Source organism: Podarcis vaucheri (assembly GCF_965113315.1).
Source record: "Podarcis vaucheri genome assembly, chromosome: 6".
Taxonomy (NCBI): domain Eukaryota; kingdom Metazoa; phylum Chordata; class Lepidosauria; order Squamata; family Lacertidae; genus Podarcis; species Podarcis vaucheri.
The window spans coordinates 91,740,653-91,864,409 of record NC_138764.1 but is presented as its reverse complement, the minus strand read 5'-3'; the positions used below and the strand labels follow the sequence as shown (position 1 = coordinate 91,864,409).

The 123,757-nt window shown below is 43.7% G+C and overlaps 2 protein-coding genes and 1 long non-coding RNA gene across 6 annotated transcripts; 2 read left to right on the top strand and 1 right to left on the bottom strand.

Annotated features, from left to right (window-relative positions):
- Positions 1 to 58,451: 58,451 nt before the first annotated feature.
- RTF2 (replication termination factor 2) lies at positions 58,452 to 122,694 on the bottom strand. Its single transcript, XM_082226418.1, has 9 exons — positions 122,539 to 122,694; positions 120,818 to 120,912; positions 120,620 to 120,713; positions 119,295 to 119,434; positions 117,985 to 118,063; positions 67,559 to 67,672; positions 65,099 to 65,153; positions 61,844 to 61,936; positions 58,452 to 59,449 (listed from the first exon to the last, which is right to left on the bottom strand). Exons 1-9 carry the CDS (start codon positions 122,605 to 122,607, stop codon positions 59,259 to 59,261), a joined length of 930 nt encoding a protein of 309 aa, XP_082082544.1. The 5' UTR covers positions 122,608 to 122,694; the 3' UTR covers positions 58,452 to 59,258.
- Positions 80,534 to 109,635, top strand: LOC309534181 (beta-1,3-galactosyl-O-glycosyl-glycoprotein beta-1,6-N-acetylglucosaminyltransferase 7-like). Of its 4 annotated transcripts, XM_082226275.1 has the most exons (6): positions 80,534 to 80,915; positions 85,621 to 85,784; positions 86,208 to 86,341; positions 87,539 to 88,577; positions 90,060 to 90,155; positions 91,173 to 91,604. In XM_082226275.1, the coding sequence occupies exons 4-6, from the start codon at positions 87,599 to 87,601 to the stop codon at positions 91,400 to 91,402; spliced, it is 1,305 nt and encodes a 434-aa protein (XP_082082401.1). In that variant the 5' UTR covers positions 80,534 to 80,915; positions 85,621 to 85,784; positions 86,208 to 86,341; positions 87,539 to 87,598; the 3' UTR covers positions 91,403 to 91,604. The 4 variants fall into 4 exon arrangements, with proteins under 4 accessions (XP_082082401.1, XP_082082403.1, XP_082082404.1 ...); XM_082226278.1 differs by lacking the exons at positions 80,534 to 80,915; positions 91,173 to 91,604 and adding an exon at positions 109,124 to 109,635 and having other exon boundaries at positions 84,516 to 85,784; XM_082226277.1 differs by lacking the exons at positions 80,534 to 80,915; positions 90,060 to 90,155; positions 91,173 to 91,604 and adding an exon at positions 89,578 to 90,036 and having other exon boundaries at positions 84,500 to 85,784.
- LOC309534416 lies at positions 90,153 to 90,876 on the top strand. The gene is made up of 2 exons (XR_014220699.1): positions 90,153 to 90,251; positions 90,304 to 90,876. It is a non-coding gene; the product is annotated as an uncharacterized lncRNA (long non-coding RNA).
- Positions 122,695 to 123,757: the final 1,063 nt, after the last annotated feature.

The following is a 123,757-nucleotide window of genomic DNA, read 5'->3' as shown; positions in this document are numbered from 1 at the left end:
TTTAAAAACGCAGGTGGGGGGCAGGAAGAAAATAATAAGGCATCCGCGGAGTTGTCAAGTTTAGCCAGGGGTGCCAACTTGAATAAAACATGGGGGCAGGTAAGCCCCACCCTACATAATTCGGCGGACACACTATTTGAATGGGAATTCGCCTCAACTTGGGGGGGGGGGGCTCAAGTGTTTTATTGGGACCTCGGCCCCTAGGAATTGGCTCCTGTGTAATCCGGGCTGGTGTCTAACAGGCAGAAGTTCTGGAGGTAGGGCTCGGACATGCGGCAAAGTGGTGGGGTACGCCCACCTGCTAAATTTCTGCCTCCCGCTGCGTCTCCAGCCCAGATCAATTTGTGACCTGCGACGTTTTCACCATTTTTGAACAGAATGTTCAGTAAGAAGCGCCTTTCTCCCCTTCTTCTCCTTCACTTTAACCCGCTGGGTGTTGCAGGCAGCAGCATAGCCGACAGAAGTTCGGCAGGTAAAACTTGCCCTAGCCCGGGGCTTCACCTGTTGGATTTCTGCCTGTCGTTGCACTTTTGCTTTAATTGCAAGGACCCCTTGCAATTGTTCCAGTTGTTTGCCGCGTGGCTACTTACTTAGGTAGTCTTGGATGACCTGAAAGAAGGTCCTTTTAAAACAAAGAGCAGCTAAAGGAAGGAGGTGGACATCAATGGAGAAAACGCAGCGCTTCCACATTCTAGCCAGTATTTTTCATTAAAACTCCGTAACGTAGTCTCTTGCCTGTTGATGTTGATTTTAGATCTGGAGGCTGGTCTATCCTTTATAGACTAAGAACCAACCCTAAGCCTCATTGATTAGGTAGTTTATTAAAGCTTAGTGAGAACTTGAAGAGAACCTAAAACATCAGCTAACTTGGGACACGATCCAGCCCAGTGTACGCCCTTTAAAGTTCTCTCCATTGCAGCGGGAGAGAGGTGTACCGGATCCTCTGCATGCTTGCTTCAAGCTTCCCTGAATTATCCAGTATATGTCTACTCTGAAGTAAGCCCCATTCAGTTCAGTGGGACCAGGCACAGTGCAATCATAACCAACTCATGGCCACCCAAAATGAAGTTATTGGATTTAGGGAATAGTGAGAATAGTCTTGCACCTAGGAAAGAATATATATGTTTGCTAACCCCTGATACCAATGGAGCTAAATAGTTTCATACTTCTCCAGGTCAAGCCCAATGCAGTGTCCTCTTATTTCGCCATCTTCACAGATCTTTACAAATGAGTGGGTCTATTCAGGGCTTCCCAAACTTGGGTCTCCAGCAGTTTTTGGACTACAACTCCCATCATCCCTTGCTGACAGGACCAATGGTCATGGGTGATGGGAGTTGTAGTCCAAAAACCGCTGGAGACCCAAGTTTGGGAAACCCTAGGCTATATAAATATAAATAATAATATTAAGAGTTTTCAATTGAATAAATGACCAAGTCCAATAGAGTTCAGTGGGACTCACCTTGATGAAAACCCATTCAGGGCCCCAGCTATTCACTCTGAGCACAGTGGGGCCTACTTCTATAGGATTATTCTTTAAAAAGCCTGAACTGGAATCTAACTTCGGGTGCTAAATTTGGTGTTTACCTCCACATAATCATTCAGGGATGGCTGTGGCTAGAAACAAGCCCAGCCTCCTTGAAATACGATCAGACAGGCATGGTTATATGGACATAACTTGCTTTAGCATAAACCCAGATTCGTCTTCTCATTTACACCCCCCTCCCCAGCAATGATTATACTTATGCTGATATTTAGCACTTAGCATTAATTTTTTGCAGTGTTCTAGCAACACAAGTACGTCATCTCAACTATCCTGAAGACCCTTGACAGTGCAACACTGTAAGGCTGCAGTCCTAAGCCTTACTTGGGAGTAAGCCCCCATTGAGCCCAATAAGGCTTACTTCTGAGCAGCTACAGTTAGGGTTGCACAGTAAGTCAATGCTATTTCTGTGCTCTATGCTAATCTGGCATAAACACCAGAAAATTTGAAAGCCTTTTTATCACTTCATGCGCTTGCTACTGCAGTTGCCTTGCCTACTGCCAACAAGTCCCCTTCCCTGATCCACTGTAAAGAGGCAAGCATTGAGAGGTTGCTTCACCTGCACCTAGGCTGAGCTAGAGCTTAGAAACTAGGAGCCTGTGTCAAAGGTTTCGTGGAAAAGCTGGGTTTTAAGGAAGGAGTTGAAGACAGTAGTTGGGGGGCAAGTGAGGAGGGGCACCTGTGCTTTTAGCAACTGGAGAGGAAAAGGAGTTCAATCTTCTGCAGCCTTCAGTCTGTCTAAAGCCCTCTTTCAATGGGATTGCAAACCAAGTCATGAACTCAAATTCCCCAGGGTGTTTATTATTGTTACCATTATTATTATTATTATTATTATTATTATTATTATTATTATTATTAAATGTGTGCGCCTTTCCTTTAGCTGGGAGGATATATGGCAGGTGCATTGATCCTGCACCCATTTAACCCCCATTGAACACAAGGGGATTTATTTCTGAGTAAATATGCGTAGGACTGGGGTGGGCGAGTCTGAGAGCAGAGCCCTAGGCAGGTCTGTGCAGAAGTAACGCTCATTCATTGAGCTCAGTGGGACTTATTCCCAGATACATGTGCATAGAGGCTAAACTCCGGATTAGCAGTTTCCAGGTTCAGTAGCGCCTTCTGCCATCGGGACGCTCGCTCTCAGCCCCCGCCCCACCTCAACAGCTCGCATGAAAATCGCCTGGTGCAGTCGCAAAGCAAATTTAAACCGTTTGGACTTGTGGGAGTTCTGTGGGTTTAGAAACAGCTTTCTTACAGAAAGAAGGAATGTATTATTTCATTAACAGAGGAGCCAAACTTTTTAGAAGGGGTGTGTGTGAGTGAGTGAGAGAGAGAGAAACTATGAGGCATGATCCAGTCAAAGTTAAGCAACTCCAAGCCCCTTTGAAATGAATGGCACTTGGGAAGAAAGAAAGAAAAAATCTTGCTTTCTCATCTCTGCGATCGGGCAGAGATAACTGAATCTGCAATCTAGTTTGGAGGACGTCAGAGAAGTAGATAACCAGGCAGAAACTAGATACAGAAGCTAGAAACTTGTTTTGTTTAATGGGGTTGATGTTTCCTGCTACTCTCTAGGTTTGCCTTCTCAGAAAACATCCAAAGGAGAACTGGCTCTTCCCTTACCAGTTTGCAGTGTGAGAGGAATAACGCTGACCTGCTTTACCTGGGTGTTGTGAAAAGATAAGAGGCGAAGCACGCGCAGCGTTAGAAAACCTTACATAAACATACGGACTAGCACCTTGAAAACTGTGTCGAGTTTGATTTAAATCTTTCTTGTGCCGGATTTGGATGCTCCCGCCTGTCGATATCGCCTTGCGCCACGTCGTTTACTTATCATCGCCCTCAAAGCAATATAAACCCACGGTTATTAATTATTACTTTGTTTAGATGTTTAATTTTCTGAAACGTGATAGGAAAGAAGTAGGTAATTTCCCTGTCTGAGGGATCAGGGGGGAGGGAATGGATGCTGAAATGTGTTCTTGATTTCTGGAAGGAGGGTGGGCGGAGGGAACCGTCTGCAACGCTGAGCCTAGTAAGCATATTTGAGTTCTTCAAGACGGGCTCCCTCCTATCAATGCCTAGCTAGGATTGTGGCTTTAAAGGCCGATCCTATGCATGCCCTACCCTCCAGCCCGTCTCTCAGCTTGCTCCAGCGAGTAGAGTTTTATCCCAAGGAAAGGAGAATCCGATATGTTATTCCTGTCATTTCCTGATTGCAGAAATTAAAGTGTACGACCCAGGCAAAATATAGGAATTTCCCCCTCTCCAAATGCCATTCATATCCTTGCTTAATCTTGCTTGAATCCGGCTCCGTAGTTTCACATCCCCTCCTCTGAGTTCTAGAAGGTTTATGTCCTTAGCTAATGCAACAGCATTTTCCCTTTTCTAAAAATAAAAGAAGAAAAGGGGAGGGGGGAGAGATATTTTTCTAAATTCAGACACTCCCTGCCTCACAGTCCGAACGTTTTAAATTTGCCATGATGGAACTAAACAATTTCCATCCAAGCTGCAGTTTTGTCATGAGTCTTTTTAAAAAAAGGGGGGGGGAAGAGCTTATGTTCAAATACAATGTAAATACTTCATTTTGTTTACAGTACTTCAGTTTTCATCAGGGTATGTCTCTAGCCAAAAAAGGACGCGGGGGTGGGGGAGGTGAGGAGCCCAATTCAAACCAGATCCCCTCTCTCTGACAATCACCATTCGCATATACACAACACATAATTTCAAGCGGAAAGTTGTTGGTGTTGTTTCCCCCCCTTTTTTCAAATTATATTACACAATGTGTTTTAATTTTCCATTATTGTTAGGCACCTTGGACTACATTACAGGAAAGGCAGGCTTAGAAATACTGTATATTCTCAAATAAATAAGGCTGAAATTCTGTACCTGCTTACCTGGGGGAATGCCCCACTGCAAGTAAATAAAATAAGTGGGGAAATGAGTAGCAGTTTGCAGGACAAACTTACAGAAATTAGTTCAGCTTTCAATTTATTTATTTATTTAAAACAAGGGGAATAATTTGCCAAAAAATGAGCGCTTTTGAAGCCTGGTAATATCCAAGTTTTACTGAGGTGTGGGTTTCAATGCAACTCATGTACAGACTTAGTTCTCACAGTGACATCAGTAGGACTTCGGAGTGCGACACTGTGGTTGAATGGTGCCTTGTTTTATTTAACAAGATTTATACACCACTTAATCAGAGAAACCTCTAAGGCAATTGCAAGAAATAATATAAAATAATCATAAGGAAATATCAATAAAATTAAACGTTAATTCTTAAGAAAATACTGACATATTGACATAACAAAAAATGATCAAGTATAGATAAATCCAAGAGCTTAAAAGGTATTTATTTTACTTTTCCACTTTTAGAAGCACAAATCACTTCAATTAGTTATTTATCCTTTCTACTGCTGAAGTTCAAACCACAATGTCAGTTTCCCTGTTCTTCACATTCTTGCTGCAATGCATTGGCTGCTTCTGCACTCTGATGCAGCTGTACTGCCCAAGTAGATTGGAGGGAAATGGGAAGTGTGGCTATTCCCAGGTGTGCACCTTACCACTGAAATCTTTGTCACCTTTTGTGTTGAGTAGATAAGATCTCACCACTGCAGTCTGGAGCTAATCCCAGCTAATGCACCTGTCCCACAGTTGTGGTCCTACAAAAACATCTGAAAGAACATTGTGGACCACTGGCGATGCACAGATCACAATTTCGGAATTGCTACTTGTGTGTGCTTTACGGAATATACAGGAGTGGACAGATTCCAGGCTGGTGGGATCTACTTTAACTTTCACTAGAATTCAGAGATTTATCCAAAAGATTTATGCAAAAGATGATATGCTCAGAATTGAAGAATTATGTTCTAGGGGTTTTGTTTTGAGTACCTGAATCAGCAGAGCTCAGACTGAGAAAGAACTCTAGTTTAAAGGCTTGTTGGAAAAAAGGTAGTTCAGTGTACAAAGGTTAAATTTATATTCATGTAGGTTCTAAAGACATAGTGGCCCAGTTCCCTAGCCCCCAACCCCAAACCAATTTGCCAACCTCACAATCTGAATAATACCACACAGATGCAGAAATAAACCAAGTCTCTATGGAGACTAAGTCCCACTGCCAAATAAGGATTCTTCTCCACAGGGACCAAAAACAGTGAAGTGATTCTATTTAAAAACCCCACTATCTTTGAACAGATGTGAATTCATCACAAATCTTAGCACAGTTTCACACATTTCTCGGCCCAGTATCACAGCCGAAAAATCAAAGAACTGTCAGACTGTGGAAGAAGTTGTAATGTCTGGGCAAATATCCATTGAGGTGAGGTGGATGGGCCCCAGGGGATGAGACGGGATGAGAGGATCCTCAAAGTTCCTTTTCAGACTGATGATTCTTAAATAAGTACCCCCATAGCTCTGTTACCATTAATTGGTGAATGAGCAGGAATGAAGTCCTGGCCTAGAGAAACTTAGAATACTCAGAAAGGACCCTCCAGGGCAGATTAAGCATATAGATCATAACGCTCAGGCCTATGCAAACAAATCCATTCTCCATTTGTTGAACCAAAATATGTGGATTTCAGCTTGAGTAATCTGTACAATGCTAACCATGTCTACTGCAGAGTGAGCCTTATTTAATTCACTGGAGTTTACTCCCAGACAAGTGGGGTTAGGATTGCAGCATTAGTTCCACTACCTTCGATGGCTCTAAATACCCAAGACTGAAAAGAACATTCTAGGAAACTCAGTATCATGGTTGGAGTGTTTCCCAAACATGGGGATCCAGCTGTTTTTGCACTACAAATCCCATCATCCCCAACCACTACTGGTCCTGTTAGCTAGGGATGATGGGAGCTGTAGTCCAAAAACAGCTGGGCTCAGTTTAGGAAACCCTGATTAAAATCTAGAAGAACAGGGTCCCAATCCCCACTCAGCCTTCACTAGATGACCTTGGGCCAACCTCAGCCTCTCCATTTGGCTTACTTTACAGGGTTGTTGTGAGGATAAAATGACGAGGAGGGAAACCACGTAAGCCACCTTGACCTTGTTGGAAGAATGTTGGAAGATAAAGGAAATAAGCAAATAAGCAAGCAAGCTTTTGGGTGGACTGGGGTTTTTTTTGTCCGCCATGTTGACTTCTAGCTGTGGCTGTCTCACATCAGCATAGGCTGGTCCATTTAGGCAGATGAGGCACTGCCCCATTGACCTCAGCCTGCCCTATCCAGCCTATCCTGCCTGGCTTTTTACTGACAACCAGTCCAGGGGGTGGCACTATCCATCAACTCTCCTCTTTAGATTCAGTGTTGCCCCTCAGCAGAACCCAGCAGGGAGGAGGATGGGGGTTCAACTCGTTGGCTCCGCCTCTCATTGGCTCTGGCGCCACCTACTGGTGAGCTCCCAGACTTCTACCCTACCAGTCCTGGCAGACAGCAGCCACCACCACCGCCCAACGCTGAGCTACAGAGAGACCCCAGCTTGAAGGAAAGGCTGTTGCTCAGAGCTAAAGCGCTGTTCCTGGAGTACTGTTCTCCAGTGGTTTGAACCACTAGAGAAATGTGCTATGTTCTTATGTGGCAGACAAAGAGGAGGAGGGGAGCCTTTTGAAAAGCAGCCACCCTGGACCTCCCACAGAGGCCAACCCTGGGAACTCTCCCCATCTTCCCTGCCATCTCCCAGGCACCAAAGATGATGGCAGGAGGATCAAAAATAGCACGAAGGGGGAGTGGGAGGATGGGATTTTTTGCACTGCTGGCAAAATTTACATCAATCAAAATGGTAGACTTAATTCTCACTGTCATATATAATCACACTAATAAGGTACCAGTGATGTGCTGTCAGCATCATAAAATATCAAGTGCTAGCTATTTAAGAAGAGAGAAAGGGGGGGGGAACCCCTCCAAGCCTGCTTCTCACTACATTTTTCCTGACAGGTGGTAACATAATTGTGTTTGCAAACAAACACATGACTCTATCAATTCTATCAAATCTGTTTCAGGGCTACGTTTTAGGAATACAGGAGGTGAGTCAAGAAACAGGCCCCAGTGGCTCCCATTCCTCTCTCCTCCTCTTGTGGTCTGTAAGTCCTGGGTCTCCCCCCACCCCCATAGACAAGTCAGTCTCCTACTCCTTTGAATCCCTGAGGGGAATTATGAATCCACAAGGCAAGTTTTCTGCCGTTGGATTTTGCTAAACAATTTGCTAAACAATTGTTTTTCAGTCTCATTTATCTGTGAGAGTTCCTGAGGGTTCCTCATAAGGTACCCACATTTTATATTTTTTTTACTCAATTTCGATTCCCATCCCCCTCTGAGGTCTTTTTTAAAAACAACAACAAAAAACTGGAGAATTTTGGAGTGGGTGTTTTTCCCCCTCTCCAGCCAGCCCAGATACCAAAGACAACAAGCTTTATGCATCTTTAAATTCAGCAGGTGTGATTTGCATGACAAGAGACCCTGTCCCATTTTGTAACTGAGCCATCTTAGTTAGTCTATTTACATGTTGGGGGGGGGACTCAAATCAACATGAGCTTACAGCATAAGCTCTCATAAACTAGAGTCAGTGGCAGACAGTGGGATCTCAAATTTCAGAGGTACCCTGTGTGTCACCAAAGTTCAGTGTCCCCACATCTCTCGCCTTACATTCTGCATAATCATTGTGGTGCCCCTGAGGCTCCATGCCCAGTAAAGGTAAAAGCTAAAGGACCCCTGGACGGTTAAGTCCTGTGAAAGGTGACTATGGGGTTGCGATTGTCCACAGACAGCTTTCCGAGTCATGTGGCCAGCATGACCAAACTGCTTCTGGAGCAAAGGACACCATGATGGAAAACAGAGCGCATGGAAACGCCACAGCGGTACCTATTTATCTACTTGCACTGATGTGATTTTGAACTGCTAGGTTGGCAGGAGCTGAGACAGAGGAACGGGAGGTCACACCACTGTCACGGGGAGTCGAACCGCGACCTTCCAATCAGCAAGCCCAAGAAGCTCAGTGGTTTAGATCACAGTGCCACCCGCGTCCCTTTTCCATGCCCAATACAACCAAGGTGGTCCTGCTCCCCTAAACCCACCTCCATCAGAAGATAATAGACCAGGCATCCCCAAACTCGGCCCTCCAGCTGTTTTGGGACTACAAATCCCATCATCCCTGACCACTGGTCCTGTTAGCTAGGGATGATGGGAGTTGTAGTCCCAAAACAGCTGGAGTTTGGGGGTGCCTGCAATAGACACTTCATCAAACTGAGGAACAGGGGGCATACACCTGGCCCTTTAGGCCTGCATACAGAGGCTGCTTTCAGGCAGGTGTTCACAGGTGCAGTTGTATTCTGCCACATGGTCTTTGCACAATGATAGTGCAGTAGTGATGGATTTATTCAACTGTATTTTGATCTGCAATGCTTCGCTTTGCAACCGTGTAATGCTGTCTGGAACAGAAGCAGGTAAAAAATAAATCAGAATGTTTATACCATCAAAATTTACAGGATTTTAGTTGGAAGTTATGGAACATGAGAAAGGAAACGACATGACTTCCCTAAAACCTTTGCAGGGGCAAGTGGTCTTGAAAGCGGCATTGCATGTGACCCCCCCAATAGCATCATGAACAAAAATCATCATGGATCCACAATGAAAAGGATGCCAGTGGACGGAGTCCTAAGTCTGTTGCCCCAATCCTAAGCACATTAGTCATATTTAAAAGTGCATATGCTATATGTCGGATGCGGGTGGCGCTGTGGGTTAAACCACAGAGCCTAGGACTCGCCGATTAGAAGGTCGGCGGTTTGAATCCCTGCGACGGGGTGAGCTCCCGTTGCTTGGTCCCTGCTCCTGCCAACCTAGCAGTTCGAAAGCATGTCAAAGTGCAAGTAGATAAATAGGTACCGCTCCAGCGGGAAGGTAAACGTCGTTTCCGTGCATTGCTCTGGTTCACCAGAAGCCGCTTAGTCATGCTGGCCACATGACCCAGAAGCTGTACACCGGCTCCCTTGGCCAGTAAAGCGAGATGAGCGCTGCAACCCCAGAGTCGGTCACGACTAGACCTAATGGTCAGGGGTCCCTTTACTTTTATGCTATATGTATGTACTTGGAAGTCCCATTGTGTTCAGAGGGGCTTACTCAGAGGTTAAGTGAGTGTAGGGCAATATGGGGCTAAAGTCAACATATCTGACAATCTCTACATTGAGGCCGATGCCGCAACCTCCAGGGTCACTGCAAAATGTTAGAGGTTGTTAGTGCATAGTGTATTCTTCCTACGCTTCCCAAAGGCAAAGAGATAGTCTCTGTTTTGGTGTTTCATGAGGGAGCAGCTCCTCACAGTGGTGTAGCAAAACAAGAAGTTACAATGGGATCTGGTGGCTTAACATCCTTATTCATCACATTGCTTCTAGCTAGCTGCCCAGTGTGGAAAAGGTAGAAATTATTCCCATTTATTTATCCTCAATTTTGTGAGGTGGTCTTTCCAGAGTTGAGTCCAACCTACTAACCTCAGATGTGATGAAGTTAGAGTAAGCTCTTGGTGTTCCATTAAAAGAGTTCTCCACTCTTCTTGTTGAAGTGGGAGCAGGTGCGAAAGAGAACAGAGACCCTGGGCCTTTAATGGATGTGTAGAAGTAGGTATAGCTTATATTTAAAATGTGGGGCTTTCTGTTCCCCAGGCATCAGAGTCTGTAATGCTTCGGAATACCAGTTGCTGGAAACATCAGGAGGGGAGAGAACTTTTGTGCTTGGGTTCCTGTTTGTGGGTTCCCTTCCAGCATTCGGTTGGCCACTGTGAGAACAGGATTCTGGACTAGGTGGGTCACTGGCCTGATCCTGCTTTATGCAAGAAAAAGTAGTTCCTAGTCACAGGGTGAAGGTGGAGAACAGCACAGCATAAATTTAGGAGGAGTCCAACATTGGAGGAAGCGTTGGTTGGAAAGTCGACTGCTATTTAGATAAAGCTATCAAATTTATTGTAAATGTGCAATTCTATATCACGACCATTGAAAAGAGGTGTGTTTCTATTGATGATACATTTTAAAATTTAAATCTTGGCTTTCAAGTGTAAATTTACACATATGCATTTACAATTTGCACAAGAATGTATTCACTCATGATATGTTTTAGCTCTAGAAAACGCACTAGAATTGCACTTATTTGTGCCTGATTGAACAGGAGGACTCCAAATGTTATACAAATGCACTCTGGATCATAGCCAGATGCTGGAGAGACCTGTCAGGAGTAAGCATGGATCAATGGTACCAAATAGTATGGGAAACAGCTTTCCAGTGGTACCTCGGGTTAAGTACTTAATTCGTTCCGGAGGTCTGTTCTTAACCTGAAACTGTTCTTAACCTGAAGCACCACTTTAGCTAATCGGGCCTCCTGCTGCCGCTGTGCTGCCAAAACACGATTTCTGTTCTCATCCTGAAGCAAAGTTATTAACCTGAAGCACTATTTCTGGGTTAGCGGAGTCTGTAACCTGAAGCGTATGTAACCTGAAGCATATGTAACCTGAGGTACCACTGTATTAGAAAAACTAACCAATAAACTGAAACTGACACAGGGCACAGCCCAACAAGACAACGACATGAATCCACCAAGAGCATACAAATCAATATAGCTAACCTGATTCAAAAACACACAGCCACCCCACTCACATATGAAAACAAAGTTCTCAACAGCAGTGGCGTAGCGTGGGTTGTCAGCACGCGGGGCAAGGCAAGTAATTTGCGCCCCCTAACCCATGGATTTGCGCCCCCTAACCCGTGGATTTGCACCCCCTAACCCTAACCCCCAGATGTTGTGCCCGGTGCGGCTGGCCCCCCCGCACCCCCCATGCTACGCCACTGCTCAACAGCCAATCCCAAACAAACAACCACACCCTAGGCCAACCCCAACCTCTCTCACCACCAAAGGAACACAAGTGAATAATAAAGAGAACCACTGATACAAAACCCCACACATACATTAAGAAGAATAGAAGCATTGCCACCCAACCCCAACCCCATTCACCATGCCCCCCCTCCACCTCTTTCCTCCTTTTCTTCCTAATGTAACACTAATGTCTCAACAAATGAAACTGATCTGCCAGTGCAGTAAGGGAAAATGTACAAAACTAGTTCAAACATATGTTGGAAGTGTAAGGAAAAGGAGGGAACATTTTATCATATGTGGTGTAAAGTAATTTAAAAAATTTGGGAAATGATATACAATGAACTGAAGAAAATGTTCCATTTAACATTTGTTAAAAAACCTGAGGCATTTTTGTTGGGGATTGTAGGGAAAGACCTGCCAAAAAAGTTGAAAAACATCATGTATGCAACAACGGCCGCGAGAGTTCTGATAGCACAAGGATGGAAGACTGAAGAAATCCCAACTAAAGAATTATGGCAAGAAAAATTGATGGATTATGCAGAACTGGCAAAATTGACTCATAAGCTATGGGACAAGGATAACTGTGACTTTAAGGATGAATGGGAACCTTTCACAAAGTATTTGAAGACGCAACAAAGCGAACTGGACTCCTTGGCATCTTTTGAATAAACATCCACAATTTTTTTATTTTTTTTTTACTGGTAATAATTAGCTAAACAGTTGGAGGATCCATACAACTCTGTAACATGCAGAAAATAGCATTATTGGAGAAACCAAAGACTGGAACTGAGGGAAGTCGGGGGGTGGGGTGGGGGATGGGTTTTGTGGGGGGAGGGGGGAGGAAAAATGGGGAGGGAATAAGGATATGTTTTTGGAAAATATGTTTTGTTATAACTTTGAATATTTTTTTTAAAAAAACCCAAATGAAACTGATCTGTAGAAAATGTAACTTGAAAAAAGAGACATTGCACATACTTTTGTAAACCAAGAAATATTTAATAAAAAATATGTTAAAAAACAAAGGTCCGTATAGTAAAAGCTACGGTTTTCCCAGTAGTGATGTATGGAAGTGAGAGCTGGACCATAAAGAAGGCTGATCGCCAAAGAATTGATGCTTTTGAATTATGGTGCTGGAGGAGACTCTTGAGAGTCCCATGGACTGCAAGAAGATCAAACCTATCCATTCTGAAGGAAATCAGCTCTGAGTGCTCACTGGAAGGACAGATCCTGAAGCTGAGGCTCCAGTACTGTGGCCACCTCATGAGAAGAGAAGACTCCCTGGAAAAGACCCTGATGTTGGGAAAGATGGAGGGCACAAGGAGAAGGGGACGACAGAGGACGAGATGGTTGGACAGTGTCTTTGAAGCTACCAGCATGAGTTTGACCAAACTGTGGGAGGCAGTGGAAGACAGGCGTGCCTGGCATGCTCTGGTCCATGGGGTCACAAAGAGCCGGACACGACTAAATGACAACAATGTTAAAAAACAAAAAACAAATGCATTCTGGATTTTATTTAAGTCTTTTTGATTTTAGTTGAAATCACATACACTTTGACAAAAAAATTACCAGTCATAAGTACACACATACACCATGTGTTGAAATGGCCCGTTCTTATGTTGCCACCCTTATAGAGGAGGCACAGGAACTGATCTCAGGGTCCAGGTAGGTTTATATGGAGAGAAAGGGTTCTTGAGCTATTCTCATCCTGAAGCATTAAGGCTTTATGTGTCAAAACCAGATGGTATAAAAATACTTAAATATACAAGCATAGTCTTACCAACAGTTCTCAACAGTTTTCAATATATAGATAGATAGATAGATATTTTGGACAAAACTGCAAGTAAAAGGCAAACATTTAAAATTGGAGTGCAGATATTAGCAGGATCTGCCTCTGCAATTCTCAATTTCTTGTGGTTTTTAAAGGGGTTTTCCCCTTGCGTAGACAAAACTATTTGGTTCTGAATGCAGCTCTAGACCCAGAAGTGTGGGCGCAAGGCATCCCCATCTGGAAACGGGGAGGTGGAGCTGGAATTTCGGCTCTCAGAGCAAAGCTCCCTTCCCCTTCTTTTGTTGGAGGCTGGCATCTCTGGGAGTCAATGGACTGTTACCTTGTTAAACCAGTCTTGCAGAAAACTGTCTCCAGTCAAACAATAGTGATCTCAGCAAAAGTGTCAGCTCATCCCCTCCCCTCCATTCACTTCAAAGCCTCCTTGGGGCTTATGTAAATGCAACCATTATTAGACAGGGCAATCTACATTATTAAGCCAAGCAGTCTAAGCACTACTTATCCCTATGTTTTCTTTTTGTTTGTTTTAGGGTTTGAGTTGGTGTGTGTGTGTGTGTGTGTGTGTGTGTGTGTGTGTTACCTGAGTTAATTATAATTTCAGGTCAGTGAATGCAAATTAGTTAACCCACAGGATTTGGTAGGATTTCTCATGGCTCTGAAGTGCTACAGCTTCTTAGAGTAACTTTTGCACATTGTTGTCATATATACTATACACATGGGATCTATGCAGTATTTCTCAGGTTTATCGTGGCAAACCTTGCATTGCCCCGAACTGGTAGGCCAAAATTATTTATTACCATATTGCCCACAGAATGGAAGATAGCAGGATCCTCAAAGACTGTGCTCTATGGGGAGCTGGCTTCTGGCACCAGGCCTATTGACAGACCAACTCTGCATTACAAAGATGTCTGCAAACATGACATGGAGGCTGGCAACATCAGCCCTGCCACCTGGGAATCCCTTGCAGATGACTGCAGTGCCTGGAGACAGGCAGTCAGGTCATGCATCCATAGACCAGAGGAGAAATGCGCGCTGGGAGGAGCGCAGAGAAAAGAAACGCCATGGTGCACCTGCAGCAGGACAACTGGACACCTTCATCTGCCCCAGCTGAAATAAAATCAGTCTCTCCCGCGCTGGTCTCTACAGCCACTGCAACCTCAACCCAAAGGTTCTTCCTTTGGGTTCTTCCGCTCCTTCCTCCTGGGCCGTGTTCAGAAAGTGGTGGTGGGGGATGAGTGTTCAGACCCCTGGGCCCTCACTTGTGGGGTGCCTCAGGGTTCTGTCCTCTCCCCCATGCTTTTCAACATCTACATGAAGCCTCTGGGAGAGATCATCAGGGGATTTGGGCTGGGTGTTCATCAGTATGCGGATGATACCCAGCTCTACCTCTCTTTCAAATCAGAACCAGTGAAGGCAGTGAAGGTCCTGTGTGAGTGCCTGGAGGCGGTTGGAGGTTGGATGGCGGCTAACAGATTGAGGTTGAATCCTGACAAGACAGAAGTACTGTTTTTGGGGGACAGGAGGCGGGCAGGTGTGGAGGATTCCCTGGTCCTGAATGGGGTAACTGTGCCCCTGAAGGACCAGGTGCGCAGCCTGGGAGTCATTTTGGACTCACAGCTGTCCATGGAGGCACAGGTCAAATCTGTATCCAGGGCAGCTGTTTACCAGCTCCATCTGGTACGCAGGCTGAGACCCTATCTGCCTGCGGACTGCCTCGCCAGAGTGGTGCATGCTCTGGTTATCTCCCGCTTGGATTACTGCAATGCGCTCTACGTGGGGCTACCTTTGAAGGTGACTCGGAAACTACAACTAATCCAGAACGTGGCAGCTAGACTGGTGACTGGGGGCGGCCGCAGAGACCACATAACACCGGTCTTGAAAGACCTACATTGGCTCCCAGTATGTTTCCGAGCACAATTCAAAGTGTTGGTGCTGACCTTTAAAGCCCTAAACGGCCTCGGTCCAGTATACCTGAAGGAGCGTCTCCACCTCCATCGTTCTACCCGGACACTGAGGTCCAGCACCAAGGGCCTTCTGGCAGTTCCCTCACTGCGAGAAGCCAAGTTACAGGGAACCAGGCAGAGGGCCTTCTCGGTAGTGGCGCCTTCCCTGTGGAACACCCTCCCACTAGATGTCAAAGAGAACAACAACTACCAGGCTTTTAGAAGACATCTGAAGGCAGCCCTATTTCGGGAAGCTTTTAATGTTTGATGTATTATAGTATTTTAATATTCTTTTGGAAGCCGCCCAGAGTGGCTGGGGAAGCCCAGCCAGATGGGCGGGGTATAAATAAATAAATTATTATTATTATTATTATTATTATTATTATTATTATGGTGCATTCCTCCATTCCTAAGAGAGACAGATGCTAGCCAAACAGCAGCAGGGGTGAGCCGTGGAGATAACAGTAGCTTGTCTACAGGCAGCAAAAAAGAAGCACATTCTGACCTCTGCAAGAGTCTATTGGTTGCCCCTTACCTTCCAGGAAGAACGGGTGTGTATGGGGTATTAGTGGAGGGTAGTACCTCTGGTGGGAGACACGTCATGCTCCTTGTCCACCTTTGTTCCCCACCCTGCACCCAGGTCTCACCTGTGGCTCCTAGAAACTATCATCATGTGACAGCAGCCACACCCCGGGAAATGGTGTTGATTGGCTGACTAAACCAGGTGAGGGTAGCCGATGGGTCTCAGACCCTTGGTGAGTGAGGGACTAGTGCTGTGTGCAAAGAAGAAGAAGAAGAGTAGTTTGGGTTTGATATCCCGCCTTTCACTCCCTTTAAGGAGTCTCAAAGTGGCTAACGTTCTCCTTTCCCTTCCTCCCCCACAACAAACACTCTGTGAGGTGAGTGAAGCTGAGAGACTTCAGAGAAGTGTGACTGGCCCAAGGTCACCCAGCAGCTGCATGTGGAGGAACAGAGATGCAAACCCGGTTCCCCAGATTACGAGTCTACCGCTCTTAACCACTACACACACTGGCTCTCAAGACAGGCTCCAGCAGATCGAGTGAGTGAGACCAATAGTCAAGAAGGCAGTTTCTGCCCATGCTGTAGAGGGAAGTGAGGGGCAGGTGGGGCCTGTCGACCTGGGAAGGTAACCCTAAACATCTGCTGCTTTGTGGGACATCTTCAGGAGAAGAAAAGGCTAAGGAGTAAACCCTACACAAATCCAGAGTGGAGCCCCTAAGACGGTTGGATGGCATCTTGTATTCCTCCTTCCAGCAACTTCTGCAGCCAAGCTGGTGCCAAACATATTACTCTACTTTCCTTTGGGCCACATCAGTGAGACTGAGAAAGGGGGTCTTGTCTTCTGGGCAGCCCAGGAACCACCATACACACTGCCCAGGCTTGCGCTCTGGGGAAGTCCCTTTGGTGCTACTAATGCAGCGGTTTGACTTCACTCCATTGTCTCTCAAGAGACAGACAGATGCAAAAAACAGCAATAGAGGCAAATGTAGAAATAGTTATTATAATTTAAATGGAAATGCATCTCACCATAGCAGAGAAGTCTGTGTCCAAATGAGCTCAGGTGCTAAATGTTGATGGACGATTTCAAGTTCTTACCTGTTCTCCCTTCTTAAGGTAAAAGGTAAAGGGACCCCTGACCATTAGGTCCAGTCGTGGCAGACTCTGGGGTTGTGGTGCTCATCTCACTTTCCTGGCCGAGGGAGCCGGCGTACAGCTTCCGGGTCATGTGGCCAGCATGACGAAGCTGCTTCCAGCGAACCAGAGCAGCGCATGGAAATGCCGTTTTCCTTCCCGCCGGAGCGGTACCTATTTATCTACTTGCACTTTGATGTGCTTTTGAACTGCTAGGTTGGCAGGAGCTGGGACCGAGCAACGGGAGCTCACCCCGTCGCAGGGACTCGAACCACCGACCTTCTGATTGGCAAGTCCTAGGCTCTGTGGTTTAACCCACAGCACCACCCGTGTCCCGTTCTCCCTTCTTAGGGTTCTTTAAACTGGGCTTGGACCAAAGAACTCTTCAGACAGAAGGCACCTTCCATTAAAAGACTATCCTTTAACAGTCATTCTACTCGAGGACTCTAAAGTAGGACCCATATTATTCTGGTATTGTGATCATGTTTGAACTCAAGACATTAAATGGTATTATGGGGATATGAGTGTGCCAGCTTTGCACTCCTCACTATTGTTTCCATCTTTTCCCATGAGCTGGAGTGAAGCTGTGTGAGGTGGAGATTCCCTGCACACTTCAGACTTCATTTTGGACCAGTTGAAGCTTCAAACCATCTTTAAAGGCAGGCCCACGTGGTGTGTGCTAATTTTATTGAGATATTATTTTACCTGCATTTTAAATCTTCAGTTCATATCCCATGTCAAATGTTTTGACTGAAAAGCAAGCTATGTACACTGGCAGGTTTGCACATAATGCTAAGCCATGGCTGAGTAAGCTGTGGTTTATTAAACTACGGTTTATTTGATGGTCCTGACCCAGCTCAGCTGCTTAACCATGGTTTGTTAACTACAAAGAAACTACCCCTTAGAGCCATGCTTTGTTGTTGGTTTAGAAACCTTGCCTTACTTTAACCAGGGTTTAGCATTATGTGTGAACCTGGCACTTAATAAATATATTTGAATTTCCTTGTTCAGAATAAAAATATTTTATTCCAAATAAATAAATAAATCACATACACTACAATGAAAATGAAAACAAAACAGACCAAAGAAAACCTAACTTGTAAAATTAAATATTTAGCTTAAACAGAGAAATACTATATATTTTCTAAAAATCTGCAAACCTGGAGACAAAAGATTTACGTATCTTTGGCATACAATTATCGGCTTTCCCCCCAGTCTTGCTCTGGTGCCTTTCAGAGCATCATGACACACACAATCTTAACAGGTGACATTTTTTTCCTGGCCTGCAGACACAGTGACAATGACAGCGACAAATGTCAAATGTTGTTGTACATCCCACAGTAATACTCTCAGGACCTTATACAGGAGAGAACTGTGATGAGAAATGTCTTTTCTTGAATTCTTGATAACCGTCAGGATAACTTAGCAATGAAGTGAGGTGAAAAGACAGATCAGAATGGATGAGCTGCAAAACACAGATCTGTGTACCCTGACAATATGTATTTGCATTATTTAGGAAATACCGTATTTTTCACTCTATAAGACACACCAGACCACAAGACGCACCTAGTTTTTGGAGGAGGAAAACAAGGGGGGGGGAATATTCTGAATCTCAGAAGCCAGAACAGCAAGAGGGATCGCTATGCAGTGAAAGCAGCGATCCCTCTTGCTGTTCTGGCTTCTGGGATAGCTGCGCAGCCTGCATTCACTCCATAAGACGCACACACATTTTCCCTTACTTTTTAGGAGGGAAAAAGTGAGTCTTATAGAGCAAAAAATACGGTATTTATTTTCCTCTGGCACAAGGGTGAGAGGAAACTTTTTTCAGCCCAGGGCTACATTTTGTCATGGGGGCAACCTTGGGGGTGGGGTCACATGATAGTAGTGGGCAGGGCCAGATAGAAAAGTGGTTGGGACCTCTAACGCTTTCCTTTTAGACATCAGGCTACACAGCCATGCAAAAGTCAGAGCTTTCCACATATTGCATGTCTCTCCAGCCACTCCTCCACCCCCAGTTTTCTTGCGATACACATTAAGCTAAGCAGCCTGAAATTTTGGGGTGTAATTTCTAGGCTCCCTCCCCCTGGATCCCCCACTTTTTAAATGGTGTTACATCAGTTGCTTTCCACTTCTCAGTTGTTGAGACTGATCTGAGGGATAAGTTAGAGAAGATCAGCATTTTCCCATTTCTTTGAGAACTCTTGGGTGGATGCCACCTGGACCAGGCAATTTGTCAGTTTTTAATCTTGTCTGTTTAGGCCTAGAACTTTGTCTCTCATCACTGCTATTTGCTTCAGTTCCTCAGGCTCCTTTCCTGGAAAAGTTAGTTCAGGCACAGGGATCTACCCTTCATCTTCTGCTGCGAAGACACATGGAAAGCATTCATCCAGCTTCTCTGCAGTCTTCTTGTCCTCTTTTGACTTCCTCTCATCCACTTGAAGAGGATACAGAGTTGGTGTGGTGTGTGGCCTAGGGGAAAGAGGTGTGACTTGTGGGAAATGCCAAGGACTGGGGAGAGAGAGAGAGAGAGGGAGGAAGAGAAAGAGAGACCTGAACGGGTTCTGAGCCTGAGGTTCTCCAGAGATACACAAGCATAGGTGTTCTTGGAAAGGCTAACAAATTCAGTTGGTTGAAGTAACCACAACAATAAAGGAGGATGCTTTCAACAAAACATTTGTCTGTGTTTTATTGCTTTTCTGATTCCTAGACAACTTTTCAGTAACTTCTTTCTTCTTCTTTGGCGATCACTTGTAGCTGAGTAAGACTGTCTTCCATGAACACGATTTTAACATGGGTGGTGCTGTGGTCTTAGCCACTGAGCCTAGGGCTTGCTGATTGGAAGGTCAGCAGTTTGAATCCCCATGACAGGGTGAGCTCCCGTTGCTCAGTCCCAGCTCCTGCCAACCTAGCAGTTTGAAAGCATGTCAAAGTAAGGTAGATAAATAGATACCGCTCTGGCAGGAAGGTAAACAGCATTTCCATGTGCAGGAAGGTAAACAGCATTTCCATGTGCTGCTCTGGTTTCGCCAGAACCGACATAGTCATGCTGTCCACATGACCCAGAAAAACTGTCTGTGGACAAACGTTGACTCCCTTGGCCAGTAAAGTGAGCTGCAACCCAAGAGTCTTTGTGACTGGACTTAAGTGTCAGGGGTCCTTTACCTTTGCTTTTTTTTTTTTTAGATAGCCGTGTTGGTCTGACGCAGTATATATATATATATATATATATATATATATATATATATATATAACTGTATATATATATATACAAGAACAAACAGTTGGCCTCTAAGATGCTACTGGAATATATATATATATATATATATATATATATATATATATATATTCCAGTAGCATCTTAGAGGCCAACTGTTTGTTCTTGTTATAAGCTTTCGTGTGCATGCACACTTCAGTGAGTCCATAGGTGACTGTGGAGGCCAATTCTGGATCCACACATCCTTCCACAGTACAGACATAGGTTTCCGGGTGGGAGTTGATCATGGTGAGGGTTTGCCAAGCATGCCTTCCTCTTAGCACGTTTCTCCCTTGCGTCCTGAGTTCAAGCATCTTCAAAGCCCATGACACCTTTGGTAAAGGCTGCTCTCCAATTGGAGCGCTCGCAGGCCAGTGTTTCCCAGTTGTCGGTGTTTATACTACATTTCTTTAGATATGCCTTGAGAGAGTCTTTAGACCCCTTATTGACCACCAGCATTACGGTTTCCATTTTAAAGTTTGGAATAGAGTAGTTGCTTTGGAAGACGATAATCAGGCATCCGTACAACATGACCAGTCCAACGACGTTGATGTTGAAGAATCATTGCTTTGACATTGGTGATTTTTTGCTTCTTCCAGTACACTGGCATTAGTTCACCTGTTTTCCCAAGTGATGTGTAAAAGTTTTCGGAGACACCATCCCCAAAAGCAATTCCCCCCCTACAGGAATACAGATGTGAGAAACCAACATTTGATAAAATGGATGAGTTCCCCCCCTTATTTTGTGTCGGGGGGGTTGTTTAAGAAAGACTGCCTTCTGTAACACCTGACTCATATTGTACAAATGTCTTGTGTGTCCCTCCACCCAATCTAGAGCTGCCACCTTTAAAAACAAACAAACAAACAAACAAACAAACAAACAAAACCAGTTCATTTAGAGACATCCTGATACACTGGATGATAATCAACCAAGGCATACTCAAACATGTATAGCATCTAGATCAAGGGAAGTAATAGTGCCACTGTATTCTGCTCTGGTCAGACCTCACCTGGAGTACTGTGTCCAGTTCTGGGCACCACAGTTCAAGAAGGACACTGACAAACTGGAACGTGTCCAGAGGAGGGCAACCAAAATGGTCAAAGGCCTGGAAACGATGCCTTATGAGGAACGGCTAAGGGAGCTGGGCATGTTTAGCCTGGAGAAGAGGAGGTTAAGGGGTGATATGATAGCCATGTTCAAATATATAAAAGGATGTCACATAGAGGAGGGAGAAGGTTGTTTTCTGCTGCTCCAGAGAAGCGGACACGGAGCAATGGATCCAAACTACAAGAAAGAAGATTCCACCTAAACATTAGGAAGAACTTCCTGACAGTAAGAGCTGTTCGACAGTGGAATTTGCTGCCAAGGAGTGTGGTGGAGTCTTTGGAGGTCTTTAAGCAGAGGCTTGACAACCATATGTCAGGAGTGCTCTGATGGTGTTTCCTGCTTGGCAGGGGGTTGGACTCGATGGCCCTTGTGGTCTCTTCCAACTCTATGATTCTATGATTCTATGCCAAAATTTAGATATTGATTCTGAGTTTACTCTGAATACTGTATATACATTGATATCACCTACAGCAACCTTCATCACCCTCCTGTCCTCCCATTAGCCTTGCCAGCGCTGCTGGTGAGAATTATAGTGCAAAACATCTGAAGGGTGACATGTTGGCCGAGGCTAAGATACAGGTGCCAAGCAGGTAGTGCTACATACCAGGAAAAGTCTTGGCTGCAAAATATCTGTGTGCAAAGAGGTCATTATATGTATGTGTGTGTGTATGTATGTGTGTATATATATATAAAGTGGAAAGTCTGACTCCAGTTTCAGCCTGTCCCTTGGAACAGCTCTTATCACTCCTTAAAGGGATAATAGTCCTCAGGTTCCTTGCTTTTGTAGTCATGCCATAATTAAAGCCAGCAGATTCAAAGGATGGGATGCTACTTAGTCATCATCACAGCAGTTTCTGTATTTCCAGAGAGTACTTAATAATAAACTACAACCCGTAACCCATTCTTTCCAGTGGGACTAAAATCCTAGGCATATCTACTCAGAAATAAGCCTCATTGAGTTCTATGGGACTTATTCCCAGGTGTGTGCTCTGCTTAGGATGTTAGTCCTTTTTTATGCATCCCATGGATTGCAGCCATTCTGAAAGCAGTTTTCATATTAAAGCAATTAAAAGCTGCAGGAACCAACTTTCTTCTTAATGCCCACCACCACTATTCACAAACTGACTTTTTTTAAAAAAGGTATTGCTTAATATGTTGTGTTTGAACTGCTAAAGCATTTTTAAAGCTGTTTTTATCCTCACATCCTGAAAAAACAATTGGGATACAACATCTTAAGAAATGTTTTCAGTAATCAAAGAACATCAGAACCTAACAAAAAAAACCCAATAATTGATTTTTTCCTGAATGTTAAACTACTAGAAAAATCAAATCGTTTTTGATCTGGTAATTAATTGTCAAAACTCCCAATTTTCTTTATATATTTTCTTTTTTTAAAAAAAAGGCACGGAGAATATAAGTTTTAATATATACAACAAAAACTACAACCAACAAATTTTCCCTCCCCTTATACAACTGGTCTCTGGTATTAAGGTGAGAATTTTATTATTCTCTTCCCCCCTCTCTCCCCCCTTACAGTAACTCAGTGTCACATATAAGTAAAAAAAAACCCCTCATTTTAGATGGATTTAGCTGTTAAATATTTCAATTTAACCTATGTTGATAAACATAGGCTTGTAGGCTTAGTAACAGAAAGGCAGAGTCTAAATAATTTAAATAAAATAAACACTACAATTTCCATCCAAGTTTTGTGTATGCATAATGGGAATTTCTTGTATTCATTTTTCTAAAAAGAAGGTCCAAAAGTGTGATCCTAACCATACCTATTAAGAAAGGAGTCATATTGAATTCCATGGGTCTTACTCCTAGGTAAAAGGGATTAGGGTTGCGGTCTCACCTTGACAATTTGCATTCACAAAAAAAGATACATTTCAGCTTTCGCCCACACCCTTTCCCCTCTCAAAGGACTAATTAGCATGCACTGGGAAAGTTTCTCCAGCCCACTATAAAAATCCAGTGATAGAAACTGGTTGCATCCTCCATATCACTCAATTGACTCACCAGAGACATATAGATTAGATTGCCCATCAATGCAGCTGAAGGTGGCTATCACATTCAACACTTCCATCCTTTTGAGATGGATGAAACTGGCAGCATTCCAGCAGGCATGAGAACTAAATGCAATGGTGCTTGATAAATTCACAGATAGCTGCACCTGAAAATTCCCTTCCTGAAAATTCCCTTCCATGGGAATTCTGTAGGAACGATTTTAGGGAGTCAATCCTATATCAGAATTGAATAGGTTTACACAGAAGAAAGAAGAGGAGGGAAAAAAGGATCCTTCCCGGAACAGACTCAAAGGGATGTTTTCACCACCTAAAATGGAGCAGCTTTGGGCAAGATCTTAAGAATGCACAAAAGTCTTTGGGGCAACAATAGGGGAAGTTCTGGAACCCTAAGACGTAGCTGTCAACTTTTCCCTTTTCTTGTGAGGAATCCTATTCAGAATAAGGGAATTTCCCTTAAAAAAAGGAAAACGTTGACAGCTATGCCCTAAGAGCTTCCAGAAGTTACCTTGAATAAATGAGGACTGAGTTTCCTTGAATAAATAAATACAGAGCAAGGAAAAATGCATTCTTGTTATAAAAATTCCTTTCAAGTTGCTCCAAGTGACCTGAAACAGGTAATTTTTTTTAAACCTAGTTTTAGGTCTCCTGTTGCGTTTTAAGCATTATGTCAAGAAAAGGTGCCAACTTTTTTTTTTTTAGTGGTCCTTCTTTGCCTTTAATAGCAGATAAAAATTAACCTGCTGACACTCCCCCCCCCCCTTATCTCAATCCCAGGAAAAACTTCCTGGATGCAATTTCTGCCTGATAGGGCTGCCATTAGTAGCTCAGTAGCAGAGCCAGCAAGTATGCTTCTGGCAGGTGCAACTTTTTCTCTTCAGTGCTGCAGACATGATAAAGACTGGCACCTGCCAAAATTCCCTCTCCTGCTAAACAGCAATTAAAATATAAATCCTGCCCCCCCTCCCCCACTTTGCATCTGGTCATTTGGGTGATAAGATCTCAGGAGTTGTGGAAATTGAAGCACCAGACCTTTCTCACACTCATCCGTGAAGTTCTGCAACATCACCAAGACAATAAAGCAAGAGTCTTATCTGAGCCAGGCCTTTAAGCCTTAGACCTGTCTTGCAGCCAGTGGTGAAACCTGCTGCCAAATTCCTCTGCTGCAGGTTCCATGGACATCTTTCAATCAGACCTCCCTGAGTTATAACCCACCAAACTGAATGCCATCAATTGTAGCCTGCCAGGTACGTGACAACTCACTCCTAGGACCATGTCACAATACCTATTTCACAGAAGAAGAAGAAGAAGAAGAAGAAGAAGAAGAAGAAGAAGAAGAAGAAGAAGAAGAAGAAGAAACTAAAGATGCTCAGATACCTACTGCTGGGGGGGGGGACTCTACAAAAAGAACACCCCTCACATACACCCAGGAAATTTCTTCAAAATGACAACCACCTCCTTGAAAAAGACAGGCAACCCCCCAAGAAAAAGAGGGCAGATAGTACAACCTGTACAACCTGTAAAATATAATGGACTGTGGTGAGATGTATGGATCCTCCAAACCAATACAGTGGTACCTCGGGTTACATACGCTTCAGGTTACAGACTCCGCTAACCCAGAAATAGTACCTCGGGTTAAGAACTTTGCTTCAGGATGAGAACAGAAATTGTGCTCCGGCGGAGCGGCAGCAGCAGGAGGCCCCATTAGCTAAAGTGGTGCTTCAGGTTAAGAACAGTTTCAGGTTAATAACGGACCTCCGGAATGAATTAAGTACTTAACCCGAGGTACCACTGTACAACCTGACCCCTATGCAGATAGAATACTCTGCAATCAAAAAGGGATACAGAACACGCCACCATCCAACCATACAAACAGAAACACACACAAAAATGCAATCAGGAACAAAGATGTGCATCCCTCAATGAACAGGGAAAATACCTTGTGAGAGTCACTCCTCATCCCCTAATATTTATTAGGCTCCAGCAGGATCCCTTTCCTCAAGAGTTTTAGGCAGAGGCTGCCTCGCTGCCCCTGCCACCAGCTGCTACATGTCCTCCTTTTGCATTCCCAGGCTCACATGGGGCCCAGAATCATTCTGAGACGGAAAATGGAAAATGGTAGACAGCTGCCTATAGTGCTCTTCTCAGCCAGCCCAACTACCAACCAAATATTAAAAATCTGGAGGTGCTGGGTCTTAGCAACCACTTTGGGATAAGTCTGAGGTGCCTTGGTCCCATGGGCACTGCACTGAGGACCCAGCAGCAGCAAGACATGGGATTTATTGGGCACCAAGTTTACAAGTGTGTGCGCTAGAATAAAAATGCACCTTGTTCCTGATTTTACTTCTGGAGTGAGGGCAAATCTTTGACCCTCCAGATTTGGTTGGACCCTTCTGTCATTCCTGATCACGCTGGCTAGAACTGATAGGAGTTGTAGTCTAACAATATCTGCAGTGCCACAGTCTCCCCAGCTCCTGAAAAGGTCAAATAGGAACACTATCAACACAGTGTTTTACCAAAGGTACGGTAGGTACCAGAAAATAGGGTCCATCCTTAGCAAATAGGGTCAGCTGGGTCATATGAGTCTATATAATCAAATACAGTATTTGAAGGAAGCATGTGATAAATCAAATCCAAAATAACGCTCCTTTTCATTACTGTACATGAAAATAATTTGGTGATGATAATATGATACAGAAAATCTCCAAATTGCCAAGGGACCTTGCTTATATTTATTTATTTGATTCCATTAACATATCACCATTAAAAAAAATAATAATCTCAAAGTGACAATAAAAGCAATTTCATAGATAAAAACAATGCCTAAAAAGAATTAAAATCCAGAACAGATACAGACTGGGGTAAAGTAATTGCAAGATGTAACACTGTCTATTTTGTTTTCGTAATTTTAAAAAATAATACACACACACAATGAAGCAGTGAGTGTTACAAGGATTACAAACTTAGCTCAAGCTGCAACCAGTATGATTTATTTGTTTTATTTTTGACACAGCTGCTGCAGCATTGCTAAGATAATGGGCCCATTGTGTCACCTAACAGTACTTGCTGAACAATGGAATTCTGTCACATAAAAGATTGGGCGAGGTCTCTGCGAGTAATGAATTTGCATGACCCACTCACAGCCCCACCAACCCATTGATCAATCTCCAACTGTTAAAAGCACTCTGCATTCAATCACCCCATTGAGAAAGTATTTGATGCTTAAGTCTCTGGCTGTTAATAATAAATAAATAAATCCAGCCAGTAGCTTCTAGGCTCCAGAGAAAGTACTGGCAGAACTGTTGAATAAGAGGGTGCAAATAGTTCGATTCCACAAACTGAAACTCACCAACCAAGAGAGGTGAGATCAAAGCAGTGTGAAAATTAGAGATGGGGAAATGTGTGACTATCTGTCAAGATTCTAGGGCTTTATTCATGGAGGGAGGTGTTAACGTGAGCTGAATGGAGAATGTGCATAATTCACCTGGTTATTATGGACATAATTCACCAGACGTTATTGTAGAGAATGCTTATGCAGTTGGAAAGCGAACAGGGAATATGCATGACCTTCCAGTGATCTTCCAATTTTTACACCATTCATTAATGGATGCATTTCACACATTTGACTGGTGAACATGCATTGATGTCCAAGTGAAGAATACGCAATGTTTGCAATGCCCTGTTTAATGCTGTCAAGTTGTACACATTCTTCAATGTCGTTTGGAGACTATGCACAGTAACCGGGCAATCTGCGGTTCATATCTGCACATTCCCCACATGGCTGGTGTCTTTTTACATGTTCTTAATGAGGGGGGCAGATTTCAGGCTTGTCAGATCTAGGTTTTCTTTTGTTTTGTTTACTAGAACCCTCAAATCCCTGAAGCGGAGTGATTCAGCAGAGACAAAAGGAACTGCATAGGTAAACTTAAAAGTATTTGCTACCAAAAGATATAGTGAGAGTGGCCAACTTGGCTTTAAAAGGTGAGTGGCTTTAAAAGGTGGGTTAAGGCTATCAGTACCTACTAGTCAAGCTTGCTATGTGCTGCCTCCAATGTCAGATGCAGTATGCCCTTGAACTCCAGCTGCCAGGCGGCATAAGCGGGAGACAGCTATGGTGCTCATGTCCTCCTTACAGACTTCCCAATGGCGTCTGCTTAGCCGCTGTGAGAATTGAGTAGTGAACTAGGTGGGCTTTCAGTCATAAGAACATAAGAACAGGCCGCTGGATCAGGCCAATGGCCCATTTAGTCCAGCATCCTGTTCTCACAATTGCCAACCAGATACTTGTGGGAAACCTGCAACCAGGATTAATAATAATAATAATAATAATAATAATGCCGCCCATCTGATTGAATTGCACCAGCCCCTCTGGGCGACTTCTGGGAGCCAATGTAGATCTTTTAGGACCAGTGTTACATGGTCCTGGCGGCTACTCCCAGTCACCAGTCCAACAGCCGCGGTTTCCAAGACACCTTCAAAGGTAGCCCCACGTAGAGCACATTGCAGTAGTCCAGGTAGGAGATAACCAGAGCATGTACCACCTTGGTGAGACAATGTGCAGGCAGGTAGGGTCTCAGCTGACATACCAGATGGAGCTGGTAGACAGCTGCCTTGGACACAGAATTGACCTGTGCCTCCATGGACAGCTGTGAGTCCAAAATATCTCCCAGGCTTTGCATCTGGTTTTTTCAGTTACCCCAACCAGACCACGGGATTTAAGCAGCAGAGCCCTCTTCCCTCTTGCAATTTCCAGCAACTGGCATTCAGAAGCATCACTGTCTCTGACTGTGGAGGCAGCATATACCCATCATGCCTGGTAGCCATCCATAGACTTCTCCTTCATTAATTTGTCTAATCCTCCTGCTGAATTTGTCTAAATCCAGCCGGGCTCCTATTAGAATCATAGGAGGGAGGGACCCCAAGGATCATCTGTTCCAACCTATAGTTAGATTTTTTTTAAGGGTGCTTTGTAGAACATTCTGAACCTAGGAATTTGTTTTCAATGCTGGGACTGAACTTATAGTCCTTTCCACATAGAGGTCCTTTCTTCATTTCAGCATTCAGGTGGGGAAAGTTGTTTTGTTGTGGCATTTTTGTTGTTGTTTCATATATGAATTGCTTCCCATGAAAGATCTGAAGCAATTAACAATAAAAACATCACCAGTACAAACATACAAAAATCATTTCAGATCAAGTATCAGTGCAGCCTGTATCCCATCTGCAAAACACCAAGCATCAAGAACTGCCTTAGATGGCCATTGAAACTGTTAGCTCCTTAATGGTCTTGATTCATTCACAAAAATCCATTCATCACTAATCACAACTGCCCTGTGATAAACCAAAAGTTTTAAAAGATTATGGGGCAATTCAGTTGTACCAGGGGTGGGGACTCTCAGGTGTCTCTGGCCCTCAGGATTCTTTGTGCCCTCTTATGAGTCCTTTTATCTGGCTGAAATGTGTCCTTGAACTGTGTTAAGATGGCTCCCCTTTTCAGCAATGGCAGGCGGAGATCTGGGACCTCGCAGTGACCCAGTACTGGGTTGAGGGAGTCATTAGGACTCCCAGTCGTGTCACGCCCCCTGCTGACCAATCGGGTTAGCCAGGGGGCATGGCCACATGTCGTTTAAACTGCAACGCAGCTGGGAGGGGGCAGCCTCCATTCATCTCCTCCATCGGATTTCCCAGCCCATCCACCCTCTTTTCTTGTGTGGTTTGACCATGGCCTTGCTATGACTAATGCTGGTTGCCTGGTTGTTGGGGCTGGGTAGGAATTTTTCCACTTGGCAAACTGGCACCATCCATTTGGTTTTTGCCTACCTAGTAGCAATCATCACAACTTTGTAAGGTTAGGCACTAGGTAAGCCTTGTTATGGAGGGGGAGGTTGTTGCCTCTGCCTGCCCCTCCACTCTAAGAGGGACCCCTTAAAGGGATCCGGGCGTGTGGTTCCTGTCCAAAGCCTGGGCGTTGGCTGGGGCCATGCCATGACCCCTTCCGTGACCCTGGGGGAGCTCTTAATTGATGTATATCATAGGACTCCCCCTATTGGTGGTTGACCCTTTCAAGACTTCCTGTAGATGTGCAGGAGACAGGATATAGTTCTTGCTTCATCCACTTACCTAAGCCAAACCGCTCACACCTGTAACCAATAATGTTGCGGCCTAATTTATTCCATTAACCCAACATATTCGTGTCTGTGTGTTTATTTCTGTGGGAACTGTGGGGCCAGGGGCCTCACCATGCAATGCTTCTTGCTTGCCTGGACAGAGGATATAGAGCTGTGAGGCTACTGATAAAAACCTCTGTCCTTTAAGGTACTTAGGTGAGAATTTGCCTGTTGCTCCACTCACTTCTTTCTCTGCCCACACCCACTGCTGGCAAGTGGCCTCCTGAAGGCTGCCAATGAGGGGAATGTGGCCCTCAGACTGCAAAATGTTCCCCACCCCCTGAGCGATACTTCCTTGTTGAGCAAAGTCCAATGGAGGTGTTCTTCTATCCCTTCAAAGGACTTACGGTCATGACTGATGACACAAAGTGGTCATCACAGCAAGTAGGCCTTTTGGTTTCTGGAGGTGTACTAAACTATTGCGTTTTTAATCAGGTAAATGCACTCCATCAGAGAGGCCTTTGGGATGAAGGAAATTTGTCTGTGTGGTGTTGCTGTTTTAGATATAAACCAGAGAAGATGAAGTTAGATGAGGGTAATAGTAAAACTCCCAAGCAAGAGGAATTTTTTTAACGGTTTCTGAAATATGCTTACATGCAGTCTTTCCACTAGCAGGCCACTGTTTGAAATTGCAGTTTATATTTCAATAAGACACAATGCAAAAGGGAGAATGGTTGGAAATGGAAAAGGGAACTGAGCACATTCAAGTTCTGTGGCCTCTGAAGGAGATAATTCTGAGAGGGGAGGAGCCAAATGCCAGGTAGTCTAAGCCAGACAGATGCTTTAATTTGTTGGAAGCTGCCCAGTCTGGGGCAACCAAGTCAGATGGGCAGCATATAAATTACAAATTGTTGTTCTTGTTCTAGGATGTTGCTGTCTCACCTCTCCTAGCTTGGTGGCGTGGGACCTTAACAGTTCTGGGAGAGGAGGAGCCATGAGTTGGTTAGACCAGGCCAATGGAGGGCCTCATATCATGGGCTTCCAGATATCCCAAAACATATTGAAAACAGGAGGGACACAGGACACACGGACAAGTCTGACTACCTGTTGATGCCCCACCCTGGCCACCTGGTTGGCCAACATGTGAAGGAGCTCCAGACATATCAAGATGTATATATGTCCGTCTTGCAACAGGAGACCATGATCTGACCAGGGAATTCCATAGTTCAACTTTCCTCAGGTTAAATACAGACTAGTTATGGAGGTATCATGACTCAGCTTCCCCATTTGGGGCTGAATTTGCTAGTTAGAGATTCTTGGCATTTACCTAGACAGGGCTCAGGTGGAGCAGGGCAGCACTGAGATGGAGGCTGCAAGGATGCAATGGCAGAAATGGTGGATTGGCTCTGCAGATGCATCCAATCAGGTGCCCTGCCCAAGTGTCATCGAGGTAAGGTGCAGCAACACCAGCTTAGGAAGGCACCTGCGGAAAACAATATTTTCCTATGAACGTCTCAACAATCATTTTCATGGTGAAGATCTCAACTGGCGGCGCCATCAGGTTACATGGCCCAGGCTTGTTCAACCAGCTTGAAGACCCTCATATTAATTCCATGCCCATTCCACGCAAGACAGATGTGCTTGCTTTAATTTTTATTGCAGCAGAACTTAACATTTTGAAAATCCACACCTTGACATCATAGATCAAATATTTAAATATACATACCAGAGATCTTAGTATGCCAGAATGTGTGAGACTGTGCTGTAGATAATAAGTGAAGAGTCTTGCAATTGTGGAAATTTCCTTCCCCTACAAAGGGTGGGTGGGGGGCAATGGTCACCAAATCTTCTTGAGAGCTAGACAGGAGAGATAACTTGCCCCAGCAGAAGCCATCAGGTGGACTCCTCCAGAGCTCCTGGTGGCCCTTTCAAATGCAAATGCGGCTTTTTCTTTGTAAAAAAAAGCAACGCAAACCACCCATTCAGTGTCATTGAAATTTATTGCAAAATATTTTATGCTGTTAATTAGGTACTAATGATGGATGGGGGAAGAACATTTCCTGGCTATTAAGTCAAACCTTCTGACCTTTCAGGTCAGTATCGGTCACTGGGAAATTACTGTTTTTAAAAAAGGGGATGAGTTAAAAGGAAAAGAAAGACATTACCTTTTAAGGTTTTTGAACCTTGCCCATGCTTTTAGTTGCAAAATCAGTCGTCCTTTGCAGAAACTGCAGACCTACTGGCTCACCATAAGAAGCCGCCCAGGTTTTTCTTTTTGCATGCCTACTGTTTAGAAAAGCAAGACACAGTGTTCTGCTATGATGACATATAATCCATCATTGATTTCATGGCAGATTCTGTCTGTGGAATAATCAAACTAAGGAATTTTTGCACTGCAGGAGATTGGACTAGATGACCCCCCACGGTCCCTTCCAGCTCTACAGTTCTGTGAACCATAGAGAACACCTTTGTTACTTTTTTGGTTGGACTTAATAAAGGTATTGCCATACTGTGGATTTTGGGTTTCTATGATGGATCAATAGAGCTACATCTATCGCTGTGTGCAACCTAAAAAAATTCCTTCCAGTAGCACCTTAAAGACCAACTAAGTTAGTTCTTGGTATGAGCTTTTGTGTGCGTGTCTTTAAGGTGCTACTGGAAGGAATTTTTTTTATTTTGACTATGGCAGACCAACACGGCTACCTATCTGTAACTGTGTGCAACCTGTCTGAGAAGGCAATTGCACCTCAGTATTTCTCAAGCATGGCATTTGGCTTCCTTTCCTGGGATGGGGTTGGGAGGAGAGGAAAGAACTAGCAAGGGAAGGAGAGAAAAGAATGCAGCTGCCTGGTCTTTCTGCAAATCAGGCTGCAAAGGTAAAATGGGCAGGCCAGTTTAAGATAACTCCCATGGAAGGCAAAGGGAGATTGGGAAATTGCGGCATAATAGCACTATGATTTCATTCCCTGGACCAGGGTTGGGGTGAGTGTCAAGTCACCTCCATACAGTCATCCTTTTGCAGGAGCGATTTGGGCAGAAGCCTTGCCTAAGGTGGTTGTGGTAGCCCAAGCCCAAGTAATAGTGAATAAATAAATGCCATTTGTGAATTTCTTCCCACTGAGCATCCCAAAACGATTTACATAAACATATATAAAATAGATTCCTGCATTGCAGGGGGTGGGACTAGATGACACCCCCCATGGACGTGGGTGGCGCTGTGGTCTAAACCACAGAGCCTAGGGCTTGCTGATCAGAAGGTCGGTGGTTTGAATCCCCGCGACGGAGTGAGCTCCTGTTGTTCGGTCCCATCTTCTGCCAACCTAGCAGTTCAAAAGCATGTCAAAGTGCAAGTAGATAAACAGGTACCACTCCGGCGGGAAGATAAACGGCATTTCTGTGTGCTGCTCTGGTTTGCCAGAAGTGGCTTAGTCATGCTGGCCACATGACCTGGAAGCTGTCTGTGGACAAACGCCGGCTCCCTCGGCCAATAAAGCGAGATGAGCACACAGCCCCAGAGTCATCCGCGACTGGACCTAATGGTCAGGGGTACCTTTACTTTTACCTTTTATGGTCCCTTCCAACTCTCCAATTTCATGATTCTATGAATTTAAGAAAATAATTGTTAATATTGAAAATATTTTTTAAACAATAACACATAAAATCAATTTGAATTCATGACGGATACCCACTGGGATAAAGATTTTAGAAGGCTTGTTGAAAGAGGAATGTTTTTAGCTGGAAATACAATAGGGAAGGCACTGGTCTGATACGCTTTTGCCAAGGTGATGGCAAAGCAGTTGGCTCCTGGTTGGAGTGAGAGTAGCTCAGTTGGTAGAACATGAGACTCTTAATCTCAGTGTCCTGGGTTCAAGATTCCTGCAGTGCTGGGGGCTGGACTAGATGCCCCTTGTGGTCCCTTCCAACTCTACAATTCTATGATTCTCTGATCACTGCGGGAACAGGATGCTGGCCTAAATGGACCACTGGCCTGATCCAGAAGAGTTTTTCCTGTGATGCGGTGACCAATCACTCTTGATTCTTATTCTGCTTTAAGGTGTACATATGAAATTGCTAATGATCTATCAGTTTTGAAAGCTAGTTGAAGCCTCCATGCTCAGGAAGAGTTTACCTGCACCAGTTTCCGAGGACAAACAATAGATGAAGGCAATCACCTGCATGTGATCTTCCCAGAGGCACTTGGCTGGCCATTGTTGGAAACCTTCCTGGATCTGGTGGACCTTTTGCCTAATCTAGCCGAGAAAATGTGCATTAAATCACTTTTGTATTGCCACAGAGTAACCAAGCTGTCAACTTGCCGAAAAAAAGAGGTCAGAGGTCCAACCTGTTGACTTACTTGTTTGAAAAAGAACCTTCCCCCACAAATTCTTTGCACATATCTTCAGATGATTTTTTTTACTGTCACTGTAGCAAGCACTGTCTCCCCAGCTGCAAGTTTTATGATGCGGCTGTTTGGAAGGAAATATTGCAAGAATGAGATCTCTGCGAGATCTGGAGTTGCCGTAAACATTGCTTACAAGTTTTGGATATTGTTTTGTTCTTCTTCTGCTTAGGTAACAATCCGGGGAAAGGTAAGGGAGGTGAGCTGATACCATTTCCAGTTGCCGCAATTTCTGTCGATGACAGTAGATAGAAGTATGCAGGGTTCCACGTCACGCAAAAATCTGGGTTGGAATGGAAAGCAAGGGATCCGCTCACATTTCAGAGTAGGGTGCAAATTTTGCTTGTTTCTGAAAAATATATTTTCACTGTTTCCATAATTTTTTCTGTGTGCCTCCCTGAGAGAGGCAAATTAACTACGAACCCCATAATTTGAATTCCCCTCAAAAACTGTGCCAAAATTTTGCAGTTGTTTTGCAGCAAAAAAAACAACCCACACATTTTGCAGCACCCCACAAACTGAGTCCTTGATACATGAAACACGGGGTCCGCACCTAACATGAACTATGAACCCCAACATTTGGAATCCCCTCCAAACCTGTACCAAACTTGTGTTTTTCAGCCTTTCACTGAAGGGTGGAATAGACATTTGGGGTCTTTGCATTTATCCTGCAGCATATTTGCTATGGGAAAAGCCATGCGCAAATGGTGACTGAAAGGCACACATCCCAGATATAGGCATGCATGCACACCCAGCCATTCACAGGAACCGCTGATAGGACAGTATCTACCTGAGGAGTGTGCATGGGCATTTAAGCATACCTTATCTTACTATCATATCTTACATGTTTGCTGTGAGGAACTCTTCTCTCTCGTAACCTACCATCTTCATAAAGTTCTTGTCGCTGGGAAGATAAAGTGGCATGAACCAGTACACATGGTGACCTTTCCCATTATAGGATATGCTAAGAAGCGGATGTAGAAAATTACATATTTTGCTTTAACATATATCTGGACTGCATTGTGGTTTTGTTTTGGTGGTTCCCTCACTGCGAGAAGCCAAGTTACAGGGAACCAGGCAGAGGGCCTTCTCGGTAGTGGCGCCCTCCCTGTGGAACGCCCTCCCACCAGATGTCAAAGAGAACAACAACTACCAGACTTTTAGAAGACATCTGAAGGCAGCCCTATTTAAGGAAGCTTTTAATGTTTGATGCATTACTGTATTTTAATATTTTGTTTAAAGCCACCCAGAGTGGCCGGGGAAGCCCAGCCAGATGGGCAGGGTATAAATAAATTATTATTATTATTATTATTATTATTATTATTATTATTATTATTAAAAATCTCAAGTTGATTCACAACAGTAAAATAAAAACACAATAAAGCAATAAATATGGCCACCAGGGCAAAGCACAAGAAGCTGCTATGAATGGCTAGCTGATCGGCTTTTTGCAATGTGCAGATATGAGTCTCCAGCCTCTGCCCCTTTGTGGGCTTCTCAGAGGCAGTTGACTTGCCCCTGAGAGAAACAGGAAGCTGGGCTAGATGGAATAAAAAAATTCCTTCCAGTAGCACCTTAAAGACCAACTAAGTTAGTTCTTGGTATGAGCTTTCGTGTGCATGCACGTGTGCATATCTGAAGAAGTGTGCATGCACACGAAAGCTCATACCAAGAACTAACTTAGTTGGTCTTTAAGGTGCTACTGGAAGGATTTTTTTTATTTTGACTATGGCAGACCAACACGGCTACCTATCTGTAACTGGGCTAGATGGGTTTGTGGTCTGATCAAACATAAGAACATAAGAACAGCTGCTGGATCAAGCCAATGGCCCATCTAATCTAGCCTCCTGTTCTCACAGGGACCAACCAGAGAGCCAGTGTGGTGTAGTGGTTAAGAGCGGTAGACTCGTAATCTGGGGGACCGGGTTCGCTTCCCCGCTCCTCCACATGCAGCTGCTGGGTGACCTAGGGCTAGTCACACTTCTGTGAAGTCTCTCAGCCCCACTCACCTCACAGAGTGTTTGTTGTGGGGGAGGAAGGGAAAGGAGAATGTTAGCCGCTTTGAGACTCCTGAAGGGGAGTGATAAAGCGGGATATCAAATCCAAACTATATACCAACCAGATGCCTTGTGGGAAACTCGCAAACAGGACCTGAGCAGAAGAGCAACTCTCCCCTCCTATGGTTTCCAGCAACTGATATTCTTTGCTCTTCTTGTGCCCTTATCAACTCCAACCAATAATTCTTAGCATTTATGCAACACATTTCAAGCATTTCAAGGTGGTTCGCCTATATGATCGCAACAATTCTCACAACAGACCAGTACGCCATTGTTATGTCTTAACCAAGACTCCAGACAGAGACCTAAAGCATGCCAGGCACTCCTGTCTTCCACTGCCTCGCACAATTTGGTCAAACTCATGCTGGTAGCTTTGAGAACACTCAAACGGCACCTTTAAATGCTCTCCCTTCCAATCACTCCTACTCTTGTCGTCCATCCATCTCAACTTGCCTGTTGTTGCAAGCAAATATCAAGGTGTGCCATACCATAGGGAGATTGGTGTGTGTGTGTGTGTGTGTGTGTGTGTCTGTGTGTGCAAACAGGATGAGTATGGGGAGGGACCCTGGCTGCCTCACCTCCCATTACCTCAGAATATTTAAAGGTATCAGAGGTGGCAGCTGCATTTGTGAGTGGCCTTGGACCAGTCGCTCTCAGGCTAGCCCACTTCATAGGGTTGTTGTGCTGATAAAATGGGGAGGAAGAACCCTGTGCACTGCCATGAATTCTATGGAGGAATGGCAGAACATGGATTTCATTAAATAGATGCATATATTTTATCCTCATACTACAGGTGTGTTGGGGGGGGTGTTATTGGGTTGTTTTTGCTTTGTGTTTTGTGGTATTATATTCTAATTATAAAGAAGGCTGATCACCGAAGAACTGATGCTTTTGAATTATGGTGTTGGAGGAGACTCTTGAGAGTCCCATGGACTGCAAGAAGATCAAACCTATCCATTCTGAAGGAAATCAGCCCTGAGTGCTCTGGAAGGATAGATCGTGAAACTGAGGCTCCAATACTTTGGCCACCTCGTGAGAAGACTCCCTGGAAAAGACCCTGATGTTGGGAAAGATGGAGGGCACAAGGAGAAGGGGACGACTGAGGACGAGATGGTTGGACAGTGTTCTCAAAGCTACCAGCATGAGTTTGACCAAATTGTGTGAGGCAGTGGAAGACAGGAGTGCCTGGTGTGCTCTGGTCCATGGGGTCACGAAGAGTTGGACACGACTAAACAACAACAATTCTAATTTTATCCTGTGAACTGCCCTGAGACTTGCAGGTATAGGGTGGTATACAAATTTAATAACTAATAATAATAATAATTACAGGTGAAGGCAGAGGAGATTGAGGTCAGAAGAACAGGGCCTTGTCTAAGGTCACTGCAGAAGCTCAAGTCTGATCAATTCTTACTACACTACAGGAAGGTGTGAAAATTGCTCCTTTATTTTGGGGAAGGCTCATAGTTCCCTGGCAGAGTACATGATTTGCATACAGAAGGTATCAAGTTGAGTCTAAGTAGGGCTCGAAAAGATCCTGCCATAAATCCTGAAGAGCTGCTTTCTAGTCAGCAGACATATTGCTGAGCTAGATCACCACAGGCTCACTTGGAATAAAGCAATTTCCTATGCTTTGTACTCCAGAGGAGCAAAACACACACACACAAAATGTCACTCAAACACCTTCTTTTCAGGGCTTCCCATAATGTTCAAAGCCACCATTAGAACAGGACATGAGTGAGCTTTCTGGTACTAGGAGAAATTTATGTTTCTCAACATGTTGCTGGGAAATTGCCAGAGATGTGCATCTCCATGATGTCCAGATAGTCAGATGCAATACATATGACCAACGCACTGGACAGGGAAGGATGACCCCAAGAATGTCTATAATAAACCAACAAAACATTCATTATTTATTGCCAGCATTGTGGGAGAATGGGACTCCCAGGTGTTGCCCCATCCAAGCACTGCTCAGATCCAGACTTCCTTAACATTCATCACGGTTAGTGCATCATGTTCTTTCATACCATGGCCCAGACCCACGATCCATTCATTTACAGGCAACTCCCATGTTCAAAGTGTTAGGCTAGCTGTTTTTAACATTTAGTGTGTGTGTGTGTGTGTGTGTGTGTGTGTGTGTGTGTGTGTGTGGTTTGATGATTAAGCAATATATAAGTCTTGTAAAATAAAATAATTGTTGTTGTTTAGTCGTTTAGTCGTGTCCGACTCTTCGTGACCCCATGGACCAGAGCACGCCAGGCACTTCTGTCCTCCACTGCCTCCCGCAGTTTGATCAAACTCAGGCTGGTAGCTTCAAGAACACCATCCAACCATCTCATTCTCTGTCGTCCCCTTCTCCTTGTGCCCTCCATCTTTCCCAACATCAGGGTCTTTTCCAGGGATTCTTCTCTTCTCATGAGGTGGCCAAAGTATTGGAGCCTCAGCTTCATGATCTGTCCTTCCAGTGAGCGCTCAGGGCTGATTTCCTTCAGAATGGAGAGGTTTGATCTTCTTGCAGTCCATGGGACTCTCAAGAGTCTCCTCCAGCACCATAATTCAAAAGCATCAATTCTTCGGCGATCAGCCTTCTTTATGGTCCAGCTCTCACTTCCATACATCACTACTGGGAAAACCATGGCTTTTACTATACGGACCTTTGTTGGCAAGGTGATGTCTCTGCTTTCCCCTTCATGGATCACTGCCTTGCCGTGGCGAAGGGGCTTGAAGAACTCAGAGAAGCTATGAACTATGCCGAGCAGGGCACCCAAGATGAACAGGTCATAGTGGAGAGTTTTGACCAAACGTGATCCACCTGGAGTAGGAACCGGCAAGCCACTCCAGTATCCCTGCCAAGAAAACTCCATGGACAAAATAAAATAATAAAATAAATAAAATAAAATAAAATATCTAGTTACAACATTCAGATAGCAGGCAGTGATAAAGACCTGTACCTGTACCAGCCAAATGGGTGGGGTATAAATAATAAAATTATTCTTATTATTATTACCTGGGCCCCTGAAGAACCCATGTCAGAGTAGAAAATGGTTGCACTCACACCATACAGTGGTACCGGTTATGAACTTAATTCCTTCCAGAGGTCCGTTCTTAACCCGAAACCGTTCTTAACATGAGGCGTGCTTTCACTAACGGGGCCTCCCACTGCCGCCATGCCACTGGTGCGCAACTTCCACTTTCATCCCTGGGCAAAGTTCGCAACCAGGAGCATCTACTTCCGGGTTAGCGGAGCTCATTACCCAAAGCGTTCGTAAGGAGGACGGTATGTAACCCGAGGTTCCACTGTACATTTAAAGCACATGGCTTCCCCCAAAGAATCCTGGGGAAAGTGGTTTGCTAAGGATGCTGGGAATTTGCAGCCTGTCCATCATAAGGGCTGATGCTGCATAAGTTTTCTATTCACTTATGTGCCTGGAAAGGTCTTTAAGTTTGGGCCAGTACATATCTGCCTGGTCGTCCATTCCCAGCTATCCTTGTTTTTCCTGACCACATTGCGCAATTATCTCACATCACACATTGTCAGACCGTTTTATTTGGCCCTGCTTGAAGCAAAAGCTGCCATTTTCTATTGGGCTTGCCATCAGTGTGGTTTCCCATCCCATAAGGCTTCTGCTCCTGACGACGTGTCACAAAACCCTGATGAGATGTGCAAGAAATGACCCCTGGCAAGAGGTCAAGGCGTTGCATAACCTCCAGAGCTAATTTGGAGCCAGTCGCTGTCACAAGGGGAGCATCCAGCCTAATTCAGATGGGAACAGAAGCCCTTGAGAAGGAGCTGCTCCAAGGGAAGGCTCTAAAAATATGCTGCGATGCCTGCTCACAAAAGAGGAGGATGAAAAACGTACAAATGCTCTAATCCCCTCCAATCCCTCCCATTGTAGAGCTGCGGTGGCACAGGTTGTTTTGCAATTATGCGCTTCTAAGTGCTGGTTTAGCTACTTGGGGAAAGATGCCAACTGAATTTTGGTGCATTAAAGAAAACAAAAACAAGAAAGGGAGAGGTTGGGAGGGAGGGAGGAATGGGCTGATGCCTACAGGATCCGTTCTGTCTGCTGAAGGAGAGAAGAGAGCTTCATTCAAGGAGCAGATTCACATGCTTAAAGGGCTACAAACATGAGCATGCCCTGCACCCAGGTCCAGCCCTGCAAGGAGGCAAAGTGAGGCAGCAGCCTCAGGCGCCAAATGCAGACAGAACTACATACCATGCACCCTCGAAGGAAGCTTCCTACCCTCAAGTAGGGTGAAGGATTCTGTCCCATTGCCAGTGTTGACTTCAGATTTAAATGCCGGTCTAGGTCATGAATCCATAGCAGAGGAGGAATGACTACTGGGACTACAGAGAGAAGAAACACTGTGGTGCATCTGCAGCAGCACAAATGGATACCTTCATCTGCCCCAGCTGCAACAAAACATGTCTCTCCTGTATCAGTGAGAGCCAGAGAGCCAGTGTGGTGTAGTGGTTAAGAGCGGTAGTCACGTAATCTGGGAAACCGGGTTCGTGTCTCCGCTCCTCCACATGCAGCTGCTGGGTGACCCTGGGCCAGTCACACTTCTTTGAAGTCTCTCAGCCCCACTCACCTCACAGAGTGTTTGTTGTGGGGGAGGAAGGGAAAGGAGAATGTTAGCCGCTTTGAGACTCCTGAAGGGGAGTGAAAGGTGGGATATCAAATCCAAACTCTTCTTCTTCTTCTTCTATCACTCTCTACAACCACAGCAGGCGCAGGAACTCTCCAACCATTTGACTTCACCTCTAAAGACTCACTCCTGAGACGGATGGATGTCAACATTGATGAATCCATGGGGCTTCTCCATCATATCTAGTTTGGCCTTGAGTGATGCTGCACTAGTTTTGCCCTGTTTGCTTCCTGACAGCACAATAATGAGATATCATTGTCCCTGGGCGCATCCGGACGACTGGCTTATTCACCCAGAGAACAGATGACATTGGTTATTTATTGAGCATTCATTCTGGTTTGTTGACAGGGAGGTTAGATGAATTGCATTAAAGTCAGCATATTCCACACTTTCCAGTGCATTTTCCTATCACTTCCATTCTCTCTCTCTCTCTCTCTCTCACACACACACACACACAAACAAACAAACAAACAAACACTGATGTAGGGTGTGGGTTTGTCATCCAAGACCTTACAATAATTGCACAACCTGAAAGTGCAGGTTTGTGGTTTTATTGCAGCAGGTTCTAGCTGAAGCTATACAGATCTGGGTCTGGTCAGCTCCTGGATCAGAGACTACCCCAAATCCTATGGGCTAAAAATATAAATAACAAAATAATAAACATCTTATGTACAACTTCTTAAAAAACATTTTTTATTAAGGTTTATAGAGAAAAATATGAAACTTAATATCCCCCCCTTTAAAAGCAAACCAAGTCTTTCATCTAGATACAATAAAAACACAATAAGCTGGGGGGGGGGGGCAGAAGGAGAAATAGAGAAAGAAACAGATTTTTTAAAAAAAATATCAGTAGAAAAGAGGTTAAAAGAGATAGAAAAATAAGATTCAGACAGTAAAGAACTTCTGATTCTTCATCTGTCCACTATATAAAAACAATCTTATGTACAACATTTTGAGTTGCATTGTGGAAGAAATATAGGGTTCATGATCATCAATAATTAACCCTGGAAGGTTTTAGCAAGACGGAGACATAGATCAGGGCTAGATCTGTAGTCCTCCAGATGTGTTCCATCAGCTTCTTCCCACCTGTCCAATGGTCAGGGCTGATGGGAGTTTGGGTGCACCAACATCTGGAGGGCCACAACTTTGCCATCCCTGTCATGTCTTCTTCCCGGCAATTCAGCCCCAGGACAAATTGGTTTCTCACTGCTCCTTATTTCTACCTTTGCTTCTGTGTCTCGAAAAGGAGAAGGATAATAACTTGGGGAGAAAAGAAAACTCCTTAATGATCTCCGAGTGGAAAACCCAACACCGGCGCGAAGTGTTATTATCCCATTTTTCCTTGATTTGGTGGCGCCCTTAATGAACATTTAATGAACGTTGTGACATTTCAAATTGTCTGGAGCATTCTGGGATGAGCAAGATAACAGGGGCAGAGCCAAAACTCCTTGCCTGACTCGCTGTGGTCTTTAATTAAAGCTGGCTTTTTTAATTCTTTTAATTTGTACTCTCCGTTTAAATAACCTCTTCCTGGCAAGGGTTGAAAAGGAGTATCCTCCTCCCCCCTTTTTTTTTAATTTGGAGATTTAGGCAGAACCTGGTTAACAGTTGACTTCATCAGAAGAGTCATCCTGGCACAATTTTCCAAGGCACCAAAAGTCCAGACTGGAAAAGTGCAAGGGAAGGGCCAGGTTATTTGGGTCAGAAGAAAACCCCTAGGATATTGACTATGCTGCTACATTGACTAAGTCATTTGCAATGCTGCTATTGGTGAGGGTTGAGCCAGGCCTTGTAGCTCCTTCTGTGGTTCCTTATCCCTGGAGGAGGATCACCTTAACTCGGGGTGAACAAACTTTCTATCCCCAGGGGACCATTCGAGAGGGGGGTTGAGAATCCCTGAGGCCCACCAGTCACAAAATAGCGGCGGGCAGAGTTTGACATAAGTCAGCTCACAATTTCTGACTTCATTCATTTCCGTTGATATGCAATCGGACTTTGGAAGCTGCGAAATGATTTGCTGCAATGATGTATTTGGGGCAAGGCTTGGCTTTTCTCAAGATCAGCACTGATACTGGCTCTGATATTGGTAAAGGTAAAGGACCCCTGACCATTAGGTCCAGTCGCAGACGACTCTGGGGTTGCGGTGTCATCTCGCTTTACTGGCCAAGGGAGCCGGTGTACAGGTCATGTGGCCAGCATGACTAAGCCACTTCTGGCAAACCAGAGCAGCTCATGGAAATGCCATTTACTTTCCCGCTGGAGTGCTACCTATTTATCTACTTGCACTTTGACGTGCTTTCGAACTGCTAGGCTGGCAGAAGCAGAGACCGAGCAATGGGAGCTCACTTTGTTGCAGGGATTCGAACTGCCGACCTTCTGATTGGCAAGTTCTAGGCTCTATGGTTTAGACCACAGTGCCACCCGTGTCCACAGCGCTGCCCACTTTGGCCCAGTGGGCCAGATCTTTATCTTCCTCTGCCCTGCAGACCAGTTTTGACTAGTCGGTGGGACCGTCTCCCTGTCAAGCATATGGCATCATAGCCACATCAGGTGATTGACAGGTGGGTAGTCCCACCGACCTGTCAAAGTTGGTCCATGGGGATGTGGGGAAATAGTAACCAAGCAGATTTGAACTTCCTGTGCATCAGGTCATGGGTGAGGAGTTCAATCCTACTTTCTGCAGCAATGGTATCTCCACCTGAATCTCTACCCACGTATGACATCAGTTGTGGGGCAGGTGAGTGTGGTTTTTGGAAAACAGCCTCGTGGGCCAAATGGAGAAGCCTGCTGGACCAGGCTTGGCCTGGGGACTGGAGGTTCCCTACCCCTGAGTGGAGAAGGTTTTTGATTTCCTGCTTCCCTCCCTCTCACAGTTCTTTCAAAGGTTTTGGTTCTTTGTTACTCATCTCTGCTTCTCCTTCAATGCTTATTATGTTATCCTGTTCAGCTGCTGAGACTCCCAGTTCCTTTCATCCTCCTTCCTGGCTCCTTTTACATTTACTTCTTCCTTCTATAGTAGCTTCCTCCCCCCCCCTCCTTTCCTCTCTATTCCCAGTTTATTCATTTAACAAAATGTATATACTGCTTGATTGCAATAAAACTTCAAAGCGGTTTGCAAAAAAAGTTATTAAAATGTTGGTAAAAGACAATTAAAAACAGAGTTAAAAAACTAGTTAAGAATACACTAAAAACAAAGTAAAACCTTTGAGTTGTGTCCAGTGCAAGTCCTACTCAGAGTAGAAACATTGAATTAATGGATATGACTAACATCGTTTTATTAATTTCAGTGAGTCTATTCGGAGTATGAATTAGGCCATATTCACACATTTAAAGCACTATGATGCCACTTTAAACAGTCATGGCTTCCCCAAAAGACTCCTGGGACCTATAGTCTGTTAGGGGCGGTGAGAGTTGCTAGGAGACCACCATTCCCTTCCTAGAGCTATGATTCCCAGAGTGGTTTAACAGTCAATCCCATTCCCCCAACAGGCCCAGGGAGTGGAATAGAGACTGCCTGACCATTCTCTGCACCCTTAACAAAACTACAGTTCCCAGAATTCTTAGAGGGAAGCGGCAACTGTTTAAAGAGGTGCTTTAAATGTATGGTGTGAGCATGAACTTAGTTGGCTACATCCCTTTATCTCTACCTTCTTTCAGGGCTCTCTCTGGCCTTTTCCCCTCAGAGGAGGGAGAAGAGACTTTGTAGCTTGGCAGGAGACCAGGTGGTGGTGGTGGGGGGTACATGAAGGACAACAAGGCAGAGCAAGGCAGCTGCCTCAGGTGGCAGGATGCTGAGGGGCAGGCAGGAGGCGACGGCAAGGTGTTGGAGAGCAGGGCTGCCCATTTTGTATTGACTACTGCCCTCAGGTACAGTGAAGGATATTGTCCCATTACTAGTGCTGAATTGACAGGGATCATGGCATCTGTAGTCCAATGACAATTGGAGAGTTGCGGACTTCCGGGGTTGACGCGATCTGGGAATGGCGGATTCCCTCCGAGCTCCGGAGGGAATCGGCTCAGCAGGGGACGGGTCTTTGCCGTGCCGGCGACACGGGGACCCTTAAAACCGCAGGCGCAGAATGCCTGCGGACTGAAGACTCGGCGGGTGCCTTAAGTGCCCCCCCTGATTCGCGAAGAGCCTTTTTAAAGGCTGCGGAGGGGATACGGGGGGCGGCGCGGCACTGAGAGTCCATCGCTACCTCTGCTGAGCGAAGCCGCGAGCCATGACCGGAGAGCGCTGACTTCCTTCCTTGAAATTCGGCTGAAAAAACAACCCGTGAGTAATTTGGACTTGGCTTTTAAGAAATTTATCCACTGAATTTGAGACGATCGGGGGATGTGCTAAAAGGAAGTCCGCACCCCCCACCTTGCAGACGATCTAGAGCAACGAAAAAAGAACTAAGCTGGAGTGCCTACCCTGTAAAGGGTGAGTTTTAAAAAAAGACAGTAACTTCCAAGATTTGGAAATTTTGAGCAGGAGAGAGGAGTGTTGGATGCTTTGTGTTCTGTTGTAAACAACCCCCCCTCCCGGGCCCGGGAGCGTCCTGCTTTGGAGCTGGTTTAAGAAGTGCAGAGTTTGACAGCTGTCAAAGCTGTCAAACGGACTGTTAATAGTGGAAAATTGCTACCTAAGTTACCTCTGGATTAAAAAGAGTTACAATTGATCTAAAATTGTTGGAAATAAAGAAACAATAACAAGACAGAGGACTGTTGGGGAAAAGAATACTAACTAACCAGATTCCCTCTAGAGGGAATTCTGTGGAACTACAATGGCTGTGGATGGAAAGATACTGGGAGAAATCGAAAGGATGTTCTATTTGGTCGGAATCTTACAAGAGCAGACTACGGCTATGAGTGAACAATTGATGACCTTGACTTCTGAAACAAGTAGTCCTGCTGAATGTAACGAGGACCTCAATGAGAAAGAATCCACAGCTGAACCAGAAATGATAATAAAAGAAGTGGAGAAGACAAAACAAGAAAGAGAAGAAGTGATGTGGGAAAATACTGAGCAGAAGCTGATGCCTGTGGAATACAAACAAGGAGATTATTGGAGCAAATCTATTATAAATCCACGAAAGATGCAGAAGACGAAAGTGGAGGCCCTGGGAGTCTATGAAATTAAGGAATTTAAAATAAAGAAATATAATCGGGGCCTCCACATAGACTCTGACTTTGATTACCTTCAAGATTCACGCCTTGTGGAAACTCTTCAGCAGCTGTTTGCAAATATGGGAAGAGACTTTGGATTGATGGTGAAAGAGCTCTTTCGAGATGTGACGACTGGCATAAAGGATTACCAACAAGACCGGCGGAGAGGGACTGAAAGAGACTGGAGGGCCTCGGACGTGAGGAACCCGGGCTAAGAACTGTTATTTTGGACATGCTTTGGGAAGGGACGCAAACCGGGGATGGGAGGGAGGGAAAAATTAAGTTCTAACAACACTCATGATTATGGGATTTGGTTAAAAAGATCATTATTCAAGACAAAATGGGAAATCGATGGAAGGGAATTGAGGTCCAACTTAGAAAAAATTAATTTTGTTTGCTTTTATAAAAGGACTAATACTAAGACAGGGAAATGCCAATTTGCTGACATAAATTTGGAAATGGGGATGCAAGGGAGGGGGTAGGGGGAAGTCAATGACCAGGGTTAGGAAATAACATTTTCGGGAAAGTATATATGTTTGTTGTTGTTTTCTTTTTCTTTTTGTTTATGTGTTTATTTCTTTTTTGTGTTTTTGTTTTTGTTTATATAAAATGTGAAAACCCAATAAAAATTTTATTAAAAAAAAAGACAATTGGAGAGTTGCAAGTCTCTCCCCCCCCCCAAACCCTATCCTTTTCACATCGGGTTAATGCAGCTCGTGGTCACCAACTACCAGCCTTTGGTTCGATGGTCTTAAAGTACAGTGGTACCTCGCAAGACGAATGGCTCGCAAGACAAAAAAACTTGCTAGACAAAAGGGTTTTTTGTTTTTTGAGCTGCTTCGCAAGACGATTTTCCCTATGGGCTTGCTTTGCAAGACGGAAACGTCTTGCAAGTTTGTTTCCTTTTTCTTAACACCGTTAATACAGTTGTGATTTGACTTCGAGGAACAACTCATAGAACGCGGTGTGGTAGCCTTTTTTGAGGTTTTTAAAGGCTTTGGTGATTTTTGAAGCTTTTCCAAAACTTTCCCGACACCGTGCTTCGCAAGACGAAAAAAATCGCAAGACGACAAAACTCGCTGAACGAATTAATTTCGTCTTGCGAGGCACCACTGTAAAGGTAAAGGGACCCCTGACCATTAGGTCCAGTCGTGACCAACTCTGGGGTTGCGGCGCTCATCTCACTTTATTGGCCGAGGGAGCCAGCGTACAGCTTCCGGGTCACGTGGCCAGCATGACTAAGCTGCTTCTGGCAAACCAGAGGAGCGCATGGAAACACTGTTTACCTTCCCGCTGGAGCAGTACCTATTTATCTACTTGCACTTTGTCCTTTCGAACTGCTAGGTTGGCAGGAGCAGGGACCGAGCAACAGGAGCTCACCCTGTCGCGGGGATTCGATGGTCTTCGGCTGGGTCTAAAGGACATCCGAGGGACATTCTTTCCCTCACAGAATTCTGGGCGCTGCAGTTTGTAAAAGCTTGTCAGGAATTGTAACTCTGAAGCGTAAATTACAGTGCTTGGAAATGTTTGAGGGAAAGAATTTCCTTCGAATGCGCTTCAGAAGTCTCGTGCATACACAGCCACAACCCCTAACGCAGAGCCAGTGGGGGGTTCTGAGGGACCTGTGGTCCTTAAGATGCTGCTGGATTGCATCTCCCCTCTCCCATGGTGATTGGGGCTGATGTGGGGAACAGAGTCTCATGGTGTCTATAGGGATGTAGGTATCCCACCATTTGGGTTAGGCTTAGGCAAGTGAGGTCAGTCCCCGGGTTCCTGTTCAGCTGCAAATGTTCAAGGAGAGATCTTGGCTCGGCTATTCTCAGCTGAGGCCACTTCGCAGGGTTGTTGTGAGGAGAAAAGGGCTAGAAATCACACCATGTGCTCCAATGAGAGCTTTTTGGAGTCAGGGTGTATTTGTATTACGAAGGTCACAAATAATAATAGCATCCCAGGAGTGGGCAGCATTTTCAGGGATGAGGGTGACATTCCCTTGCCAGAGGGGCAGGGGAAGTGGTCAGGGCCCCCATACCAGTGTTGAGTGGGGCCTAATCCAATGGGGGTGGGATAATGCTTTTCTTTTTCTCTCCCTTCCATTCTCTGTCTCTACATTTCTCTCTCTCTCTCTCTCTCTCTCTCTCTCTCTCTCTCTCTCTCTCTCCCCCCCCCCACCCTATGAACATGCAGAGTCACTACAATATTGTAATTAAGCTTCATTTGGGCTACATTATCTGCCTACTGTGATTTTGAGCCTACATCTTCTTCTTCTTTTACATTTTTATTTCTGGAATAGTGATTTCTGGAATTCCACCATTCACCTTCATGGCCTAGCCCACCAGCTGTAGGATGTGCTGCTGGCGCCACCAAATGGGCAAAGCTGACAACTGCAGCTTATCCTCAGTTTGCTGAATATACCTGAATGATTACTGTCATTATAACCTTATTGGGTTTGGGGGCACATTTGCAAACTTGCCATGGGCAGCACACATCCCGCAACCAAGCAACATCACCTATTGGCACTTGGCAACCCCTCCTGTATGCAGACGCTGCTGAATTTACACTTCACATCCATAGTGAGCAGGTGATGTGACAACACAGCTTCACCTTGTCCAAACTCTAGTGATGAAATTAATCTGGGCAATAATTCTTCACTTGAATTTCCAGTTTGCATGGGGGAATGTTAAATCATAGTCACAAATTAGCATTTAGAAGAGACCTTTAGAGAAACATGTGGGAAATGACCAAAGCTTTTTATTTTATTTTAAAAAATACCTATTTAGATATACTCACTTCGCTACGTCAGCTGCTTCTTGAGCATTCATTCCAATCAGTTTGTGAGGGGGTTAGGCAATGTGGCGTCAAGAAATTCCGCTGTATTTTCCTGTCACTTTCCTTATCTCAAAAAGTTATTTATTGCCTTTCTCTCCCACCTTCTTCTCCAAGGTACCAACTCCCTGGGTGCCCGAGCACCCACAAAATTCCCCATGAAGTGGCAGGGCACCCACAAATTTCAATGCCAGGGCCATGCATGATGCATGGCACCCACAGCCCTGGGCACCCAAGCTGGCACTCCTGCCAAAGAATTCAAGGTGGTGTACAAAGTTCTCTCCCTCCTCATTTAATCCCTGCAACAACCCTAATTTTCAAAGTCCCAGTCCAACTATACCACACTGCTTTTGGGGGAAGTGGGTTTGTTGCACGAATCAGCTGTAATTGCACAAACTGTTTTTGCTGGTGTGGGATTTAATATCACCGAAATTAGTGATAATCTGGAAGCATATAAGGTGGAACTGAGGACCACACTGTCTTCCTGCTACTGCCCCCCGTGCATTCCCTTGAATGGGAGTCAAGGGAGCAGAGGCAAGATATGACTGCCACCTTGAAATGTTTGAAGACTAAAAGGGGAACTCAACTGCAGAGACCATCACAAGGTGTTTGCACAGGTACTAGGGGCTGTGAGCTCAGCACATGCACTTCCTGAACTGATGGTTGGGCCAGCAACCAGAACATGCCATGACCCCAGTGTCCTGTGCTGAGCACTGCTAGTAATGCCTGCAGAATGAGTGTTCCAGCATCTTCCATGGCTGTCCACACCTGATGGCCGCCTCCTGTATAATTGTTGGAATTCCTCATACCTCAACCACTAGTCAACAGCAGATGCCCATATTGGAAGGAACAAGATTTACCAACTACTGAAGAATGGCAGATGAAGATGATGGACTATATGGAACTTGCCAAACTGACTGGGAGACTCCGAGACCAGAGAGAAGAGATGGTGGAAGAAGTTTAAGGAATATTTGAAAAATTATGTTAACATTTATATCTTAGAATAGCTTTGGAAGTGGCTATAGGCCGTAGGGTTATAAGTAGAAGTTAGTGTATTTTAAAATAGTATTATTTGTAAGTAATAAAATGCAAAGATTTTTTATGGTTAAACTAAGCGTGATAAAAAAAAAATGGTTAGAAATTATGATATATGTAAACGGCTAAAGATGAGGTAAAATGAAAATCAGCTAGGGGGGAATTGGGAAATCCCACCTAATAATGTTTAGGAAAAAAACAAGGACAAGACAAGAATTTGTATTGTTTGTTTTTCTGTTTGTGTTGTTTATTTGTGTTATAAAATGAATAAAAAATTTCCATAAAAAAACAGAAAAACAAACAAAAAGCAGATGCCCATGAGCTGAACTACACCTTTCTGACAATGCCAAGGCCAGTTCAGATGTCCAGTATTTTCCTGGCATGTTGACGGCTGCAGTTGTTATGTGGTGGAGATCAAGGAGATCAAGGCTGCCCCAAGAATGCAGTGTTGGGCACCTATAGCCAGAAACACTGATTATTGCTCATGTTCATTAGTTAGCCAGTGCTTGGCTAGCAGACGACAGCTCTAATACTGAGGGCACATCATGGCTTCAGCCACAGCTGAGGTCCACCTTTGCAAAAGACCAATGAAAACTGAGGAGAAATGCTTGGCGGTCCAAATCTTCATCTCTTCCTCCTCTGTGGACCTTTGCAGACTGTTGCAGTTTTGTGGGAGGAATTAAAACGCATTCAAAAGCTTTAGATTTGCAACGTTGAAGCAGTGATAGAAACTGGGATGGAAAAGCTAGGAGCTAAATGGCTCCTAGGACCTGGGTTGTGGGCGCCAAAACAGAGCGTCTAGTTGCCTTTTTATTTGGGGGAGGGGTTGTATCGGCAACACTTTTTATTTATTATTTTGATAAGCATGAACTAATATGCAATTCACATAAGAGACACATTGTTAATATCACATTGTTATCAGAAATTGCTAATACATGCTTAATCTGGTGTTTACAATAAAAATATTGGTATAGTACTTCAGTTTTCAAAACACTCTACTCTTTATTGTTAAACTCCTTAACATATTGTATATCCTTAACATATACTCCAAGGCTTCAAAGCACATTGTTGTTGTTGTTTAGTCGTTTAGTCGTGTCCGACTCTTCGTGACCCCATGGACCAGAGCACGCCAGGCACTCCTGTCTTCCACTGCCTCCCGCAGTTTGATCAAACTCATAGCTTCGAGAACACTGTCCAACCATCTCGTCCTCTGTCGTCCCCTTCTTCTTGTGCCCTCCATATTTACCAACATGAGGGTCTTTTCCAAGGAGTCTTCACTTCTCATGAGGTGGCCAAAGTATTGGAGCCTCAGCTTCACAATCTGTCCTTCCAGTGAGCACTCAGGGCTGATTTCCTTAAGAATGGATGGGTTTGATCTTCTTGCAGTCCATAGCACATACATTCCAGTAATCCTTCAGTGTCAGCCAGGCACAAAAAATGTCACCCAGACTTCTTGATGTGCTCGCAAATGGAGAATCCTTAGGTGCAAAATGCACCTGGCACCATGCTAATTTCAAACCCTGAAGTAGATTAAAGTGCTCTGCTGCCCTAGTGCAACAAATCTACTTAAATACACACACAAAGGCAGTTTTTTGGTTTGAGGTGAACCAATAGCTAATGGGAAGATGTGTCAATGCCCCGCAAGCAAATGTGGATGAATGATGTGTGAGCATTTTCATATAACCACCCTGAGAACAGTAAGAGCAGCACCTGCAGCTGGAACTTTATTGCCTGTTAACTTTCTTTTTGCTCAGTGCTTATGTTTTAAAGTCTAGATTATAGCTTTTTGTAATATTTAATTTATTCTATATTGGCTAATTTGGAAATTTTGCCCTGTCTGAATTTACTGATACGTTTTGTATCTCTTAATAAGCAGATCCCGATTATGCATGGTTCACTGTGGAAAAGCATTATATAAATAAACTAAGGGCTCATCCAGACTTCCTGCCCTTTTCTCCTGGGAAAACCTGGTCTTTGCTGCTGAATCGGAGCAAGCGTTGATTGGGTTTTCCATGGATTGACATTTGTTCTGATTCAGCAGTAAAGATCAGATTTTCGAGAGCAAAGCAGTGAGGCAAATGGAAATCTTCTTGGATCCCTGCCTAGAAAGCATGAGACAAAGGGAAGCGTGGATGAACCCCAAATCAAATCAAATCAAATCAGAACAAATGATCGAAATAATCGATAAATGATCAACTAGGCAAGAGAACAAAAGAATAATACTCTCTCTACCCCCAACCACATGTCTAAGTGTTCTCTCGCTAAATGCAAACGAACTGTGAGAAAGACTATGAATTGGAGGTGGAGATGGTAGATGTACCTTTCCCTGTTTATCTGTTTCAAAAAACACCCCTTAATAAAAACTATTTTTAAAAAAGAAGATAAAGAATGCATGTGGTCTGTATAAGTTTCGTGTGAGCAAATCGGGCCACATGCTGATTGAACAGGTCAAATGGAGGGATGCTGTGGGCACCTTTCAAGTAGGGAAAGGCACTGCCAACTTTAGAAGAATGTGGAAGTCAGCAGAAAGGAGTCTTAAGTGACTTGGCTTCCCCCTCCAGATCTGTGAGCGAGCTGATAAGATCGCTTACACCCACATCTTTCCGTGCAATGCTGCGAGAACTCCTAACTGCGAGAAGCACTTATCAGATTTAAACCTGCGAAGGGATATTAAAATATAATTATCCCCTTTCTTCCAATTAAGCTTGAGCACTGCTGAGCCTCCTGCTCTGAAAATGTGACACTTGTAATGGAAGTTAAGCTCCAACAGGTGCCTGCTCTGTTTCAAGCTTTATTTAAAAGCACATGAATGTTCACTCCTGAGGCAGTCCAGACACACAGCCTTTGCTCAAGGCAAAACAATACTCCTGGTCGAGATCTTTCCATCCAAGATAATTGCGACCAGGGAGCTGTGCATTTAGTGCATAGTAGCGATCGCACGGCAGTCGGTTTGGTTCCCAGCACAATCTATGCTACATCCATTCCTGGCATTTATTCCTTTTTGGTGTTTCAACTCAAATGGGTTGAGAATAAACAGTTTTGGAAAGGGAAGGCAGTCTCTTCTAAAGACACGGGACTTTACAGATGTAGTAGGCTGCAAATACATCCCACATTTAAAGTACTCCTTGCAATGAATCTTGGAAATGGTATAGACTACAATTCCTGGCACCCATAAAAACTACACTTCCCACGGTTCTTTGGAGGGGAATATGTGCTTTTAGCATGCTTTAAATGTAGGAATTCCAAGACCCACCAACTAGGTGGGAAATAGCAGACACAGGCTAAGAACAGTGTGCTTCTGAGTTTATGCTCAGCTCATAAATTTGTCAACATACCAGGACCAAGCACCTTCGGGTCCCAGAACAAGTCCTCACACCCAAAAATCAACTCCTGGTTTCCCTCCCTTCCTCCTTGCATATTCTTTTCCAGCATCCTGAGGATGGGCTTAGCTGTCCTTGAACTACTAGAAGTGACAGAAACCCCTGGAGAGCCAGTGTGGTGTAGTGGTTAAGAGCGGTAGACTCATAATCTGGTGAACTGGGTTTGCTTCCCCGCTCCTCCACATGCAGCTGCTGGGTGACCTTGGGCTAGTCACACTTCTCTGAAGTCTCTCAGCCTCACTCACCTCACAGAGTGTTTGTTGTGGGGGAGGAAGGGAAAGGAGAATGTTAGCCGCTTTGAGACTCCTTCAGGTAGTGATAAAGCAGGATATCAAATCCAAACTCTTCTTCTTCATGATCTGAGACCAACCAGCAGATCCCAATTTACCTTCTGCCTTCCCTGTTGTAAGGAATCTAAACCTGTGCTTTGGAGCAGCATCTCTGGGTGAAGAAAAGCTGGACCTTTTGAACATCTGCCTGTCATGGGACGATTAGAGGTGGCAACCGAATTTGGCCCAGTAGGCAGAAGGTGATGGGAAAGTGTTTTTTTTATGAACTACTCCGTCAGCTCAGTTCCCAGAAAGAGGAAGGCAGAAATGAAAAAACACCCACCCTAATTTTGTTCACTGTAGCACAGGTGAAGTAAAAATCTATGTGTGGTGCAGGGTGGGGAGACGAACAGAGAGCCAGGAAAAATGGGCAGGTAAGACTGTTAAACTGTTACACAGCAAATGTGCCAGAGCAATCTGTTGGTTTCTCTCGGATAATCCAAATGTTCCATATTAATTAAGGGTTGCAACTGTCTTGGAGGCACTGTGTCCTCCCACAAGATGCCATCAGGAGTTGCAACATAGGCATTGTTTAATCCCCTTTTGGCAACAGGTCACTAAAGCTGTGTGTGTGTTTCATGAATCTATGCTCTGGTGACCTCAAGGTTAGATTACCACAATGTGTTATACACAGGGCTGCTCCTGAAGACAGTTCGGAAACTTCACTTAGCGCAGAATTCAGCAGCCAGGTTGCTCACCGGAGCAAGACCGTTTGAGCATATTACACCGATCCTAGTCCAACTGCACAGGCTACCAGTTAGTTTCTGGGCCCAATTCAAAGTGCTGGTTTTGACCTATAAAGCCTTAAACAGCACAAGACCACAATACCTCAAGGTATGTGGTTCACACCATCTGTTTTCTGTGGAGGCTGCAGATCCTGGACTTACAGAGTACAAGCAGTCCCCTTTTCAAGCAAAGACTGTAACTTAGCTGACAACTTGGGCATGTATATTACAGATCTTCATCAGAAATTAAATTACACCAACAGCAACTGGCGCCTCAATTACAGAGGGACAAAGCCAAGTCGCGTATAAAAGGAACCATGTTGAGCCTATAATCTAGCGAAGAAGATGACAATAACAGAGAGGAAAACACCTGTCTTGCTGCAGTGGGGAATGCAATTGTGGGAGTCTGCATCATGCTTAGCAAGCAAAGGGCATCTCAATATGACAGGTGGCATTTTCTTCTTCTGTAAAATTGCCCTGACTCACCTGCTAGAGTTCAAACAAATACACACTGCCATTTGAAAGGTGGTGAATTTTCCATTTACACTGGCCGATTAGTTTGTTTTTTTCCTCCACTGGCGGAGGTGGGTCAATTCACAAGTGTCACCTGCAACAGAATGTTGCAGCATGAAGTGCTCCTGTGCTTCATTTGAGTCAGCCATTGATCCACCTAGTTCAGTAATGGCCACACTGACTGGCAGTGGCTCTCTGGGGTTTTGGAGAGAGTTCTCCCTTGACCCTAACCTGAAATTAAAAACAGAGCAGGAGAGAGAAATGAACTGGAAAAAATGGATTGTGAACGTCACCCTCACTCTCTAGAAAGAGTCTAGAGGCTTCCCCCTTTCTGATGAGATAATGTATTTGTGTTTGAAAGCATTCTTGGTCTTTTAGATTGCCATTGACTGCAACTCTCATTGTGTTTGCTTGGTTTATTTGGCAGACTCCTTGCACTTGACGAGGCTTACTTGGCTGCTGCCTACCAACCTCCAGCTACTGCCTTGCATGTCCAAAGAAGTTCATAGACAGCATCTTAAAAAGCAGAGACATCACCTTGCCAACAAAGGTCTGTATAGTTAAAGCTATGGTTTTCCCAGTAGTGATGTATGGAAGTGAGAGCTGGACCATAAAGAAGGCTGATTGCCAAAGGATTGATGCTTTTGAATTTTGGTGCTGGAGGAAACTCTTGAGAGTACCATGGACTGCAAGAAGATCAAACCTCTCCATTCTTAAGGAAATCAGCCCTGAGTGCTCCCTAGAAGGACAGATCCTGAAGCTGAGGCTCCAATACTTTGGCGACCTCATGAGAAGAGAAGACTCCCTGGAAAAGACCCTGATGTTGGGAAAGATTGAGGGCACAAGGAGAAGGGGATGACAGAGGAAGAGATGATTGGATAGTGTTCTCGAAGCTACCAGCATGAGTTTGACCAAACTGCGGGAGGCAGTGGAAGACAGAAGTGCCTGGCGTGCTCTGGTCCATGGGGTCACGAAGAGTCGGACATGACTAAACAACTAAACAACAACAACAATCTGGCCCATTCTCTGGGCAAACTCTATTGCCCAGTCTTGAGCACAGAAATAGAAGAGAGAGAAGGAACACGTTCACAATTCTCTGGTCAGCCTCTATCTATATAGAAAGCTGGTGCCACCATGCTTATGAAGTGGAATTTGCTCTCCTTTTAGATTGTGAGCCAAATATATAATAATTAAGCTTCAAATAAGCATTTTTAGCAGTTATTTCCCCAAGGCAAGCATGCTCCCTTGGAGAAAATTAAAAGTGATGTCAAAACACAATGACACTACGCTTAGACTTTCGTAGTGTGTGTGCCTCAAACAAGGAGAAGCTTATTGCCTCTGTGCTTAACAAACGAAAGGAGGAAAGAGGAAGAAACACAGAAGAAAATGTCAGGCACAAATTTATAAATAAAAAACGTGGCAAACTTCACAATGTTTTGATCTGGGGTAGGGGGCGGGAACGAAAGGTGGCAAAAAGCTTCCTACTGGTTAACAAGCTGGGGGAAGAGAAGTATTATGCAAATTACATGACAGAACCTTGTGTGGGAAACATGGCTAATTATGCTTGCAAAATGGCAAACGATTGCAGCCATTACAGTCAGCACTCGCCTATCAGAAATCCTAGCAGAGTGCAAATAGAGTCATCTGAATTTCTAATCAACCTTCCCCGATTGCATTTTGGGACATGTTTCAAAATGAGTTAACCGGACTAATTCACCTCTCATTCGCTGTGTACAGGAAGAGGTGGTGATGTGACATTGCATGGAAAACCGTTTAAGGATCTCCACTCAAAACAAGTCTAGGTCCTAACAAAGCCTCTAAAAATACGGTGTTGATGTTTCATTTAAATTAGGGATCTGCGACCAGTAGGTCTGTAGGTCCAGTGGGTTGTCAACGTTTTTCATTAATTGCTCAACATGTGCTAATTGGGGGTGTACACACACATATAAGACAAAAGGTTCCTAATAAGAACCTAAGATGATCCTTGCGGGATCACGCCAGTGGCCTATCCAGTCCATCCTCCTGTTCTCGCAGTGGCCAACCAGATACCCGTGAGAAACCTGTAAGTAGGACCTGCGCACAGGAGCATTCTCTCCTCCAAAGGTTTCCAGCAACTGATATTCAGAAGCATTACTGTATCCTACCATGGAGGCCTCCTTCATGGATCACTGCCTTGTCGTGGCGAAGGGGCTTGAATAGCTCAGAGAAGCTATGAGCTATGCCATGCAGGACCACCCAAGATGGATAGGTCATAGTGGAGGTTTGACTAAACATAATCCACCTGGAGCAGGAACCTGGAGCAGAACTCCAGCATCCCTGCCAAGAAAACTCCATGGACAAAACCTCTAATACTCTGGCCACCTCACGAGAAGAGAAGACTCCCTGGAAAAGACCCTGATGTTGGGAAAGATGGAGGGCACAAGGAGAAAGGAAACAACAGAGGATGAGATGGTTGGACAGTGTTCTCAGAGCTACCAGCATGAGTTTGACCGAACTGAGGGAAGCAGTGGAAGACAGGAGTGCCTGGCATGCGCTGGTCCATGGTTTCACGAAGAGTCGGACACGACTAAACAACCACCACCACCACCGTGGAGGCAGAGCACAGCAAGCATGGCTAGTGGTCACTGACAGCCTTCTCCTCCATGAATTTGTCTAATCCCCTCTTAAAGACACCCAACTTGGTGGCCATTACTGGCTCCTGTGGGAGTGAGTTCCACAGTTTAATTACATGTTGTGTGAAGGAATGATTTCTTTTATCTATCCCAAATCGTCCAACATTCAGCGCCATTGGATAGCCATGAATTCAAGTGTTAGGAGGGAGACCTTCCCCCCGCATCTCCTTTCCCCATGCCATTATTTTATTTATGTCAATCAACTCCTACTTGCCTTTTCTCTAAATTGCCGTATTTTTCGCACCATTGGACGCACCGGACAATAGGACGCACTTTGTTTTAGAGGGGGGAGAACCAGAAAAAAAAATCTCCCCCTCTCTGCCCAGCACCCCTTCAGTGAAGCGGCAGGAGAGGCTGCACAGAGAGGGGGAGAACTTTCCCCCTCTTGTTTTCCCGCTCTAAAACAAGGTGCCGTTTAAGGTGCGTTCAGGTGGCTACCTTGGAAGCCTGGAGAGCGAGAGGGGGGGTCGGTGTGCACTGACCCCTCTCGCTCTCCAGGCTTCAGGTTCCTTTCGACCTGCTCTTTGGGACTGGTGGGGGGAAGCCCACCACCAGCCCCAAAGAGCAGGTCAGAGAGCAGCGGGCGCGCTCTCCCGGCTGGGGAGGTGACGCGCGGCTATAGAGGCTCCTGCCATAGCTGCGCGTCACCTCTCCAGCTGGGAGAGGGTCGCGGGGGGGGCCTGTTTTAGCCCCCCGCGCGCTCTCCTGGCTGGGGAGGTGACGCGCAGCTATAGAGGATCCTGCCATAGCTGCGTGTCACCTCTGCAGCTGGGAGAGGGTCGCGGGAGGCTGCTTTAGCCCCGCGCGCGCTCTCCCGGCTGGAGAGGTGACATGGGGCTGTAGAGGATCCTGCCATAGCTGCGCGTCACCTCTGCAGCTGGGAGAGGGTCGCGGGGGGGCCTGTTTTAGCCCCCCGCGCGCTCTCCTGGCTGGGGAGGTGACGCGCGGCTATAGAGGATCCTGCCATAGCTGAGCGTCACCTCTCCAGCCGTGAGAGGGTCGCGGGGCTACGGCGTCTTCGCTCCATAGGACGCACACAGATTTCCCCTTCATTTTTGAAGGGGAAAAAGTGCGTCCTATAGAGCGAAAAATACGGTACAAAGTCTCAAATACTACAACCTTCCTTCACAGTTTCAGAGTGGGACGACCAGACTTGGGGTTATTGTGCATGAGGTCCTGCGCGTGTTTTACGGCAACACCATCTCTGATGAACCGTAGTAGTTCAATGATGAACCTTTACATGTAAAGAAACCATTCAACAGTCTCTTACACGTCTCAGAAGAGTACTCATAGAATCATAGAGTTGGAAGAGACCACAAGGGCCATCGAGTCCAACCCCCCCGAGTCCAAAATACTAACGCATTTTCTCCTCCCATTCGTGTTTCTTCTAATGCAAGATCTCCAAAACCTTTTACGATGAAAGTGGGATGGGCTGGACAGCTTTCAACCTTGCAATCGAGGGACAATATTGGAATATTGTGCTTTTATTTGTAAGTACAAGGTGCGCAAGAAAAGTCACAAAGGGCTCTGCTTTATTTCTCTGACAAGTGGCAGGAATGGAAACCAAAATTAAACATTCAACAATATCACTTCTACAAAGCTGGCAAGAGCTACACGGGTAAAGATGGACACTCTAGGCTGCCCCCCCCAAAAAAAAAATTGTTTTCTGTGGCTCATCACTCCACAGCCCTCTTGAACATAGGATGCTGGCTTCTGCTGTAGCTTCCTCACACTTGGGAAAGATGATGGTGGAACACCTTCCGTTTGCTGAAGCCTGACCCACCTAGACAAAGCTTTAGCAAACCAAGGAGAAGAACAGGACAGGAAGTGGTCATGCTAATCTCCTATCTAATTACTCTAGCCCCACAATCTACATTTCCATGCAAAAGAAGGTCTGAAAGTCAGGATGCCTGAAAGACAGCAGAAGGTACCCATGAAAGGTAGATGCTGTGGGCAGGTCACCTGTTTCTGTTCTACAAGCATCCAAATTATTCAAAGCAACCAAGACCTGGGGGGTGGGCAGAAGGTGGAATCAAGAGCACATCATTTGTGAGCCTAACAATTAGTACTTGTTCAAATCACACACCCCTTTTTAAAAAAAGCTGATTTCTGCTAACTGCTTTTATATTCTACTTTACATAGTTATATATGGATGGTCCTTCTAAATCAACAGCAAATTGCACTCGGTGCCAAATAACTAAGTCCTCCCTTGTAAGAGGAACTGCAGCAGGGTGGGAAAGGGCAGAGCCTGCTACAAAGTGGAAACTTTTCTGTTTTAGAAATAGTATGCTGTATGCGTGATCCAATTGGAAGACTCTTCCTTGGAGCGTTTGGCAGAGCTGTGTGATGTAAAAATAGACTTGTATGCTTCCGATTTCTCTCCTCTGCTTGCGAAGGATCGCTTGGGGCCCTCGGATGAACTTTTGCTGCTTTTTCCAGATGAAGACGATGGACTTTCGCTGACTGCTACAGAATGAAGCAAACAGAACACGCGTCAACTTCACCCACAAAACTTGCATGTAGACACACACAAACACCATACTCAAGAAACCTTTGCCAACCTGGTGCCCTTCAAGTGTTTGAGACTGCAACTCCCATAAGCCCCAGTGCACATGGCCAATGGTCAGGGATGATCAACGCCCACATTTCTTTTTAAGGCTTGTTCAAGCTAAAGTCAAGATTACCGTATTTTTCGCTCTATAACACGCACCCGACCATAACACGCACGTAGTTTTTAGAGGAGGAAAATCCATAGGCATGCCACCCGTAGGCATTCCCTCCATAACATGCACAGACATTTCCCCTTACTTTTTAGGAGGAAAAAAGTGAGTGTTATGGTGCAAAAAATACGGTAAGTTGCTTAAACTTCTATTTTGCACAGCTGGCACTTGGCACCCTTTGGCAGTTGCCAGGAAGAAGAAGAGGAGGAGGAGTTTGGATTTGATATCCTGCCTTTCACTCCCCTTCAGGAGTCTCAAAGCGGCTAACAATCTCCTTTCCCTTCCTCCCCCACAACAAACAGTCTGTGAGGTGAGTGGGGCTGAGAGACTTCACAGAAGTGTGACTGGCCCAAGGTCACCCAGCAGCTGCATGTGGAGGAGCGGAGACGCGAACCCGGTTCCCCAGATTACGAGACTACCGCTCTTAACCACTACACCACACTGGCTCATTTCAGTTCAAAGGAAATTCAGTGCAAAGGGAAAGGAGCAGCTGCCAGTATCTACGCTGGTTCTCCCTTAAAACAATTTCAAATCAGCACCTGGTGGCTAGGTCTTGAAGCCACCAATTTTCTTCTCAAAAGAGTCCAGGGTGATGCTGCACCGTAGGAAATGACAGTGATAGTTCTCGAACCCAGTTGCCTGTTGCAGATCAGAGTCCTGCTGCTCCTGCCACCAAATAAGCTTACCAAGGCCCACCAACACAGGAGGGCCAAAGAAGAGGGCACTTTGTTTAGGGTCCCCCCCCCTCAAACTGGAGCCAACCTTGTTGAAATCATGCAACAACTGGAACAGTTGGTTTTGTTAAAAACACGGACACCAAAGGACGGCTCACAAACAGTTGGAAGTCCTGAAATCGGGAGGGGGGGTGTTGCTGTTTTAAGTAGTCAACACAACCAGGACATGGCTCATGGAAGCTCTTAAAAAGGTAAAGGTAAAGGTAAAGGTACTCCTGCCCGTCAGGGCCAGTCGTGACCAACTCTGGGGTTGCGCGCCCATCTCGCTTAAGAGGCCGGGGGCCAGCGCTGTCCAAGGACACTTCCGGGTCACGTGGCTAGCGTGACGAAGCTGCTCTGGCGAGCCTGCACCAGCGCAGCACACGGAAACGCCGTTTACCTTCCCGCTATAAAGTGGTACCTATTTATCTACTTGCACTTAAGGGTGCTTTCGAACTGCTAGGTGGGCAGGAGCTGGGACCGAACGACAGGAGCTCACCCCACAGCGGGGATTCGAACCACCGACCATACGATCGGCAAGTCCTAGGCGCTGAGGTTTTACCCACAGCGCCACCCGCGTCCCAAAGCTCTTAGGCCTTGCAAATAAGAGAGCTATGTTGCACCCACACCTAGTCCACAAAGACCAAGCTCAGGGAAGCATATCAAGCCAGCTCACCAATTTAGTGGGGTAGGAGAGCTGGGGGGGGGGGAATCACATCTGGCAACCAATCCACCCCTTTGGTTTCAGGACAGTTCCCGGGGAAGATGAGTCTAAAAAGCCTGGAACTCAAATTTTCACAGCCCTCTAGTGGCTATGGTGGCTCATTTACCAGAAGTAATGTATTTAGCATTAACTCTGGAAGTTTATACTCGATTCTGACTAAACTAAGCCTCCTAGAACAAAAGATGTGAACTGTATTGGCATTATTTTCAGCTCCCTTACCCCGCTAATTTCAACAACTAAGCTCAGTGGTTGAGCATCTTGCTTTGCATGCAAAAGGTCCCGGGTTTAAGACTCTGCATCTCCAGGAAGGATTGAGACTGGAACCCTGGAGAGTCACTGACAGCCAGGGTGGACAATATTGAGCTAGATGCACCAACAGGCTGACTCAGTACAAGGCAGAGTCTAATGTTCCTAGTGTTAACGTTGGTTATGGCTGGCATAGAAACAATTGACCATGGTTAAAGGCAGCAGTGGAAATGCGAGGGAGGGGTAAATTCATTCAACAGGCAAATGACAGAGAGCCTGCCATTCCACGGCTCATACGCAGCCCTCATCTTTCCACGAACAGATGGTCCCAGTTATAGCTGCGCCAGCTCAAAGTAGAGTTTTAGGTGAACATCTGGCTGAAAATGGCTAATAAAGGATTATCCACAATATTACTGAATGCAATGTCATGAAACTGCATGGAAAATTTTATACTAACCTGTACTCTTGCAGAAGGCAATGCTTCTATTTTCTCCGGATTTCATGTTTGCTGTATCCTTTTCAGTATTTACTTGAGATGATGTAGGCAAATCTTAAAAAAACAAAAACCCACATAAACAGGAAGACAGAGAAATTAAAAAGAAAAATGGAATCTGCATCCTATTAAAATCAATGGCAAAAGAGAGCAGTGCAATCAAAAGTAATTAAACTATAAAACTTCACCAAAAAACCCCCAATAAAACTTCACTCAAGAGTTGGACCAATTAATGATCAACACAGAGAGTTTTGCCACTGAAAAGGACAGTTGTGTATTTAGTTCCCTTCAGTCCCTTTCTGCATTGCCTTATATGTGTTGTAACACCATGATATCCAATGTTCTCCACCATAAGCCGACATGGAGAAGAACCATAACGATATCAAGGCATGCTGTTTAGTCGTTTAGTCGTGTCCGACTCTTCGTGACCCCATGGACCAGAGCACGCCAGGCACTCCTGTCTTCCACTGCCTCCCGCAGTTTGGTTAGGCTCATGTTTGTAGCTTCAAGAACACTGTTCAACCATCAAGGCATAAGTTATACTAAATGTTGCACAGATGGGGGGGGGGGAGCGTAAATAAATGGCTCACTGCATCAGCACCTGTGTACTTAATTAACTGCCAGGCTAGCAGAAGCTTTGTGGCAGGGAATGGCTAAGTTTTAAGTGCAAATTCTGCCTAGCAGCTTAACAAGCTTGTTTACTGCCAAGAGCTGATGCTTTGAAGGCATGGGTTGTTGTTGGCTCGTGAACCCTAGTTTGTTTTAACTATGACTTGGCGTTACATGTGAACTCAGCACACTTCCTTAACCATGGTTAGGTCTGGACTCTGTACCTCAGGCACTTCACAAATTCCAAAGGCATGAGGCAACAGTAACTGGAAAACAAATCAAACGTTGGAGAAACAAGCCACTGTTTGTTTGATCCTTTATGAGACAACGTGGTTAACTCATGAATTGTTTCAAAAAACAAAATTGCCCGAACAAACCATAGCTTCATGTTATGTGTGAATCTGGCCGATATCTTCTAAGCACAAGGTCCTGTGAAGTCCATTCCAACTATATTTGCCCCTTTGTGCGATCTACCTACAGGCTCCTTGTCCCCCCCCCTTTAAAAATGGGGGGTGGGGGCAGAGGGAGAGAATCCATTAAGTGAGAAAAGCATTATTGCACGTTAGTTATGTTTATCACTTTAGTTTTTCCTTAAGGGGATATTTAGTTCATAATGTGCACCCACCTTTCTATTTACTGTTACTCTTTTTTTTTATAACTACAACTATCTTTATTACGGTCCAGAGACCCAACAAAACATTACAAATCAATACAGAGTTCATACAGTCTACCTCCAGGTTAATCAAGCACTTTGTTTGGAATATAGGGCTCATTTGTTCTTGCAACCACCGATAAAAACTTTGCCACTGCCAACGTTCTAGCTTTTGTCCGGTCTTCCAGTAGGAACCTGACATAGTGAGCCTCTGACTTTCCCGGGAAAGGCACCAGCAAGGGTAGTATCAGTTCAGCCCTGGCCTGCTCATACTTCGCACAATGTAACAAAATATGATCTATGGAATCGATGTCTTGAGCACACGAGCAAAGTCTGTCCTGGTAGGGAACTCCTCTCAACCTACCATCCAGCACTGCAGAGGGGAAGACATTCAGTCTGGCTTTGGTGAAAAGCCTTCGATAGTTAGGTACTGTCAGGTTTTTGATGTAAGATGTTAACTCAAAGACATACCCATATTGAACTCCTGCTGCCAGCAGACTACAGACTGCGTGTGACCGAGATTGCAAGTCACTGTGTGCATTGTCCCATAATCTTTGCTTTAAAACCTTTTGGGCGCCTTCATAGCCCAGGTAATACAGTTGGGGGGGGGGAGACAGACCAATAGAGGTGGCTTTTTTAGCCATGGTTTTCTGCCATTTGCTGACAAATTCCTCATTGGTCAAATGTTGGTACAGACCCTTCCCTAGATTAAACACTGAAATCCTGAGCCGATGTTTTAGGGCAGCCCACCACGCTCTAGCTGAAATTGGGCATTCACCAGCTTCCAACAGAAGTACGGAGTTGGGGACGCAGTTAGGTACCTGCAGCAGAGATCGTATAAATTTTGCCTGAAAGCCATCTAGCTTTGGCAGGTCCCCATTATGCCAGACATTTGCTGCATACAGGAGTTGGGAAACGGGCTTTGCGTTGAAAACCCTTAAGGCTGCTGGAACATATTTGCCGCCCTTTGTGAAGAAGAATCTATGTATGGCTAGCTTTGTAATCTCCACCTTTTGAAGGGAGGTTTGCCAATGGTGCTTCCAAGATCCTGTATGATGGAATGTGAGCCCTAGGTAACTGAAGTATTTTACCTGTTCAAGGTTATGGCCATCCAGCACCCATTTAGACTGGGAGAATCTTCTTTCGAAGACTAAAATTTTAATTTTTCATAATTAATGGATAAACCATTTCCAGAACAGTAATCAGAAAATTTCCTCAACAGATAATTCAAGCCCAGTCTGGAACATGAGATGATGGCCGCGTCATCAGCATACAACAACAAAGGGGTCCTTCTCATTCCTATTTTTGGAATGTGCCCATCTGGGTCCATTAAGTTCTCTTCTAGGTCATTTAAGAATAGACAAAACAATGTGGGGGCCAAAATACAACCCTGTCTCACCCCCCCCCCAGCCATCTCGATGCTGTTCGATAGCTGTCCCTGTCGACCGCATCGGACCTGCAGTTTGGTTCCATTGTACAGGGCTTTTATAAGAAAGAGAAGTCGTTTATCCTGCAAAATCAGACTCAATTTGGACCATAGCTGGGATCTGGGGATGGAGTCAAATGCTGATTTCAGATCCATAAAGTTATAGTTTCTAACTTATTTATGTCAAAACAACATGCAAAATGGCCTTTTAACACAGAACACAGTGGCATGGGATAGGGAAAGGTCATCCATCACCGGAACTAGCCAATAGGTGCATATCATATTTGCATGGCTACTGCAGATTTCATGAATCAAACCAGAGGTGCTAGCTGCAGGGGTGGGGTGATCCTAGCAACATAATACCATTGTTTGTGTGCTGGGAAAAGTTGGTTTCTCTGCAAAAGCAGCACTACCTTGAAGGAAAATGTGTGGGTTCTGGCCAACAAAGGTAATAGCTGCACAGTTACTGCCCTGAAAATAAAAGTAATCTGGAATAGCACTTTGTTGCATCAGCATATGGACACAACCTTACCTTCAGCAGCTTCGGGTTTCACAGTGGTCTCCGCTGCCTTAGATTTCTTGGATTTCTAGAAACAATGGAGACAAACATGAGTGACAACAGCCCAAACTGTGTTTGGTAACAAATCCACCAGTTCCATCAGCACAACTTTGCCATAAGGTTACTCAGTGCTTTTTTCATATTACATCGCTAAACAATCCAATCCACTCACACAATTCAGTGCCCACTGTGCTCCCTTAAAAGTGGGCATATAAGGCTTATAACGTGCAAAGGGAGCAAACTGTATGAGAGACAGAATAATCCCTGAAGAGAAAGGCCAGGCTTATCTGCATGCAGGATCAAGATGTTTTGAAAAATAGCCTGACTCTGATCCTTGAAACTAACTCTAATCATCCTTGAGAGATGGAGAGATATGTTCTTTCTTCCATTATCCACACAATTAAAATTAACCCAACACTAGGAGCACGGCTTTCTCCATAGGGGCTGCCTGTCTCCTTTGGAAATCTCAGCTGGCTAGCTGTTTGAAGTCCCTTTTTAATATTGTTTAAAATAATCTTATTTGAGATCCAGTTAATAGTCTGGGAGCATCTGAGGCTGCAGCATTGCCAAAGCTAAGCAGGTGTGGATTTAAGCAGCCCCTTGAATGGGAAAAGCACAGTGAGTCCTACATAAGAACATGAGAGAGAGAGAGAGAGAGAGTGAGAGAGAGAGAGAGAGAGAGTGAAAGAGAGAGTGTGTCAGACAGACCTGCCATTAATTACACCCACCATTAATTATGGTTAGACAATGAGCCCTTTCACCTGATGCACTGGGTTGTTGATAATAAAAAAAAACTTTCCACAATAAAAAGACAGGTTAAATGCTTTCCCACAGAAATGTAGTTATTATGAGGTTATTTTTTATTCAGAGCTGGATGGCCCAGCAATATTACAGTGGATTGAAGTGAAGACACCCCAAACAATGTTAGAATGCATCAGGCCTGCTCAATTTCGGACTTGCCAAGCTGGATGCAGACCACAAGCCATGCTGTGTGGCTTAGGAGGTAGCAGATAACTGCCTTCTTTGTGCAGCCTGAGGCAGGCAGAAAAAGCAGGACACTATGAAGCACTTAGTTGGTTCCATATGCAGCTGATGGTCACCAGTTTGCACATACTGCTGCATACATCTGCTGCATACATCATTAGCTGCAAGAAAGGCACTGATTCCACTGAGCTATTCCCTTTTCTGCAGATTACCCATGTCTTCCTGGAGGTGGCAGCAGTGCATCAGACCTTCCTGCGCAGCAGTTTTAGAGGCAACTAAAGTCTTGCAACTAAAGTACATGTGGTAGGAAGATGCTACTAGGGAAGGAGACCGACATATTTTCAAATAATTTTTATCCTCAAAGGCGACTCTCAAGTAGCTTTAAGATTGCTACAAGTCCTTGCCAAATGTTGCTGGTCTCTCAGCTGTACCTATAAAGGAGCCCTGCTTTGCTTTGCTTCTCTTTCCTAATCCCAACACTGATATGCCTAGCAGTGTTATATGCTTATTTGGCAACAAGCCTTCAGCATGAAAAAAAGCTCTGCCCTAATTTTAGTTTGAAACATGAATGCTGCTTGCAGAATGGCATGTTTGATTTACTACAGTATCATGTTGAATAGGAAGCCGGATTCAAAACGGAAAGGAGGCCCTTGCAAGAGGAAGCACTCGTCGCAAGCTATTTTAGCACACCAGCAACACCCTCAGAAGGTAAAGATAGAACTGTGGTTGTTATATTGATGAGTACAATGAGGATCATTAAGGCCGTGAGGGGAGGGATCTAAGTAAATGAAGAGATACTCTGTACATTGCAGAATGTGTGTACATACTGGTGCATCTACATGCTTGTGAAGTTTAGAATTAGGGGGTTAAATGAACTTCACCCCGGATCAATGGATGCAGTGCAAATATGTGAGTAGTTATCATGTAGCTTGGACCATGTTGATTGGTTTTACACTTTCCTATCCCTAACAGTGAGAAGTGGATGGGGTAAAATGTAAAACATAAACTACGTCAAGGAAGAGTGACAGTTCTGCTTAAGAGCAGCTGGATAATGGAACAACTGGGTACTGATTTGAAAAGGAAAACCAATGGGTTTATTTATTTTGATGACGGCATTTGTGGAAGGAAGGAAGAACTATTTCCATGTGAAAGAAGAGCTGGATTAAATTAGTGGCAAGGCCAAAGAAATTACTTATCTCTGATCTAATTAAAAATTACTAACGAGGGCTGAAATTGAAAAACAACAAGCTGTACTTGATAAAAATATTTGGTGGGATTCAATGACCTGCACCTACAGTTTTATGCTGGGGGCTTTGGGCACTTTAACAGGAGACTGACCCCCTGCCACCATGGAGAAGGTTTTGAAAAAGCTGTTTGTAATAAACTCTGTTCCTGAAGTATCCCATAAATGCACGTGCAAATACATCAGAAAATGCACAAAGCTCTTACCTTCCCCAATTTACTCTTAAGCCTTCTCTCCTCCATTCTTTTCTTCAGCACTTCTACATCCTCTTTTGTACCGTTAAGTACAATCACGTCATCGTCTTGAAAAGAGGCTCCACACTTTCATGAGGAAAGGGAAAAAAAGGTTAACAAGGCTTTATATTTTTATGACCACATACGGGCAATGTAATGTGTTGAATGTACATAAAAAAGGGAGGGCACAAGCTACATCATCCACATTAGGAGTGTTTTGCTTCGCTACAAAATTAAATTACAATTCAAACATGCATATTCTGCTTCCTTCCCCCTAGTCAGATTTTTATCCTCTCTGCCATTTTTGCAATAAGCCTGTGTCTTGACTGAGAGGATTGCTTAATTCTTTATTTCATAGAATCATAGAATTGTAGAGTTTGAGGGTACCCCGTGGGCCATCTAGTCCAACCCCCTGAAATGCAGGAATCTCAACTAAAGCATCCATGACAGACGGCCATCCAATCTCTATTTAAAAACCTCCAAGGAAGGAGAGCCCATCACCTCCTGAGGGAGTCCATTTCACTGTCTAAGTGATCAGTTTGTAAGCAATCAAGGTACTTGCCAAAGTACATATAGGATTGGATCCAGACAGGATTAACCACATTCTGGGCCACAACAAAATCAATCTGAAAAATTAGTCACAATAAACCGAAGCACCATTGATTTCTAGGGCAACTAGCTTAATCTGGACTCAATCCATAGGCCCTACTCCAAAAGCAAGTTAGTAGTTTAGCCAACTGCTGTCACTTTGAAATTAATGAGAAATAAGTAAGCTGCAACCAAATTGTGCTACTGATTGCAAAAGGATGCAAATGTGACTGATTTGCTCCCTCTGGATTGGGGCTGTGCGTTCCATTAACTCAGCATGGATTTTATCCCCCCCCCCCGTGATTTTATAAAGCAGGGTGGGCTAACCTCCTGCTCAGGGGCCTGATCTGATCCACTGAGCAATTTTTCTGAGCTCCAAAATCACAGCGCTTTGATGGCAGTAGCAAAAAGGAAATAGAGGAGACACGGGCTAGGGTGGAAAGAGGCTTATATCCCCTCCGTTCAGCTGAGGGTGGTGATGCCTCTTTGTCTGCGAGATACTGCATGGTGACCATACTCCCTGCTGGCATGCAGCCCCTGGAAGGTTGGGCTAAGGGCGATTGTTGCCCTTGGGCAAAAAAGATTAGCTACTCTTGGCTCAAAACTATTTAGTTCATTACATTCTGTCCTACCCTTCCTTTACTGAATTCAGAGTAGTCAAAAGAGGACACCGCGTTCTATCCTGAGAAAACATGACTGGGGAGGGAATAGCCATTTTACTGGTGTATTTAATTATGTCATTATATTTGTTATATCTCTTTATCTTTACTAGAACCTTAAGAAAAGAAAACATGACTTGGCTGAGACCATCTAGCTGGCCAACCCAGGATTTGAACCCAGGTCTTCCCAGGCCTGATTCTGTCCATGATGCGGCACAGCTTCTCAACTGGAATTCTACACCGTAAGGTCTAGTAATTTTTACAAGGTGAATATTTAAAAGCGGGAAATGGTACTTTGTTCAAGGAGAGGCAAAACACAATTGCGAAAACACAACACCACCATAATTTAATAGTTCACCTTTCTCCGTAAATTCAGAGCAAAGAAAGAGAAGTATCTAGGTGTAGCGACATTGAGCCGCAAAGGTGGGGGGAATATCAGAATTTTATTGCTTGCATTTTGTTCTAAACATCCATGATGAAAAAATGTGTAATTAATATATTTCTAAGGGGGAAACCCCCCAACAGTCTTGCCTTGTCAGAATCAGAATAAAATCTGTCCAGCCATGAGACATACAAATTTGAATACAAGAACTATGCGTATCTAAAAAGAACCAATAAAACAACATACAAGTCAACGGACTGTTATGCTAGTGAAATTGGAATAAAATCACAGAGAAGCCAGGTGTCCATCCCATAATTAACAGCATCCTCACCCATGAATTTTTCATGGCATTTCATAGCAGCCAGAGCTTAAGGAGCCACAATACCAGATAGAATTATTGTTTGCCAACAGCTAATCTGACTTGTCTGGCAGCTATTTATAGCAAAGTCTACAAGATTACAGATCTATACCAATATATTTTGATCTTGTACACAACAATTCCCCGAGCAGCAGGGAAAGAAAGCAGAGTCTTACTTACAGCAGCAGCAGCATTAAAAAAGGAAAAGCCTTAGCCCTATGAAAGGTTGCCCCAAACAGCACTGACTCAGGGCTTTAAAACCAAGGAGACATACACTGCTAATAAACAGATATGCATAGGAACCACATCCTGCCCCCCTCTGACCAAAGATGCATTTAGTTCAGCCTTCATCACTCTGGTACTCTTCAGGTGTCTTGAATTACAAGTCCAGTAATTCCTGACCAACAGCTATTCTGCCTGGGGCTGAGAGGCTGAAGGCAGCTGGAACACAACAATAACTTCAAGGTACCAGGGAGGGGAAGGCTGATGTTGCTTTGTGTTATAATAATGCATATTTATTTGAAACACACTAGGTAGTTATACAGAATCGACACATTGCAGGCAGCTCAGGTTTTCAATCTTTTCTAATCCTTATGGCTCCGAAATTGAACTGAGAGTCTCCAAGCAATAATGCCTTGCAAAAATCCCCAGAAGCTGGGGATGTGGGGCCACTTCCTAGGACTGCTGGTGACTTGAGGACAAGGCTTCAGTACAGCTACTTGGAATTCTGCAAAAAAAAAAAGTAGCTTGAATTTTGCAAATTCACCAGTTTGCAAAAAAAGGGGTTATGTGGGTTTTTTTTTTTTTTTGCAGAATGTATCTTTTGTTATTACATAATTTAAATATTTGGAGGGTGGGAATGGGTGGAGGTAAAGGCTGAAGCCTCCTAGGTTTGGAGCTTCATGGGGAAAAGGTGCAGGAACAATGGAAACTGCCTTACAGTGGTACCTTGGGTTAAGAACTTAATTTGTTCTGGAGGTCCGTTCTTAGCCTGAAACTGTTCTTAACCTGAAGCATCACTTCAGCTAATGGGGCCTCCTGCTGCCGCCGTGCCGCTGGAGCACAATTTCTGTACTCATCCTAAAGCAAAGTTCTTAACCCGAGGTACTACCTCTGGGTTAGCGGAGTCTATAACCTGAAGCATATGTAACCTGAAGCATATGTAACCCGAGGTACAACTGTATTGTCATCCAAACAATTATGACCAGCTAGCGGCTTTAGCCAGTGCTGCCCTATTGGCTGGAAGGGGTTCTACAAAGTCTCTGCCAGAGGTCTTGCCCATTACCCGGTACTTGATCCTTTCCCCTTTACTTCTCTTCTTTCTTAAAAACTGGAGGTGCCAGGGATCAAACCTGGGATCTCCTGCATGCAAGCAGAAGGTCATCTGAGACAAGCATAAGGATGAACTGAGAGTTACAAATGATAGCAACATATTCAATGAACTGAGATGTAAATTAACAGCACACTCTTATGCATATCACCTGAGAAGAAAGTGCAACTGAGTTCAATGGGGGGGTTTTCCCCCTCCTGAAGGTTGCAACTTAAATCACTACTAATTGAAGCTTTTGCATACTCCTGTGTCCCAGCATTAAGGGAAGAGTTACATTTCCAAAGCACATGCATCCAGAGCTCTTTTTCCTCCGACTGCCAGTTCTGCTGAATCATTAATAGGATCTCAATTTGTTGTAGCCTTTAGCGCTCCGTTTTGTTGCCCTTTCTCAGTTTCACTAACCTTGGCATACAATTAGTAAGGCAAAACCACACGAATACTGGTCCATACACTACAAACTGGGACAGAGGATGTTGTTGTTGTTGTTGTTGTTAAGCATAAAACATACACAATACGGGACAACTGTTGACAGGCGGAATTGGAAAAATGTTCCAGGCACAAAAACCAGTAGGGATAAAACATGGAAGAGACTGTGGGAAGAGTGGAGAACTGGGTGGATAGGAGATGCACAACTGGTGATGCCTGTGAAAGCAGCCCACCTGAAGTCTGGATTTGGATTATATTATTAAATAAAATAACAACACGCTGGGCTTTCCCTCCAGGAAAGGGAATTTCAAAAGTTGCTGACCTTCTCAGAACTGAAAGGGGATCAACAGCACAGGTTTGCTGCTGGCTTCTTTGCTATTTGCACCTGTCTCTTGCTATCTACTATCTCATTTAGACACAAAATCCTCATAGCATCTGCAAGCATACCCACAAAGAACAGCAATGCTTTTCTCATGATGACAGGAAGCCAGCACACATCCGTGGATAGGTGATGCCAACGGATGAAAAAATGAGAGAGGGAGAGAGGAGAGAGGGAGATCAAGTATCTTTTAATGGTGCGTGCATTCAGCTTTATAGTTTGGTTTTCCAGTTGTTGTTTTCTAGCTTTCCTAGCAATTACGAAACAGGAAGTCATTGAAATACAGTCCTGAAGCTCGAAGGCACTGAAAGCACATTTAAGTTATTTGCATGTTTCCAGAGAGGCAGCAGTTTCAAAATTAGATTTTAAATGAGAAGGTCTTGGTGTGGTTGCAGAACAAGCCTGTCTCTGTGCTTTCACTCTACATTTTGCGGGGTAAGTGTACTTGCTTTACTTGATCGGCTGTTACTCTGCTGCCATAATGCATTTTCTGACCCTTCGGAGGTGATGTTCAATGTACAGGGCAGTTACAGGGTCTTCAGATAAATCCTGTGTTACTTGCTTAGAGCGAATAGAGCCTAGGGACACGTTGAGCATGAGATTGTATCTCTTTTAGTAGTCTGGGTGTATACCGCACCACAATAAATCCACACTCTGCTGTCAGAACAATGTGTTCCAATTTGGTACACTTGTGTATGTATTTTCTTTGTGTTAGTTGTTCTGCAAATGTTATGAGTGCACAGGTCAAGAAGGGAAATGTGACGGAGGGGGAAAGGGCAAGGAGACTGGGCACATACTGGCAGCAGAGGTGGGGGGCACAGAATCATTGCTGGGAACTGGGGAGGGTCCCCAAGTCTCATGGTCACTGGAAGGTGAGACCAACAGCCACACTTACACTATGAGCCTTCATCAGAGAGTGCTTTGGTCATGATTTCCTTTAAGATTTCCTTTTAAAAAATTGAGAGCCAAGATGGTTGAAATTCTATGCTTGTGTTGTAAACTCATTGCCAGAATACAAAGATCTGTTAACAGTCACAGAGATCCTATCATACATTTAATTATCTGGAGCAATTTTGTAGCCGCTTCGGCAATATCACTCACCCAGGACCAATGCCTAATAATATGATTTATACAGCACCTTGCACAGACACATTGGCAAAAATAGATAGGTCCCTGCACCTGTCCACCGCATGAGTTTGCTATATAAAAGAAATATAACAACTAGAGCTGTTAAAAAGTGTGATGTAATTGGACTCTGAACAGAGTGTTTTAGCGTGCCATAATGTCTACTTTTCTATCACTTACTATCAAAAGTATGATCCGTGACGGAACACAGATGAAGTCTTGTCTTTGAGAATGCTCCCAGAAATACAAAACACCATAAAGGTAAAATGAGCAAGATGCTCATGGCACCAATGCCAGAAATAATAGTAGTAATAATAGCAGTAGTAGTAGCAGCAGTAGTAGTGATGGTGGTGGTGATGATGATGATGATGATGTATTGTATTCAATGTAGCACTAAGGCTTACGTTCCATTAGCAAATGGGGCTCTCCTCGTGGAACGGGACTTCTCTGTGCTTCTCCCTGCTTGCAACCCTCCTAAAACTATTCTGGGACTTCCTCTGGAACAGATCTGAGGTGATTCAGGGGATGCATGGGGGGAAGAGAGTGAGGAAGACTAATTGTGTGCCAGTACAGTGGTACCTCGGGTTAAGTATTTAATTTGTTCCGGAGGTCCATTCTTAACCTGAAACTGTTCTTAACCTGAAGCACCACTTTAGCTAATGGGGCCTCCTGCTGCTGCCGCACCGCCGGAGCACGATTTCTGTTCTCATCCTGAAGCAAAGTTCTTAACCCAAGGTACTATTTCTGGGTTAGCGGAGTCTGTAACCTGAAGCGTATGTAACCTGAAGCGTGTGTAAGCCGAGGTACCACTGTAACTATTTCACTGAATACCACAAAGTGATGCCATGCTTAAAAAGACCCCAAAGGCAGGGGTACCCATGTGCTACCAGATGTTGTTGGGCTCCAATGCAACAATCAACACCATCCATCACGGTCAACAGTCAAAGGATGACAGAATCTTGAGTTTGCCTCCTTAGGGACCTATACACCTCAGGATCTTGTATGTATGTACAGATATGTATGGCTATTAATACACAACGGTGCATCACAGAATGAAACCTGTGATGTGTAAGATTCTGTTTTCCTTCTAAGATACGCTTTTAGGACAACTGGCAACAGGAAATGCAATCTGAAAGCACATGGGCAGTTTCAAGAAAAGGCTAGATCGTTGGGTGGGAATTTCCCACACCATTTCCCCAACTCTGCCCCACTGCCCCAACCTATGAGTTTTAGTTCCTGAATTTCAGCCTCTCCCCCAGATTAAGTTAAGAGCTTTGAAACTTTTACTGATTACCATATTTTCATCCTCGTTTCCAAGCAGTTCTCATCTCAAAAATCACCACACATAAATTAAAAAAGGAAAAGAGATATGGCATTGTCACCAAGCTTACAAATACAAACAAGGGAAGGGAAGTGGAGAGGAAAGCTGGAGGAGAAAAATCAGTTATTTAAGTCTAGGGCAGTGGTTCCCAATTAGCTAATTACTGAGGACCCCCTATTTTTCAAAATCCAAGTCACGGAACCCCTACTTTTGAAAATTTTGATTACTCTATGGTACTTACGTCAAAATTGTTATCACTGTGTGATTTCAAAACCAATTTTGGCCAATATATTGAAAAACCACACAGTGCTAAAACAGACCATAAAATTTGTGGTAAAAAGGTAAAGGTAAAGGTACCCCTGCCCGAACGGGCCAGTCTTGACAGACTCTGGGGTTTGTGCGCCCATCTCACATCTATTGGCCGGGGGCCAGCGCTGTCCGGAGACACTTCCGGGTCACGTGGCCAGCGTGACAACGCTGCTCTGGCGAGCCAGAGCCGCACACGGAACGCCGTTTACCTTCCCGCTGGTAAGCGGTACCTATTTATCTACTTGCCCCCGGGGGTGCTTTCGAACTGCTAGGTTGGCAGGCGCTGGGACCGAGCAGCGGGAGCGCACCCCGCCGCGGGGATTCGAACCGCGACCTTTCGATCGGCAAGCCCTAGGCGCTGAGGCTTTAGCCCACAGCGCCACCCGCGTCCCTTTTATGGTCTTTTGGTATGTTGTTGTTACCATGCAAAAATGACAAAAAATTGGGGAGGGGGAGGCAAGGAATGGGGCCGCAGACCTCCTGAGTGTGTTTTGCGGACCCCCAGGGGTCCCCAGACTCCTAACTGGGAACCACTGCTCTAGGGGAAGAGCTATAAGATAAGTAGGAACTGAAATCTAGTTGGCCCCAAGCTAATGTTCTTTTTTTCTTAATAGTAGCTGCGGACACCTGTTCCTTTGGCTGATGGATGGGACTAGAGGGTCCTTCCCCTTGCTTCTGCAGCCTCACAGCAGCAGGTTGTTAGATCGGAGCATTCTTTCAGACTGAAAGTGGGGAAGTGAGCCCCCTGCCGTGGCTCCTATTCTAGGTGATAGACAAGCCCAGGTTGGACTCCTCTTGCCTTGATGCTGTTATTCCTAGGAGACGCCTCCCAGGTGCCCTGGTCCCCTTGGCCACTGAAAGGGAATCCTGCAGTTCTTGGGATTTTCTGGCTACTGTTTTTGGCATTCTACCCTATGCAGAAACAGGACCCACTTATAGGTACTGTCAGGAGTTTTCTGAGTCTGACGCTAACTAAACTGCAGAGTGCCGCAGGAGAGAGGCAATAAAAGCGCTCCAAGGCTGCTGCACTATACATTGCAACAGGTTTATGTCACTTTCAGGGCTGACTCACACATCTGCTTATTACATGATTTCTCAACAGACAACTGCTGCCAATGAAAGAGGTAGTTTGAGGTCACATGTTTACTCCTTTGACTTTTTACACATGCAAGAATGCCGTTAATGTTGCAGTCGTCAAGTCAAATTGCACGTGTGATTTCATCCTGTTTTGGCTTCTCTGAGAGAACCTGGGAAGCAGTTCAGTTCTCTTGGAATTACACAGAAGCCTGAGAACCCTGTTTTAAACGATTTAGGTTTCAAATATTGGTGTAACAAAAGACAGGGACAAAGGAAAGCTGTAAGGAAAAGCCTGTGAGAAGCAAGGGGTTGCAGGACAATAATCTGCCTGATCTTGGGGGAACGTTCATTCCTAAACACTATTGTGGAGGTCAGCTACACATGTGATAACCAATTTGATTTTAGAGACAGCCCAGATGCTCTTATGAAAATTCTGAGAAGTGCAATTTTATTTTTTTTAAAAAAAGTGTATCATTAGTGTTTGTAAAGAGAAAGGTCAATATATAATTGTGGATTATTTTCTATGTGGCCTGGTACCAGTACACTGTTCAGACTTGAATTAGACCACAGGCATTTAAGCATTTAAAGTTAGAACTTTCTGTATTTGTCGTACTACCCTACAGGAAACCCCACTACATTTCTCATTCTGTTATTTAGGATCCAGCAGGCGGTTCGGGGCAACAGCACCTATGAAACAGGAACAATATTTATTTAACCTTTATTTAGTGAAATAAATAGTGAGAAGCATCTGAACAACCAACATCCATTCTTGTTCTGCACCATGCCCAATCATATATATGTTGCAGAGCATCTGGGGTGGGGTCAAGCAAACAATGGTTAAAGAAGGGTATTGGGTTTACACATGACACCAAGCCACAGTTAAAACAAACCAAGGTTCATAAACCAACAACAAACTATGGATTCAGATCATGGTTTGCTGGCAAGAAACAAGCCAAACAGTTATGCTGCTGGGCTACGTACACATGCAACACTGAGCAATGGTTTAATAAATCACAGTGTCATAAACCACGGTTTAGCATTAGTTTGCATACAGAAATAGAGGTTCATGCTTGGATTGGAAGCACTGGATTATTTCCCCTCCTCACTATGCATGCCCTAACAGATTTTTCCTATACATTAAGCCTTTTTCAAGCATTAATGTAGTTAACTGGGACAGGTTGGAGTAATGTAACCATAACTATAAAGAAGGCTTTAAAGAATTATTTTTAAGAGCAATAAAGTCTATAGGCTATTTAGTCCACTATTGAAGACTAATCCTTGGAATAGGCAGCGAAAACCATTGTTGTGCCAACATAAACAAAGATGTTGCAAAAGAATGTTCAGGAAACAAGAGGCTTTTCAACAATTCATGGTTTTTGTGTAGTTGTGCTGTTTCTCCTTCCTGGAGTTGAAGGGAGTTCAGGGCAACTTTCACAGGGAAAGTTTTCTTTGGAAGAAAGAGAACTGGAGAGTTATTGTGTTTTTCTAATTTTTTGTTTTCATTTATAAATAAAGAGGCTGACACACTGTGAGTAGCAGACTCACAGAACATGAGCCTAAATTATTTACTTCTTCAAAACATCTATACCCCAGTCTTTAGCCAGAAAAGCTCTCAGAGTGGCTTACAAACCAATAAAAACAACATAGCCCCTGCCCCCACTCAAAATCTAAAACCTAAGAAGACATGAAACAAAAGGAAGAAAGGGGCAGGAAGAGGAAAACAAACTCACTCAGACAACATTTTAGTACCTCTCCTACGTATCCTGTAAGAAATAATATAATCCCTGTATTCTGGAATAAGAAGGTTAATCAACCATATAAATGAGGCTGTTGTTCTATTATGCAATATAGAAAGGCTGTCCTCCTTCTATTCTTTGGAATGGGCTTATCTTTGATGAATAGTTGGGCTGCACTGTGTGTATAGCCATTCTAACATATCTGCCTGTAAAGTGGGAAGGGATGAAACTGGTCTGCCCAGTCTGAGGGAGTTGAAAGAAGTGGGGTTGTCATTGGTTGGTGTGTGTGTGTGTGTGTGTGTGTGTGTGTGTGTGTGTGATATTTCATGTGCTAAAAGGTGAGGTTCTTTTGCAGGGGATGGGGGTAGGTTCCATCTAACCTTGGGGAAGATGAAGCAGATGCCGTCACTTCCTAGTGCTCTCACCCATCTTCCCTACTCACAGAGGCAATCAGTTTCCACTCTCCTGTGACGAGGAGCAGCAGTACAGAGCAGCTCTGGAGCGTAATGGTATCAACTGGGCCCCCATGAGCCTTCCTGCTCCAACAGGAATAGCTGTATAAGACAACAGTTTCTAGCTAGTCTCTAGAAGGTCAGCGGTTCACCCTGTAAGGTCAAAAACCTCTGGCTGCATTACAGCCAATTTCAGGAAGGTTAGGTCATCACCTGTTTCTGGAATCCTCAGTATCAGGCTGTGATAGAATGATCTTCCATGAATTTGTCCAGATCCCTTTTAAAGCCATCTAAATTGGTGGCTATCACCACATCCTGAGGATGTCAGGATAGATAGACCATGCTGTGCTAGATGGGCAAATTGACTGACCAGTTGAAAAAAGGCTGCCCCACATGCCCCCTTACCACAGATGGGAGCCCACTAGCAGACTCAGATATTTGCTATTGCAGCTTTGTTGCAGCTAGGGGATTTTCCTGCTTTTTGAGAGGCAAAAGGCACAATGTTATCTAATTCGGTTCTGCAGATGATGTTGCTATATTCTTTTATTATTTATTAATATTTAGTAAACCTGCCAGCCAACCAACCAACCAACCAACCAACCAACCAACCAACTGTTGCAGTTATGGCTCAAATCTTTTCTCTTTAATTGTGCTGCCCTAAAAGTTAATGTCTTGCGTAGCAGGGCCATAAATACAGAATACAATCTATGCAGGCCAGCAACTCTTCAAAGACAGAACAACACATTTAGAACGTAGAACTGTCCAGTTCCAGTCATGATGAAGAAATATCTTTAAAATTAATGGGGAAGGAAAATGGATAACGTCTCATTACACATTCCAGTACTCATCAAAAGAAATGCATCTTAAGACTCAGGAGATGGTATCCAATTCATTCATTCCATTAGGACAAGGATTTACACTCACAAAACAAAACATCCTCCTCCCTCCCCCTGCACATTTCCTGTGCCCTCCCCAAATCTACTCCAGAGGGTTGGGGAAAACTCTAGAACAGATTTAAGGCGTGCACAGAGGGAGGAGCAAAGCGCTGTGCTAGCAAGAAAGCCTTCCACTGATGGTACATTCACATAGCACTACTTTGGATACAACCCAAATATTTTTCTGAAGTATTTACAGGTGGGCATAACAGGGATGTACAGCAAGGAAACAAAAGAAAGCAAATACTTATATGTGAATAAGATCACATATTGAGAGCAGGATTTTTTTAAAACACACACACACACACACAGCACTTAAAAGGTTGATAGGGCTTAGGAAAAGCTGGGCAGAAAGTGGCAGTTTCCTGTTTTATTGCCTCAAACATTTTGACATACAGCATGTCTGCTTGGGCTAAGCCCACAACAGAGAATTTTTTTGTGCACCATCAGGAACGTACACCTTTTATTGTACTTATATGGCCATTTAAGCTTCATTTAAAAAAAAACAAAAACAAAACTCTACTGCAAACAGTCGCCGGTCGTCACCACCCAAAACATCGCCACCTTCTTTGACGGCACTTCCTGGAACTCCTATGGCTCTACAAGCAGCCATATTTGTTTTTAAAGGGGAGGGAGGCATAGCTCTGTTCCGTAGATAGTCTGTCACTATGGGTGGAATTGTCGTGAAAATCTTTGCTGGATGCTGCTCTGCCAGCTATGTAATTGTCACACCGGCATTTTGCCAGCCTGCTGACCTCCAGTCATTTTGGCCTACAAGTCCCATCAGTCTCGTGTGCTGCATGGGGATGATGGAAGTTGTAGTCTAAAACATCTAGAGGGCAACAGGTTGGTGAAGGCTAGATTATGCACTAAAATGGCTGGTGATGGTTGATGGTGATTTAACTGGTTTATTGTAGCAAAAGCTTCTGCAGGCAAGAGCCTAAACCATACTTTATATCTTTGGAGTTCATGAAGGCATTGATAAATAACTACTTTAGAATGTTAGTTGTCTCTAGCTTTTGTGGAAATAATTCTGCAGTCTCCTTTTTTAAAAAAAGAAATTAATCAAAATTTCAGTGTTACACGTGCACAATAGCACTGCTCTAAAATAACCGAGTATTCCTGAAAGGCTCAATCTCACTGTGTGAATGAAGCACTCTTCAAAAAAAGCACAATGATGAAGTGCTTAATGAAGCAGGAATGGTAGGGTATTAAATCAAAACCTTGCTGCCCCCAAAGATTATAGGAACAATTTCTGATTTTAGAACAGGGCTCAGTGCATGGCTCTAACAGCTGAACTGGGGAGAATGGGCACCCCTCTCCCACCTAATTGCATATGTGCTTTTCTAGGCAGCTAGGAATATGCACATAGAAACCCATTTCCGTATGTGAATGGCTCCTCCTGATTGCATCCAAATGTCTACCCATATTATTATTTTTATTACTATTATTATTATTATTAGAACAGCTTTAGTTAAAACTGAGAATTAGAACAAAGCTACAGAATTCTGCACAGAGACTATTTAAAATTTCTTTTCCCCCACTCCATGCGTCCCGCAGCTCTCAATTCATTATTTAAACTTCCAAACCAACCACTTAAATGAAACACAAAAGCCTTCACACATTAAGATGACGAAAGAAGCGAAATTATTTAGATTGGGAGGAAGGCACAAAGCCAGATTCCGCAGCCTGATTCATTATTTCTTCACTCCTCCCTGGTAGGCAAAAAATCCTTACACTCCTCTCACATGGCTGTCATCAAGTGGAAAGTTTCAGCAACCCGAGAGTTAAAAAAAGAAAAAGAAAAGCACAAGATTTTTTCACATTGTTCACTGTACTCTGCTAGCAGCCTAGAGGTTAAAGCCATACCAAGACTATTTATAATCAACAGCAACGCTTTATCTACAGATCACTTTTAAAAAGACTGGTTTCACTGCCTTAAAAGGCTGTCTGAACAACAACAACAACAAAATCCAGAAAAACACAAGCTATTTTTAATTATGTCATCCAGAACATTATTGCTGCTGAATCCAAAAACACGGGACTTAAGTGGTTAAGGAAAACTAATCATAAAATACAAACATAGTAGTTAATTATTAACTACTTTCATGTGATGGAAGGTCTCCACATGAGAAAGGGAAGGACCGCATGAGAAAGGGAAGTCTGAATCTGCCTCAAGGGCAATGGATCCTGAGAATTTTCTCTCTCATTTCTCAAATTTGGCTCCAAACAGCCTGCCTTTTCCAGCAGAGGGTGAGTTTATTATTTCTAAACTTTATGATGTTTTTTTAAAAAATTAAATTACAACCTGCTTCAAAATCAGGGTCACTTACAGTGCTATCCAATATCTGCTTACTCTTGAACTTAACAGGACTTACTTCTGAGTGGACATATATAGAATTGTACTGGGGGGGAGGGGGAGATTCACACCTGTCTATTACTCATTTATTCTCTGCCAAATCATTTTCTTGAATAAATGTGCCAATCTCTTTCTTAGTAGGTATTGAGCTAAAACCAAACAACTAAAACTGGAGAACGGGCTCTTTTGGTTCACTTAAAAATCAAAATCCTTGCGAGTCAGCCAATTTCCACCCCTACCATAAACAATCCCATGTCAGTCACCTAACTCCTGAGATTAGCATTTTTGGAACACAATTTTAAACAGCTAATCCTTGTTTGTGAATAAACATGTTGAACAAGGCAAAACAGAATAACTATCTAGTGTTACAGCTGTTGGTTTCTAGTTGGCAGTAATATTTCACTGCATTTCCTGATTTAAAAAGAGAAAAGATTTCATTTGAAAAACGAAAGGAAGGGACAATAAAGTGGCCATCACTTGTACTGGTTAAGTGTGTTCAGGTTCTGTTGAATTCCGAAAGCTCACACACTGCTCCTATTCTTAAACATCTTTTAGGCAAGGAGAAGTTGGTAGTCTGTTTTGCTTACACTGCAGGAAGGAGCAATCGAACGATATGCCCCAGGGTTAGGCCAGCCTGAATCTGGCAGCAAGTCTTCCTCTGTGGTGTGCGGCTCTCTCAAGCATGTGGTTTAATTTGTGGAGGAAACTGATGTGTGGAGGATATTGTCTTGGGACAGACAGCTAGACCCGATGCCCTTCTGGTCTATCCAAGCTTTATGATTTATGTTTTGTGGACAAGGCAGTTTATCTTATTCATGAGGCTATGCTATGTGTTCTACAAAATATGCAAAGCTAGGATTTTTGAGCACTGGACATTAAAAAGTTGCTCACCCTGAGCTATTCCAGAATCATGGCGCAGTGTTAGCGCCACTTCACATGGAGCAAACAGTATGAAATCTTCAACACATGCCTTTTATTGTGTACACGGATGCTGGGAACTTGCCATAAACCATGGTTTCTCAATGCACCTAACATGGGCTCAGATGAAATGATGAACTATGGTTTGGCAACTTAGGACCACATCTGTGGGCCTGTGATATGGGGTGGGAAATTTCCTGGGGGGAAATTTGTGCTTCATTTTTCTGTGGAAAAATAATCAGTTTTGTATGTTCACTTGTAACAATGAATAGGTTACCTAACTGCAAATAAAATAGGAGGGAAGTGCGGCAGTTTCCAAGTTGTAATTAATGCTTTTCAAGTGATTATTTCTAGCAAGTATGTGAGTCTGCACATCAACCACAATTCTTTGGGTTCCTAATTTTGTGTCAACAGTTTTCAATACCTTTACTTTTTTCTTGTTAAATGCAAACAGCACAAGTAAGTAGATGCTGCTATCTTTAAAAGTTTACAAGTATCCCAGTAAAAATTTCTACATACTAGAACATTTGAACCACATTAAGTGCTCCCAAACTATGATTTGCAAACGCAAATTTAAAATTTTATTTTATTTTATTGCAAACTCTGATTTGGAGGTGAGGCACTATCAACGATTTGACATAACACTGGCCAAAGATGTTTAATATATATATATATAGAGAGAGAGAGAGAGAGAAAGGGGAGCCTGTATGAGAGACTGTGCACCAAACCATGGTTTGGCATTATGTCTGAACTGAGCCACTGTGTACATGCTGTGAACTATATGCAACAAAAGGCAAGTGACAATCTACACATGAAATTTCACACAATGTATTTAGGAAAAATGCAATGTGAGAACTAATCCCGAGACTCATTATGCATACTTTAAGAAGCGGGAAAGGAAATCTGGATATGGTGACGATCTATCATTGACAGAGCTACAGATTGTATGAGTCTCACAACAGCTTCCATCTAGCACAGTAGTGTTTACTTTGAATGACAGTAGCTCTTCAAAAACAGTTGAAGTAGTTATCTGAAACCCTGAAGTGAAGGCGCTGATGAATGAACCAGTGACCGATGTCATACAATGCACAGGCTTGACCACTGAGCTTTGGCCCCCTCCTCATTAAACATTAATACACACATCACCATTACAAAATAACTTTTCTCAAGCTTGCAGCAGTTAGTAAGAAAGGAATGGCTGTACTTTACTCAGGGTCTGTAAAGGTTTACTTCCAAGTACCTCTATCTGCTCCAATTCCATCAGCAGCTCTGTTGTGCCTTTGCGGCACAAACTGAACACAGGTGTCGTTCTATTATCCTATGAGATTTGGCCCACGAATCCCTCTAAATAGCTAATAAGGAAAAGGAAGTCTCAAAATATGCTTCAATTGTATACTCAAATGTTATATATATAAAAAGGAAAATGCTCTTTGATAGTAGTGAAGTTTCTACAACATGATAATCAGAGATTGAAAAACAGAGTAAAGATGGTGGATATTGCAAAACTCTAGGTCAGGGGCGTCCAACAGGTCGATCACAATCTACCAGTCAATCACGGGGTGTCTCTGGTCGATCCTGGATGTTCTTGGGACCCCGATGCCCCCCCCAAAGAAAAGCTCAACAACTTTGGCTCATCCTCCACCCCTCCTCTTTGGATCCAGCACAGGAATCATCCTCTTTATCAATTAGATGGTTTAAAATTCTGTGTTAACTGTGTTAAGAGCATTACAGCAAAAACAAGAGCTTCCTTTGTATACATAAAGATTTATGCAACTAAGTTATACTCAGAGTATTTGTGCAATGATTTCAGAGGGTCTAGTCTGAATAGCACTTTTATAAGCCTAACACATTTATTATGGCATTAGTTTGCATGGACTTCTGTCTGTGGTGGTCCATGAAAGCTACGTTGTAATAAATTTGGTGCACTTTAAGGTGCACTGAAATCACTTGTAAAGAAAAACTAAATGGCATTATTAATTGCCTTTATATCCTCCCTAAAGAGTCCAGGGTGGCAAACACACAAGTAACAAAACAACTAAAATATCTGAAAACAATTCCAATTCTAGGAAAGGTCTCTACTAAAAAGACTTGTTGAAAGAGGAGGGTCTTCTGTAGGTACTGAAAAGATAACAGTGAGGGTACCTAATATTTAACCGGAGGGAATTCCAAAGGGTTGGTACCACCATACTAAAGGCCTGATTCCTATATTGTGTGGAGACCACCTGATAAGATGGTACTTGCAGGAAGCCTCCACCTGCAATGATCAACGACCGGATATATAATGGGTGTGAGACAATTAGGAAAAGCCACTCAAAGGGGAACATAAAAAGAAGGAGGAGCTTATGAGGAGGGCCAGGAAAACTACATTTAAAGTCACACCATGGCAGGATACACAACATGCAGCCTCAGAAAAAATTCTAGTGCAAATGCACATCAACCCAAATGTACTGACACTAAAGCATCAGTGCTGCTGGGACCGTTTCCTCTTTTGCTTCTTTCTGAATTGCAGACGACATATTATTAGGACAATGTTGTTTCCCTAGCATCTCTACTCAAAAGAACAAAACCTTTACTTTGAAATATCTGCAGAACAGAGACACCGGCAGGTGGAGAAGAGTCTTTAGCAATCTGTTTTTGATGCTGTTGCTCGGGCAGTAATACTTTGTGTTCGAAACAGTGGCATGGCAAGCAGGGAAGAACAATACGATACGATATCTTTATTGTCATTGTCCCATACAGAACAATGAAATTGAAAAATCTACATAAGACATTCAAAAACCCCTAAAAACTCTGAAACCCCGTTTTAAAATGCAATATACTCCTAGAGAGACTCCTTATACTGCGTTTAACATCCCTATTTCCATCTGTGAAATGCTGTAGCGTGATGTCCTGGTGACACTTCCTGTCAAACGTGTCTGGAGTCACATTTTGTGTGTCCTGCCACAGCCTGACCTTGAATACAGCGGGTGCTGGCTCTCCTCCTACCTAGCCTCTTATAGCAGGGAAATGTCAGTTCCAAATGCAAGTGGATTCAGTCTGTCTCGGTAGGCAGGGTGGATCTTAAGGATGCAAATTTCTTTCCAGTGATGTTTACATGTGCAGAGGCTTTTAAAGCCTTTCGTGAACTGTAGGGACTTGCTGACCCCCAATGCTCTGCTCACGCACTTCCCGGTGGCAGTGTTGTTACAACATCAGCCGTAGGTCTGCTTAATCCAGAGCGATTTTCAACTCCCTTTTTTAAAAAATCGCTCATCCACCGTAGCACAGCCTTTCTGGCTTTGTGACACAGCCAGAGCTTCCCTACTGTAACACCCCTTAAACACACTCATAACCCTCACAACAGGGTACATAATGTCCATTATGCTAATCTATTCTTGGCTCCGTTAGTCACTTGGCAGCAGACTGCAACCTCAGAGCAAGCGTGATTCTGTTTTGCTGAGAAAACTTTGCGCCCACCTTTCAAAGACTCCCTCCTCCTCCCCCTTATTCCCCCTCCTTCCTCACATCATCCAAAACCTGATGCGAGAACTGAACCTTTGCAGATTCAGTGGACGCATGAGGCTTGCATTAAGAATACGCCGGACTGCTTCCATGTGTATGTTTACACAGTAAGCCAATCCCCTCTGAGCCTCCAAGCAAACGCTATTCTGCTGGGACTACTATTCCTGATGTTTTTCTTAGGCCCGCACAGGCAGCACCGCAGAAGAGCAGTGTGACTAAGGCAGAGACAGGAGTAAGCAGCAAAATGGATGCATCTTCCATCTAGCACTACACAGAAAGGATTTCATCAGCACAATGAATCGGGGGAAAGGACACTCTTCTGACTTGAAGACCAGGATAGACGGGTAAGGGAAATGAGCTGCATTTCTTCTGTGAGTGCCTTCAGAATGTGTTTTGTTTTTGTTTTGCATGTTGTCCCTTGAAAGCTTGCAGTCAGAATATGTATGCAGGTTGAATAAGTGTAGCTGATTAAAACTAAAGCTTAGATATTACAAAAAAACCACAACACCAGCTAAATAAAAAAATATAATCTAAAGATTTTGCTGTGCTGGCTGTTGATCAGATAGGAGGAATTCAAATTATCATCAGTGCTGGACAAAATAGCAACCACATGATATTTTTGATTCCACATATTGGCATTATTTCTACTGAATAAAGTTTTCAAACCTGGAAAAACATGGTGAAATCCATACTGCCTGACCGCCTATTTAGGGTCACAAAGCATTTCAACGGACTGCTCCTTCTGCTAAATATTTTTTCCCCTCTAGTACTGCATATATCCAGCATCTAAGAGTTCAAGGACAGAGACTTGACTTCTGAGCTGCAAGAAAACATACCACTGTGCTGAGAGGCATAGGATGTGACAACGAAGTCAAGTTTGTGTAAGACCACATTCAGAAAGGTAAACATGTGAAATAGTAAACAATTTTGCTAAAATAGGTCTGGAAGCATCAAACTTACATAGTACAGCAAGGCAAAACAATGTTGCTACGGTTAGAATGTTTTTCGTAGGAGAACATTGAAGTGTGTTAAACACAGTGATTTTCATTTTATAAACTGCATTCAAAAGCACGCTTAGTGCTAATAAAATGTAAATAATAAAAGTGTTTTAATTTAAACTTTGTTACAACAGTGGCAACAGTGTGGCCTTTTCTGCAGTGACAAATTGCTGTAAAAGTGTTAATGTATTGGTTATATTACTACAACAGAAGATCCCTACTCTTCTTGGAGAAAAACCCATTTAAGTAAAGGGATAGTGAATCATACATATCAGGCACGTCCAACTTTCAAGAGACTGCGATCTACTCCCAGTATAAAAAAAACCTGGCAGTGATATACCCATTGTTATTGCCAAGGGTTTTCGAGCTTTTTTGGGGTACTAACCAAAGTTGTTGAGCTATTTGGGGGGGGGTTAATTAGTCCCGCGATCGACCAGGAACACCCCTGCGATCGAAGGGTTGAACATGCCTGATATATATGAGAGCATGCATGCTAAAAAAAAATATAAATCACTGCCAGGATCCAGACAATTGTTCATCTAGACCCACATAAGCAACAGGACTTTGCATTGTGTCTCTCAAGCCAGCAACTATGCTCCTACCCCTCAAAATACTGAACGGTAAACCCAGGGAAGTTGCAAAAGCAATTGCACAAAGGGCAGGCGGGGAGGGAGTGTGGATACAAAAAAATAATAATTAACATATTAAAAGAGCTAGATACAACTAAATAGCTCTTTGGATCCTGGTTTTAAAAGATTAGACATTGCATTTTTTCTCAGACTTAAACCCTGTCTCCACCCTTCCAGGAACAAGGTATATTCAATCTAAAGAAACTGCAGAATTGCTGAGCTGATATCAATAGAATGGACTTGGTAAAAACCACACCTGCCACCATCATGTCTGGTTTTACCAGGAACAAAAACTGAAAATTGCTTCAACGAAAACCTACAGCCAACTGCAGAAGCTTAAGCCACAATTAAGCCTGTCTTTCAGGAAACAAAATTTTCACCACAAGTTCAATCCTGGTTGCCTCTAACAGAATGAACACGTCATCAGGGTGAAGGTAACGAAACACTAATTTTCCTTTCTCCCCCTCACAGGTACAACTGGACGCTGTTTCACTGAACAATGGTAAGAACAAAACAACTGGAGTGCAAAAGATGAACCTACTTGAGACAGCAAAATCAGGCTTTTTTATATGCATCGTGGGTTGCATTATCATCTGTGCTTTCGTCTACGTAAGGAATACAATCCCCAAGGAAGGCGATGAGCAAAAATTCCTCCCAGAATTAGCAGAGTGTGGCGATTACCCCGATGAGCTTTGCTCGGCCCTCTTTGATGGGAAAGATGCTGCTCCTCAAATTGGCCACTTGTGCCAGCAGGTTATCCGCAGGCAAGAAATGTCTACCTGCATACAGACGCCTTGCAACTGCTCGACACTTCAGAAGAGACTTCACTTCATTACAAGTCCTCTGTCAGAAGAAGAAGGCAACTTCTCCTTCGCGTACATCATCACCATTCACAAGGAGCTGGACATGTTTATAAAATTACTCAGAGCCATTTATGTGCCTCAGAATGTTTACTGTATACACATTGACAAAAAATCATCAAAGGATTACAAGTCGGCTGTGCAAACCCTGGTTAACTGCTTTGAAAATATTTTTATCGCTTCGAGGACAGAGAATGTTGTCTATGCAGGATTTTCCAGATTACAAGCCGATATCAACTGTATGAAGGACTTGATTCATTCAAAAAATCAATGGAATTATGTTATTAATCTTTGTGGCCAGGATTATCCCATCAAAACTAATAAGGAACTTATGCAGTACATCAAAAGCAAATGGAATGGTAAAAATATGACCCCAGGAATTGTTCAACCGCCTCATATGAAATACCGGACACATGTGAGTTACAAAGAATATGTGCATTCAGAAAAATCTTATGTGTATCCAACGAAGAATGTGAAAAGTGAACCTCCCCATAATTTGACTATTTATTTTGGGGGTGCCTACTATGTACTCACAAGAGAATTTGTAGAGTTTATACTGACTGATACACGTGCAAGAGATTTGCTTGAATGGTCAAGGGATACCTATAGTCCGGATGAGCACTACTGGGTCACCCTCAACCGCCTACCAGGTAAGCAGCTATTTATACTGAACACTGTTTCCAAGTCCTGAATATTCAAGTCCAGGAGCCAGTGAGTTCAGCTTCCCTAAGCTATTTCCCCATCATTTGACCCTTTCAGTATTGAGCAAATATTAAACCAACAGTTTTCAACACTGAAAGGTGATGTCAACTTGCCAGGTACGAAATGAAAAAAAAAAATCCTGATTTTTAAGGGGCTTTTCCTGACTCCACACAACCCATTGGTTGTTGTTCTTGTGTTTTTTGTTTTTATAAAAAACTATAGGCAGGAAAAGCAGATTTTTTTTCAATCCTTAGGACCTATCTGAATGTATATTTTAAAAATAGAAATCAGGCCTCTTTTACCTTTAAACAGAAAAACAACACCGTAAAACCACTCGGTATTGATATAGGGTCTACCAATTCCACAAACTGTTACGATACTAGGTGTTCTAGGCAATGTTTATAACAGGAATAAGGAGGAACTAGATCCAGATGATAGGCCAAGTTTCAACACAATGGTGGCAGGCAACCAATCTTTTGCCCATGTGGTTTGAAAATAAATTCTGTCTCCAAAGGCTTATCAACTGAGTGTTGAGGCTTGCAAAGCACCACACCCAGCACTATAAAAGCTGACTGGTGGTGCCCATAAACCCTCTGTCAACCTAGTGGCATTCTTTACCTGCTACACATCTGGTGTCACATAGGCCAACGGGTGTAGAACGTATGGGCATGGCCTTTGACAAAACTGCTCACAGGCTAAATGGGGAGGCCCAAACCTTGGTTAAGTGGGACACCCCCTTTTCTAGGTTGGTGGAATTGTCCCATTTGAGGGTCCGCAGTCATAGATTTAGAAGTATGAGCACGAGACTGGAGACTGGAATTAAAGGTCTCACTCATGCAAGCTCTCTCAACAGCATCTCCTATCTGCCTGCCAGGAATAGCAGAGTCAGTAGAATTCATTCTAGTAGTATCTACAGCCTTCTAAGCTCTCTTTCCTTCTTTTCCTTAGAGAGCTCCTGGCAGGCTGCTCCTTGCAAGCAATGGGGAATTATAAAGGGTGTTATGCCACAGTCCTATGCTGAAGCAGTTTCCCTACATCAGGCACGATCACATCTTTCTGGAACATGTGGTGCTCTAATGGAGAATAATTGGCACCCCTGAACCATGCAAGTTCATATTGGGCAGAATTTTTCAGAGGCCGCTCCAGATGTTGGGACTTGCATCACTGAATTTTGACATAGCGATGAAGGACTCCTGCACTACCACCACCTTTCAGAACAAAACGCAGTGCTTTTCTAAAGAGAGCTATGACTGCTGAATATTTAGTGTATCTCATGGGATGAGGAAATATTGGAACTGCAAATAGAAGAGGAACCCCCAGTCCAGAAAAGCTCGGGATTGCTAGCCACCCCTTGGGAGTAACAATACTGAGAGGTGGCCTATGAATTCAAACAAAATAACAGCTAATGTTGCTTTCAATTTGGTTGTTAGATGCTCCAGGTGCAACACCAGATGCACAGTGGGAAGGAAACATACGTGCTATCAAGTGGAGAGATCAAGAAGGGAAAAGCCACAACGGTTGCAAAGGTAAATATAATAAACTGCACACAGCACACATCCCCTGGGACAGCCATCTGCCAAACACAAAGAAAGCACAACTTCCATGCATTTGGAAACCTGCAAGTTGAGCAGCAGACTCAAGTTGAGCAGCAGACTCCCCACTGAGGAAATGGAGGCTGTACAGCAACAGAGCTGATAAAACTACAGCCGGTGAAGGGATGAGTTGCTTCTACTGGATAACTGTAACTCCTTTCCTGTAACTGGTTTCCAATACGTACCTCAATATTCATTCACAAAGCATTTTTTAAAAAGCAACGTGCACTGACATATGTAGGAACAGATATAATGGGCTGAGAATCCAGTAGCAATTTTACAGCAATGTGTTTATTTATATCCCACAGCTTTCAGTGATGGCGCTCAGGGTAGCATACACGATCATCACCCCCTCAGTTTATCATCACAACTCACCTCAAGTGAGCTTCATGGCTGGGTGGGGATTTTAACCTGGGTCCCATTCCTAATCTGACAAACTAACCTTAATACAATACCAAACTTATTTAGCTTGCACCTAAGAAAAACATGGTTTGTGAATAAGAAAAAGGGTTCATTTATTCCTTAAAGATCTGCATTAATTTTGAAACAGATCTGGATGCATTTATGATGGATACTGCACGTCTAAGAAGTCCCATCCTTTGTTGATCATGTTCAGAGAGATAGTATTTGTGCAGGATCAAAAGCAAATGTGGTTTTTTTAAAAAAGGAATCCTAGGGTTTAGTGCAGGCATAAGGCAAACCCGGCCCTCCAGATGTTTTGGCACTACAACTCCCATCATCCATAGCTAACAGGACTAGTGGTCAGGGATGATGGGGATTGTCGTCCCAAAACATCTGGAGGGCCGAGTTTGCCTATGCCTGGTTTAGTGGGACCTTGCTTAAACAACAGAACTGCCTTTCCCCACCTCTAATGTAAAATGTCCACCACATATTTCCCTTTCTTTGTTGCATGCAATCTGGGGTTGTCAATTTGCTATTTCGCTTTTGCAGGCCATTATGTCAGAGACATTTGTGTGTATGGTCTTGGGGACTTAAAGTGGATCCATGAATCTCCCTACTTGTTTGCCAACAAATTTGAGCCGGTAACCTATCCACTTGTGATGGAATGCATGGAGAGGCATTATAGGCGTAAGGTACTCCAGCAGGCTGAAGTCCCACTGGAAGCACACTGGTATTTGCAAGAACATACATTTCAACGTGAAGCAGAACAACTGAAATAACCATTGCAAATATTTGGAGGACAAAGAAGAACAAAAGAAAAAAAGAGGAAAAAGTATACATTCCAAAGCACATATCAGTTATGGAATCTGTGCAATACAGTAGCATGTTCTATCTCTGAGGGCGTAAAAACGGAAAACATCTTTTAACAGAAAGAAGAGACAATATGTTCTGAATCCAGTGACTTTACCAATACTGATTTCTCCAGACCAGGGGTCTGCAACCTTTAAGACAAAAAGAGTCACTTGGACCCGTTTCCGAAGGAAAAAAAACCTGGGAGCCGCAAAACCACTGCGACATTTAAAACAAATATATCTCCAGAGCCACGATCTGACAGCGGGCGGGAAGGTGACATCGGGACTAACGCATGCACCGCCCCCATGCGACGTCACAGCCAGTACAGCGCCCGCCACAGTGGGGAGTGTCAGGGCGCACAATGCACCTCCTCCCCTCGCTAGTATCCGCCCCGGAGCCGCGGCAAAGGTGTAAAAGAGCCACATGCGGCTCCGGAGCCGCGGGTTGCAGACCCCTGCTCCAGACTACTATCACCATCCCGAAATAGGGCAGCAATGTTAATCAACACTGTGTTCAATTAAATATTCCTTTGATGAAAATCAAGGAACAAAAATTTTAAATGTTCAGCAGTATTTCAATACAAGCGCCACCACCAGCGGTAGCTTCTGGAAGGCACACAGCAGGGACCTCCACAGCAGCAGAGGCTCTCCCTGACAAATTTGCACCCCATCCAGCAGTGCTGCTCAAGGGATTAGGACTGCCCTGAATTTGCCCCCACTCCTCAAAAAATCAAGTTGCACATTAACTAGAGAAGCAACCAGTGTATATACAGTCTACCACCATCCTGCAACTAAGTGAAGAATCTGTGGTAAAAGCTGAAATTCAGTGCACCATATGCCTTGATTCAGATGGAAGGAAGAATTAAGCCCGTTTACTGAAAAGAAAGCGGCAGTGAAGGAACAGATGGCACTGAACAAAGACATTCAATTATTTCAATTGAATGCCAGACATTATATATGTTTTGAAGTGAAAGTTTACAAGAAGGCTTACAGGGAGAAGGTAATTTTATAAACTATTAAATTAATTATTGCCTAAGATTTTGAAACCAAATTTAATTATAACTGTGATGGCTGCAAGTTTTCTAATGTCAGGTAAAAAAAAAAACCCCTGTACTAAATGCATGGATCTGTTTTTGTTTGCGTGTGTGCTTGTGGTTTTCAGGACAGAGATTTGTATCTGAATGCTTGTTGTTGTTGTTTTAATTTAAGATGAACATGTTAGAACAGGGATGGTCAACAGAAGGCCCAAAGGTCAGATACAAGGCCCAAAGGTCACAAAACAATTTTTTTTTTACTGTTAATAAAAGTGTGTGAAAAGTGACCTATTGTTTCACTTGTAAGAGAAGGGGAGATTATTTTTGAAGCACTGAAAAACAGTTTATTTCCACACTTTAATGTTTTACCTCTCTGAATTTTATATAATAAAATGCTCTAGCAATGCAGGTGGTGCATGTGCTCCATAACTGACTGCTCACAAGCCAATGAGTAAAGCCTTACCAGCTATGAACGAATCTCATCAAGTCACAATATATTGTTGCAAAGGTTGTGTGCCATCCCCAGAATCTGCCGAGCAGCAGCGAGATTCTAGGGGGTTCTGGCTGCTTACCCAGAGTCATGTTTCCGCTGGGAATCAACCCACAGCAGAGACTGTCATGTCTTTAATAAATATGGTTTATCAACGCATATTTACACCTGGCTCTACTTTGGAGAGAGGTCAGAGCAATACATCTCAAGAAGGAACTCCTCCCCACAGCAGTGCCACATCTGATTCCAAGACATCTCTATGCCTCTGTGCCAGCCTGCCAAAGCACCCACATTGAGTTCTCCCTACTTCCTCCTCCTTGTTCCCTGAACACCTCTTGCCAAGCAATTCCTCCCCTTCTGCCTATTTGCCAAGCCTAGTTTTAAAAGGTGACATTTTCCCTGTAATCCACACCCTTGCTCTGGATTTCTCTGTGATGAGCCATCAACACCTTTTGTCATGCTCACGGCCTCTATTCTGTGAACTGCCCTGAGATTTTTTAATGGAGGCGGTGTATAAATTTAACAGATAAAAATAAATAAATATCCGAGGTGAGGCCCTGGCCTGGAAAGGAAGCTCAGCCTATATTTTTCCCCGCTGGCCCGGCATCTTCCCTTCAATACTCCAAATATTATCTACATTCTACCACTTTACTAATTTCTAACATTCACTAATTCTAAATCTGTAACAATGTATTTCTAACCACCACCACCCGGCTTTCCCCCCTTCGGCCCACCGTTTAAGCATGCTTAACTCTGTGCTGGATATAGGCCTGTGTTCAAAAATTGTTAAACCCACTGTCGCCTGCAATCTCAAGTGTTGCAAGTCTATTCTACCATCTCATTCCGCTGAAGCTAGCTGACTGCTAGTTTTATTGTCCTTACATTCTAAGCAGAAGATGAAAAGTTTGGAAATGAGCCTAAAAAGACATTATTTAACAAAGAAGGTTCAGAAAAAAGATTACTCAAACATTTTAACCCCATTATAGCTATAAGTGTTTCACAAAAACTTGCTTATAAGTGAAAAAAAATCCTATGATGAGGCCTGCTTTCACAGAGACAGGCTTCATTTTAGGTATGGACCAAGTCTTGTGTCAATGGAAGCAAACACTTGTCCCTTTTAGATCTATCTTCCTATCCACCTCAGCCCTAATTCAGACTTGCAAGCTGAACATGCAAATTATATTTATTGGGAACTGCTGAAAGCTGAACTGCAAAGCTGTTTTATATACATGGTATAGGATGAGAGAAAGTAATCTGGATGTGACTCAGAAGCCAGATAATTTCTACTAACGCTGCACTTGATCACTGCCGTAATGATGGGCAAAAAGGAATATATGCCAGACAAACATTTTGCTTTCAGCCACTTAACAGAGTGTTCATAAACAGGATCTAGAAAAATAAAAAGCAGCCACAGGAAGGATGCGCCTCACCCAACATCTCTACACAATCATAAAACACTGACTTTGGGAATAGAGCTTTTTGTTTGCAGGACTCCACTGCTAGTCCTAGTTTGCAGTGAAAACCCTTGTTCCCTGAAAGCTACAGAGCAAAGCCAACAGAGCCCAATTCCTACCTCTGCTCAACAAGCTGATAAGGTTGTTTGGTAAGGTGGCAGCAGCACACAACATTTTTCTCAGACATGCTCCCTTTCCCCTCACCATCCCAGAAACAACTGCTACATTCACCATAGGGATCCAGCTCAACCGCCTAGATTAGCTGTTAGTTACAACAGAACATATATATTCAGCAGCCAAAATAGCATAAAAGGGAAAGTGTCTTATGTTCTACCTCCACAAGGAAACCAGAGTAATTCCCATTACAGTGAATTCCGAGGTTTCTTAGAAGCATGCCATCATTTTGCGCTTTGACAAATGCTCCTTTCCAGTTGAACACGGAAGGCTTTAGGAGTTATGAATGCCTTCAGCTATGTATACAATAGCGAGGCTTGTTCCTCTTTTATAGGTAGAGAATCTAAGCCACAGAAAAGCAGACCGTAGTGACATACTGTTCTACTGGGTTTCTTTCACGGCTTCAAAAAGGTCTCACTGTTACCAGCCAGCTAGTGGGGGTTACACCAAGTCTACTGTGAGGCAGCCAAATGAAGGTCCCACCACCACAGTGAAAAAGTAGCCAGGCCTTCTCTGCTTTGACCTGCAGCTTAAGCAGAAAGTCATCAGAAAACAAGCCATTAAACATTTTCCCACAACCACGAGAATTTTCTTTGGCAGTGGAGTTTATTTTAAATAACCTCTAACCTCAGGACCAGTCATCTGCTCCACTATTTATTTGGGAAACTAACCCCCATGTCCCTTGCTCTCTCAAGTATTTTTTTAAAAAGATAACATTAAAAAAAACCCCACACACATCAGGATATGAATCTTATATGCTTCATATCTTGTAGAGAATCACTGACGTACCAGACTTACTTCAAGGTGGGGGGTGGAATTGATATTTTGACTAGATTTAAGCTATAGAAACTGGCAGAAAGCTGCGACTGCAGGTGGGGATTTTTCTCACGCACATCAGTAATTTGAAATTAGCTTTTTAAACAAACCGCCGTAATGCTTCAGTTATGTTTCTCTTTTCAAAAGGGTGTTCAAACAAGGGACCATAGTGCTGGCTTTCTTGTGGGAGCCAGCACTGGATCATAGATCATAGAATTGTAGAGTTGAAAGGGACCCCACAAGTCATCTAGCTCAACCTCCTGCAATGCAGGAATCTCAACATGACAGATGACCACCCAACCTGCTTAAAAAGCTTCAAGGAAGGAGAGTCCAACACCTCTCGTGGGAGTCTGTTCCACTGTCGAACAGCTCCACAATGCTAAGTTTTAGAAACAAGGTCGAGAACAGAGAAAAATCAAAGGAAAGCCACTGAAACACTAGTTAGGACACTAGCAAAGTGTCCACCAGTGTGATGGGCTGTATTTATTTTCTGGATTTAGTGACTGGATGTGCTGTAAACAACAACAACAACAATAATATTTATACCCCGCCCATCTGGCTGGGTTTCCCCAGCCAATCTGGGTGGCTTCCAACCAAGTATTAAAATACAGTGGTCTGTTAAACATTAAAAGCTTCCCTAAACAGGGCTGCCTTCAGATGTCTTCTAAAAGTCTGGTAGTTGTTCTTCTCTTGACATCTGGTGGGAGGACATTCCACAGGACGGGTGCCACTACCGAGAAGGCCCTCTGCTTGGTTCCCTGTAACTTGGCTTCTCGAAGTGAGGGAACTGCCAGAAGGCCCCCGGTGCTGGACCTCAGTGTCCGGGCAGAACAATGGGGGTGGAGACGCTCCTTCAGGTATACTGGACCGAGGCCAGTTTAATGGTAATCTGGGGCTGTATCCCAGCTTTTCATGATTCCACCCCCTTATAAAAATGAATGCCTCTTCTGTAGGAAAGAACAAAGGAGCTGCAACTGAGAAGTAGCGAGTGAAATAACCAAGTAGTGAGTGGAGAGAGGTTACAGGCATAGGTGGGAAACTGAGTGGAGCCTGTCCAATGTCAGGAGCAAGGGAGCACATTTTACCTTTATGTTTTCCCCAACAGTAGCCCCCAAAACTTTATCAGTGGGAGCCATTAACTTATGTGGAAGAAGGCAACAGAGTGCTATGAAGGATCCCCCTACCAAGAGCTTTTTAATGGTGGAAACCCATGTCTGGATGCATCCCTTCCAAAGGAACCAAGCACCAGAAACCCAGTGCAACTAAAATGCACTTCAGTGAACCAGATATTGTACTGTACATACATATGATATTCAACACCATTGGCAAGAATGTGGTGAGCAGTAGGCCAGCAATTCCAATTACCTTTTGCCACTTTTTGCTGGTGCTATAGGGACTGTGAAACCCAGTTATAGAATAAAATAAGAAATGCAGCAAGGAATAAACACCTTCACCTTCCAATTACTGAGCCTTTTGAGCATATTGTCTTCATGAAGGCAACTGAGACAGCTAAAGAAACATAGCATGAAAGCAAAGATTCTCACCACAAAAAACAGCAGCACTCACAACAGCTTCCAAGGAGATCACGTGACCCATGGCTATTACGGCCCTCTTGTTAAAATTCAAAAATTCTGTAAATTGTTATCTAAATCAAGAGAAACAAATGTGGATCCCAGTGGCACGCAAGTGTATGAATAAAAATCTCCCATTCACAAAAGTTTGATTTAAGAACTGATTTAAAAAATCAGAACAGACCACATTTAGCTTGGGCCAATTGCTCTGTTAAGAAGAGAATATACTTGAACTAAACATTGAACTTGATTACTTCCAAGTAGACATGTATTGGGTAGCACTGCTAGTGTTGTGAATATTTTTTTAAAGAACAAATCTTTAAAATAGTTGATGTCATAAACGTGTGATCAGCTTTACTGTATGCACCTTATCGATTCCAGATGGTCTACTATACAGAATACAAGCAACTTATCATATCCATTGCTGTTTACTAGGGTTGTACTGTTCACTTAATTATCCTAGCTGCCTGTTACAGCTATAGGATTATGTGAAAGGAAACAGCATGATGCACGGCAGCCAACAAATTAATTCCATGTACAGTGGTGCCTCGCAAGACGAAATTAATCCGTTCCGCGAGTCTCTTCGTCTAGCGGTTTTTTCGTCTTGCGAAGCAACCCTATTAGCGGCTTAGCGGCTTAGCACTATTAGCGGTTTAGCGGCTATTAAAGGCTTAGTGGCTATTAAAGGCTTAGCGAATTAGCGACTAAAAGGCTATTAGCGGCTTAGCGGCTTAGAAAAAGGGGGGGAGCGGAAAATAATCGGAACACTTGCAAGACGTTTTCGTCTTGCAAAGCAAGCCTATAGGGAAAATCGTCTTGCGAAGCAGCTCAAAAACGGAAAACCCTTTCGTCTAGCGGGTTTTCCGTCTTGCGAGGCATTCGTCTTGTGGGGCACCACTGTATAACAAAAGACTTTGCACAATTTCTTTTTAAAGTCATAGCACATATGTAATAGCTGTTATTACCAAGTTCAGTATATCTGTATAGAGATTCAAATATTGCACCATCTCAAATGAGGAAAAATGTCTTGTCTGAAAGTCTTGTGTTTGTTTTTTTTAACCTAGGCATTTGGTTAAATGTGACATTTTAATTTTTGCCGTTGTTTTGCTGCTTGTCCACTTCGTGACAGAATTGTTAACTTGTTTATTGGACTTTTTAATATGATTTTGTAATTTTTTGTGTATTATTTTTATTATTCTGTTCCCTACTCCGGGATTCAAAACATTCAATGAAGAGCAGGATATAAATGCTGTAAATAAATAATAAAGACAGAAACCTGTGCAAAAGTGTGCATTATGATAAGATGAAATGAATCTTCTTTTCAAAACAAAATGCTTAAGATTACATTCAAACCTGCTGCATAAGTCTTTGTGATTTCATTTCATTATATGTACCTGCAACTAATTAATTAAGTACATTTATTAATTGTATTTCTATTCCACCTTTTTCACCAAGGAGCTCAAGGTGGCAAACATGGTTGTCCCACTCTTCATTTGATCCCCACACCACCACTCTGAGCGTAGGTTAGGCTGAAAGGCAGTGACTGGCTCAAGGCTACCCAGTGGTCTCTCAGGTTCAACAATCTCACCACTACATCAGCAACGATAAATCTAAAGATGCTCACAGGTGAACTCTGCTCTGCAGAAGCCTTAACTAGGTCTTCATTTGTTTCCAGTGTACATATCATTTTGTAATGCATTGATCTTTAGGCTGAAACTAAGGGAGACACTGGAAATAGTACAGAAGCACACTACATATGGTTCCATCAGACGTGTTTTGTTTTGCTCCCTCGAAATAGTTAAGTGTGTTGCGCTTCTTCAATACACTAGCATTTTACTTAGGTTCATAAACAAGTTACTTGGCTGGTGACCACTGGCAGGAAATGGCTTGTTTTGACTTTATATTCACAACGGCCTGGTGCACACATCACATTAAACCATCACATTAAATCATAGTTTATTTTAACTATGTTTCATTGTGACATGCAGACCAGGCCAATATGGGAATTGCTACGAAGTGGTTCCATCCCACATCGCAAAGAAAGTGTTTGCAAGTTGAAAAAACAGTTGGTTCTTCTCTCTTTCAAAATACTAATGGAGGGAGATGTTTCAACCATAGCCTAGTTACAGTGAGATAAAGGCTGTGTTTGTGTGTGTTTGTGTGTTCAGCAAACTGGGGGGAGGGGGAAATGGAAAATTGTTAAGAGGGTGAGTCACTACATCCCTTCAGAGAGCCTAGCAACTGGTACAGCTTCTGAGCAAAGTACAATAATTAGATTAGATAGGACAAGCGTTGTCCTCATCCAGAGCTTCCTTCCTTCTACTGATACGCATCAATGCTACTCATGCTTCAGTTGTTTTTCTGAACGTGCATTTACAAAATGAATCCAAAGTCTGCCCCAGCCCTTGCCCTCAGCTTGCAGCCTAGCAACAACATTCATGTTTGGTAAATCACAGTGAGGTAGTAGCGCAAATAAGCGACAGAATATGTAGTTACAACGAACCAATTTAATAAACTTCTGCTTCTCAAATTATTTTGATATAGCAATAGGAACACATTGATCTGGGTTTTGGACAGGCACTGCCAATGAGTTGTAGTGGCTATACCTCAGCTTGGTGGGAGAGCATCTACTTTACATGGAGAAAGTTCCAGGTTCAATCATCAACAAGGTTCACTATAAGGCTGAGTGTATGGGGTGATAGGGCAGGGGTACTACCTCTGCTGGGGGACATGCTGTGCTCTTTCTGGGGTAGCTTGTCCACCTTTGTTCCCCACCCTGCACTCAGCTCTCACCTGTGGCTCCTAGAAGCTGTCAGCATGTGACAGTGGCCACACCCTGGAAACGGCTTTAACTGGCTGGCTAAACCAGGTGAGGGTAGCTGATGAGCCTCAAACCCTCAGTGGTGAGTTAGAGGCTTGCCCTGTGTGCAGAGACAGGCTCTGGCAAATTGAGCAGATAAGACTAGTAGTGGATTCAACGATCAAGAAGGCGGTTTTTGCACGTGCTGTAGATGGAAGTGGATGATAGATGGGGCTCATCAACCTGGGATGGTAGCCCATCTAGGAGAAGGAGAACTCTGATCCTAAACATCTGCTGCCTTGTGGGACATCTTTGGGAGAAGAAAAGGCTAAGGAGTATGGGTTGTATGGGGGAGGTTTCACTCTGTTACTGTGTTCTGTTGCATACCATATCGAGGACCAATCCATCAGAAGGTGGGTGCAAACTTTCAAAATATAAATAATTACAATGTACAAGAGCTGGAGCAGTCATTGAGGCTGAGGTGGTACTTGCAAAGGTCTCATACGTGATAAAATGTTGTTCAACCACATCAAGAACGCGACCCAGCTGCCTGAAGGTGATGGAGGAAAAAAGCATTCCGACAGGCAGTTCTGGTAAAGCAGGCAGGTGATGGCTGCAGGCAATTTTTAGGGGCTGGAAAATAGGCCTTGCAGCTCCAGTAAGAATGCAAGAACACCCAGCATCCACTGTGACATGGACCCCAGAGCTATGGTCCTAACACTGGGAATGATTGGGTTCAAGAGGCACAGCAACAGCTAGCTGGGGAATCTTAATCTTATGAGGTTGTAGTGATGAACACCAGCATACCATTAAGGATGATGCATGGAGCCCAGGAACTGCACAATAGCAGAGAAGGTTGTTCCTCATGCAAAAGCCGAGGGGGGGGGAGGGGGAGAGAAAATGAATATAAAGAAAGAATGTTGATACTAACATTTAGCTGCTGAAACTATTCATCCTTTGTGGGAAAGGTAATCTTTTCCACAATATTTCTGAGAGCTACTTTATACCAACAGACTAGTCATCCATGTAACCCAGTATTATCTATGCTGACTATTAGTGGCTCTTTGTTTTTTTCAGTCTTGCTGCCAGATATCCTTTTAAGCTAGACATGTTGAGGATAGAGCACAAGACCCTCTGCATACAAAACATCTGCTTCAACCATTAAGCTATCGCTCTTCCCCATCATACCATTCACAACTATCTCATACACAAGCATTTTAAAAAAACAATTCTACCATACAAACAGGAGACTAGAAAGGAGAATAAGGCTTCTGAAACCATGGCAGCAAGGAAGAATCTGTTTGAAATGGTTTATCCCACCACTGTCTTATTCATCCCTGCTTAATACCACAATCTCCCCTTTGTTCTTCAACACTGTCCTTGCAATTTCAACCTTCTTTTGTAAAAAAAATTATCCAAATTAAATTACCTTGGTTCTTTGAAATCTGCATTTACAGTTGTCTAAAACAAATGAGCAACAGATCAGGAAAAAGAGAGAAGGGAGAAAGGAAAAGAAGATCAGGTGTCCTTGATATGGTATCTTTTGGGCACACTACACATCTTCACACAAAATTCCCATAGCTATTCATCTCAGAGGTAGTCAACTAGGTTGTCCTCCAGATCTGTTATACTACAACTTTCGTCATTCCTGACCACTGGTCCAGCTAGCTAGGGCTAATTGAAGTCCACAACATCTGGAGCCCAAAACACTGGCCACCCCTCATCTATACCTACACATATTTCTAAAATAATGCAACTTCCTGGTTGCCACAGCTCCAGGCTTCTGCACACTTCTGTGAGAGTTCTAAAGAACCCAGAACTTACCTCCAAATAAGTATGTATATGATCAGATTGCTGCCTGGACAAGAATTTTGTGGCAATGCTCTTTATTATTTATATTTTAGCATCATGGAACCCAATGTAGTGTACACATGGTTCTCAGGCAGCTGGCTAGACAGGCACTGGCTAGACCAGGGGTCTGCAACCTTTAAGACAAAAAGAGCCACTTGGACCCGGTTCCGAAAAAACAACAACAACTGGGAGCCGCAAAAACATTGCAACATTTAAAACAAATATAACACTGCATATATTGTTTCTGGCCTTAATGCTATATATACAGGATCGTGCAGTCAGCTGTCAATCTCAAGAAAAAAGGACAAATTAATAGCTAATTAAAATATTTAATTTACAACCAGGTAACCAGGTTAATGGGACTTTTGCTCCTGAACCTCAGTGCTCAGTGTCTGCACATCAGGGCTGTAAGACATCACCTTCATTTTCACACAGGCTTGCAAGCTGTCATCTGTGTGGCGTGATCGGTGTTTGTTTTTAATATAGTTCATGTTGGAGAAGACCTGCTCACATACATATGTGGAAGAGACCACAAGGGCCATCGAGTCCAACCCCCTGCCAAGCAGGAAACACCATCAGAGCACTCCTGAGATATGGTTGTCAAGCCTCTGCTTAAAGACCTCCAAAGTAGGAGACTCCACCACACTCCTTGGCAGCAATTCACCAAACTTTCACCAAACTTTCCCCTGCTTAAGTTTAAAAAGGGGCTTCGCTTAAAAAGGGGCTTCAGGCAACTAACTCCATGTGGAATTCCACGCAACCGCGACTGCATAATCAATGCCACAAAATGCCAAAGAAAATTAACCAGGGCCCCAGTGAACCATAAATCATAATCAGTGCCTGATGTAAATAATAATTAATAATGAGGGCCCAATGTCATCCTCGTCATTATAAAAATAATCCCTCTCTTCGCGCCGCCCAGCCTCCCAAGAAAAAAAACCCACTTCAAACGGTCACAAAGCACAAATTCCACGCGACCGCAACTTGCTATGCCCAATAACCAATGCCCCAAAATGCCATAGAAAATTAATCAGGGCCCCAGTGTACCATAAATCATAATCAGTGCCTGATGTAAATAATATATAATAATGAGGCATTCGTCATTATAAAAATACCTTTTTTGACACTTTTTATTATTTCTTTGTTTGACCCCTCAGAATTACTCCTCCTCATAGAAATAAACATTAAATTAACAAGTTACCCTTTTTTGAGTGTGTGTTCTTCACTCCCCTTCAAAACAGTGACCAGTGTATATGCCCCCTTTCAATGCAGCCTGCTTACAAAGGCGGGACGACAAAGACCAGCAATAAGCTGTTGCATAACGTTCCCCAAAAACTTTCCCCTGCCTAAGTTTAAAAAGGGGCTTCAGGCAACTAACTCCCACGTGGAATTTCCTATAGTAAGATGGCGGCCGCCTCAGAAGACCACATGGGCAGATAAGATGGCTGCTGGGACGATCCGGTTACCCAGCAACAGCACAGCTGATTCCAACGCTTTTGAAAGCAGCCGGCAAAGCAAGTGTTGGAGCTCCGAAGCCACAATGCTGCGCATGTGACCAAATAGCGAGGACTTACTTTGCTAGAGACAAGCCCTGACGCTACCACAAGCCTCCCTCTCTTCGCGCCGCCCAGCCTCCCAAGAAAAACCCCCCACCTCAAACAGTCACAAAGCACAAATCAGTAAACATAATAAACATTAAATTAACAAGTTACCTTTTTTTGAGTGTGTGTTCTTCACTCCCCTTCAAAACAGTGACCAGTTTTGAACAGTGGCTTCAGGCAACTAACTCCTCCGCCTCCTCCCCTCGCGCCCTCCCCTCGCCCCCGCCCCTCGCCTCCTTCCCTCACGCCCGCCCCTCGCCTCCTTCCCTCGCGCCCTCCCCTCGCGCTCGCCCCTCGCCTCCTTCCCTCGTGCCCGCCCCTCGCCCCCGCCCCTCACCTCCTTCCCTCGCCCCCGCCCCTCGCCTCCTTCCCTCGCGCCCTCCCCTCGCCCCCGCCCCTCTCCTCCTTCCCTCGCGCCCTCCCCTCGCCCCTCGCCTCCTCTCCTCGCCTCCTCCCCTCGCCACCGCCCCGGAGCCGCAGCAAAGGCTTTAAAGAGCCACATGCGGCTCTGGAGCCGCAGGTTGCCGACCCCCGGGCTAGACCCAGAGCTGCTTGCTCCAGTGAAGTGGTATTCTCATGTGTCTTCAGACTGTTCCCCATCTTTGTACACCCAGATGGAGAGCTGTATTTTGGAACTCACTACAGCCAGAGACTATGTAGGGATTCTGTTTGTGGTTAAAAAGAAAGCCATCAAATTCAATCCATGAACTATTATCCTGCTCCTGAAATAATGCTTAAAATCTTTCAGTTTATTTCTCAGCAAGAGGACAACGGGTGCAGAACAGCTATCTGAACAAATAAAAGTTAAGTAACATGGACCTTCCTTCTCTTATTCAAGACAGGACACATTTTTGCCTTCACAGAAATCTTTATGTCATCCACCACTTCTCACAGCACTGTAGACTTAGTGACATTTTGAAAAATGCTTATTACTCTGCACAACAAGCAGCTATAGGTACAGAATCCCTTCAGGCTATCCTGGGAACATTCACCTCAAGGGACTTTTTTTCTGCATTATGCACTTTCCATGACTTTATAATTTCCATGGGACTGCACACTCACTGCTCCCATAAGCTGGATCTGCCATTGTACATTATAAAGCTGATACGTCATACACCATGCCTGAAATTTTTCACATGTCACCGGTCCCAGCTGTAATGCTGTTAAGATTGCTTGTTTATTAGCCTGGGCCTTACTACATTTTGTTACAGTGCTTAACAAGAAACTCAGAATAAACAGAATTTCTGAGGAAGAAGCTTGTTTCACTATGGGCAGATAATAATATATACTAACCACTTCTTGGATAGCGAAGTTAAGGTTGCTTGAGAATGTAATAGCCAACCAAGACAAAAGCTCATGATTGAGTGAACTGGCTGCCTAGCAAAAGACTTATTTTCCAAGGCAGTTATTAAGCATGCATAGGATTGTTGGCAAGAATGGCACCCAATTAAAATTAATTGATCATGTCAGTCTTAATAAATTAATCTATCCATTAAATCCACAAAACTCTGTAGATATATAAACATTATTTTTAAGCGAAAAAACATATGTTGTGGTAGATTGTTCCCATCCCAAAAAATAAACGCCAATTTCTTTTTGTTCTGTTTTTTTGCTTAAGCTAATCAAGAAAAGGTCATGATCTTAACTATAGCAGATTCTCACCAACCCACACACTATCCCAATCATTTGAAATCATCTGCTTTACCTCTGACAGCTGAAGTTTCACCCCCACCCACTTTTGAAGTTAGTCTTCTTAGCCATAAAGATAGAAATTTACTTTTTTTAAAAAAGTGGTGTCAGGGGATGATTAGCTGCTTGTGCTTAAAATAGTGCCCCTTCAGAGTTTGTGCGACCCCACAAACCTCTGTGTGTGACAGAGCTCCTCAGACATGTCTGCTCTAGTCACTTGTAGAGTCCGACAGTGGCTGTCTGCGGAAGCGCTTCCAGCAAAGAAGTTCCTTAACGGAAACGCGTCTCCTGGACTCACGACGTGACAGCTTCCGGCGAAGCATAGGTCTCCCTGCAGTTGCTTCTGACACCTCCCCGCTATTTTCGCTCGAAGTGTCTCTCACCCCTTTCTCTCCCCTTCTGCTTCCTGCCTGGGCTGCTGCGTCTCTCTCAGCATTACTGAGATCCTCCTCCAGAGACCCCGCGCTCCCCCTGCTGGTCCCTGCTTTGGCTGTTGACTCTCTCCCAGTCTCTGGGAGCCCTACCACTTCCCTTTCCTCCGATGTCAGTTCCCTGACAAGTGGAGATTCTCAGGATGCCAATTTTCACATCATGCCCTGCTCAGATTCTACACTTGGATAGAATCATGGAATGCAGACAGCACTACATTCAGATTTAGGATTTCAAATTATAATTGGAATTGGATGGGATCAAAAAGCCATCCAATAATACACCTACCCAAAACCCACTGAGGCAGGACCATTTATCGTTCAGGGCTCTGTCACAGACTACTTTGTTTACACAATCCAGTCTACATGGGGAGCATAGCTCAATCAGTAAAGCATAAGTCTTCATCTCAATGTCATGGGTTCAAGCCCTACGTTGGGCAAAGGATTCTTGCATTGCAGGGGGTTGGACTAGGTGACCCTTGTGGTCCCTTCCAGCTTTATGATTCTATGATTATTTCTATGTAGAGAACAGGCACTCCAGAGAAAAACAATTGCAAAACAAAAGCTCTGCAGGGTGAAGGTGAATATTAGATCCCTTCTCAGATTTCTTCTGATTTCTAAATTTTCAGAGAACTTAAAAAAAAATTATAATTTGTCTCTTCATAGTATGAATGACTTACATTTCTCTAAATGCTGAAATATGCTATATGTTGCTTATGCAGCGCTCTTTGGGCTGTCCACCACTCCTATATTTGCACTGCATCCATAAAAAGAGCCCTGGGTCTGCAGAGCTGACGACAGCATACTTTAACCCCTGTCACCAACCAGGAAATTCAGGACCACTGGGAGGTTGTGCGCCTTGCCTCCTAGAAATAGCATCTTGGCAAACGGGAGACCAACATGGTCCCATTCACAAATCAGAGGAGGAGCTGTCATCCCCCACCCCCACCCCCGTTCCTTGTCTGAAATAACATTTGGCATGAACTGCCAGTTGCCTAGGAATGAAGAAACAAAATGGGAAGGACATTCTGGCACCTTTCTATCAACTAATGAAAAAAGAAACATCAACTTGTTTTTCAAGGGGAAGGTCACCCTGGCCCAAACTGGATAAAAATGCTCACCACTTTGTTCTGGCCCCGAAGAACTGTTCTGCCTCCTCTACCTTTTATCTCCACTCATTTCCCCTAGCATGCTTTGCCTTTTTAGTTTCTACATCTGGTGGCAGGACCTTGTTTCTCTCTCTCAATATGAGCTGCTTTGGGAGACAATAGCTGTTTTAAAAAATGGATAAAACTACAACTAAGAAAGTGAAGGGGTTCTGGGAGATGATATATAATGAGTTAAAGAAGATGTTGAAATATACTTTTGTAAAGAAACCAGAAACCTTCCTTCTAGGAATAACAAGAAATGAAATAAATAAAAAGGACTGTAAACTTTTTCAGTATGCAATAACAGCAGCGAGAATATTAATGGCCCAAAAATGGAAGCAGAAAGAACTACTGACTCTGGAGGAATGGAGAATGAAGTTAATGGACTATGCAGAACTGGACAAGTTAACCGGGAAAATTAGATATCAATGAGATCACAAGTTCATTGAGGACTGGGAAAAATTTTTAGAGTATTTGAAGAGTGTATGTGATGAGCAAACAACGCTAGTGGGTTTTAAAGAAGCTTTGTGAAAAAATAAGGAATATTGCAAGAATGCAAATATGTTTATAAAGGTACCTTAAAAGGCGATACTAAATTTTGAGGAATGCGTAGATAAAAATTTAAACACGGATGATTGTCAGAGAAGCTGAGGGAAGTCCAAAAGATGAAAATATGTTATTTGGGAAATTGTTTGATTGGAGATATTTGTGTAAAACTTAATAAAAATTTATTTTTTAAAAAACAACAACTACAACTTGAATGAAGATTGTTCATTAAGATCTACATTGTGAGGCTATGATTGCTTATTACAGTGTTGCTAAGAGTTTCCTGCCAAAGAAGCCTTGTGTGTTGCAGAACATTCTGGGAAGTGTTCAGTGATACACACTCCATTCGCAGGGCAGTAGCAAGACTTGTTGGATCGCATCGTCACTTCACATAAACAGGGCATGCCCTAAGGCTGCACTTTTTAAGGAATGACTGATAGCAGCGAGCAAGCTGTCATGTGGAAAAACCTCTTTCCACTCTTAATTCTTGTTAAGATTCTGAGAAACCCCAGGATTTCTTGGGAAATGGTGTGAAACTCCCTGGGTTATAGACCTAATATTCTGACTAACCTTTAGAATACAGGTTTAGACAGCTTCAAAAATACTACCAACTTTTTAAGCCAATGCTGTAGATCAGGCGTGGGAAGACTTTCGTCCTCCAGGTATTACTAAACTACAACTCCCATCCATACTTGCTAATGCTGTTGGGAGTTGTAGCAACTTTTGGATAGTCCCTACCATCTAGGTGATGGAGATTCTATAAAGGAAAAGTCACGGGAAATGAAGTACTGAAACGGCACAAGCTGGGTCAAGTGACTTAATCTAAGTGAGGAATGGAGTGCTGAGTGATCACAACAATGAACTTTAATCTAAATCCTGGTGTGTGCAAAGGAGGCAATGAATAAAACAAGAACACTCAATTATCCTCTGTTGTATTAAGTAATGAAGTCTGTGGTGGAGCTTATGATCCACAGTCACAACACCCACACTTAGCTGTCAAAAAAAGCCCATTTGTAGCTAGAATGTTGAGGGCAATGCAAAGGGTTGCTGCACATAAATTACATATGCCATATCAAAGAAATGTAGAGTACTATATGTATTATTATTATTTCTTGTCTGTATTGGGTCTAGATCACCTCTCAGCATATACTTAAAGGAGGAGGAACACCAGGGGAACAATGCTAATTGCTGCTTTAAATAAAAAACAAAACATTAACTACCGGAAACTTAGCAACCAACTCCCTTTGGCCTCATTTGTTATACCTCATCTTGCTTCTGTGGGTAATCTGTGGTCTGTTTTCAGTTTTAACAATAGAGCAGAAGAAACCGAGAAGGAATTTCAGATACTTTGGTGTATTGATGTCTGAATATGATACTGCTGTCCACATTCTTTTGGACTAAATGTGCAGGTTGTTCTTTAAGGCCAATCAGGGGTGCGGGAACTACAAATATTAAAGCCTTGAAAACAAAGGTACTGTATTTATTTGAAAATAAGAACTGGTTTTCAGTTGCTTCAAACAGGTATCACTGGGATATAGAATTTAAGTACAAATATGTTTACAGTGGTGCCTCGCAAGAAGAAAAGAATCCGTTCTGTGATTCTCTTCGTCTAGCGGTTTTTTCGTCTTGCGAAGCAAGCCCATTGACGGATTAGCGGATTAGCGCTATTAGCGGCTTATCAGTTTATCGAATCAGCTGATAAGCGGCTTAGCAGCTTAGAAAAAGGGGGGAAGGGGGGGAAACCGCAGGAACTCGCAAGACATTTTCGTCTTGCGAAGCAAGCCATTAGGAGATTCGTTTTGCGAAGCACCTCCAAAACGGAAAACTCTCTTGTCTAGCGAGTTTTCCGTCTTGCGAGGCATTCGTCTTGCGGGGCACCACTGTATTTGGACTCTATGTTTTGATTCATGGTGCAGCCCTAAACACAATTGACAGGCAATCATTTTGGATTATTATCTCTGCTGTAGATGTGACTACTGAAGGATAAGCAGTTTGTGGATTAGCAATTAACTTTCTACAACATTCCTTAATTGTTCTGTTATTTCAGTGTTTTCAGAGAAGATTGGCAGATGAAATTGAGGAGACTCATTCATCCAACTATTACATGACTAGGCTTCTTGGATTGCTTTCAAAATTTCAGCCTCTACATTTAAGCAAAAATTCATTCTAATCATGTCTATTTACAAGGAGCAAACACGTGCACAACACCTCCTTGATTATACACTTATGAGAAACCAAAACTATCATTTGTCAGAAACAACGTGAAGGATGCTATTATATACAAAACTTGGCTGCACAGGGCAGGATAGATTATTAGCAAACACTGGATTAAAAATGTACTGGTTTTAAAGGCCATAACTGTTGGACAGTAATACAAACAGACAAACCCACCATTGCATTAAACCTTACCATTTGAACCTAAATATGGGACAATTACTCTTAAGCCTGATCGACAACACTCCTGTATCCCTCAGGACCATGTTGATGCCCTCCCATTGCATTTCCCATTTCCCAGTAGGTCTGGACCACGAAATCCAGTTGTGTGCAGGCAACGGCAATACCTGCTACAGTGGTGCCTCGCAAGACGAAATTAATCCATTCCGCGAGTCTCTTCATCTAGCGGTTTTTTCGTCTTGCGAAGCAACCCTATTAGCGGATTAGCGCTATTAGCGGTTTAGCGGCTATTAAAGGCTTAGCGGCTTAGCTGCTAAAAGGCTATTAAAGGCTTAGCGGCTTAGAAAAAGGGGGGGAGCGGAAAAAAATCTCAAGACTCGCAAGACATTTTCGTCTTGCGAAGCAAGCCCATAGGGAAATTCGTCCTGCGAAGCGCATTGAAAAACGGAAAACCCTTTCGTCTAGCGGGTTTTCCGTCTTGGGAGGCATTCGTCTTGCGGGGCACCACTGTAGTCCCAATGCTCAATAGGGATCTGTAAGTCTGTCACAGTCTATCCTGTGGCCGGAGCTGTAGGAACTATTCTAATCAGTTTTGGTGGTGGTAGGGAATCCTACAGAGCAACTACTCTATGTAACCTCCTGACCTCCAGTTTGTCTAGAATGTTTGTCTAGAATAACCATCTGCCGACACAAGGGGAGAGAGAGGCGGCTATGCCAGTCCACCTGGGACAGCGGTGGTTCAGATACTTCATTTTGGCCAGTTTTAGCAAGCTTTTTGACAGGTAGGACTAAGCACAGCATCACAAAAAGGCTCCAGTGGACAGGACGGCTGCCTCAACCTGCCTCACTGGCCTGCCTGGAAAAAGTTTAGAGGCACTGAGCAAAGCAGGAAGATATGAAGCATGCCGAAGTATTAGATTACACTGGAATTCCCTACTTTACATCATGATTCACTGCTTACTGTAAGCTGCTGTAAGTCGGAAAGAAAAGCTGAGTTTTTAAGAGTTTCTTAAAATAAAAAATATGCTGCTGCTAACTTCCGTGAGGTTATACTGGCTTCAATTCAACCTTCTCAGCTCAGCAAGGTCATAGATGGGCCTGGAAGTATACACTTTGAAACTTTTTGGCACAGAAGTCTATGAGAGCTTGACTGCATGAGGGCTTCTTTCTTCTTTGGCGATCACTCGCAGCCGAGTAAGATTGTTTTCCATAAACACAGTTTTAACAATGAGTACATAAGTGACCGTGGAGGCCAATTCTGGAACCACACGTCCTTCCTCAGTGGGGACATTGGTTTCTGGGCTGGAGTTGATCACAGTGTGGATTTGCCAAGCGTGCCTTCCTCTTAGCACGTTTCCCCCTTGCATCCTGAGTTTGAGTGTCTTCAAAGCCCATGACACCTTTGGTAAAGGCTGTTCTCCACTGATCAGAAAGAAAATGGCCTGAACTAGACCTTCAGAAATCTAGATCCCTGAGGTTGAGTTGATACTACCATGCTATTACTCAGCACAAAAGGGCTTATCATTCCCATAACATTTGAAGGTTATATTGTGACCTCCTTAATGCTATTTGTTCTTTTGCCTTATCTCCTCCTGGCTTTATGGAGGTACAGTAAGTTACAAAAGGAACTAGGAGATAATCATTATCTAGCAGGAGACCTCAGTCTATCAGGCGGCCTTGAGGAAATTCTATTTTCTCAGCCTCTTTCCATCCCCAGCCCACATTCATCTGCAAAGTGGGAATAATGCCACTCTCCTTTACCAAGCTGTAGGAAAGACTGCTGCAACAACAGTCCCCTCATGAGCGGTAACAAGCCTCAGTTAACACCTCAATTTTAAAAGCCTTCACTTGCCAGTGCTGGGAGAGGAACTTAGTCAATTGCCAATGAATCAGCCCAAGTCTACATAAAATTCAAGTTCCACAGAGCACCCTCAGTGACCAACCAACTGCTCAGCCTTGGGTGGTTTGCACCATGGTTGAAAGGTGAACATGCAGCATGTTGTATGAGTGGTGCTAAAATTGTAGCTGCTTTGCTTCTCCTCCAACTGTGCTGCTGAGAACTAAGCAACCATTTGGCCTAGCACAGGAGTGATGCACCAGCACACTGCTTGGTCATAGTTAAGCTTAAACGTAACTGGTTTAAAGTGAGGTGCAAACCAGACAGTTCTAAAAAAAAAACTTGTCAGTTTTAAGAATTCTTGAACACCAGTGTGTTAACATAACCTATGTAGGTACATAACCTATGTAGCTCTGAAAATCCCGATTCAGAGAGAACTTACATATATCTAGTCCATTTTATATCCCACATTTCTTACAAGTAGCTCAAGATGTTTAGGTTTTCCCTCCTCCTCATGTTATGCTTGTAACAACTTTGGGGAAGTAGGCAAGAGGTGGACCATTTTGACAGGTGAGATACTAATCTTGCAAATTTAATAGATAAAATTTAAGATTGTGCTCTATTGTAACTGATGGCCACCTGTCATGTTTGATCTAGTTGAGATTCCTGCATTGCAGGCGGTTGGACTAGATGACTCTTGGGGTCCCTTCCAACTCTACAATTCTATGATCCTGAGATATTGTTTTTATGATTTTTGTGAGCCACCATAGGAGGCACTGTAAACAGAGTCAGCAGGAAAATGTTTTCAAACTCACACTGGGACTTTGTGTCATGTGCATTAAGGAATTTTGGGAGGAACCTTCCCACACACAAAAATTTAGCAGAAAATCCATGAACCATTTTGTTTGTGCTACATTTGATAAGACCTTGAAGAGGAGATGAATCAGCACATCTGGCCCTTGGGTGTAGGGCACCAGATCTTGACTTTCCAGGAAAAGGTGTAGTCTTCAGATGAACTGACATGAAGATAAGAATGGCTAGAAGCACACACATGTAAATGCACACTGGTGTCCGATAAGAGAGACTGATTCCATCACAGACTGAGACTGAGAAGCTTTGGCAGACCTTCCCTTACTACTTAGCGCAACTACTCTCTCCCATACGCAAAACCTAAGATAAAAGGATGTACTAATGTTTCCAGAGGGTTTTGTTGTTGCCGCTGGTCACACTGGAAGAGAGTCAATTGAAAAACTCTTTGTATGGGTCACAGCTCATGTGCACGAGTCATTGGGCAAAGCTAACTTTGTTGACCCCATAGTCCTTGCTCATTTGAAAATATGCCTATCAGGGTTTAATGCGCAGGGGAAAGGTGAGAAGAAATCTTTGGCATCTTTAACCCCACATATGTGCACACTTAGCTTCTATCCTGCAAACAAAACAATAAAATACACAAGTGGGATCTGCATTAAAACGGTGTAGTGTAAGGTTAGTCAACCTTCTTATACCTACCGCTCACTAATGCATCTTTCTTGATGGTAAAATTTCTTCACCGCCCACCAGTGCTCGATGGAAGGAGGATTCAGATTGTGCCGGAGAACCCCCTACCACCCTCCTAGAATCCTGAAACGCCCACTAGTGGGTGGTAAGGGCCAGGTTGACAACCCCTGGTGTAGTGCCATGCCTTCTTTTGAGATACTTCATTTCATTCACACATACACCCGTATTTTCCATTCCCCCAATAATAAGTCAGTATTCCATAACTACTGAGTATGCTCAGTTCTAACAGGGATGTGTTTCCTCAGCTTAGGGGTCTTTCTACACCAACACGATTTTGTACTTCTGCAAACCTTGGGATCCTCCTGAACCTGCTGAACCTCTTGGACATAAATGGTGCCATTTGGGTTACATAAAGATCAGCACTTTAAGAAAGAGTTACCATATTTTTTGCTCAGGCTTCCCCCGCCCCAGCCCCGCGCCTGGGGGGGGGGGAATAAATTTTCCCCCCTCAAAAAACTAGGTGCGCCCTATGGGCCGAAAAATACGGTAACTATTAGTATATAGCATGGGTAAGCAAACAAAGGCCCGGGGGCCAGATCCGGCCCAATCGCCTTCTAAATCCAGCCCATGGACAATCCGGGAATCAGCGTGTTTTTACATGAGTGGAATGTGCCCTTTTATTTAAAATTAAACTTTGGGTTATTTGTGGGGCATAGGAATTCGCTCATTCCCCCTCCCCTCAAAAAATATAGTCCAGCCCCCCCAGAAGGTCTGAGGGACAGTGGACTGGCCCCCTGCTGAAAAAGTTTGCTGACCCCTGGTATATAGGATGTGAATAAATCTAGTTAATCTGAATTTCCCATGAATTCCAAAATGGGTAAGGACCAGATGTGACTTGTAGACACTGGACTTATCTGCAGAGGACGAAGAATGAAAGGCTTGTTTTCAGAATTTATATCTCATCTTATCAGTGGCTATGAACAATAATATGGCACAATAAAACCATTATCCATGAAACAATAAAAATGCAGCAGAAAACAGCAGAAAAAGGAGGCCAACAGTAAAACAAGTGATAAAAAACTATGCTCAAGAGGGAGAACAAAGTAATTAAGTGCCATTAAAAGCTCAAAGGGAAAAGATAGCATTTGCCTGGAACCTACAAGGTACTAACCATGACACCAAGCGAACACGTCTTGGAAGAAAGCCTCACATTTTGGCCACAAAGGCTGTTAGTTGTCCACCTAGCCTGAGGAGGGTGGGCTCCAGAGAAAAGCCACTGAGAGATCTTTATCTAGTGTTGGGTAGCAGTGGGCAGGTAGGTTTGAAAGGCTGGACTTGAAAGATTTGCAGGGTGAAGACATTAAACACACACATTTGCCATTTTTGGAAACTTTTTCAGGCACAATTTACATTCTTTTATCCTCAGTCATGGGGCTCATATATATAGCTGTGTTAAATATGACTCTTGCAAATCCAGTTTTCATTTAAAACAAACACTGATCAGGATTCACAGTAGAAAGTTGAACTTCTACGAGTTATAAGATAATCACTGCACAAAGATTTATTGTTATGGGCAATATGCCCATTGTTATATAATACAACTATTGATGTTCCAACTGTCTTTGCAGCTCATATTTCCTTTTCGATATCATTTAATAGTCAAGTGGGTTCCAACAGAAAGTAGCATAGCAAACTTGTTTAATGTTATTTGGCTGCCATGAACAAGGAAGGGAACCAGCACAACTGGAACAGCCAGCTCTAAAAGGAATCAATACATCAATAGATCCGTTTCTATTGACTTTTCAACGTAGCAAGCCAAGAAAGCATCATTATACCAAAGTCCACAGTATTCTCTGTGGTAGGACTGAATCGGAACACTGCTGGCTTCATTTCAACATGCGTAACAATGACTTTTTCACATTACTTTACAAAATCACAAAGTTGCAAGGAACAAAAGGTCATTAAATTGAACCTATGACTGCCATAAAACAAACACAACAGACCTCACCCTAGACCCACCTTCTCACAGCTAGGGAAGTGGTGCTCAGTTAGGGGTCTGGGGACACCTGGGGATTTGCCAGGGACTCACTTAACTTGTTAATTGCACAGTGAAAGCCACAATGATGATCCACAGATCATCCAGCCTCTGCTCATGACCAGCGCCTGCTTGCTAGCAGCGGGGAAAACTTGTGAAAGAGTTGCTGGATTGCAAGTGAATTAGGACTGGGCAAAAACTTCTGACACAGTTTATTAGGGCTCTTGCAATTGGAGTGGCAGGGGGCAGTGAGAGGGGTGGAGAGAGAAAGCAAATGGCTTGCTCCACGGGTAGGGTTCACATGTTTATCATTTAAAAAAGGTAAGGGATCCCTTCCCCTTGCTCTCTACTTTTTAACTGAAAAGAACTTCTAATTGCTTTCAATGACTACCAAGTTTAGAGGACTCTCCCACTGCTTGTAGTAGGGTTTTCAGTGAATCTTGCTTTTGAGTTTGGGATTCATGTCTCATCCTGGAAGTCCAACAGCAGAAATAGCTAAGCAAGTTGCCACTATGATTAGTACAACAGCTCACCCTTTGATGATTTAGTTTAGTGCTAGGGCACTGTCTGGAAATAGGCAATTTGTGATAGTATCACAAATTTTATAGTCTGTTTTTAAGTATACCTAAAATCCTTTGCTTATTAGGGGCCACCCCACATTTTCTTCAAAAAAATGCTTTGTACAGGTAACTACCATAGAGTTATCAAAATTTTCAAAAGAAGGGGTACATGGCTTGGCTTTTGAAAAATAGTGGATACTCAGTAATAAGCTAATTGGGAACCACTGAGCTAGGGACACCCTAGCACAGCAGTACCCAAGTGCAGACACCAGGGGCTAAATACCGTATTTTTCTGTGTATAAGACTAAGTTTTTTCCCTAAAAAAATAATGTCAAAAATTAAGGGGCGTCTTATACACGGATACATCTTCACCCATTTTTATTAAATCTGAGTCCCCCAAAATAGGAGGCATCTTATAGACGGAAAAATACGGTAGCTTATACAGGCATTTAAGCTATGAAAGCACCTGCACACTGTTTACTGTTGTCATCATAAAAAGAGTCAACTTACAAAATGGTGCCCATCGCACATGTTATGTAGCTGGCCAGCACTTGGTACATTTTTCCACCGGAGAAACTCAAAATGTGTCCACAGAGTACATAGCTCCTCAAGCCTTGGGAAAGTGAGCCATGCCACAAACCACATGCATGGGCAAACTCTCTAAGTACCACTAGCCAATTTTCTGCCCTGGGGAAAATTCATTCCAACTTGAAACATACTTATCTCATTTCGACTTTAGTCGTGATTAAGTCAGAGACTGCTGCTTTATACAAAGTGAAATCACCGGTGCATCTAGCACCATACTGGTCTCTCTGATTTTTTCTTTACTTAATGGCTTGCAGCTAAATTCCTATTTTAAAATATATAATCAATCATAGATGCATTTATGAAGAATATCTTACCCTGAAACTAGTGATTTGTGCATTTTTGCTACCACAATCTCTGCTGAAAGACTACTCTTAATCTCACTACAGCTTCTTCAACTTTCAGTTTACTTTGAATCCTTAACTCACATTATCACAAGTATTGCCACTTAATTCTGACTTAAACAACTGTAGATGGCATAGTGGAAAATGGACACACATGAAAAGGAGAAAGTGGAGAAAGGAAACACATGGAAAGCCTGCAGAAAATAAAAGACAAAGGTGTTCCACAGCAACCAACTAAATCAGTGTTCCTCAAGCTGTGGGTAGTGAGGGTGCAGTTCCTTAGGAGAGCATGGAAGATTTGTAAAGAACTGCACATGTCTTATTAGTAATCTGTCCACAAACAATAAGAATTTAGGGTTGCCAGTGTTGTTGACCCTGGAATAACTGAGAGGAAGGAGTGGGGGGCCACATGTTATCTTAAGCTAGAGAAAAGATGCACTACGAGAAGATGCAACGTGTGTATAGGAGATGGACAAGATGGGTTCCAAGGGCCACAGGATTCAACTGGCAACAGCAGTCTATGTTAAGTAGTATGGAAACCACATAGGAAACAGCCAACAAAACAACTAGCTTTAGGGAAATTCAAGGACCGTTGGAATGAAGGAGGAAGCAAGTTCACAAATAGTCTTTCTTAAAGAATGGCCTATTTAGATTCCTGCATTGGAGGGAGTTGAACCAAATGAAGAAGAAGAAGAGGAGGAGGAGGAGGAGTTTGGATTTGATATCCTGCTTTATCACTACCCGAAGGAGTCTCAAAGTGGCTAACGTTCTCCTTTCCCTTCCTCCCCCACAACAAACACTCTGTCAGGTGAGTGAGGCTGAGAGACTTCAGAGAAGTGTGACTAGCCCAAGGTCACCCAGCAGCTGCATGTGGAGGAGCGGAGGCGCGAACCTGGTTCACCAGATTACGAGTCTACTGTTCTTAACCACTACACCACACTGGCTCAGAGTCCCTTCTAACTCCACAATTCTTATGATAAACATACTCCTAAGAGACAAAAAGAAAATACCAATTCTTAACTCTGAGGAGACAGAGAAAATGAGATGTCAGTCTGGTGCACAGTAAAAGGATACACACTTGAATGACTTTCACCAGTCTACTGAAAACAGGACCCCAAAGTCCCCCTGGGTTAAACAAATTGTTTCCTCTCTTTGAATGCACATGTGCATGGAAGAGAAAACCAAGAGCTGCAAAGTAGACTCTAGTTATGTATGTTTATAACACTGCTTAAGTCAGCCCTGGGGAGTATCTGGTTGTGGGGCTGATTAAGCCCACCAGGCCTTCTCAATTCACCCACCAGGTCATTTAGGCAAAATCATACCCATCTAATCAGCTGCCTGATGTCATATGATATCAGGTAAAGCACAGGTATAGCTATGGTTTCAAACAGTGCTAAATTCAATGTTTCTTTGCAGCTGCAGGTTGTATTCTGCACTGTTTGAATGCAACACATTACCCTGTTACATTGCTTTCAGCAGGGATCAGATACACTCCCTACCCACCTGCCAAAGTGGCCCCCAGAGAGCAGGGAACTTCAAGATCTGGACCATCCAGTTCCACAACCCTCGCTCAATTCAAAGTAATTCTGGGCTGGGATGCAGCACAAACATATACTAGAAAGGTGGGGGGAGAGGAGAGAAAGGGACAAAGCTTACCTTGTGGCAAACTTCAGTTTTAATTTCTTTGAGAGCGCGTTCAGAGAAGACACATCCACAGTTGCGTAGAAAGCAAAATCTTTGGCAAAGCAGAGAGAAAATGATGTTCAGAGGTTAAATACACAGGCAAAATGAAGCTATAGACTGCTCTAACTAAGACTGCAATCCTATGCACACTTAACTGGGAGTAATTTCTGAGTAAGCATGTATAGATTTGCTGTAAGCAATGGGGTGTAAGACAATTGTGGCTAACTTGTATTAATTGTTTTAATGGGACCCAGGCTGCAGTCATATGCACACTTAGTCTTATCACACTCAGTGGAACGTAACATCCGAACTAAATTTAGCTGGATCAAGGCCAGAATTTATAAGCAAAAAATTTCAAGTCATACAAGAATGCAAAAGAAAGGTGATTAAGAATAATAATAATCCATTTGTTACTACCATTTGTCCCCAGCACACAATTTAGCCTGTGTATCCCAAAACACCCCCATGTGGTTAACACAGGAAGTGCATATTAAGAAAAGTCCTCTGCAAAATCCTCATTCATTAATATAGTAACAACTATCCCATTTCAGTAAGCATGCAATAAAAGCCAAGCATGTGCTATCACAGTACACTGGTACCTCCGGTTAAGGACTTAATTCGTTCTGAAGGTCTGTTCTTAACCTGAAGCACCACTTTAGCTAATGGGGCCTCCTGCTGCTGCCGTGCCGCCGGAGCACGATTTCTGTTCTCATCCTGAAGCAAAGTTCTTAACCCGAGGTACTATTTCTGGGTTAGCGGAGTCTGTATCCTGAAGCATATGTAACCCGAGGTACCACTGTACATATTTAGTTTTACAGATACTAAAATTTCATAGACTTTTCCATATTCTTCAATGACATTAACGCTGATAGAACTTACAATATGCAGGCCTTTAGACGCTTCCCAACTTGACCTGAATAGGTTGTCCCTTGATACTCAAATAAGATTTGATTTTTCTCATAGCAAACTATTTAATGTGTCTAGATTTTGGTCATTAATCCTGAAGGCTTATGTATATGCACTAGGAAGTAATTCCTAATGAGCACAGGGAGAGAGATATCTCTGAGTAAGCATGCACAATACTGGGGTGCATGTGACATATCTGCACATCATGCTCCTGTTCAGAGCCCCACAGGACAGCAGCAGCAGGCTCTGTGATTCCACTCCCACCTTCCTAAGTAGCATGTTCCATTGAAATCAGTGGCATTTAGTTTATTTGAAAACTTGCTTAACCATCCAAGAACAGTAATTTTTCTCCACCACACAGGATACTGAATACTTACCGATGCCTTCCGTTCATTTCCAACCCAACTATAGGGCAAATGAAACGTGCACTCTGGATGTCATCATATTTATCCCCTTTTGTATTCCCCTTGTCACCAGTCCAAGCAGGATTGTCTGAGAGATTTAATTCTATGACGTTCTGAAAGGAAATAAAAGTCTCTTACACAAGTTTTTCAATGGAAGCAAGTTTAAATGGAAAAGACCTCCTGAAATAATGCAGTTCTTCCCTTTATCATTCTATATTAATAAAACCATTTGCAAAACATTCAAGGTTAAATTCCCACTCCTGACTAAAATTTTCTTTAAAAAAAAAAAAGCAATGGAAATGAATTGCTTTTCTAGCCACAGATCTACTCAACTATTACAAGCCTAGTTAATTTCTAAAATAGCAACTCACCTGATAGAGACAACAAGACATAGCAAGCAATTTTAAACTGTTGGTGCTTAGGCACTGCATACTGAGCTTTAATTGCCATTAACCCGTTATTACTTTTTAACAATTTAATAGAACTATGTTAAGCATCAAAGACGCCACAAAAGTGGGGCTCTCTCTCTCTCTCTCTCTCTCTCTCTCTCTCTGCCCAAATACATTTTAATGTAAGAGGGGGGAAAGCAAAGAAGGGACTACAGGAGAAAACAAGGTCAAGTCTTGGGTTAATGCAGAACGAATGAGGCTGAGAGTTGTTCTTAAACGACAGTAAAAACTAGGAATCCACAATTCCATTTGTCACAGCGAGTTCCCAATCCCCTTATGGTGAATATCATGAGCCTTAGGTCTTCCTTCTCTCCCAGGAGCAGTACTGTGCTTCTGAGTTGCTTGGAGGGGCTCTGAAGCACAGTACAACTTGCAATGAACTCCAAGCAAGGTGCAGGGGGCACTTCAGAAGCATAATGCAAGGTTGGGGACAAGCGCCATAACATGGGAAGGGGCATGGTTCTGTGACCAGTATTTATCAAGGCCAGGCAAAATTTGTGGATGCTTCACAATAACCAAAAGGTTTTGAATATAATTTTAAGAAAGAAGAGGGAATTGGCTTGATAGACAAGGTCATTTTGAGTGCAAGGAATACTATGACAGAAGCAAGAGCAGACCAATAGCCAGCATGCAAAAAAGGCATCAGAAGATGCAGCATATAAAGACTGCCCCATGATTTTTTAAAAAATAGAAGCCTGCTAGAGAAAGTAGGAGCTTCAATGTTTCATTAAAATCAATAGGATTTGTATTAAGGAATTATACAAAATAAACTTTCTCTGAATTATGCCTAATAGTTGTAGGCTCTGATATCTAGAAACGTTCAGACGGATCACAAGCATGTTAATTCACCTTAATACTCTTGATGTGAGATGCTGCTTCAACAAGGATTTTATCGGAAGATTTATCCAGCAAAAATTCAATGATTGCATCTTTGTTATATAGTCTGTAATAGAAAATATACTGTAAAACTCTTTAAACTTCATGATTGCAATTTATTCAGAAATTAATATTGTTTCACTGAAAAGGAGTTTAAAAATGTAATCCTACCTGCCAAGTTCACAAGCGACTATAGGCCTGCTCAACTTTTCTTGACTCAGCGTGCAGTAGTACCACTGGGCCACCAATTCTGCATTTTTGTCAACCTGAGGAATACATAAAATTATTAACATTTTGTGAAAGAAATTCTTAAAGAAAAAAACTTTACAGACATCTTTGTTTATGCTTTTCCCTTCTATGTGAAACCTACTTTCCCCCAAACACCAGTTTGAAATGAGTTGAAAGAGAGCTGGCAATGACAAAAATGATCAGAGCTTTCTAGGGGGTTTTGGCCCAACATAAGCAACTAGAGAAATGCTTTGGGGCAATTTCATTTAAGAAAGAAAAGAAAAGGAAAACCCACTGGGAATGGAAGAAAATAACCCCAAATTATTTTCTTTGTTTAGTCAAAGGTTGCTACTCAGACAAAACAATTTCTGAATCTTCATTGTCTTTTACGATTTTGTGTCAAACATTTGCTCACCGGCATTCTGTAGAGCAGTCAAAAAGCTCTCATGACACACAGCCCAGCCTCAAGGAAGGAAACAACCCCGAGAGAACACAACGCCCAGACAAAGGGGTAGAGAAGAAAAAAATGTCGTCGTCCCCAATTTCTTAAATGCTGACAAGGCCCTTTTCACTCAATTCTGGCCCCATTTTACCTTCTATGATAATGTTCTATGATTCACGTTCATGAGCATGTTAACATCACACAACCCAAGTATGATCCTTCTTGATGACAGCTGCATGAAGATCAGCAACACCATACTAAACATGTTGTTGCAGTGAATAGATAGGTAGCCGTGTTGGTCTGCCATAGTCAAAATAGAAAATTCCTTCCAGTAGCACCTTAAAGACCAACTAAGTTAGTTCTTGGTATGAGCTTTCGTGTGCATGCACACTTCTTCAGATACACTGAAACAGAAGTTGCCAGATCCTTCTATATAGTGAGAAGGTGGGGAGGGGTGTTACTCAGAAGGGTGGTGGGAATGGGAGATTGGCAGATAGCTGAGATGAGCTTGTTGACGACTCTTAACGACTGCAATAGGTCTTACAGGAAAAGGCAAGGGGTGAAGTTGCAGTGAAGTAATATGTAAAGTCAGGGATGTCCAACTCCCAAGAGACTGTGATCTACTCTCACTATAAACACACTGGCAGTGATCTACCCATTGGAGTAACCAAAGTTGTTGAGCGTTTTTTTGGGGTGGGGGGGAATAATTTAAATTGTTGAGCTTTTTGGGAGGGAGGAAGACCCACAGTTGTTAAGCTTCTTCTGGGGAGGCTTCAGCACAGTCGACCTGTTGGACATCCCTGTGTTAAGTCATGTTGAATGTGTCAGCTTCTTTTTCTGTGTTTTTTAAAGATAGAACGGAGGGCTGCTGGAAGTGTGGACCCTCCAGGACAGACCACCTCTGTTATTGAGATGTCCAATAGAAGAGTCGCGGGAAGGTAAAAGAAGGAGGGGTCTGGCGGGAAGCACCAATCCTTATCAACCGTTCAGAAAGAGGGAGCACTCCTGCCAAAGGCGTTATGCTTTGTCCACCCACTCTTTTCCTTTGTGGCAAAGGTTTCCCAAAAGCTTAGCTACCTCACGGCAGCTTCTGAGGCTGGGACTACCCCGCCGTCTCCGAAAACCATCTTTCCCTTGCCCCCCCCCCAGGCCTAAGCGCGCCCTCCGGCCCACCCTTCCTCGCAGCTTCCTCCACCCCAGAGGACCAGAGCTAAGGCCTCACCTTCTCGATCTTGCGGGGCCCTTTCACCAGCTCGTGCCTCTTGGGGATCGTCCCCCCGTCGCAACCCATCTCTCTCCCTCGGCTACTCCGCTGCCGCACTTCCGGGTTCCTCCAAAACAAAGGAGCTTCCGGTCGACGGAGGCCGTCTATTTCCGGCGCAGAAAGGGAAATAGGGAGGGCGAGGGGAGATGACGTAGGCGGCCGGCGTTGCTAAGGGCAACCTGGCAACCAGCAACACACTTCCCGGAATGCTTTCGGGGATTCGGTGCGGCTGTTGTTTTATTTGGTGCAGCCGAAGCCATTGCGAAAAAAGATAAAATACGCGAAGCAGAATACAATAAAATGCATTACACGTTTAAAATAGTCGTTGCGGAAACCAGACATTCTTTGTCAAAGAGTTTTTGCTCCCTTGGAGGATTTAGCTTGCCATTCCCACAAACATTTACCCAGGCCACTGCAAATTGAAAGTAAGGGCCTGGCCCAAAAGGGCCTAGGCACACTTCCTTGAGAAATTGTACCAAACTAACTGGGATTCTAGTGATGTATGGAAGTGAGAGCTGGACCATAAAGAAGGCTGATCGCCGAAGAATTGATGCTTTTGAATTATGGTGCTGGAGGAGACTCTTGAGAGTCCCATGGACTGCAAGAAGATCAGACGTATCCATTCTGAAGGAAATCAGCCCTGAGCGCTCACTGGAAGGACAGATCCTGAAGCTGAGGCTCCAATACTTTGGCCACCTCATGAGAAGAGAAGATTCCCTGGAAAAGACCCTGATGTTGGGAAAGATGGAGGGCACAAGGAGAAGGGGACGACAGAGAATGAGATGGTTGGATGGTGTTCTTGAAGCTACCAGCATGCGTTTGATCAAACTGCGGGAGGCAGTGGAGGACAGAAGTGCCTGGCGTGCTCTGGTCCATGGGGTCACGAAGAGTCGGACACGACTAAACGACTAAACAACTGGGATTCACTTTGGAGTAAGCAGCGCATAGGGTCTGGATGTAGTGCTGCTGCTGCTGCTGTTGTGTGCAAAGCATCACTAAGATCAACGGGACTCCGTTCTGAGTAAACAAGACTGGACTGAAAGCCTCAAGCTTTTATGCTTGCTTACATCCCCCAACCCTTACATCACTCAATTAAAAAAGAAATGAATTACCAGTAAATGTTTCCATACTGTTTTGCAATCATGTTTCCAAGGCAGTGTGGTAGTGGCGGCAGCAA

Coding starts and splice junctions, on each gene's coding strand:
- LOC309534181 (XM_082226275.1), top strand. CDS start 87,599: ATGAACCTACTTGAGACAGCAAAATCAGGCTTTTTTATATGCATCGTG. Junction 88,578..90,059: donor CACCCTCAACCGCCTACCAG/GTAAGCAGCTAT, acceptor TTTGGTTGTTAG/ATGCTCCAGGTGCAACACCA. Junction 90,156..91,172: donor AAGCCACAACGGTTGCAAAG/GTAAATATAATA, acceptor TCGCTTTTGCAG/GCCATTATGTCAGAGACATT.
- RTF2 (XM_082226418.1), bottom strand. CDS start 122,607: ATGGGTTGCGACGGGGGGACGATCCCCAAGAGGCACGAGCTGGTGAAA. Junction 120,714..120,817: donor GTCGCTTGTGAACTTGGCAG/GTAGGATTACAT, acceptor TTTCTATTACAG/ACTATATAACAAAGATGCAA. Junction 67,673..117,984: donor AAACTGAAGTTTGCCACAAG/GTAAGCTTTGTC, acceptor TCCTCATGAAAG/TGTGGAGCCTCTTTTCAAGA.